At 38.7% G+C, this 123,290-nt stretch overlaps 4 protein-coding genes and 1 long non-coding RNA gene across 6 annotated transcripts; 4 read left to right on the forward strand and 1 right to left on the reverse strand.

The window, feature by feature from the left end:
• Positions 1–20,761: 20,761 nt before the first annotated feature.
• Positions 20,762–46,560, forward strand: LOC5575325 (transmembrane protease serine 2). Its single transcript, XM_021851296.1, has 8 exons — positions 20,762–20,917; positions 20,979–21,131; positions 28,102–28,245; positions 28,326–28,643; positions 28,699–28,860; positions 44,682–44,819; positions 44,879–45,061; positions 45,113–46,560. The coding sequence occupies exons 1-8, from the start codon at positions 20,810–20,812 to the stop codon at positions 46,193–46,195; spliced, it is 2,289 nt and encodes a 762-aa protein (XP_021706988.1). The 5' UTR covers positions 20,762–20,809; the 3' UTR covers positions 46,196–46,560.
• Positions 46,561–57,753: 11,193 nt separating this feature from the next.
• LOC110679288 lies at positions 57,754–58,690 on the reverse strand. Its single transcript, XR_002502365.1, has 2 exons — positions 58,298–58,690; positions 57,754–58,232 (listed from the first exon to the last, which is right to left on the reverse strand). It is a non-coding gene; the product is annotated as an uncharacterized LOC110679288 (long non-coding RNA).
• Positions 58,691–63,760: 5,070 nt separating this feature from the next.
• On the forward strand, positions 63,761–67,406 carry LOC5575326 (proclotting enzyme). 2 transcript variants are annotated; one of them, XM_021850900.1, is made up of 5 exons: positions 63,761–63,946; positions 64,965–65,117; positions 65,301–65,444; positions 65,511–65,855; positions 65,910–67,406. In XM_021850900.1, exons 1-5 carry the CDS (start codon positions 63,938–63,940, stop codon positions 67,053–67,055), a joined length of 1,797 nt encoding a protein of 598 aa, XP_021706592.1. In that variant the 5' UTR covers positions 63,761–63,937; the 3' UTR covers positions 67,056–67,406. The 2 variants fall into 2 exon arrangements, with proteins under 2 accessions (XP_021706592.1, XP_001655702.2); XM_001655652.3 differs by lacking the exon at positions 63,761–63,946 and adding an exon at positions 64,693–64,844.
• An 8,105-nt stretch (positions 67,407–75,511) lies between these two features.
• LOC5575327 (serine protease 55) lies at positions 75,512–86,400 on the forward strand. Its single transcript, XM_001655654.2, has 3 exons — positions 75,512–75,795; positions 75,861–76,371; positions 85,698–86,400. Exons 1-3 carry the CDS (start codon positions 75,590–75,592, stop codon positions 86,298–86,300), a joined length of 1,320 nt encoding a protein of 439 aa, XP_001655704.2. The 5' UTR covers positions 75,512–75,589; the 3' UTR covers positions 86,301–86,400.
• An 8,129-nt stretch (positions 86,401–94,529) lies between these two features.
• On the forward strand, positions 94,530–110,083 carry LOC5575328 (tryptase). Its single transcript, XM_021850780.1, has 5 exons — positions 94,530–94,587; positions 108,697–108,881; positions 108,946–109,092; positions 109,151–109,465; positions 109,527–110,083. Exons 1-5 carry the CDS (start codon positions 94,545–94,547, stop codon positions 110,079–110,081), a joined length of 1,245 nt encoding a protein of 414 aa, XP_021706472.1. The 5' UTR covers positions 94,530–94,544; the 3' UTR covers positions 110,082–110,083.
• Positions 110,084–123,290: the final 13,207 nt, after the last annotated feature.

A 123,290-nucleotide genomic window follows, 5' to 3' on the forward strand; every position in this document is an offset into this window, starting at 1 on the left:
GTGCTTTTGTATAGCCGAGCAAACAAGTGAAGCTGAAAGTGGATTGTTGCTGCTCAAGGATGACGGATCAATTGGTGAGCTCGTTTCATGCTACTATTTCTAATCTATAACATATGTATGACTGCACCTGACGTAAATATGATTTTTCAACAAACTATGAAAGGTTCGTCACTGTGAGTGTCGACATAAACTCTGATTCATAAATTATTTATGCCTATTTTTTTTTTCAAAACGCCTTTTCCCTTTTCCCTTTATTTTTGTAATTAAATAAACTATGAATGATTCGACACTACGAGTGTAGTCTTGCGAAAGGTTCACTTTATTCAACAAACTTTGAAAGGTTCGTCACGTCAAGTGTCGGCATAATTTTTCTCTACATAGATATTTTTGATATCAAATGAAAATATGATATTAACATATAAGCATGTTTATTTCTCACCAATAATTATTTATCATGGTCTAATCGCTTATCAAAGTGATTCCTGGGACCCAAAGATCCTCCCCATTAACAAACATCCCTCCCAGTAACCTTTGTGGAGATGCAGAGGCAAACACGGTCTCCAAATAGCAAAGGTTTCACACTAACATTCATTACCCCAATCCCACCTGACTGCAAGGACGTGGCCGGAGCCGTTATTGACCATGTATAAATAGAGGCACTGAATTATGCACACTGAAGAAGATTATGGCCAATCCCAGCCGATCTTCCAGTTGATTCGTTGTGCATTTTCACTGACTTCGGTCAATCACGGAATAGCAACCATTGATATGTGTAGTCAGTCTAAGCTAAGCTAAGCTGCACAATGTTCCAGCCTACTTGATCGCTGCGTTCAATAAATTGAACTGAAACGCTAATTGAACGCGTTCAAATGCATAACTTCCCCGAGGTCTGTCTTATTAGTGAAGGTGAGCATTAGAGTGATGCAAATTTTAAAATTTTTGCTCCCCTCTGATTAACCGACTTATATTATGGTAAATAGCATCCTCCCAAAGTTTGAAGTGATTCGAAAGTAAATTGACTTTGAAGTTTATATGGAGTTTACTATGAAAAACGCTAAACTTTTGTGTTCAGCCCTCTAACTCTTAGTCATAATAATCTATGGAAAAGTGAACACACTCTTTTCATGTGAAATCCTTCCAGCTACAACTTTGCGGAAGACCACATTTTGATTGGACGTCGGGAAAAATTGTTATTCATCATCATAAAGTGGGTTTGCATGTGGCATGCATCACCAACTGTTCGGCAGGCAACAGTGGAGCTCCTGGCGGGAAGAATGGATCAAAGTAATCCAGGCTACTATGTTCTACTGCAAAAAAGCAGTGTTGCTCTGAAAGTAATTGAATGATCATCTCAGCATGATTTAGACTTTGTTATCAGTAATAACAAATTATCCTTTTGTACTATCAAAATGTGGTCTTCGGCAAAGTTGTAGCTGGGAAGATTTCACATGAGAAGAGTGTGTTCACTTTTCCATAGATTATTATGACGAGAAGTTAGAGGGCTAAACACAAAAGGTTTGCCTTTTCCATAGTAAATTCCATATAAACTTTGAATGGCGTGTCCACAGTCAAATTTCTTCCAAATCATTTTAAGTTTTGGGAGAATGATTTTCATCATAATTGACACCGTTTAAGCATAGGGGAGCAAAAACTTCAATATTTGCATCAGTCTAGTGAGCATAGCAACAAGAGAAAAAAAGTACCAGAAATAATTATCGCTCTTTTTTGCACTTTCACACTGATCCAGAAATTGCGTACGAATTTCATGACTTGTTTTCTCTCTTTCATAATATTCTTATGAAACAGAAAACGTCAGATATTCACTAGAAATTCTTGTCGTTATCATTAGAGATATTTTAAATATCTTTATTTTCCTAAATTCAAAGAGCGATTCTCTAAATACATAATGGTCCTAAAGCATTCCATAATTAATATCTATGAGAGTATCTTACCCATTTATGTTATGAACTCAACGATCACTGGAAGTTCACAAGTTTTTCTTATGAGTCTCATTAGATGCTTCTTATGTCTTTATTCCATAAGAAATTCGTATGAAATTCTTACTTGTTTTTAGATAGGAAGTCGATTGTTTTTCACAAATGTTATTACGCGTTGCAAGCAAAATTTTGAATCGTGGAAAATCCAGAGCTCTTGATTGCCAAATTTCCCAACAAAATTATCATAGTCACCGATGACTTTGAAGATTGTATTATTGCTGTATATTTTGTATCAACTGTCACAATGAAACCGATGATTTCGACAGATTTTGTTGAATCCCTCGGTTGTCACACGAGAACTTGCGGAGGACAACATTCAAATTGAGATCCTGCTAATTCATAAGTCATGAATGAATTGCGCCATTACACCTTAAAGCGTTAACTGATGTTTAGCTAAATTGAATTTTCAGCTTTCGTTGATAGTACATCTTGGACAAAAATGATTCACCTCTAAATACATCAGTATGTGAGACGCTAACTGGTAAACCACATAGATGGAAATTACATACTTAAGCGAAGTATGCACTTCAACAGAAAAGTAATCGCCTATCTCGAAGCGTGGGAAATTTCTTGCAAGAAATGCTCAAGAACTAGGACAGGACGTGACAGCTCAACAAGGACTGCCCCGTTGTTTTTCAATCGATAACCTTGACGATACAAAAGCCAGTGCTACCAGTATCCTTTTTAAGCAATCAGTTGAACAAATTCAAGTATCAAGGCTCACAATTTGGTTGTTTTTTCCATGCTTCATTCGTTTAGCGCAATAGCGAATGCTAGCTTCTTTTTAAAAGTAGGTTAGATTCAAAACCGGCGTTAATTTTAGAGAAAATTGATACAATTTCTATTATACTGTACTCAATTAAGTATTTTAGATTTATTTTAGTATTGTAGGAGCACATGCGGTAAACCAAACATCGAATATAGATTGATTTGTAGCAAAGAGATTTCATGAAACATTTTCAAACTTTCAATAAAAACTCTAACTAGTGAACTAGCAACACGGCCGGGCTAGCAACAAAGTGCCCTGTTGCAATCCAACTCAACGATGTGAAAGTAGGCCTTTGCCAAAACGACCAATCAGAAGTGGTCTTTTTTGACAGGCAAACAGGTTTCAAATTTGCACTAGTACCTGACAAGTCCTGTCCTAGCTCAAGAAAATCATTTTTCTTTGATCGCAGTACGCTGTTAAAAAGAAATGTCAATTCAAATGGAGCACACTGTAGGAAATTTCTTGACCATTTCTTGGGCAGAAATTTTTACTTTTCTTGAGTGGAACAGCATACCTAGCTTCAGAGAGGGAAGCCATCCGGAATCATTGTCAAAAATGAAAAGTGACACAGTCCCTGGTGTAGGAAACACTTTATCTACGGTTTCCAACTTGGTCTTGAACGTAGTTATTCGTAGTTAAATAAAATACATGGAAGACCGTAGTCTACGAGATTCGAGCAACTACGAACCATCATTCATTTCCATCACGAGTTTTAGTTATGCAGAACCTCTCCAACAACATGCCGAACTGCACCAAACGATTGCTGTAAGTTGTCAATGATTTGACTCATGTTTAAAACTGCAATGCTTACTGTGGTTCATTTCCTCTATGCGGGGATTGCTAGCTGCGCGTTATTTCCGCGAAGCAATCCAAATTTTTAAATTTCCCCGCAATACTAATCATTGTCATACGCGCGCTTATGAATCTCTATCCTGAATAATATGTTATTAACATCGCTCCACGTAATTTGTAAGATTTTCATATGAAATTGTTAAGAAAATCGTACTTTATTAGATTGTCTTATGAAAGCCAATGATTGATCCGTATGATAACCAAAAACAGTTTTTTTATGAAATTATATCTGTCTATTTAATGAGTATTATTTCATAAGACTGTTGTGGAATTTTATAAGATTCTCGAATGAAAAACAAAATACTTCTTATGTCGTTATTCCATTGTACCGACTCAGCGACACTATCATAAGTGCTACGGAGGTGGAGATTGGGATGGGTAAAAGGTCATAGGATTCGCCTGAAAAGCTAGCGTTGGACCCAAAGGGCAAATTGCTGTTTAAGTGTTTTGAAATTTAATCTTTTGAATGCCGGCAATCAAAATACAAAACATATGTTTAATTAATTATATTAATAATTAGTAGTGCTATGCAGTACGTGATACTTTAGTTTCGATAATCCAGGTCTATATTTCTGCTCAGAACTAAATACAAGCAGAACCGATCCTTCCAGGGCCATTCGATCGTAAAAAAACAAGAACAAAAAACACGCTTTCAATGGACCGATGCACGAGTTCACTATCTGACGTTTGAGCGGTGCCCTGTTATTTATGTGACCATGGCAACGAGTGAATTCGGCACCGCTTAAACGTCAAATTAGTGAACTCATGCATGGGTTCATTGCCCATGGACCAAAGCACGAGTTCATTATTTGACGTTTGAGCGATGCCGTGTTATTTATGTCTTCATGGCAACTAGTGAATACTGCTCAAACGTCAAATTAGTGAACTTGTGCATGGCTCCATTGCACGGTGACGTCATCAGAAAATCGTTCTCTTTCCCTCCTTCGGAGAATCTGAAAACAACGGTGCCAGTACCTGTCAAACTTGACGTGAAATGTCTAATACGTGGACAAAAATAATTAAAGATAAAACATCGCACTGCCAGCTAGCTAACAATCTTTCGACCGCACGCGCATATCGAACAAAATATCAATCTCAAAAATGGACAAAAAATCCGTTCGCAAGTCGACAACTTACCGATCAACATGCATACCAATCCGATTTCTAAAATAATACGATTCATACAAAATGGAACAAACTCACCGGTTTTATTGAAAATAAGTGCAGTCTGTACCTTCCGGGTGAAAACATACGCTTCGTCATATACACTGTGGCAGCCAAAATACAGCTAAATCCCGGCACACGACACACAAGTCATATCACTATTTCACTTCTTCTCACTACAAATTTTTTGAATAGACTACTTTAAGTTTGCTACTTTGAATCTATCTATATAAATAAAAATGGAGTGGTGTTTGTATGTCACGAAATGTCTTGAGATAGAGTCAACGGATTTGCCTGATTCTTTCACTGTTGCAATGGACAAAAGTTCCGACGTGTTTGTGTGAGAAAACAAGTTTGGGCTTGGTCTTCGGAATGGACCGATGCACGTGCTCACTATTTGACGTTTGAGAGGTGCCGTGTTATTTACGTGACCATGGAAATGAGTGAATTCGACACCGCTCAAACGCAAAATAGTGAACTCGTGCATCGGTCCATAGTTGAAAAAACTTATCCGTCACTTTGTATGGGAGTTTTCATAGCATCTTTCAACAGTCTACTCGATCGCAAGACAAAGCTTGCCGGGACCACTAGTATCGTATAAAATTATGAATGAAAAAATATTTTTTGACCTATCTTTGAAAAAGTTGTTTGTTGATACATAAAGTACAACCAAAGTGTGTGCTTTGAACTCTGTAGCCAGAGTAAGGTGTTCTCATTTGGCGAAAGCATGGTGTGTTTACTAAGGTGATACATTATACTTATTTTGTGGAGAAACCCAGACAGGGTAGGCGAGGAAGGGCTGGCCGTTTTGTTTACAAACATCTGAGACAAGTAGTCTAGAGATTGACTCCTGATTGGTTTGAGAAACAGTATTGTCAAGAGTTATTTTGAAACGGTCCTACCTTGCATGGTGGGTTGTGTTTGGAATATTTGGGAACCCAAGTCATTTAAAATTATTATTATTTATCTTTACTTGAGTGGCTTTTCGCCCTTGGCGAGTTCGCAACTTAGCCATTTAAAAGATTCTTCTTCTTTCTGGCGTTACGTCCCAACTGGGACAAAGCCTGCTTCTCAGATTAGTGTTCTCATGAGCACTTCCACAATTATTAACTGAGAACTTTCTTTGCCGATTGACCATTTTTGCATGTGTACATCGTGTGGCAGGTACGAAGATACTCTATGCCCTGGGAATCGAGAAAATTTCCTTTACGAAAAGATCCACGACCAGCGGGATTCGAACCCACGACCCTCAGCATGGTCATGCTGAATAGCTGCGCGTTTACCACTACACGGCTATCTGGGCCCCTCCTACCATTTAAAAGATTATACTTTGAAAATATATTTAAAAGATCAATTAAGCTCTCCACATGATGAACAACGATGACCAACCAACAACACCGCACGAGATTGACGACAACGGTGACGGAAATGAAGACAGCGACAACGACGACGAAGGCCACAGCAAAAAAGATGCGACTGACGACGAACTACAAACAACCACGAAGCGGCGATTGTCAACAAGAACATCGAGCGACGAAAATGAAACAGAACGATCACACATGCAAGAGTGTCAAACAACTGGAATAGAACGGGAAGGAAAAGATCAATGTGAATCTGCCGATTTGGGATGGAGAGTAACCCGATCAAAAAAATATAAGAAAATTGAAACCAAATGAATTTTTGTTATAGGGTTATAGGGTATTTATTAATTGAATTTGTATTTGAAGCAATTGTTGAACTAGGTAGGATAATCAATGAATTAACGAGATTTGTTATACTGTTAAAATATTATTCCGACACGAATGCACCTCGTCGGTGTAAAGTGTCGAAAATAAAAATAAATAAATAAATAATGATGCAGATGCATTAAACACTCATTCAAGTCATCGTTCAAAAGTTTGGGTTCACCTCTAGGTAACTACCGTTAAATCGGGTGTAATTGATCAGTAGGGTGAAATTGATCATCGTATCACACGATTCTATTTATTCGTAATGGAGCATAAATATCAATATAAGTTGCAGTAAATGAACGTTGCTTGTCGTAACTATTGTCGAATTGCGTGTTGCGAATTTTTTTGCGTTAAAGAATGTTTATTACTATGAAAATAACGTAAAATTTCAAAATCATGCACTGTGCAGTATTGACAAACACTTATGAACTTCTATTAATAAGCAAGGATTGGAACATGGTATAAACCTGAAAGTTTGTGAGGATGCTTGAGATACATCCCCAAACCAGATTTCATCACCAAAACTCGTACCAATTTGCTAATATGGTTGAAATAATTGAATTTCTGTTAGACATCATTGAATTCCTTAGGAAATTGCATACATTTAGGCGTTTTCCGCGTTATTGTTGAAATTTAACTATTCGTTATTTATACAAATATTGCATTGTTAAGAATTTTACAAGCATATTCGGATTCAGGGAGCTCAAATTTATCATATAGAATTGTTTTGGAAACTAACAATAATAGTAATGACAAGTGATCAATTTCACCCCGAAATGAGTTCCTCTGATTTTTTATTTTAGAGGTATTTGTTAACACTAAAATGACATTTGTTAGAAAATTTCGGTACATAAGTCGATGAGGCTCACCTTCGTACTTGTTTTCCTGCATTTAATTGTTTGGAATTGTTAACATTATAGAAAACAGACTAGAAGAACCGTGAAAAATGATCAATTTCACCCGAAATTACGGTATTTGTATCGTGCAAAATGTAGGATTCACCTGAGACAAGAAATCATGAGCATAAACATATTTTTTTCAATATCTCCGTCATTTTTCAACCAATTTCAATAGTCTATGGATTATTTGAACATAATTTCTTATTGATATGATATTTTACGAAGTTTAGTGTTTTAAGTCAGTTCTACTGAACCCAAACTTATACACGATATACAGAGCCGTAGCGTTGCCTCATGGCGCCCTTGGCGAACCATCATTTGAGCGCCTCCTATTCAAAGTCAAAGTCAAAACTTATCTCCATTTTTTCATGAAACAAGTTTACGATAAAATTATTTAGCAGCATCAATATTAACTCAAGAGAGAGCTTATGAAGGCTCAGTAATGGTTCTAGGTATTCTTAAAGGGTTCCGGGCCATTTGGCCGAATGCCATTTGACCGAATGCCGTTTCGCCGAACGCCATTTGGCCGAAAGGGTCATTTGGCCGAATGCCGTTTGGGCCAAAATTAATTCAAGAGTGGTCGCGCATTCAGCCGTCGCCAGCACCACCTTGCTCGAGCTGTGTATGGAAAGCGAGCTTATTTTTTCAGTACACGCATGCGACCGGTCTTGGTATAAATACAATAGTGAACTACAGTCAGCATGCATTTATAATGAATTTCAAAGAACTGATGCAGCTTATTTTCGAAAGAAGGATAAATCATCGTTGATATTCAAATAATTAGCTCTTTAGTGAAACGCATACTGCTGAAAGAAGAACATTCTACATGTAAGCAATTATTCACTTCTCTGCTAGCAGTAATAGCTGCCAGCAGAGGTTTTTACATCGCGTTTGTAGTCAGCTTTTGACAGTAACTAAAACGGTTTGACTTTTTCGCACTTCTGCTGGTAAGGGTATGCGAAATACCGAATGATTCCGTCAAATACGCTTCGAAACGAAATTCCGCGGAATTCCACGGAACTCGCACAGGCGAAATTTGTATTTTGCTATTTCGTTTCGTTTCGCCAAATTGTTAAAATATTTCCACGGAAAATTGAAAACAAACGGAATAAAACGGAATTTCGCGAAATTCGAGTTTAATTTCGAACAAAAAGAGGCAAAGCGTTCGCTTCTATTCCTAGCTACAGTCAAAAATGGGTCCATATTACGGATCAAATCGACTCATATCATGGATCAGAACACTATAACAGTAAATTATCTGCGAGGCAAACGAATGGTGTGCTGGTGAAAGCATACGTTTTGGCGTTTCTTTAGGAATCGTCTTATCTTATGTCGTTTTCGTTTTTAGGAACTGAGTCGGTGATCAACACATAAACAAAGCATCGTCAAGCAAATTGTAGTTCGGTCGAACCTGAATCGGGTTGGGGTTGGAACTGTGATTCAGAACGGGTTGCGCCAGTTCCAACCTAGGTTCAAAAACGAATTCGACATTAGATTCATAACTGGTCGGTGTTCAGACAGACTGAACCAAGTGTTTTTTCATGGTTCCAGAAAAACGTTCCCCAGGCATGCGAAATATCCAAACGTTTGTGTTATTTGCTGTAATAATGGAACTTATCTATTTGATGATACATCTGTATAAAAATAGCATAGGAAAAATAACATTTGATTGAGTCCTTAACGTATCTTTAGAACGCCAAAATATCATCTAGTCCGGTCTGTCTGAACACCGACCAACTGTGGTATGGGTTTCAATGCCCCACAAATATGAATCAACGCTTCTAGGCACATGTATGACATTTTATATCGTACGAATGGAACAAAAGTGTTTAAGCATGTTATTGTTGATTGCGATGCTCTATAGATTTATGGTTCGCGTAGGTAAAATAGGTTCTGCGTTATTGCCACCGTAGATTCGGGTGAAATTGATCAGTTTTCACCGTTTCTCTGATCTGTTTTCTATAATGTTGTCAATTTCAATCAACTGAATGCAGGATAACAAGTACGACGGTGAGCCTTATTGGCTCATGTAACGAAATTTTCTAACAAATGTGATTTTGGTGCTAAAAATTATTTTTAAAATAAAAAATCGGGGGATCCCATTTTGGGGTGAAATCGATCACTTATCAAAGCGATTATTGTTAGTTTTGAAAACAACTCATAATTAAATTTCAAAAGTACCGCGTAAAACGCCTAAATGTAGGCAATTTCTAAAGGAATTTCGAATTAACTAACATAAATTTTATTATTTTAATCAAATGAGCGAATTGGTACGAATTTCGATTATAAAATCTGTTTTGGGGAAATATTTTAAGCATCACAGTACGAACCTGTAAAATTATAGCGAGTTAAATGTAATAAAAGGACTCCATCATATATGATAGATATTTATGTGCGATCTTAAAATTACATTGCTGCTGGTTTCAAAATTAGCTATAATAAGCTACCAAACTAGAAGAAAAAAAGTTCTAAACAGGTATCGAACTCGCGACCTCTGGAGCGATAGCTACACGCCCGAGCTTTCTCGGCTGTTCCACCATCTTAGTAAGCGGCTGATGAAAGTTGATTATGGTCTGCGTAAAATGAGTGTATCACAGAATCGTTTCGACGGTTGGTGGCTTCATCGAGAAGTTATTGAAATAGCAATCAACAATGCGGAGTGCTCTCGGTCGCGTGATTGTTGAGCATGGCTGGGTTTGTTTTGAGGCAGATTCATGTAAATTTCTAGTGGATTTTGTGCGGTATGTGTTGCATAATGAGCAACATACCTTTAGTGTGTATGTTGACAAGCGAATGAACACGCATTCATCCACGGTGGACTTCGCCAACCAACGAGCAGTTGGCGACGATTCTGCCTCTTTCCTCATCGAGCGGCTCACGCGGACGGACGTGCATCACGTTTCCCGGAACAGTCCAGCGTGGCGGATTAGACCTGCACATTGGCGATCCTTGCCAGGAGGTTTTTTTTCTAGTGAGTTCTCCCGAAAGGGGGAGTTATTAAATACGGTAACTAAAACAGTAGTTTCGGCTGATTAGCCGAAGGCGCTCTGGAGGAGCGCCGGATGGAGTCGTTTTTAATTTTGGAAAAAACAAGCATTGGTTTGTTGTGCCAAAGGCGCTCTGGAAGAGCGCCGGAACAATTGAGGGCAAGAATGGTTTCGGATGATGATGCCGAAGGCGCTCTAGAAGAGCGCCAGATTGAATCGATGTCGCAAAATCAGTTTTGATTTTTGTTTGCAATGCCAAAGGCGCTCTGGAAGAGCGCCGGAATGTTTCGATGATTATGACAACGATTTGGTTTTTCGGATAACGAAGTCGAAGGCGCTTTAGAAAAGCGCCGGATTGTTCCGATGCTAAACGCTGTTTCAGTTTGCATACCTGGTGTTCGGGTATCGGCTAGTGACGCCGAAGGCGCTTTCGAAAAGCGCCGGATCTTATCGATGCTAAACGCTGTTTCGGTTTGCAATGTCAAAGGCGCACTGGAAGAGCGCCGGATTGTTTTTTGATGAATAAGGCAAGTTTTGACAGGTTTTGACATTACTTCGACTGGTGATCTCGAAGGCGCTCTAGAAGAGCACAAAATTGCTTAGATTGTTTAGGCAAGCCTATTTTAATTTCTGCTTGATGCCACTTGCGCTCTAGAAAAACTGCGTAATTGATCAGATTTTGTAAAATATTTTGGCCAAATATTTTAGCATAATTGGTTTGGTGATGAGCGATGATGGCGTCCCAAAACGGCACCAATGTAATCTATTTTTGACGAAGGCGATTTTTTTGCAAATATTGAACAAGTGCATTACGACATTGTGGGAATGCCTCGATTTTGTCGACGAAGCTGGTTTTTTCTTTTGACACGTGGTTACAAAAATGGCGGGAACGCTCTTGAAATGTGACGAATCTGCTCCCTTTTGATTGCAAAATACGATCCAATCAAAAATAAAAAGGCTTCCATTTGTATCGGTCCATGATCGACTAAGTTCGTCAGTTGTAACAAGCTCAGTGAATAAATTGTCACCCAACACCCAGCAACTAAGACATTGTCATCTCCAATTCTTGTTGCAATAATTTCATTATGCAACATCAGTTTATCACCACTTGAACAGAATATGACAAAGATCGATCAACACGTGCGCAGCGATTTTCTGGGCTTCGCATTGCAATTTTCGAGAACTTTCTCTGTGTTGGTAATCATTGGCGCACTATCGATCAGCTTTCATAAAATTAATTCGGTTTTGTGTTTAAAATAACTGATTAATCACGAGTTGAAAAGGTTGCAACAATGTTGTGCCCTGTGATTGTCATGACAATTTTGCTTCTGATTGTATCCCAATCCGCAAAAGTATAGATAAACGGGTTGTGAGCAACTTGCTTTGTTGTTTGTTTTTCGTCTCCTTTGATGACTATTTGATTCACTGAACAAGCTTGATAAACAGCATCATCGAGCGAGACACCAAAGAGAGAGATAGTGATGATAAAACCCATATTGCTATCTATGCTTTATCGTTAGAAGTAAGTGTTTTGTTTCGATTGACGATCAAAAGTGAGACTAGGCTGCGAAAGTTTTTCAAATTGAAATTAATATTTACGGTGCCTTAAATTGTAAACATCTTGTCAGTTAAACGATTACGGTAATTTTTTTTCCAAAGTTATCACTATAAATTTTGAATACGATGCACTAATCCCCATGGTAGAGCGCCATCTAGGCATTTTAGCTTTGCTTTAGATCACCAATTGCATGATGAATAAATAATCCACGAACATTTGACAGCAATATTGTCGTTCCCAGATTTGGAGCTTATAAAAAAGTATTTAAAAGCTATAAGTTGTTGTTTAGATGGACTTCTTAGAGCAGGAATATGCCCTTTGTTGTGTTTGACTTCGACATAATAATAAAGAAAAGCATCCGAGTTTTTTGTTCAGATTTTTCGGACTGAGTGTTGACAGAAAACGCTATACAGGCGTCATAGTATAGTGATGCGCTTGGTTGCCAGTCACCCCGATCGGTTTGGTTTCATTTTCATTTGATGCTTTTAATTATAAAAAAGCATCATCTTTAGAGGAGAAGAAAAGTGAGCGGTCCAGGCCCGTGTTAGGGATGGTATCAAAGTATAAAAAGGACCCAGATATATGGGTGATGTTCTTTATTAGGACTTGTTAGGAGCAAGTGGGTACAGAATGACAAAAAAAAATAAATGTTATTTTGACTATAGGAAGAATTGAGAAGAAAACAATTATTCCTGAAATCAGTTATATTGTTAATGTTCAGCAATGTGATGATGATTTATCTGAGCTCACCTGTTAAGGTATTTTTTTATAGTTTCAGGCTATGATTTGTCAGATGATCGATGTGTTTTGCGTGACGTGTGCATTTAAAGGCCGTTCTGATCTTGATTCAGGATTTCGACTTAATGATAATCTTGATTACTTATTTCTGTCCTGTGTAGATGGCAGCGTTATTAATAAGGAATATATGTTTTCATTGTCAAAATTGAGTCAGAGACGCGTAAAGGAGCAACCGTAGCTTATTTTGAACGGCACATTCATCAAAATGGAAAATTATTTGTAAACAATGCGAGACATCTGCGGAATAAATTCTTCAATGGAAAATAGAGCTTTCAAAAGTTCAAAGATAGAAGGGAGTAAAAAATACTCAAATTCGCCCAAGTACATTAAAGGCTTCCACACAATAGTTTATAAAATTATTATTTTCTCTTATATTTGATGCAAACAATTACTGCATTATATATCTTTCTGGCTTTTTCTTTCAACTGGGACAGAGCTATGTGTTTTATTTCCACATCGACAGATAGTAATTGACAATTGACCACTTGAGAGCAATTCACTACTCACATAAAAATTTTCCATACTTGAAACAGTCACTAACATATTGCAAACATATCCAATATTGTTACCTATTGATGGTATATTCGCCGTATATTTCTTTCTAATGGGAAGTATGCACATCAACAGAAAAGTAAACGCCTATCTCGATGCGTGGGAAATTTCTTACAAGAAATGGTCAAGAAAAGCATTTTTCTTTAATCGCAGTACGCAGTTGAAAAGAAATGTCAATTCAAATGGAGAAATGTTTTACTTTTCCTGAGCAGAACAACATACCTAGCTTATATGGTAAAACTAATGTAAATATCAGTTACTAAGATTACTTCACCTAGTAAGGTTTATGAATAGTAGAACAATATTCTCTTGATATACCGTAGACAAATGTTATTTTACCATAATACATATGCTGATGACTCACCAAATCGTCTTTCATTATTTCCAGCTTATTATTCAAACGACGTAAAGTATTAATTGTATATGAACACATGTTTTATTTAATTTGCTAATAAACATTTATTTTCTTAGCATTTATTTTTAAGTATTTGGTAATTGATGGCAATATTATTAATTGAACCAGCAATTGTGTTATGTAATGGTGCAACAGTACCACAACCATACATACGGTAAACATTCTTAACAACCCATTGTTCGTAAGGTCGAGTCTCTTAAAACAATAATGACTATGGTCTAAACTTCAACTAGTATTGGTTCGATTATGGTCGATATTACCATTCTAAATTTGGTTTTAACTGGAACATAAACCATTTTGGTGAGGTTCCAATACGGTTTGAATCTCTGAGGGTACCTGAAGCCCCAAGTGGAAAGTTTTTTTTCTGTTTTCTTGAGAGAAGAAGTGGGATGTGCGGTATGTGTTGCATAATGAGCAACATACCTTTAGTGTGTATGTTGACAAGCGAATGAACACGCATTCATCCACGGTGGACTTCGCCAACCAACGAGCAGTTGGCGACGATTCTGCCTCTTTCCTCATCGAGCGGCTCACGCGGACGGACGTGCATCACGTTTCCCGGAACAGTCCAGCGTGGCGGATTAGACCTGCACAGATTTAACTGAAATATAGCTGGAAAGGCCCTGATTGGTTGACAGATGGTCATATTTGCTTCAGCTGGTGGCTAACGCTTGTAATTTTCAAATGCCTGCCACAATATTCCGTCGATGTCCAAATTGCGTGCTGCTTAATATTCACAAATTTTTGCTGTGTTGTTTAGAACTAGAAGTTTATGAAAGTCTGCCAATCCACGCCTTACATGATTCTGCATTTTCACAATATTTTCATAGAAATAAGCATTCTTCAACTCCTAAAACTTCACAACACACTATTTGACCATTGCTAAGACTAACAACGTTCGTTTACTACAATTAACATTGATATTGGTGCTCTATTAGTAAGAAATAAAATCATGTGACACGGTGATCAATTTCACCCGAATTTACGGTACTCTATTTGATGAGATATTCTCCGTTTAATCCAACTTTGATCTATATTTGTGTGTTATCCATAACTGTTGGATGATTGTAGTATTGACTGGTCCGCAGGATATGATAAACTGCACTGCCGTTGTAAAGTTTCCAAAAACGCTCATTTGCCCTAAATTCCTCGCGGCGAATAGGCCAGGAAAGGAACAACTGCGTTTGATTAACTACCGCAATGTTTTCTTCCATAAGAATGAAGAAAGCAAAACCACGGTTTTATCTTGATTGATTTCTTAGGTATGTGGTGATGGATTCTTTAAAATTTAATTTAATTCAATACTCCAGCTAATACTAAAGCAAATATTCCAGTGATTCCTCTGTTCTACTTATTTTTCTTCTTCTTTCTGGCGTTATGTTCCAACTGGGACAGAGCCTGCTTCTCAGTTCAGTGTTTTCATGATCACTTATCGACTTGTGTCCCCAATCTCATTCATTCATGCCACAAAGCATGAAGTACAGCAAAAAAAATGAATATCATTATTCCATGTTTTATGGTATATATTAGCATAACATAGGCTGACCATAAGCCAATCAGATAAAAACGGGACAAATAAAAAACAAAAACTGGACAATATCAAAAGACATAGATTATGCGATTGTGCTACTTTTCCCCGAATTCCAGTTCCTCAAATGGCCCGTTTCTCGGAAGCCTTTATCCCGAATGACCCGTTCCCTTGTAAAGCAATTCAGCTCAAAAAAGTGCAATGATAGTCTTTACCCGAGTAGACGAAAAAAGCTAAGTAATAACAAATTTTGATATGGACATACAAAAGTATATTAACTTGAAAGATATAAGAGATAAAAGATCCGAAAATAATATCTAAAATTTACTCCTAGAATACTATTAGCATAGCATATTTAGCTTATAATAAGATCTCACCAATATCTGCGAGCTATTCCTTAGATCTTTCAACATAAAATTTAGCTAAGGCTCAGAAGCTCCAGGAATAAAATTTTGATGTTATCTTCAGATCTTTTATCTCTTATATCAATCAAATCAATATCTCGATTTAATGGCCAGAACTTTGCTTCTGCTCGGGTTGTGAGATAGTGTTAAATTGAATTCAAAGCTATTAAAGAAGGAGATATTTGATCATTCTCGACTAAATACATATTGCCAAAAATACAAATTGTTCACCACCTTGAAATACAAAAGGTTATGACAATTATGAATGTAAGAACTTTTCGGAGAACTGAGCTATTCGGGGAAACGGGGTTTTCGGGGAACTAGCATTCTGAGAACTGGTGTTGGGAGAACGACATTCAGGAAACCACCATTCAAGGGAAAGTAGCAGAACCAGATAATGCAATCCCAAGCTACATGTCTTTATGATTCAATGAAAATCACTTAAGAACCTTGAAGCTCATTTTTTGTATTCCAAAAAGTAGCGTTTTTTAAGAATTTCCAATTTTTTACGTTACACTTTTCAATTTTTCAAATTCAAACGTATTTTTTTCTTATATTTTATTACTTTATTGAAATATTCACTGTTTGAACAGGTAATCCAATCAATTGTGTATCAGAAGTAAACACATAGTAGTTTTTTTTTTCATTTTGGGTATTGTATGAATAATTATTTTATGAAGATCCGTATTTTGGAAATCCATCAAAATTTGGCATAAATATGAGTAAAGAAACGCAAAAAGTTAAGCAGAAGCATGTACGGATCAAGTTCAACTCTGTTTGAGAAACTAACTATTACTTGAAAAATAGATGAGTAAGACAATAAGCTCTGAAATATTTCTAAAAACTTTTTGTTATTTGATTATTTTTATTTTTTTACTGGTGTTGAAAATGATGTTCTAATTCTCCATTTCCTAAAATACGGGACAACTCGAGCATTTTCCATAAAACGACGGCACATTCCGTCGAAATACGGTACGTATGGTCAGCCTAGCATAACATCACATCCACATGATTAAATTGTAAGGCATTTCTAAAAATCAAATTAATTTTGGGCTCTTCTAAATATTTTTGAGATTGTTTTAAATGTTTGCAACTGCTTTTTGACCCACTTCTCAGTTGTAACATTTAAGGCTTAGTAGCCCGTCATTCGTTTTGGCAACAATGATGCCTTTTCAGCTTGCCTTTCAAAGTGATATAACTAAGTCTTGATAGTTTTCATCGACTTGATAAAGCATCACTGTACGCGCTAACATGTATAAAGTATTCTGATACTTTTCCAGCTGTGTCAGTTCAAAACCAAATGGTTTTATTTGATTCGAAATCGTGAGATGAATCAGCACCAATCATCAACGACGCGTACAAATTTCAATGACGGCCTACTTTGCCTTAAATTAAACCCACTCATTGCCTTGCACGGAGAAATATTTTTACCTAATTTTTAAGTTCACTTTACCCAAAATTAAGTATATCGATTATAGTTTCAACCCAAAATCTCTCGGTTTTCTCTTTCTCCCACACGAAAGTTATCAAAAATAGAGAGAGCTGCATCTACCCAATTGGGGTACTTTGGCCCAATAAGCCAAATTTGGGTAAATGCAACTTTTCTTATGTTTGGGTCGAAAGAACTCAATTTTGCGTTTAATTAACCCAAAATTGAGTATATTTTTCTATTGGAATTAGAGCCAAACTACCTAGTGGGGACCTTGGAAATTTAGCCAAACTTGAGTTATTGTGCTCAACTACGGAATTGCGTTGAAACAACCCAAAATTGAGTTGAATTCCGTCTCCGTGTGTGTGAATGTCGGATATGTTGAAATGAAACCTTATAAAGTTATTAAGAAAATTTCAAACAAACAGAAAAGAGTCTTACCAAAACATGTAAGGATTCCGCTGAGCAACACTAAGGTTTCCATATGGTAAAGGATTTAAAAATACGTTTTTTTATGGTCAAATTTCCAGCTTTTGACAAGAAAAAATACTTAAACGTGTATTCCGCGAAACAAATTCAAAAATTTCGTTTCGTTTCGAAAAATTCCGTGAGATATTGGATTTCGTATCGAGTTACACGAAACATTTATAAATTTCGTTTCGTTTCGTCATTATCAGAGCAAGATATTCCGCGTATCGTTTCGTTTCGTATCGACATGGAAAAAATCCATATCGCATACCCTTATCTGCTGGATCGGATTGCTTAGTTCCTTTGAATCATACTAAATGAAATATTTCATAGTTCTAGCGACCACAAGTTTTGGCTTCTTCTTTTCACAACGGAGAAAGAGTGAGCTTCTTTGACGTAAGTGTTCACTAAGTCGCCATACGCAAGCAATAGTGCAGAGTTCAGTTCACACGTTGCTATCTTAAACTTAGAGGAGAAAGACATCTCACCTAATTTAACACCCAGGCTGAAAAACACCATTCCTAAAAATACAACCTGTGAGCAAAAGAAGGAAAAATCTTTTATAAAAATTTAAGCTAGTGTAATGCAAATAATAGTTTTTATTAGTTTAACTACAAAGAACTGCCAATGATTTAGAGAAGGTAAACTTCCCAAAAGAAATGTAAGCTAAAATATTGCAGATAGTGATGAAACCAGTATAACTCTAAAGCATAGCCTATGTTTGAAAGAAGGAAAAAATTCTGATGAAATCATTAAAGACGCTTGAAACCCTGGCACACCGTTGGTAACCCAGATGCAAATTGACCATCGGCTTAGAGTCTTGTTCTGAATTAACGGGTCAATTTTATCGTTCTCTTAGGGCACTTATATAGTGACAAACATGACATCCCGTCACATCATACAAATCAATAAATTAATTAGCTATTGGGCCACATTCAGCGTTGAGGCAATTTGATTTTTTTATTCGTATTTCGGCCAAACGACCCCTTCGGCCAGATGACATTCGGCCAAATGGCGTTCGTCCAGACGGCATTCGGCCAAACGGCGTTCGGCCAAATCGCGGACACCTTCTTAAAGAATGAAATTCTCAGCAGAAAATATTTTGGATCTCGTAATAGTTTAATTTAGGATTTCGTTAGAAATTTCTTTGAAAATTTCAATCAGAATTCCATAAGAAATAGTTTGGCCAGTATTCTGTCAGAATGACACCAAGTATTATGTTGAAATCCATAAATATATCGAAGATTTTGTGTGCTAACTAGGGTAACTAGAATATGGTATTTCGGCAGCTTTATTCTTTGCATCATGGAAAGTTCTTAAAAGCGACTGGGCTCATAATTCATACAAAATTTTACATGCAAAAACCATTCACTGCAAAAATAAACTAGTTCCCCTATGTCACGGAATGTGTAAAACTCCTGTTTATAAATCTGTGAAGCATCTATTAAGCATTCTGAAGCAGTCCTTTCAAATAGTTTGTAATAATATTGCTAACGATAATATAAGAACTGTGTCAAGATTTTACAACAACAGTACCCTATGTACAAACATTTTTTTCCCAGAATTCCCTTCTAAGATTTGAATAGAATCGGATTCAAGATTCTTTGAGTATATGTTTTAGAAATTTTATTAGAATCCAGTTTATGCTGCAGTAAAATGTGATCGCGAACTTCTCTGACGAGCTACAGCTTTCCTTCAAATTTATTAGAATTATAATTTTACTTAGCAAATAGTTCAATAGACATGGGAGAGGAGGCATATTTTTAAATATTATAACATTTTTCAATTTAACAAAAAAAAAGGTGAAATGCTATTAGCATATATTGTTAAAACAACAAGAATATCTTCAATTTGCCATCGTAAAGTCAACGAAAACCCTTTGAAAATGGAACATTTATTAGATATGTTTCTTCCAAAATTTTGACAAGTGCATCACGCATTTCGGCGCCCCCTGGAGACTGGCGCCCTTGGCGGGTGCCAACCTGGCCAACCGCACGCTACGGCACTGACGATATACTATACTGAGAGGCGAACCCGAACTTTTGCACAATTATTTGAATGAATGTTTCAATAAAAGTGTCCATCACAGATTATAAGATTACTGCCCTAATGCCGTACCGGTTTGAAATTTTGGTCGACGGATGTTGAGAAAAATAGCCACAAAATTTATATGAATTAACAATATTCCATATTGTTACATATCGTATACTGAAATGTTTTAACATGCATGCTTTTGCACTCCTAAGTATTTCCACAGATAACAGACGTTGAAGTCCGATTGTAAAACTGTATAAGCCAATTAAAGGTCATTTTTAATGGCAACACAAGTAGCAACATCGTAGTGGCGCTGTCATCGCTAAGTTACTATGAAGATGACAGTGGTGAATATGAAATATTTCAAGATACTGATATTCACTACTGATTGGCGCAATTCGCTGTGTGGCGGCGCTAGTGCTTGCAAGGAGTTTCAATTTGAATATTTACACAGGTTTTCAGAAAATTTTTGTTCTAGCATAAACATCTGTTATCTGTGGTATTTCTATTGAATTTTTTTTCTTGGGAAATGGTCTTTCTTTGGAATGAAATCAAATTTGTAATGATCATTGAACAAGTGATTGATTGAAATTTCTTCACTGTTACGTCTGTGATAATAGTATTGCTCAAGGCAGATCAACAAGGTATAAAAATGAATGTAATATTTATGATGAAAATAAAAAAAATACACTAATACAAACTGACAATAAAAGAAATGTTATTTTCTTCAAACGCAAATCTTAATGAGATATTGCAATTAGCTTTTGTTTATTGCTTAATATACTGAACTAGTTCTTATAAGTAAGCTAAACCGTTAGGTATTATTTATTCCTTCCATTCCCATGAAACGCTTCTCTCAACCATTATCAGCTTGATATTCGTAGAATATGCATTTTTAGACATTTTAATCTATGCAGGGTTCTTCAAGATCTTATCTAGCTAGAAAGTATTGATTTTTTTAGTTGTGGAAAAATAAATGATCTCAAACAGTTTTTTTTAACAACAATCTTTTGAAAAGCTATTTTACTTTTTAATGTTTTCCTGTATCTGCCAATCACAATACTTGTTTTAACTACCATTCCTGATAACAATATTGAATGATGCGGTTCACTTTCATATCGCAAATCGGGGATTTCCTTGAAATAATCAACAATCATCCCATTGCGGCGACTCATGATTCGGAACATCTTCTGCGTTGTTCACTTGTGGTGATCACCACGCCAGAATGGCTTCTTTGCGAGTGTTTCTAATCTTTGAAATTATTATTGTGTTGTTTCCAAGTGAACTGAATTTTCAAATTCTATTCGCGAGTCCTCAGAATTATTTCAACTTGGTAATCAATATTTGTGAAATAACTAATGCAGTATTACTGAATTGCTTTCTGTTTTCTCAAGACATGTGATCTAGCGGATGGGAAAGAAGGTTATTGTGTGGATGCATTTCTTTGCCGAGACAATGTCATCAACGTCGATGGAGCTGGAATCGTTGATCTACGATTTTCTGACGATTGCGAAAATTATTTGCTGAAATGTTGTTCAATCGAAACGGTAAGATTATTAGCTAGCACAGTGAAAAATCAGAAGAAATAAGCAATAACTGTACCAGTTGGCCTAAAACCCTTAAATTAATGAGGGAAATCCCCAGTGTCGGACAGCACTCAATACCAGACATCGTCAAAAATTGAAAAATCATGGTCAAATCAATTGTGTATTAAAAGAAAAGAATGCTAATATGGAGCGCAACGATTGCGTAGATTCACAAATCTTTCAAATATGTACCGTCAAACGGGGTAACTTGCAACAGGGGTGAAACTTGCAACACATTGACGTGTTACCAGATTGACGTTTTCTTTAGAATACAGTAAAATTATTTGAATGTTTTACAACGGTTATTCACCTTAGGCATAAAATAGAAGATTTCGGCGAGGGTTTGAGTATGATTTCTAATATGGTTGACTTTCTGGTGGTGAAAATCGTATAATACGTTTGAACGTATAAAAACAAACCCGAAAATCGTTCCTAGTACCTCACAATGGCAAGAAATATGCCATTCTAGGTATTGGCTATAAGTTACAGTAAATATTAGTGTACAAAAGAACTAGATACAAGTTTTGTTAATTTCACTTTTAAACACTAAAAAAATTCAAAATCGTTTTTGACTACCTTTGTGGGGTAACTTGCAACAGAAATTTCAATCTCAATTGCTAGATGTTTCTTGCCATTTGTCATCAAAAACACTTAAAGAAGTAAAATTGAACATTTATTTGTACAATTACGATAAAATTGTTGTACTTCAACTAATTAATTACGTACTTAGTACAAAACACAAGATTCGTTACATAAATCCCATTATTATTGGAATTATTTTTTTTTCTCCGTGAAAACTGTTATTAATGTCAAAAATCTGTATCCATAGTAACTTGCAAATCTGTCATTGTAAACTTTCTGCACAAAGTATAATGATAGCTATGTTAAAACACCAACAAAAACCATATCAAGACACATCATGTCAAAACATGTATAAACAAAGTTTTGTGAATATAATAACAAGTGATTTTACATTAATTTAAAACTCATATTTCAATCAATAATAATAAGTTTTCATAAGGTCACTTGTTTCTGTTCATTATCATGCTTTTACTTAGTAAAGTATTGAATTGTAGAAAAAACACGGTATTGGTTAAGTTTTTGATAGTTACCTTCAGATAGCACTGTGTGTTGCATGTTACCCCACATTAGGGGTAGCATGGAAAATGCATATTTTTTGTCTCTCCTGACTCCAGGAAACCAAATTATAATAAAATAAATACTACGTGGTATTCTTTACGTGGCGATTAGGATGTCAAATTGTTTTTGGTTAATCTGAATCCTTAAATTTTTCAGCCACATAGCTTTGAAGTTGAAAATTGTTGCAAGTTACCCCGTTTGACGGTATGCCTCTTTGAAAAAAGAGATGGTTGAAACCCTATAAACAGTTGAAGTATTGCCTCAAATTCAATATTATTAAGACTTCAAATACCGTACTAAGACATAAGTGTTAATTAAATGTTTAAGCATCTGGTTCCCAGCGATCAGCAAACCGATTTTATTTCAATGATCTATGGCCCATAATGTTAACTTAATTATGTGTGAATTTCATCTTTCTAGTGGTATTCAGTCGTCCCAGAGGAACGTGAGTCATTGTGATAAAACACGGTCTACAAAACCTCCCGAGTAGTTGTTTGTTGTATCTCGTTGAAAAATCTTACAATGGACGACGACATTTTTAAACCTATGAATTTCATGAGCTTCCGTGATGACGTAGACGTATTCAATATTTTGTTCGATCAAAGATTTTAATAGTTTCTTCAAAGATTTCCCATTGTGCATAGTTCATATATCCACCTAGAACTCAAAAGATTCTTTATAAAACTCTTCCAAGGATTCCAGTAATTCATTCGATAATTATACCTTGACATGATTCAGATATTATTATTATTAGCTTTATTAGGGAGATTTAGATGATTAAAGATATTTTCCCGAATATTATCCAAGGTTTCCTTTAAAGGCTTCTTCCCGAATTCTTCCACAGATTTCTCCAGAGAATCTTCTTAAAATCCCAAAGGGACTCCTCCAGGGTTTCATCAGAGAGTCCTGGAATCTCTCGAAGGATTCTTCTACAGAATTCCTTCAGGAATTCTTCTACATACTCCTCAGCGATTTTTCAAGGAATTGCTCTAGGCAAATTTCACCGCTTAATATTTCAGAGATCCAGAGATTTCATTTATTCCTTCATAATTTAGATATTTTCCCGAAAATTCTCCAAGGGTTCTTTCGAGAATTCCCCCTGGAATTCCTCTAGAATTTTACCAGGGATTCTTCCAAGATTTACTCCTTCAATTTGTCCAAGGATTCATAAAAATGATCATCAAGGGATTTCCTCTGTATTCTTTCGAATGATTTTCTCAGGAATTTCTCCAAAATCTACTTCAGAGATATGTATAGGAATGTTGCTAATATCATTTTGCCAATAAATAAAAGATATTTTCGAGAACTTCTCCGGGTATTCCAATAATTCTTACTTTCTTCAATGAACTCATGAAGAAAAGAAAAAAAAAATATATATATATATATACAGTATTGGACAAAACATTTGCAACTTTTTCGATTTTTCATACAAAATGACCAATTTTGGTAAGCTAGATCTCAGTTATTTATGGAACGATTCGAATGAAACTTCCACAGAACATCAGATATAACTTGAATTTTAACATATATTTTTGAATAATTTTTCCAATCACGAGTTTATAGGTAATAACGGTTTGACCAAAGTGTAATTTTCGACGAAAAATTCAAAACATTTTATCTCACAATCTGATAGCCATACACAAAAACTGTCTTCAGCAAACTTATTCATCTCGTCAAAATCTACAACTTTGCTGAAGATACCAAAAAGCTATTCCTTCAATATGTTTAGTTATGTCAATTATAAAAAATAGTCAAAAAATTCACTTTAGTCAAACCGTTACTGCATTTCAACTTGTGATTGGAAAAATCACTCAAAAATATATGTTAAAATTCAAGTTATGTCTGATATTCTGTGAAAATTTCATTCCAATCGGTGCATTAATAACTGAGATATAGTTTATCAAAGTTGGTCATTTTGTATGGAAAATCGAAAAAGTTGCAAATGTGTTGTCCAATACTGTATATATATACCATGCCCGCACAGTTACGGATCACCCACAGTGACGGATCAATTCGGCGTTTAACATCGGATAACTCGCTTTGAGCATATACGTTGACGTAAAACATATTTTTCCCATGTTATACAAGTTGTCTTCTACCATTTGTAATGTTAAGCACAACATTCAACCGCTAAATAACGGTGTATTTGACAAATGTTTAGTTGGTATCACACAGCTATCATTATATGGTCGTTTTCTGTAAGAAGTGTCGTCACAATTCATAAGCTCCCACAGGTGGGAAAATTCAAATGTTATAACATAAAACATGCTCGTTCGCTTCGATTCAGTATAAATTCATCTTTGGCAAACATTTTTGTTGATTGTTGATTCAAAATACCGAATATTAGCACTTCTAACTAATGATCCATAATATGGACCAGGAAATGATTGTTTACGACGGTTATGGATGACTTCCAAAGAATGTTGATTTCTGCCATATTAAGCATTGGATTCGACATTTTCGGACAATGGCACTAAGGATAAAACTAAAAAAAACATCAAGGTTTGTAAATTTCATTTTTATGCAGACAAAAATGGGCGGAAAACTTGGTGTGGAGCGAAAACAGTACATGTCTCAGTTACTACAATGCAGTATTACAAAAAAAATGGCATTTTACCCTTGTTTCCAGCTTTAACACTGCTATTTTTTGCAGTAATATGTGACACATTGTTAACTTTCGCCAAATCATGCAATACAGATGCATTGAGTTGAAAATCTCTTGATTTTGCGCACTGATCCGTAATATGTCACAATTTGATCCATAATATGAAAATTGATCCATAATATGTTTTTCAGAAACCGATACAATTTTTAATTTTTATGCAATCCTATGTAAAAATTAGACTCAAAACAGTGTACTAACCGAAGTTCCAATTTAAAACGATTCAATTCGTGCTTTTATATTACAATTTTACGTTTTCCATGTCGTTTTATTGAATTTTATAGGTCGGACTCCACACTATTTGATCCATAACTGTGGGGTCATGGTATTCCTGGAATTCCTCCAGAGAATACTCCAGAAATTCCAGTGATTCATCCAGAGATTTTTCCTAAAATTCTCGTTGAGATTCCTTTAGGAATTCGCCAAGGCTTTCTCCAGGAATTCATCATGCAAATATCTTCAGAGATACCTTCACAGTATTCCTCAAGAAATTCCTTCAGGGATTTCTCAACGAAGTTTCGAAAACTCCTCCAAGGATTTCAGTAATTCTTTCAAAGATTTCACCCAGACCTAGACATAATTCAGATATTTTCCAGAAATTTCTCCTAAAATATCTCCGAGAATTCCTCCAGAGCTCCTCCAAAGATTTTTCCAAGAATTTCGTCTGCAATTTCTCTATTTTGCAATTGCTCTAGAATTTCTCAAAAGGATTTCTCTAGGAGTTTGTCTTCCTACAATAGGTCCTTCAGTGATTCCGAGTAGTGTTGGATCCGTTGAATCTGTTGCATGCTCCTTGTGGGCGAACGGCGGAATCCGGATCCATTGTGTCCGGATCGCGTTTCGCGGAAGAAAACACGAAATGCGCCGGTGAAAAACAAAAACAAAACGCGTCAGTAGAGTTTGATACGTTGAACCTGTTGTATGTTGTAGCGAGCAACAAAATCAGTATCGTGTTCGGTTTGCATAGTAACCGCACTATCAGTGTCGGTCATTCGTGTATATGCTCACGTATTCATTTCGAATTGTATATTTATCGTTTACCAAAACGAATCCTTTCCCATATCCAAACTCCCAGTGTTTTCTTGTGGAAGTGCAGAGGACTCCTCGGCTTCTGTAAAGCAAGTAACACGTCAACATTTCCCTCCTATTCCCAAATTGACCTGCATTCGGACGCAGCCGGCGCCGGTATTGTTTGTTATAATAATGAGAGCACCAGTACTTACACAATGAGGATGCTACTGATCCCGAGTAGTGTCTGTTGGTTTCCTGTGTAAGTACAGCTGTTCTTGCAATAATGGAGTAGCAACTGCGGGCGGTCAATCATGCTCATGCTCATGCTCTACAATAGGTCCTTCAGTGATTCCTTAAGGAATCTCTCTTGTAATATTTCCCCAGATAATTTAGTGATATCTTCGAAAACTTTTCCAGGTATTACAGTACTTTCTCCAAGGATTTCCTTAAAAGTTTTCTCCAAGAAATATTTCAGATACTTCCCAGAAATTCCTCTAAAAAAACATCCAGTAATTTTTCTAAAGATTTGTTGACAGATTTCTCAAAGGCATTCCTCCACAGATTTCATTCAGAAACTGGATTTCTCGAAATAACTGGACAGATATCTGAATTCAACTTATAGAAATTCCTTCATTGATTCCTCCAGAGATTTCTCCGAGAAATCTTCATCGGATTTTTTCAGACCAGTGCTGGAAAGCGTCAATGTAAATAGAGGGTGTCGCGCGACTTTTACATAGATGCTTCTCTCACTGTCATCGGATGGCGAGACAATGAAAGAAGCTTTCTTCAAATTCTCCTTCATTTTTCCGTCGCTACGGCTTGTGACGGAATTGTAAGCTAGACCATTTTTATTTCATTATCAAATATGATTGTTATTCATATCGCTAATATCATGAAAGGATATCCATTTAACTTATCAAACACATTTGCTTCCCGAAATTTTACAAAACCAGATAGAAATTGTCATTGCGAACTGACGGAGTGAGCACATGAAATATGGCTTCGCCTAGTGACAGTGAGAAGACTGGTTTCGTCAGTGTCGCAAGCCGGTCATGATTCTTAACAGCCCTGCTTCAGACTTCCTCATTTTTTCTAGGAATTCCTCCAGGAATTCTTTTAGGAATTACTCAAGAACTCCCTTCTCCACGAATTTTTGTAGTAACATTTCAGCAGGAAATGATTCAATGAGTTTTTCGAACACTCATCCAAAGAATGCAGTGATCCTTTAGAGAATTTCTTTAAAAACTTCACCATGAAATATATCAGATATTTTCGAAAAGGGTACATCTTAGACTTTTCCAGGAATTGTTCAGGAGTTCTTCCGAAAAATCTTAAAGGGATTCCAAGGGTTCCAGCATTGTTTTCAGGAATTCCTCAACAGAATTCCTTTAACTCCTTCTGTCAGTCAGTTTCCTAGGAATTGCTCTAGGGAAATTTAAGGCTAAGTAGCCCATCATTCGTTTTGGCAGCAATGATGATTTTTCAGCTTGCATTTCAAAGTGATAAAACTTAATATTGATAGTTTATATTGACTTGAAAAAGTATCACTGTACGCGCTAACATGCATAAAGTATGCTGATACTTTTTCAGCTGTGTCAGTGCAAAACCAACTGATTTTCTTTGATTCGCAATCCTCAGATGAATTAGCAACAATCATCAACGACGCGTAGAAATTTCAATGACGGCCTACTTCGCCTTAAATAATTGAGAGCTTTTTTCTTTTTCTGGAGAGATTCTCTCCAGAAGATTGGAAGCTTCTCTCCAGAAGCTTGGTATCTTCTCTCCAGAAGCTTGGTATCTTCTCTCCAGAAGCTTGGAAGCTTCTCTCCAGAAGCTTGGAAGCTTCTCTCCAGAAGCTTGGAAGCTTCTCTCCAGAAGCTTGGAAGCTTCTCTCCAGAAGCTTGGAAACTTGGCTGGTGTTTCTACCCTATTATAAATGAGTAACAAAATCGCTTAAAACCCAAAATTTTTGAATTATGGATCTAGCGGCTTAGGTGTCCGGTGCTGGGAGATCTCCTCCTTCATTAAGATATAAAATATCAGCATTCATATTCACGCGAATAAATAATTTCAAATTATAAAATAAAATTACTTGGATTTTTTTCAATCTTCGTGTAGGCATGTGAAGACAATAAAGGAACATGTGTTCCCGCTAACCGATGTGAAGCCGAGTGGAACAGTCCCAATTACAAGATTTTCAGGGAATCTGATGAATGTGAATGGAATGACTACAAATGCTGTCCAAATGAGAAAGTCAAAGAGGTAAGTTACAGTTCAGAGAACGACTCATAAGATATCCCAATACAACGAATTTCCCTTGACTCTGAATTGTCTATCCTCAGCCCAGCAATCCAGTAGCAGAATGCGACGTGGATTCCATTTGTGTACCCGATGCCGACTGTTTGGTCCAACCGGATGGGAATGGATTGTTAGAAGCACGAAGTTCAATTTGTAGTGGCACAGAAACATGTTGCCCGCGGAGACAAATCAGAAAGACAGTTACTAGCCCTTGCCAAGAGATTGGTGGCCAATGTGTTCCGCAGGGCCAGTGTTCATCGGTTTTTTCTGTGGACATTCGAATTACAACTTGCGATGAGCCAGGATTCGAATGCTGTATGGAGTCTCCGGCAACAACTGCAAGTACACCATTTTTAGGGAAAGTATGTGCCGTGTAATTGTGTCAACATTAGAATAATGAAATGTATTTTTTTCCAGTCGTGTGTCCGCGGTAGCGGAAAATGTGTCCCAAGGAAAGAATGTAAAGGTACCGTATACAGGGATCGAGATAATGAGTGTGGCGGCTTAGTATGCTGCGCTGGAGCAGTGGAACCCAGTGTGACTTCAACAACTACTAGTAGGCCTGTGACTTCCTGGAAGGTAAAATGTTCATACCGTGAATACCCATTACGATCAATGTTTGCTACAAATATTAGAATTTGGTGGTTTAGTACATATTTTTAGAATCAAGGAATTGAGCTGTGCTAATAAGTGCATAATGCTTCCTTTCAATGCACCGTCCCGCACTTTTATGGCATCCAAGAATGTCTAATTTGTTTTCGTTATTTTACAGAAATATTGAATCTATTTCTTATAAACAGGCTTGATAATGCTCCTCAACATCATTAGAGTTCGGTGAAATACTCTAGAGCAGCGTGCTGCCTTTGCTTCTTTGCGAGGGAGCGAAAAAATGCTAAGCAGAGCGGCAACGAAAAATGAGCGAGGAAGATGCAGCACATAACACAACAGATTAAAATTCCATCAAAAAAGGTGCTCTCACAACTCCCCGAGGACTGTTTGTTCGGGTGGCAAACTCAAGAGTTCTTTTGAAGTATGAGTGAAGGTGAGCATCGCAACAAGAGAGAGAGAGAGAGAGTACCTGAAAAAATATTGTATTTTTTTGCACTCTCACTCGAATCGCTTGAGGATCTGTGTTGAAAATGTTGTGTTCAGTTTTTTCTCCTCAGAAAAACGGCAAAATCACCTCCTCTTTGCCTCACAGAGGAGTTTCTATAAAGCCTGCTTATAAATTTACATATCATAAACTAGTGGTCCCGGAAAATTTTATCATGCGATTAAGTAGGCCAAAGTTGCCATTTTCGCATACGAAAGGAAGTCAAGGAAATTTCCATTACGAAAAGATCCTGGACCGACCGGGAGTCGAACCCAAACACCTTCAGCATGGCTTTGTTTTGTAGCATCGGACTCTAACCATTCGGCTAAGGAAGGCCCATCCTATGATACGTACTAACCTAAAATAATAGAAATGAATGCTTACTGAATGTTTTTGATTGATTCAAAATACCAGTGTTCTGAAAAACTCAATTTCTCTTAACTCAAGCTTGAGAGTTGTCAATCACGCAACTCAGCAGTCAAAAAATTATGGATGATTTGGTTCATCTTTTTGACTCATTGTCTCGTCTTTCCACAGTTTACTTACACACGGCAATAATTTTTTGTTGGTCTGGTAAAATTAGAGTAATCATTTCTTACATAAACAACATTCGGGTTTCATAAGTTTTTGACGGGTTTTGCGACTGGTTTGAGTTGATTGAGTGATTTTGGATCAAACTCTCAAGCGTGAGATTTGCGAAGCAGATCTCTAATGAGTTTGCTCTCACGGGAGAGCATATTGATTGAGATTGAAGAAGAGTGAATGCTCTACTGAAATGGCTACATCCATAATTCATAAGGTTTATGTTTGGCAATGCTCATAACATCTCAAAATGAGGTTGACGTCTCTCAGTAAGATCATTGAATTATACCAAAAATATCCAAATTGCTTTGAAGTTTCGGTTTTTCCGAACAACTTGCACTACAGTAGTTTCTAGTCGTTCAATACAGGCAGTTTGCATCCGTGGCTATTCATATTACCTCGTAATACTGCGAGAAACCTATTAACAATATGTTCGGCATTTGAATCAAAATGTTGTTCCATACTTTTGCGTTGAAACAATACTAAACAAGTTTAAGCAAACATTTTCATAGACACACCCAACAGCTAACAGTTAGACTTTGCGAAAAAAATATTTTTTTTTTTCAAATATGAATTAATTTATGCGTTTTTGATACATTTGAAGTCTCTGTTGGCCTCAATTGTTCGGAATATGATCCAAAACGGTACATTGGACGTATTCGTTTAATCTCAGAATATTATTGGATAACTTTTGGTTAAAGTATTGAATATTATATCTCATTCATTTCTCTGAAGTTGCGGTATTGTAATTTTACCGCTGTTACTACACTTCACACATCTTTACACTAGTAGTCACTAGCAGTGCTGTTAAATGTCAAAATTTTGTAAAAATTAAAATGCTTATAGCGCTTTCCCATGTGAACTATCACATGAGCAAGTATTGCCAACCGATACTAATTCGCAAAAAAATCATCGGAAATCATTTTCCAATGACTTTTTTCACAGGGAACGATAATATTAGCAATATTCAATTGTCAAAGTCACGTGATATTCATGACATTTAACAGCACTGGTCACTAGTCGCATTCGTTGATACTCATAGTATCAGATATTGCCACCAAGCGTTCGTTGATGTGGAATTCGGACATCGTCACTCATCGTCGATCATATATAGTCATCGACAAATATAATCCTGGATGTAACCATCTTGGAAGAGCTTTTTTGAATTGGATACTCAGTGCCGGATTTGGGCTTCGGGGGCCCGGGTTAGATCTCTTGAAGGGTACAAAATTAGCTGTAAACACCAATCAAAGGAAAGTTTAGTTTTATGAAAACAGAATCTCTTAAAGCTCCAGAAAATTGTAATATTACTCAAATTTGACAACACTGGAATATTGAAAAGTTTCTTGTACAATTTGTATTCAGAGAAACAGGGGCCCAGATAGCCATAGCGGTAAACGCGCAGCTATTCAGCATGACCAAGCTTGAGGGTCGTGGGTTCGAATCCCATAATGTCGGAAACTTCTTGAAAATGCGAATGTTGTCGATAGTTTTGAAATTGTCTTGCGGAGTTTTCAATCCTGACAAGGTTTTGGATTTTGTTGGAATTTCATGATCACTGGTTATCAGGGATTGAATCCTGAAAAAATTGAGAGAATCTCTCACGTATCGCTCTCTGTAACTATCATAACATGCTGCACATTATGAGAGACTGTTTATCGTATACTGCTACAACTTTGATCAGATTGGGGGGATAGTAGTGCATGATAAAACTCCTCTAAACATGCTCCAATCCTGGGGGACACTATTACTATTGGAAGTTCGTGGATTGTTTATCGTGCCAGTAAAGAAAAACACCTATCCCCAACGGTAAATGAGTGAGAAAAATGGATTTTATCGACGCTCTCTCTTTGGGGCTCTCGCTCGCTGCTTCCATTTATCAGACTTGTTACACCTTGCGATACAATGACGATCGTGGACCGCAACAGATGGGATGTTTTTCTTTGCTTGCTTTGATCGTGCTTCATACTCAAATGAGAGCGAAATCTACAATGCCTGCTGGTTATGCTTATGAACAAATGTGGTTAAGATCAATGGTGTTTACAAAATTTCTTTGTTGCTATATTGTATGAAAATTTCTATGTTATTTATATCTGTAAAAAATAATCAGACCGTTTCGTTTAGCAATATCTGATTAAATTGATCATAATAATTATCGTCTAGCTCAAACCTCTGTAGGGGTATGTGGCGGGACCATCATCAACATCATCATGAAAGTGCCCAAGTAGGTATAATATTTAAAATTATTCATGTTGCGGGATCAAAATCTTCACCCATCATTCGATAGTTAAGTGTTTTGGAGGCTCGATTACGCGGAAGAATTATACAGAATGATTTATTTCATTTAAGTAAAAAAACAATGCGAGTGCCTCTGGTTGTGAGATTTGTAACATGGCTCTAATTCGCCATGTTACAAATCTTACAACCAGAGGCACTCGTTAAATGAATGGCCGATGGAACTTTGAATGATCCAGATTATCGAAAAACATCCAAAATTCTATCCAGTTATGTGGTGAGGTTAAGCAAGTCCAAAGTTTTGTGAGGAGTCTTGCAATTTAAATGTAGATGAGTATACAGTACCCCGTTCCAAAAGCTTCATGTTGCCAAAGTTAAGCCATGCCAAAATCGAACAAATTTGATTATTCTTACTATATCTTGAATCACCGGAATAATGATCAAACATTTAATTTCTAAATTTTGAACATGGTGAGCCTCAGAACGGCCCTCTGAAACATTGAAATTAACAGTATAGATGGTTAACCCATGATCTTTGGTTTTGTATTTACAGTATAGGACAATGACAATACATTTACAAATTTTAAGATTAACCATATAAATGATCAACTTTGGCAGGCTAGACCTGAGTTATTTTTGAACTGATTAGAATAAAACTGTCACAGCACGTTAGAGATAACTTGAATTTCAACAGATCATTCCAAGTATTTTTTTTTTATTTTTATTTTTGAAAAACTATAACTAATATTGCGAATATTTTCAAAATTTTCCGTTCTGCGGTAGCCGCCAAGTTCTACCGCAGCTGTCAAAGTTCTACCGCAGGCTTGAGAATTATTGTATCATTGAACGAAACCATCTAATCAAAGTATGCTAGTAGAGTCCAAAGCAATGAAAGCCATCCGAAAACAACAATCATCATCGTGGTTTCCAAGGTATCATCGCAGACGATCGATGATGCTTTATGAAAATCAGTAATGTGACAGCTGCGGTAGCCTTCTGTTCAACCGGAAGAGAAAGAACGGAAAGTTATCTCTAAAATTGCAATATATCTGAAAACATGAATGCCCGACACAAAAATTGTTGTCAGTAAACTTGTTCATTTAGTTTCAATCCACAACTTTGTTGAAAATACCATGAAGCTATTCCTTAATTATTTCAAATTATGTCAGTTATAAACATTTCCGAAGAAAAGATACTTTAGTCAAACTGTTATTGCTTTTTAATGCGTGAATGGAAAATTCACTCAACAATTTATGTTCAAATTTCATGTTATGTCTGAAGAGCTGTTCAAATTTCGTTTAAACCGGTTCGTAAATACGTTTTAATTTTACCTCACCAGTGATGCTTGAAATCCTTTATGAGAATCGTTCTTGGTATTCTTAGACAATTAGAAGCATATTCTTTTTTTTTTGTATGTATTCAGTTGGAGCTGTTTGACAGTTTAACTTGTCAAGGCTGAACCTTCGGTCTGGCTTTTGCCAAGTTTCCCCTCTACCAGGACCAATACTCAGACGGACTAGCCTATGGTGCCCACATGAACACTGTTTTTGTATTAGTATTGTGACGTGATAGTTTTTGAAAAACACCCATATTCCATTGCTTCTGAGAAAAGGAAGCATTGTGAAAATCAGCAGCTCCATCAGAATTTGTTTGAAATAGTAGTGTAGTAGTGTCATTACTAATACTGTCTAGTCAAAATGGTTTTGAATAATTTGTCATTTAAGTACTATTCTGATTACTCCTGCCTTTTACGTAATAGTAGAGGCTTAAATGCCAATTGTCGTGAAGTCTTAACAAAGCTAGGGTAGTAGTTCTAGTTAATTTCATTTTTTATTGTTAAAAGTATTTATTGGTCATTACGTTCATATATCCTTAAAGAAAAAAGTCAAGGAATGGCTGTTCAACAATTTCTCGAACCTAGCAAGTGAACCCTAATGATCGATCTCAGCGTCTTACTTTCCATAGTCATTTTCATAGTAAATATTTAAGAGTAAAGTTATCTTAGGCTTTTATAACAATCTCCTACAACACACTTAAATTATTTTTACGGATTCCTGTGAAATCTCAACAGCTGAACAGTTTGGTGAAATAAATTTAACGGAGTACGGTAAATTTTTACAGTATTCGGTAAAAAATCACCGTACTCCATTAAATTCCGACGAAATACGGTGTTTTATTTCACCGAACTGTTCAGCTGTTGAGATTACGGTGAAATTCATCGTAGTGTGTTTAGTGTGTAAGATTCACTTTTCGGTGGCAAATGCAATGCTTCACAACGCCTACTAATTTACAAGTAGAAGTAAATTTTTCGAAAATGAAGCTGGAATTAGATTATTTATACCGTTGTTATAAAAGAGGTATTTCTTATTATGGCAATGTAAAAACCATATTGAAATAAGATTACTTACTTTACTTTTGCTGGCGCTACGTCCTTCAAGACATGACCTGCGCCACAATGTTACGCCAACTAACTCGGTCCATGGCTGCTAACCTCCAATTCCTCGATCGCCCCACACTTCCAAGATCCTGCTCCACTTGGTCAATCCACCTAGCTCGTTGCGCTCCCCTTCGTCTTGTACCGGCCGGATTTGAGTTGAACACCATTTTTGCGGGATTGTTGTCCGGCATTCTCACAACATGTCCCGCCCATCGTACCCTTCCAGCTTTGGCGACTTTCGTGATACTGGGTTCACCGTAGAGTTGCGCAAGCTCGTGGTTCATTCTTCTCCTCCATACGCCGTTCTCACATACTCCGCCGAAGATCGTCCTAAGCACACGTCGTTCAAAAACTCCTAGCGCTTGCAGGTCCTCTTCGAGCATTGTCCACGTCTCATGTCCGTAGAGGACTACCGGTCTTATTAGCGTCTTGTACATGGTACACTTAGTACGGAAGTGAAGTTTACCAGACCGCAAGGTCTTGTGGAGTCCATAGTAAGCACGACTTCCGGCGATGATACGTCTTCGAATTTCTCTGCTGCAGTTGTTATCCGACGTTATCAATGATCCGAGGTAGACGAATTCGTCCACCACCTCGAACTCATCCCCGTCGATCGTCACGCGTCTGCCTATGCGAGCACTATCGCGCTCGGTTCCTCCAGCCAGCAGATATTTCGTCTTCGACGTATTTACCTTCAATCCAACCCGATCTGCTTCACGTTTCAGCCTGGTATACTGTTCAGCAACCACCTGGAACGTTCTTCCGACAATGTCCACGTCGTCAGCGAAACAAATGAACTGGCTAGATTTATTGAAGATCGTGCCCCGCATGGTGAAGCCCGCCCGTTTTATAACACCTTCGAGCGCAATATTGAACAGGAGGCAGGAAAGACCATCGCCTTGTCGAAGTTCTTTGCGTGTTTCAAACGGGTCCGATAAAGCACCCGATATCTTCACACAGCACTGTACACTATCCATCGTAGCTTTGATCAGTCTAGTCAGTTTCCCGGGAAAACCGTTCTCGTCCATAATCTTCCATAGCTCTTCGCGGTCGATGGTATCGTAGGCCGCTTTGAAATCGATGAATAGGTGGTGCGTAGGGACTTGATATTCGCGACACTTTTGGAGGATCTGCCGCAACATAAAGATTTGGTCTGTCGTCGATCGACCGTCCACAAATCCGGCTTGATAACTTCCAACAAATCTGCTTGCCAGTGGCGATAGACGGCGGAAGATGATCTGGGAAAGCACTTTATAGGCTGCATTAAGAATGGTGATCGCTCGATAGTTCTCACATTCTAACTTGTCACCCTTTTTGTATATTGGGTATATTATTCCCTCCTTCCACTCCTCCGGTAGCTGTTCTGTATCCCAGATCCTGGCTATCAATCGGTGCAGACAAGTGGCCAACCTGTCCGGGCCCATTTTAATAAGTTCCGCTCCAATACCATCCTTTCCAGCTGCTTTGTTGTTCTTGAGTTGTTTGATAGCATCCTTAACTTCACCTATTGAGGGAGTTGGCACGTCTCCCTCATCCGCCGTACTGATGAAGCCATTCCTCCTGCTGTCTTGATCTTCCTCCTCTGCGCCGTTTTGGTGTTCATCGTAGTGCTGCTTCCACCTTTCAATCACCTCACGTTCGTCCGTCAAGACACCACCATCCTTATCCCGGCACATTTCGGCTCGCGGCACAAAGCCCTTGCGGGATGCATTTAGTTTCTTGTAGAACTTACGTGTTTCTTGAGAACGATACAACTGCTCCATCTCTTCGCACTCCAACTCTTCCAGGCGGCGCTTTTTATCCCGGAATAGATGGGTTTGCTGTCTTCGCTTCTGTTTGTATCGTTCCACGTTTTGACGGGTGCCTTGCTGCAGCATCATCGCCCGCGCTGCATTCTTCTCGTCCAAAACCGTCTGACACTCCTCGTCGAACCAACCGTTCGGTCGATTTGCTTCCACGAACCCTATGGCACCTTCCGCTGCGTTGTTTATGGCTGCTTTGAGACTACTCCAGCAGTCCTCAAGAGGGGCTTCGGTGAGCTCTCCCTCTTCCGGCAACGCTGCCTCAAGGCTTTGCGCGTATTCAGTTGCGACTTCGGGTTGCTTGAGTTGCTCCAGATTGTACCGGGGCGGGCGTCGGTACCGAATGTTGTTCACAACGGAGAGTCGTTGGCGCACTTTAACCGTCACAAGGTAGTGGTCCGAATCGATGTTTGCGCCGCGATAGGTTCTGACGTCGATAATGTCCGAGAAGTGCCTTCCATCAATCAAAACGTGGTCGATTTGTGATTCAGTCTGTTGGGGTGATCTCCAGGTGTACCGATACGGGAGGCTGTGCTGGAAGTAGGTACTTCGTATGGCCATGTTTTTGGAGGCGGCGTAATCAATCAGTCTAAGGCCGTTTTCGTTCGTAAGCTGGTGAGCGATGAACTTCCCTATAATCGGTCTAAATTCCTCCTCCTGGCCAACCTGAGCGTTGAGATCTCCGATAACGATTTTGACATCATGGCTTGGGCAGCCGTCGTATTCACGTTCCAGCTGCGCGTAGAAAGCGTCCTTATCGTCATCGTCACTTGCTAGGTGAGGGCTGTGCACGTTGATTATGCTGATATTGAAGAAACGGCCTTTGATCCTCAACTTGCACATTCTGTTGTCGATTGGCCACCACCCAATCACGCGCCTCTGCATTTCGCCCATCAAGATAAAAGCTGTGCCCAGCTCATGTCTATTGCCGCAGCTCTGGTAGATGGTATAACCATCCCTATACGTATGTACCGTCGACCCTTTCCAGCAAACCTCCTGCAGCGCTACGATGTCGAACTTGCGGACCCTCAATAATTCGGAAAGAATGCGGGTACTTCCCAAGAAATTGAGAGACTTACAGTTCCATGATCCGAGTTTCCAATCGTTAGTCCGTTTTCGATGCCTGGGTCTATGCCGATTGTTCCGGTCCGAATTTACATTGTATGCTTCCTGTACTGATGATTTTTACGGCTGGCTTGTAAGGCCTGCACCAACCCCCTGTCTCGCCGGAGGATCATCGTGCACAGCACTGTTTAGAGTCCCACGCTGGCACTAGGACGATGATCAGCCGCTCCTAACATGGAGAACAGACGCTGTTTTGAGCCGCCCCTAACATGGAGAACAGACGCTCTTATAAGCTACACCCTCAGAAGAGAGGAGCCCCCCTTCCCTGTCAGCATACGACCAAGGTTCCACCAGGGTTGGTTACCCGATCTTCCCTACGGTTACTCGTATCCCAGGCGGCACCACGGGGAGGTAGGGATAGGAGTTACTGGACAAGAGGCTAAGGACCACAAATGGGGTCTATTTTATACCTGCAGGTACGCGAAGTACCAATGGTACGCATTGTCCAGTCATTTACCACCCTTGAAATAAGATTGTCGCCACTTATTTCTACTCAGTGAATCTACTAGTCATTTTCCTCAGAGTAATATTCCCTACGTCGTATATGATAACGATGTTTCTAGCTAGCTAATAGTAAGAGTGGCTACGGATCATTCTGGTTAGCAAAAGGCAAACTGATCATCACCAATAGTATTAATCTCCACTTCGAAAAGATTATTTATTTGAAATGGGCATCAATTCTATCAATGACGCAGAACGCCCGTTGGATCACATCCGAGATATTAATGCGCCTATGCCAAATGAATTATGACGCGGCTATAAGCAAAAAATGCCAAAATGTGATACCACCACTACAGGTTAGAGTAAGGTGGGGCAAAAGTTCGACCTTAGTGGTATAATCAAAGTTTCCAGGAAAATAATAGCAGATGAAACAAAACAAATACCATACAGCGAACCTTCATCACATTGGCTATAACTTTGCTGAATAAACTTGCCAAAATATTTACCCATTTTTAGTTATAACAGTTTCAAAATTGATTGTCTTATTCGAACTTTTGCCCCACCGGTGGGGCAAAAGTTCGTTGGCTAAAACACAAAATATCAATACTTTTATGCCAGGCATACTTTCTACCAGCCGTAAACTTATGTTTGCCGAAAAATACACACTAAATTTTCATCAAAAAATGCCCAAAACAGGGTTAATTGTAATACACCCAAAAAATAGCAGTTTTTCGCAAAACTAAGGGAAATGTAAAATTTTTGTGACATTTTTCGCACGATCAGGCAAATTTCGCTAAATTTAAAGATAATATGTAGATTTCAGGAAATTTGAAAAATTTTCCGTGGGTTTATACATGGGTCGAACTTTTGCCCCGCAGATTCGAACTTTTGCCCCGCTATGGGCCAAAAATTGATTCCAACTATTTATGGAAAAACTAATCCACGTCAAAGCATCCTTAAAAAAAAAAAGAAAGTTTGACCAAATATTACAATATTTACGTCGAAAAACAACAAATAGCCATAACTTTTCCAGATCTCAATCGATTTTTTTGATATTTGGAGTGAAAGTCTCTTACTTGAATAGCATTCGAACCACCATGACATTTCTAAGTTTTGATTTGATTTGAGCTAGAAATCTTGAAAAGAAACTCTTGCCCCACTCGAACTTTTGCCCCACTTTACTCTACGCCTTTGGTTTCCATCATATGGGCTAATGGATTATGCCCTCCCATCGCGGCAAGGTCGCATAACCAAGGGGAGGGAATTAGAAGCATATTCTTGATTTAATTCTTGTCTTAAACCAGCTTCCTGGCGAGATTCTCGCAAATTTCTCAGGACACTGGCAGTTTTTGTCATTATTGTAGAAATTTGCAATCCTTCACTGCTATCGGGGAGATTTTTAACTGATATGTTTTGTAAATTTATTTGAAGATTCCCGACAGATATCTGACAAGGTTTTTGGGGATTGCTTGGGTTATAGTCATTCCTGGCAAGTTTCTTAAATTACTCATAGCTGCTTACAGATGATGCTTAGTGTATACCTCCAAATAGGTATCTGTGCAATGATTTTTTAGAGATCTTCTCGGATATGTGATGCAAACCATGGTAGATTTCTGAATTTTTTATATTTTGTAGAAACCTGGGAATTGTATTGTTGAATTACTGGCTGATTTTTTGGAATATTTTTGGGGAATTACTGCCGTTATACGCATAATTGTCCCATGTTCCAAAATATGCAATCGAGAAAAACGCGTTTAAAGATTTTATTACATTTAGGCCTCGTATTGACCAGGTGTGTGGTAAATTGAATTGAAATCTTCACAATAGTGTAAAGAATAGCGTGTTTATTAGAGTCAAGAGTTTGTATTCTGGGAATAAAGTAAATTTAGCTACGAAATTCAAAGTGGGACTGTTATGCCTAGAAATACGGGATTTTTGGTGAATTTCTACGCATAACAGTCCCACTGAGAGTAGTGACCAATTATGTGCTGAACATACTGCTGTGGATAACCGTTCTTACGTATAGATTGTACCGAACGTAGAGGACGTATATACTCAAGACTATGTTAAGGCACCTAATGAAGGCTCAAGTGACATGTGCCATACGGAGCCACGTGTAGAGAAGTGAAAAAAAAGGTTTTATAGTTTCCAAATTTGGGATGGAAAGCAAAGTTTTCTGTATGTGTGATAGTGAGAAAATGTATGAGTTAGTGAAAGAAAGAGTGGATGAGTAAGTAAGAGAGTTTATAAGATGTAATAAATTCCTAAATCGACTCTTCCAGCTGCAGGCTTTACAGAAACTCATCTGCGAATTCAAGGTTATTCTGCCGAGTAAATATTTAACTCAAAATTCACGACACAAATCTTCACACGATTTGACATTTCTTTGGACTTTGTTTGCAATACATATCACGATATTTTTGATACATCGCAAATTAAGTTTTAAAACCACCAACATATTTGCAACTTGCACCGAAGAGCCAACTATGCGGAATAACCCAGTATGTGGCCAGGTCATCCAAAAAACCTGCAATGAGATCAAGCTTTTTTTCTGCTAAAAAATTGTTTCTGAACATGGCATGTTTCAGTGTCTAAGTTAGAACTGTCCACACAATTCGCAATTATCTTGTTCTTATGTTAGTAATAAAATATTCACTCGTTATTTATTACTATCTAAACTGCATCATTTTCTGGGTTTCTACATTTACTTACTTATAAATCAATCGAATATGACAGCCAATATTTTTTTTTTTTTAGATATTGGAATCAAATCTTTAACGTTAAAAATAACGAAGTCGTTGACGTTGAATCAACGCTGTACGTTAACGTTATTGTTAAATTGTTTTTCAACGCAATCAACGCAAGCTTCGTTAAACGTTACAGGTTAACGTCAACGAAATAACGAAACGGCGTAATTACTGATTCTTCAAGTGGGATTATTTCAGTATTCCTCGTGATAAATCCAAAATTACGGTGAATTTCTAATCGATGACGGCGGTTAAAAAAAAATTAAAAAAAATTGTGATTGACCTTGAAAATTCAACTGAAATTCATTGAAAACCGAATATTATCAAATTGAAAATTTCAATCAAATTTGACGTCAGACTCGCATGAATGACGAATGCATCCCGATAATACAAACACATAAAACGGGTTGTGTTCCACATGGGATGTAAAGTCAACGTAAGAAGATGTTCAAAACGATTTTCACAAACACCAGCTAATTCAAAACTCACAACTGAATATTTTGTTCAAGATTAACGCAGCGAATTGTATAGTGTGACAGTTATGCGTAGAAATACAGTAGTGGGACAGTTATGCGTAGAAATTCAACAATGGGACAAATTGACTTGGCTTGCTTTTTATTGATTTTCCGAACAAAGTTAATTTTTGATAAGTGTTTTCCAAAACTATACGTAAAAATGAACTGTTTGATGACAAAAAGTCAAAATGCACAAAAAGTAACATGGGACAATTATGCGTATAATGGCAGAATTATTCCTCGAAATTTTGATTTACTTTGGCAGAGGTTTTCTGAGAATTGGCTCATATTTTACAACACTCTAGATAAAAAGCAAAACCTTAGATGAACTTTTTTTTAAACATGGAAATTACAGAATGTGGTACTTTTTCTATAATGCAGCGATGTAACAAAAAAAAATACAGAAGGTCTTCAGTTATTTATTGAAATTAATAAATGAAATGAAAAATATACTTCATTTAAAAGCGCATTTTACTTTCTTTTACTTCCATAAGCTTTGATTTCATGAACGTGAATTTCCGTGGTTTTGCGGGATGTTTATGAAACTTTGAAGGAGAATGCAGCTTCAAATATGTTGGAAACCACTTTTTCAGAATTGGAAACGAACCAGCCACAGGCTTAAAAATAACAATATAACTTTTTCAGAATAACTTTGATGTCAAAACATGCATGTATTATTGGCACGGTAAATGGCTGGACATGGTATCAACACCAATCTACACAGAAAAAAAACCGTTCTCGTATCCGTGAACAGCAGGCGTGAACTCGTCAACAAGCAAAAATACACCGCGAACTAGATCATGTATACGAGACCAATCATGGTAGTTCACGGTGTATTTTTGACAGTTCACGTTTTCCAGAACGCTTTTTTGAGCGTGTATTAGAGAATGTGCATGTTTAGGCTCAAAGGCCGGTTCTTCAACTTCAGCATAATAAACGTGCACAGCCCTCACTCCGGAAGCACTGATGATGATAAAGACGCTTTTCACGCGCATCTCTAATGAGAGTACGGCTATCCAAGCCACGACGTCAGATTCGGCATAGGAGATCAAAACGATCAGGTTGGCCAGGAGGAGGAATTCAGACCGACTATTGGAAAGTTCAGCGTCCACCGGATGGCGAACGAAAACGGCCTACGACTGATTGATTTCGCCGCCTTCAAGAATCTGACCATTCGTAGCACCTCCAACACAGCCTTCCATACCGATATACCTGGTGATCACCACAGCAGACAGAATCACAAATCGACCACGTTCTGATTGATGGACGGCCCTTCTCCGACATTATCGACGTCAGGACCTATCGTGGCGCTATAATCGACTCTGACCACTATCTGGTGATATTTAAACTGCGCCCAAAACTCTCCGTCGTTAACAACATACGGTACCGATGGCGAACCCGGTATGACCTAGAGCGGCTTAAGCAACCGGATGTCGCAACTGCGTACGCGCTGCACCTCGAGGCTGCATTACCGGAAGAGGGTGAGCTGGAAGAAGCCCCTCTTGAGGACTGCTGGAGAACAGTGAAAGTAGTCATCAACAATGCAGCAAAGAGCAACGTCGGGTACGTGGGACGGAGTCAACGGAACGATTGGTTCGATGAGGAATGTAGGCAGATTCTGTAGGAGAATAATGCAGCGTGGACAGTCATGCTGCTGCAAGGGATCCGACAGAACGTGGAACGTTATACACAGCAGAGCCGCCTCTTTCGGGAGAAAAAAACGCATCCCGCATCCCGCAACGGCTTCGTGCCGCGAGTTGAGATGTGCAGGGATAAGGATGGGAGCATTCTGACGAACGAGCGTGAGGTGATCGAAAGGTGGAAGCAGCACTTCAACGAACACCTGAATGGCACTGAAAACACATGAAACGAAGGACGGAACAACGGAGGAAATGCCTTCGTCAGTACTGCGGGCGATGGAAACCAACCAGCCCCCACATTGAGGGATGTTAAGGATGCCATTTACCAGCTCAAGAACAATAAAAGAAGGTAAGAATGGTATCGGAGCTGAACTCATAAAGATGGGCCTGGAGAGGCTATCCATTTGTCTGCACCGGTTGATAAGCACAATCTGGGAAACAGAACAGCTACCGGAGGAGTGGAAGGAAGGGAATATGCCTCATCTACAAGAAAGGCGACAAGTTAGATTGTGAGAACTTTTGAGCAAGCATCATTCTAAATGCGGCCAACAAAGTATTATCCCAGATCATCTTCCGTCGTGTGTCACCTGTACTAAAGGAGTTCGTGGGAAGTTATCAAGCCAGCTTCGTTGACGGCCAATCGATAACGGATCAGATCTTTACTGTACGACAAATCCTTTAAAAATGTCGTGAATACCAGATCTCAACGCATCACCTTTTCATCGAATCATCGGCATACGATAGAATCGACCGCATAGAGCTATAGAAAATCATGGACGAGAACACCTTTCCCGGGAAGTTCACGAGACTGATAAGACCGACGATGGAAGGTGTGCGAAACTGTGTGAAGGTTTCAGGTAAACACTCCAGTTCTTTTGAATTCCGCCGGGGACTAGGACAAGGTGATGTACTCTCGTGTCTGTTATTCAATATTGCGCTTGAAGGTGTTATGCGGAGAGCCGGGGTACGATTTTTACGATATCCAGTCAATTTGTTTGCTTCGCGGATGATTTGGACATTGTCGGCCGAACATTTGAAAAGGTGGCAGACCTGTACACCCGCCTGAAACGCGAGGCAGCAAAGGTTGGACTGGTGGTGAATGCGACCAAGACAAAGTACATGTTAGCGCGACAGGGCTCACCTAGGTAGCAATATTACGATAGACGGGGATACGTTCGAGGTGGTCGTCGAGTTCGTCCACCTAGGGTCCTTGCTGACGGTTGACAATAGCCGTGAAATACGAAGGCACATAATTAGCGGAAGCCGGGCCTACTATGGCCTCCACAAGAAGCTGCGGTCCAAAAAGAATCACACCCGCACCAAATGTACCATGTACAAAACGCTCATAAGGCCGGTAGTCCTCCATGAAATGTGGACGATGCTCGAGGAGGACTTGCAAGCACTTGGAGTCTTCGTGGGGCAGAACCGAGAATGGAGAGATGCGGCCACGAACCGAGTATTGTGGCGTGAAATTGTTGATTCAGTGTTATCTGTTTAGATGTTAACTAAATAAATGAAATGATATGTATGTATTTATATGAATAGTAAAAAAATGGCCTACAATCTGGAGAAATCATGTGTGATACATAAATTTATAAGAAAAATACATTAGTTTGAAGGAGGTCCACTGCACGTATCCCTACAAAGAAAAAAAAAAAACAAACATTTTAAAACACCACCAAGTTATATTATTTGTAGCAAAATTAGATCGTAGTCGGTATTTTCGTGTTAAACTGATATAAATCGTTATATGATATTAAATTATAAATTTCCGTTATTGCAGAGTTGTATGAATAATAGTGGAATGTGCACTCAAAGAAACCAGTGTAAAGGTACGGTATACAAAGATCGATATAATGAATGCGAAGGATCAGTCTGCTGTGCAACTCTCACACCAGCAGTTATATTGCCTATAGGGAAGGTAACATTTCAAATATTCATATTTTACAGTAGAATAACAATTATTGATCGCATTTGCAGTCCTGTTTTAACAACAATGGAAAATGTACATTGAAGAATGAGTGCGAAGGAGTTGTGTATAGAGATCGACATAACGAATGCGAGGGCTTAGTATGTTGTGCAACTCAACGAACCACGGATCCCACAACCCCACCCACAATCCCCACTCCAACGACAACACGCAAACCGGTGACACTCGGGAAGGTGAGAAGTGTAATGTTTCTTTGTTACTAGTAGTAACCTCAATATTTTCAGTCTTGTCTAGATAATAGCGGAAAGTGTACTCAGAGAAAAGACTGCCAGGGCACGGTGTACAGAGATCGTAAAAATGAATGCGATGGATTGGTATGCTGTGCTACGGCAACAGAACCAGTCCGTACTTGTAATTCAATGAAAGGTACATGCGTAGCTGACCAAAGTTGTTTGCGTAAAACTACTCATCGTGCTGTAGACTGTTCAACGAATACCGTTTGCTGTCTGGAAGTAGAAATTGAAGTTAAAGAATGTGGATATCGTAACGAAAAAGGCATTAAGTTCAACACTATCAATCGTAATGATCGAGAATCGCAATACGGTGAATTTCCTTGGATGGTCGCTATTATGGTTAACGAAGCTGGTGTGTCAAAATATGTTTGTAGTGGATCTCTGATACATCCAGGAGTAGTCCTTACAAGTGCAGAATGCGTGAAAAAATATCGTCGGACCTCGGACGATCTGACTATTCGTGGTGGTGAATGGGATATGGCTTCTACACTAGAACCTATTCCTCATCAAGAACGGCGAGTGATGAAAATTATAAGCCACTCTGGTTTCCAGCCTCACACATTGTTGAATAATGTGGCTCTCGTGTTCTTAGATGATGAATTTAACCTAGGTTCGACAGTCAACACTATATGTTTGCCACCTCAGAACTTTCAAATAGACAATGGAGAAGTAACCGGCACTGGTTGGGGCAGTACTCCTCAAGATCGCAAAAAATATCAACAGATTCTCAAGAGTATTGATCTTCCATATACACCGAAATCAGATTGTGAACGTAAGCTACAAAAAGCTACATCAAACAGAAGTTTTAAGCTTCATCCTAGCTTCATATGCGCTGGGGGTGAGACGGGCGTAGATACATGTGCAGGGGATGCAGGAGCTCCCATAATTTACTATATTCCCGATGATGTGGAGCTCAGGTACTATGCTGTTGGAATGGTATCATGGGGTGTTGGATGTGGAAGAGCCGGTACACCAGCCGTATATACAGATATTGGTGTTTTCAAGGAATGGATAGATAGAGAAATGGAACAGGAAGGTTTAAGTACAAGCTATTATGAGTATGTACCTGTATAAATAGGATGGAAAAAAAAATAAATGTTTAATTTGCTTTAATATAATTCATATATGGATTTGTTGGAATGGTAGGAAGACGTTCGGAATCCCACAGCGAAGCTCACTATTACGGTTGCTTCGAGCTGTAATTCATAATATTTCTTTTCAAATTCAACTTTTACTTATAGCCCAATTTTAGTCTGTATTGTCGCTGTCCAACTTAACTTGGCAATAGAGTTTGAATGTTCGATAATTTTAAACATTTTAGCTTTCAAAATGTTTCGTTCTACGTTCTGTCACTAACTGTTTATCTTTGTTTAGTGATGATACATGACCAATGAGATTGATGGTACTTGAAAATATTATGGCAGAATAGATACGCTAGAGTTGCTACCTATTTCGTTGTTTATATCCGAAAAATCTCCGTTTCTTATAAAGTTTCAATGCTAGTAATGTACTAGCTGAAATTCAGTTTCGACGCTTTTCCGCAATGATATCTCAGAAGGAGGGGGACCGTAAATTCGGGTGAAATTGATCAGTAGGGGGAAATTGATCATTGTGTCACACGATTTTATATCCGTCTAATAGAGCACAGAAATCAATGCAACCTATGTAAATAAACGTTGTTTGTCTTAACTACTGTAGAATTGCATGTTGTGTAGCTTTTTATGTTGAGGAATGCTTATATCTCTGAAAATAATACAAAATTCCATAATCGTTATCTGTATGGTATTGGCAGACATCAATAAACTTATAGTTTTAAACAAGGATTTGGACATGGTGTCAACCTGAAAAATTTTAAGGCAGTTTGAAATATATCCCCAAACCGAATTTTATCATTAAAATTCGTATCAATTTGTTCATTTTGTTGTAATAATTGATTTTTTTATAGATATCAGAAGATTCCATCGGAAATTGCCTACATTTAGGCGTTTTCTGCGGTATTGATGAAAATTAATTGTTTATTATTTCCATAAATTTTGCTTTGTTAAGAATTTGGCAAGCATATTTGGATTCAGGAGGCACAAATTAAATAAGTAAAGTTGTTTTCAAAACTAACAATAGTTGTTTTGACAGGTGATCAATTTCACCCCGAAATGGAATTGCTTGATTTTTTTTATTTTAGAGACGATTTTCAGCACTAATACCACAACTGTATGAAAATTTGAGTATATAAACCAATGAGGCTCTCCGTTGTACTTGTTTTCCTGCATTAAATTGTTTGGAATTGGCAACATCATAGAAAACAGACATGGAGAACAGTGAAAAGTGATCAATTTCACCCGAAATCACGGTATACGTTTTGTAGAGTCTAACAACAAGTTCAGTGTTTTTACTTCATAATACGCCTATGAAACATACAAAATCATTTGATTTTTTCAGCGAAATATACATTTGAAAAACTATTGACCGAAGGCCTCTGGACCCTCCTGGGTGTAGGATTTTTTTTCTTTTGGTACCAAATACAACCGATTTCAATTTAATCGCACACATGACGCTTTATTTTTCTTTTCTTTTTTCACTTTTAACACACCGCGTCAGTAACACACCCGTTTACAACATCATCTTTCTTCAAACTGAGGATCCTCTTTCATTGAGCTGAGCCCGAATCATATCTGCTTTCCTTTTCCTTCATTCCTGTCGATCATCAACGCTGTCGTCTCGTTTCGAAAGCTCGCTTATGTTCATTCCGATAGCAGAGTAGGATTTCCGTATCCGTGAATACACTGGTACAAATTGTCGTGTAAGTTTGAATCATTAATTTTAAAATCTTTTATTTCAACCAACCTAATCCTCTACATCTTCCTTCTCTCCTACTCCTTATTTGAATAAGTAAGTAAGAATTCTGTTCCGTTTTTTTATAAACTTACTTTATTGTGTTTAAAATTTACTATGATGTACTTTAAATTCGTCGTTTGTTTTTAAACAAAGTTATACAATACATAATACCTATATACTAACAGCAGTTAACTTTTTTTTTAAATGCTATATGTAAATTTCTAAAGTACAGATACAACGGTATTAAAAATAATTTCCTTATGTTGATAATCAAACTTGAATTTGGCCGGATACACCTTAAACGAAAAATGTATATTATTAATATTTTAATTATTTTTAGACATACTTACCATTTGCCAATCAAAAACACTTACAATAAACCAGGAAAATTACAAATAAGCTATAATCAACCAAATCACTATCGATAAAAGTATTTTAACTCCCACCATATCCGCATTATCGATTTAAACCATGCTTTAAACATGTAGCGTATCAAGCAAGAACAAAATTCAACATCCATCAAGCAACAAAACCAGAAAATATTCTAAAATCTTTCTCTCTATTGTTGACTTACACATTCTACCATCCATCACATGACAAAACCGATTTCAGTAATACTTCATTGGATGGAGCTTACCAGGCTCCTGAAGAATCCATCAAGCAACGAAATCAGAAAATATTCTAAAATCTTTCTCTTTATTGTTGACTTACACATTCTACCATCCATCACATGACAAAACCGATTTCAGTAATACTTCATTGGATGGAGCTTACCAGGCTCCTGAAGAATCCATCAAGCAACGAAATCAGAAAATATTCTAAAATCTTTCTCTTTATTGTTGACTTACACATTCTACCATCCATCACATGACAAAACCGATTTCAGTAATACTTCATTGGATGGAGCTTACCAGGCTCCAGAAGAATCCATCAAGCAACGATATCAGAAAATATTCTAAAATCTTTCTCTCTATTGTTGACTTACACATTCTACCATTCATCACATGACCAAACCGATTTCAGTAATACTTCATTGGATGGAGCTTACCAGGCTCCAGAAGAACCCATCAAGCAACGAAATCAGAAAATATTCTTATATCTTTCTCTTTATTGTTGACTTACACATTCTACCATCCTGACGTGGTGTGTTAAAAGTGAAAAAAGAAAAGAAAAGAAAAATAAAGCGTCATGTGTGCGATTAAATTGAAATCGGTTGTATTTGGTACCGAAAGAAAAAAAATCCTACAATGGCGCAGTCGGTGAGTAAAATTATAATTGTTCTGAGATATTGAATGGGTAGCATCCTGATTAAGTTTGGCGACATTTCCACATTAGCAAGCGAAGTGAACTGGACTCAAGCATACACAAGAAGACATTTTGTTTCAAAATACGCAGTATCTTGAAACAAAATGTCTTCTTGTGAATGCTTGAGTCCAGTTCACTTCGCTTGCTAAGGTGGAAATGTCGCCAAACTTAATCAGGATGCTGCCCATTCAATATTTCGGAACAATTATAATTTTACTCACCGACTGCGCCATTGTAGGATTTTTTTTTCTTTCGGTACCAAATACAACCGATTTCAATTTAATCGCACACATGACGCTTTATTTTTCTTTTCTTTTCTTTTTTCACTTTTAACACACCGCGTCAGTAACACACCCGTTCACAACATCATCTTTCTTCAAACTGAGGATCCTCTTTCATTGAGCTGAGCCCGAATCATATCTGCTTTCCTTTTCCTTCATTCCTGTCGATCATCAACGCTGTCGTCTCGTTTCGAAAGCTTGCTTATGTTCATTCCGATAGCAGAGTAGGATTTCCGTATCCGTGAATACACTGGTACAAATTGTCGTGTAAGTTTGAATCATTAATTTTAAAATCTTTTATTTCAACCAACCTAATCCTCTACACTGGGGTCCATAATAGGAATGGTTACAAATTTGACGTTCCCTATTATGGACCCACCGTGAAATGCTAGTTATAAACCCTCTTGTGTGGTTTAATTTACAAAATTGTTCAAATATCTGTACTTATGTGCCTCAAACCAAATATTTTGCCTGAAACTGCTGGCTTACAATGGAATCGAAGTCCCCCCTGTGGGGTTTCATAAGAATAAGGCTGCTTTGAGAGTTAATTTTATGTTTTTTTTTTCTGTAGGGGGTGCATAATACGCAAAGGGTTCATAGTCGGCATCGACTATCGACGCTAATCATCGCAACGACGTCAATTGACAGGAGACCTGGAATATTTTTTTGATAAAATCCAGCATAATTGTCAAAACAAGAGACTCAAAAATGTTTGTTACTGCAACATTACACCTAGTTATTGTATCAGCTACCTCTTTGTTACCCATATTTCTTATAAAAAGGCACTTTTGTGATCAGAAATATTTAAAAAATGGAGATTTTAAGTTTTCGCCTGTATGAAAAGCTACGCTATAAATGCGTACAGTCATCAACCATCATCATCTTCAACACGAAAACTGATGACGATGATTGAAAAGATAAACTATACTCCCAGGTCTCCTGTCATTTGACCAGTTTCGTGAAATGGCTTATGAGCCATTTTACGAAGCAGGTCAAATGACAGGAGACCTGGGATTTTTCAATCATCGTCGTCAGTTATGGCGATGATGATGGTTGATGACTGTGCGCATTTCAAGCGTAGCTTTTCATACAGGCGAAAACTTAAATGAAGAAAATCTATTAAAATATTTCTGATCACAAAAATGCCTTTTTATGTGAAATATAGGTGAAAAAGAGGTAGCTGATACAATAACTAGGTGTAAAGCTGCAGTAACAAACATTTTTGGATCCCTTTTTTGTCATTTTCTTCATGTCCTCGTTTGGTAAGATGAGGCGTTGTTAAAAATCACGTTGGATTTAATCCCTGGTCTCCTGTCAATTGACGCCGTTTCGGCGATCAGCTGTTCCGAAAAGTCTCGTAAAATGGCTTATAAGCCATTTTACGAAGCCTGGTCAAATGACAGGAGACCTGGGATTTTTCAATCATCGTCGTCAGTTATGGCGATGATGATGATTGATGACTGTGCGCATTTTTAGCGTAGCTTTTCATCCAGGCAAAAACTTAAATGGAGAAAAATTATTAAAATATTTCTGATCACAAAAGTGCTTTTTTATGTGCAATATGGGTAACAAAGAGGTAGCTGATACAATAACTAGGTGTAATGTTGCAGTAACGAACATTTTTAGATCTCATTTTTGTCATTTTCTCCATGTCCTCGTTTGGTAAGATGAGGCGTTATTGAAAATCACGCTGGATTTAATCCCAGGTCTCCTGTCAATTGACGCCGTTGCGGCGATCAGCTGTTCCGAAACGTCTCGTAAAATGGCTCATTAAGCTCTCGCCGAGCGGTGTTACGAACACGTGCGCAAATTTGCTGGTTGAAAATACTGCCGTTTGATTTTGCTGGGAACAGCTGATCTTTGTCTATATTTTCCACCAGCATGGTGGCATGTAACGTGTATGTACACGAGCGCAGAAACCACTATTGTCTTGATCTGTAGCAATGACTCCCAAGACAGCCAGCTTTGCCAACGGTCGCCGAAGTAACAAGCTCGCCGTTTTGACAACCACACTTTTCACTCGTTCATCTCATCCAGGAGTAATTCGCAGTATTTTCCTTATTTTTTCAGTATTGCCACAGACAAACATCGAGATTTGTACTAAGTGTTACGTCTGTTTATCTGTGGTATTACGTTCTCATATGAAAAGAAGCTGCTTCTCAGCCTAGCGTTAAAAGAGCTTTTCCACATTTAACTGAGAGATTTCTTTGTCGAAGTTTACATTTTTACATTCGTAGGGGAATTCGGGACATAATGGACACATCAAGCAAATGGTATTTTCAAGGCCATACAATGAGATTTTTTTTTCAAATTACTCCCAGCTAGTTTTCAAGTTTGGTATTATTACGACGTGCTACATTCATTCATGGTAATAAAAATCATATCATATGCCAGAAAAGTGATATAGCAAATTAGGTTGCATTAGGTGCAATACAAGGCTAGTAAAAAGCTATCGGGGCAAAATGAACACTTGCATTTAAATTTAATGATTTCAAAATATTTAATGCCTGTCAGTCGTTCTGATGTGTAAAAGGGCTCTCCCTCTATCATAAGAGCTACAAAGAACCTTTCTGGGTTCGTTATTTTGCTAAAAAAATAGATTCTCCCACCGCCATAATCTTTTTTATCGTCAAACATTTGAAATACGATCCAGATTTCAAGCAGTGTATAAACTTTTGATGAAGTATGCATATTCTCAGAGATTGAGGGGGTGTCCATTAGTGTGGGACAAAATTTATATTCTCGCTCCAGTCCACTTTTTTTCGCTGAAAAAATGACCTCTGGCAATTTTTCTTTGCAAAATTAAGTTTTTTCATAGTAAATTTCATACAAACTTTGAATGGCTGGCGCTAAAATATAGTTTCTCCGATCGAGCTGAAATTTTGCACAGATGTTATGGGACCTAAATGCAAACCAAAAAGTGGACTGTAGCGAGAATCTAAATTTTTCATATAACCGTGTCCCAGGCTAGTGTCCATTTCGCCCCGAGTGTTCATTATGCCCTTATATACTTCTATACTATATAATTCTTGTAATCCATCAATTTTATGGTTGATCCTCGCCAATGAGCCATTTTACGAAGCAGGTCAAATGACAGGAGACCTGGAACTTTTCAATCATCGTCGTCAGTTTTCGCTATGATTATGGTTGATGACTGTGCGCATTTCTAGCGTAACTTTTCATACAGGTGAAAACTTAAATGGAGAAAAAATATTAAAATATTTTTGATCACAAAAATGCCTTTTCATGTGAAATATATGTGAATAAGAGGTAGCTGATACAATAACTAGGTGTAATGTTGCAGTAACAAACATTTTTGGATCTCCTTGTTTTCATTTTCTCCATGTCCTCCTTTGGTAAGATGAGGCGTTGTTAAAAATCACGCTGGATTCAATCCCCAGGTCTCCTGTCAATTGACGCCGATGTGGCGATCAGCTGTTCCGAAACGTCTCGTAAAATGGCTTATGAGCCATTTTACGAAGCTGGTCAAATGACAGAAGACCTGGGAGTATTCAATCATCATCGTCAGTTTTCACGATGATGATGGTTGATGACTGTGCGCATTTCTAGCGTAGCTTTTCATACAGGCGAAAACATAAATGGAGAAAAATTATTAAAATATTCCTGATCACAAAAATGCCTTCTTATGTGCAATATGGGTAACAAAGAGGTAGCTGTTACAACAACTAGGTGTAATGTTGCAGTAATGAACATTTTTGGATCTCTTTTTGGTCATTTTCTCCATGTCCCCGTTTGGTAAGATGAGGCGTTGGTAAAAAATCACGCTGGATTTAATCCCAGGTCTCCTGTCAATTGACGCCGTTGCGGCGATCAGCTGTTCCAAGACGTCTCGTAAAATGGCGAAGCAGGTCAAATGACAGGAGACCTGGGATTTTTCAATCATCGTCGTCAGTTATGGCGATGATGATGGTTGATGACTGTGCGCATTTCAAGCGTAGCTTTTCATACAGGCGAAAACTTAAATGAAGAAAATATATTAAAATATTTCTGATCACAAAAATGCCTTTTTATGTGAAATATAGGTGAAAAAGAGGTAGCTGATACAATAACTAGGTGTAAAGCTGCAGTAACAAACATTTTTGGATCCCTTTTTTGTCATTTTCTTCATGTCCTCGTTTGGTAAGATGAGGCGTTGTTAAAAATCACGTTGGATTTAATCCCAGGTCTCCTGTCAATTGACGCCGTTTCGGCGATCAGCTGTTCCGAAAAGTCTCGTAAAATGGCTTATAAGCCATTTTACGAAGTCTGGTCAAATGACAGGAGACCTGGGATTTTTCAATCATCGTCGTCAGTTATGGCGATGATGATGATTGATGACTGTGCGCATTTTTAGCGTAGCTTTTCATCCAGGCAAAAACTTAAATGGAGAAAAATTATTAAAATATTTCTGATCACAAAAGTGCTTTTTTATGTGCAATATGGGTAACAAAGAGGTAGCTGATACAATAACTAGGTGTAATGTTGCAGTAACGAACATTTTTAGATCTCATTTTTGTCATTTTCTCCATGTCCTCGTTTGGTAAGATGAGGCGTTATTGAAAATCACGCTGGATTTAATCCCAGGTCTCCTCCTGGGCCGTTGCGGCGATCAGCTGTTCCGAAACGTCTCGTAAAATGGCTCATAGCCACCAAGTCGTTGGTTACCATAGGCTTGTTTTCACCACTTGGTACGTTTCGTTATGGTAGGTAGAAATTCATCAGTTCAACGATGGCAGGATTGATCCCGCAGACCATGAAGTAAATTTCAGCTTCTACAACCATCTAGGATAATTTACGGCTTCCGCACCATTGGACTATTATCGGGAATAGAATTTCAAACGCCAAATGCACCTCGAAATGCACAGTGTTTTTCTATCAAGATACACCAACATTCAGATGAATCTTTGTTCTGTGAGCTTTCCGTTGAAAAGATTTCCGAGACTGCACAAATAATATCGCCAGAGATGTCATCAATTCAAATGAACACGCCTCACAATACTACTGATTTGGAGCTGCCGAACAGATTTGCCTGCAGTTCTTATGGGAAGACTTCCGAAGAGAATGAGGCTTGGATGACCCCCAAACACGTAATTTGTCTGCTATTGTCTCCGTGAGTTATCGGAACTGGTAAGAATTGCACTTCGATCCAAATGAATAATGGATGAGGCTTCCCGCTTACTCTCAAAGTGCACATTTTAACAGCTCTCATACTAACCTTAGAAAGGACCTTGTATCTTTTTCGATCCATTTCAAAATTCAAATCAATGTAACTTTTGATTGAAATAATCTAGCAATTTAAAATTTTCTGACAATAATTTTTTTGTGGAAAATTTTATTTTTGCGTTACAAAAGTTACAATTTGTGACTTTGGGTCGTTTTAGACCCGAAAATTCAAACAGCTCGCAAAAATCAGTGTGTTGACCTAATTTAGTTCTTTTGGGCTTAAATGAAAGGCACACATGTCAGGAATACTCCCGGGGATCCGCTCTCCAGGTCCTGGTACACCTGGTCAATCCACCTAGCTCGCTGCGCCCCACGCCTTCTTATTCCGACTGGATTCGTAGCGAACACCATCTTTACAGGGTTGTTGTCCGGCATCCTTGAAACATGCCCTGCCTAGCGTATCCTTCCAGCTTTAGCTACTTTCACGATACTGGGTTCGCCGTAGAGTTGAGCGAGCTCGTGGTTCATCCTTCGCCTCCACACGCCGTTCTCCTACACGCCACCGAAGTTCGTTCTTAGCACTCGGCGTTGTAAACTTGAGGAGGACAAGAATAGTCCACGTCTCATGCCCGTAGAGGACTACCGGTCTTATGAGCGTTTTGTTTTGACCGCAGTTTCTTCTGGAGCCCATAGTAGGCACGACTTCCTCTGATGATGCGCCTTCGTATTTCACGTCTAACATTGTTGCCAGCCGTCAGCAAGGATCCGAGGTAAACGAACTCGTCGACCATCTCGAAGGTGTCCCCGTTTACCGCGACACTGCTTTCTAGGCGGGTCCTGTCGCACTTAGCTACGCCTACCAGCATGGATTTTGTTTTCGACGTATTCACCATTAGCCCGACCCTTGTTGCTTCGCGTTTAAGGCGGGTGAATAAATCTGCCACTGTTTAAAATTTTCTCCTAATAATATCCATGTCATCCGCGAAACAAACAAATTATCCGGATCTCGTGAATCTCGACTGATAAGTCCGGCTCTCCGTATGACACCTTCAAGCGCAATATTGAACAACAGGCACGAAAGTCCATCGCCCTATCATAGTCTCTGCCGAGACTCGAACGAACTAGATAATTCACGCAGTTTTGCACACCATCCATCGTTGCTCTAATCAATCTTGTGAGCTTTCTGGGAAAGCTGTTCTCGTCCATGATCTTCGATAGCGATGACACGGTCAATACTCTCGTATACCGCCTTAAAATTGATGAACATGGTGCGTAGGGACCTGGTATTAGGTTGTATTTCTGGAGGATTTGCCGCACGGAAAAGATCTGGTCCGTTGTCGAGCGGCCGTCGATAACTTCCCACGAACTCGTTTGCTACAGGTGATATACGACGGAAGAGAATCTGGGATAGCACTTTGTAGGCGGCGTTTAGGATAGTGATTGCACGATAATTTCCACACTCCAGTTTGTCGCCCTTTTTGTAGATAGGACATAAAACGACTTGCTTCCACTCCTCCGGTAGCTGTTCCGTTTCCCAGATTCTGACTATAAGCCGGTGCAGACAAGTGACCAACCTTTTCGGGCCCATTTTGATGAATTCGGCTCGATACCATCCTTGCCAGCGGCCTTGTTGTTCTTGAGCTGTTGAATGGCATCCTTAACTTCCCTCATTGTGAGAGCCGGTTGGTTTCCACTGACCTCTGTGCTGATGTAGCCATCGCCTCCGCTTACCTGACCTTCTGTGCCTGTGTTCTCTGCACCATTCAGGCAGGCTTGATAGAAACTCCTCTGCGATGCAAAGAGGAGGCGATTTTGCCGTTTTTCTGAGGAGAAAAAAATAAACTCAAAATTTTCAACACAGATCCTCAAGCGATTCGAGTGAGAGTGCAGAAAAATGCGAGGATTTTTTCAGACACTCTCTCTCTCGTTGCGATGCTCACCATCACTCACACTTCAAACGAACTCTCGAGTCTGCCGCCCGAACAGACAGTCCTCGGGGAGTTGTGAGAGCACCCTTTTTTGATGGAATTTAACTCGGCTTTTTTTTTGTGCTGCATCTTCCTCGCTCATTTTTCGTTGCCTCGCTGCTTAGCATTTTTTGGCTCCCTCGCAAAGAGGCACTGGCAGCACGCTGCTCTAGAGTATGTCACCGAACTCTGATGATGTTGAGGAGAATTATCAAGCCTGCATTCAGGTGTTCATCGTAGTGCTGGTTCCACCTTTCAATCACCTCGCGTCCGTCCTTCAAGATACTGCCATCCCTTTCCCAGCACATTTCAGCTCGTGGCACGAAGCCTTTGCGGGATGTGTTGAGCTTCTGATAGAACTTCCGCGTTTCTTGTGAACGGTACAGCAACTTCATCTCTTGGCATTCCACCTCTTCCAGGCGGCGCTTTATGTCCCGGAGTAGGCGGGTTTGCTAGTTAGTCTGTATCCGACTATAGGCAGCGTTGTTAATGGCTTCTTTGACTGTCCTTCAGCAGTCCTCAATAGGGGCCCTATGGAGCTTGTTACCTACTAGCTTAGTGATAAGGAATCTTAGGGTCGCTTATCGGCTTGTTCTCCCAACCGTATTGTGGATCCGACAGAAATAAGGACAAACATTTTTTTTAAATATATTTTTTCTCAATCTCCAAGCGTCGCGACTAATATTTGAATAGTGCGCTGTGTTCATAAACATCGTAAGAATGCAGCGCCACACATGTCATTATGACAGTTATGTCGGGAACGAGTCACACGTCGCGTGTCCCACACGCGCGTTCCGATTTGGTGGGCGCGCGACAATACAAAGATGAAAGGCACTCACTGTGAGCAGCAACGGCTGAACACTTACCCACTGGTCTTGCACGTTTCGAATGAACAATAATAAAACAACAATGTTGTACACCTAGAGATGCTCAAAATTGCAAAGAATGATTATTTGCTTGGGGAAATTCCAAAAGCGGAAACTTATTGGTTCCTTTTTGAATTAAAAAGAGGAAATACGAAATTAGATGGTGGAAACAACAATCATCAGGGCTTTGCACTTTGAAATTATGCAACTAAGGCAAATTCAATCTACATTACAATTTATTGTGACGTCAAGGGTACTTGCGTGTCTGGGTATATCGAATATTGGTGGCTTCTACGGTGGGTCCTCGGCGGTGAAGGTTGCTTCTGATGCTGGTCGGGGCGCTATCGGGGCACGCCAGCCTACACGGCCAAAGTTGATGGTAGGCCGACCTCGTTGACTTGGATTCGGCAATGTCTTGGTGGGGACGACAACCAGTAGATGGCGCTGGTGGGCTTCCGGTATCGACAGCAAGGGTTCACTGGACCAAAACTATCCGGCGACGTACCAGTTTTCCAAAATGGTGATTCTTGACGAGGAACGGATCAGCGGGCAGGCAGTGAGGACCTTTCGGGGACCAACAGCGTTGGCGATTCGGCTGCAACCGGCACTTCCACTCACTCGAACTTTTTTTGGCTTTCGAACGTCCACTTGCCTGATGAAAAGATCGAAGATACAGAAAAAGGCCTGCTTTGTGGACCTGCTCATCAAATTAATTCCCATTGATATCAATCTATTGAACTTTGCCACAATAGACACAATTACCTTTTTCTTGTAGATTTAAGCTTATTAACAATGCTTCGTTGTTCTTCAACTAACTTTTTGTGCTATATATAATATTTTCAAATTTGCATGACTATTAACATTTAAGCATATTATTTTAACACAATTTCACAACTATCCGTATTAATACAAAGTAACACTCTTTAATAATTGTACTTTTAACACTGCATGCATTCATTATCTTATAACTCAGGGGTTCTCAGCCATTTTGGCTCGCAGAGCACTTTATGAAATTAAATCGTTGCGTGGAGCACCTGTTCTTCATCTCCGTTTGAATCCGATTTTTTACATGCTTAAATCAATCCAGTAATTCCTACTTGAATCGTGAAATGGGATTTACGGTCAGTAACAAAAATAAGTAACCAAATGCTTTTTTTTACACAAAATTCCCAAATTTGGGGCTCTGAATCTCAGCATCTGGTAGTCCAAATTGACTGAAATTTGGATGAAGAACTAAAAATTTTGTGAATTCATTACAATGTAGTCATTTTCCAATGAGTATCAAAAAGTTGTTCGAAGTCAAAATAAGTAATCGAGTTATTTGTTTTATTTAACTCACAAACGGTATGTTATGGGTGTCTGGTATGTTCTGTAAAATTGCATAACTTATAAAAGTGAATGACTTCGCCGTGCAAACCAATTGAATTAAACTAGAAAAAATCGGTCGATTACTTATTTTGTCTTCGAACTACCCTCTGAAACTAATTGAAGAATGCCTGTTTTGTAATAATTGCAATGCAGACAAAATTTCAGGTTATTTGTGGTTCGTCATCCAAATTTCAGCCAATTCGGAATACCAGAAGCTGCGATAAAGAGCCCAAAACAAAAGCATTTAGTATGATAAAAAACATTTGGTTACTAAGGGGTACACAAATTATATCTCGCATCAGAATGTCAGGTACTGCGTGACAAGCCTTACAAAATTTACAAAATTTTTGGCTAGTGGCAGAACTGCTTTTCCGATTTATATTTTAAGTTCCAACAACTGAAAGAGTTTCTGTATCAATTTTTTTCCTTTTAAAGTCTCCATTCAGAGTTGCTTGCTGTCACTATCAACGCTTGAAATTTGCTGATTTGTACAGGCCGACTGCGATACAATTCGGATCATTCCATATCACATCAACATCATGCTCTCTACTCCATCACCAGTGCATTGATGGCGATAGACTATGGATATCACTGATGGCTCAAGTTTAGCCTTAAATTAAGGAAATAAAATTGCAATTTATCAGTGCGATATTCTTAATAGTGCTGCAGACGGATTAAAACTGTGTGTTGGTCACTGAAAAACATTAATAGCGTGGGAAATTACCACGTGATCACTCATTCTGCGGTGATTGTGATCTAGAGTGCGTTGTCGCATCACAGCTGTTGGTTGTCACATCCAAATGATATTGATAGTTCGCAACTGATATTGATAGTTTAACTCCATCAGCCATCAGATGATATGACCGATATTATGCAGCTCTGTCTCCATTGATTAGTGAACCACAAGTTCAACACCTAAGAAAATCCGTGAGATATTCCTAACGGTTTCAAAATTTCGACAGTTAACAGAGTAACTACAGCTCATTTTTTTTGACAAGGATAAGCATCCCAAAAAAATTGAACACCTTGAATGTTTCAAATTATTCTTTTGGGAAAAATTTGATCTAAATCAAGGAAAACCCAATTTTGCAGCAAGAACTGCCTTATACAAAATGTTTGATAAATTATTTGCCGACAGAATACTTTTAACGTTTCAATTACAAAATGAGAACCAAAATTCCAAAAACAAAGTATGGCTTGGTTTGATATAATTAAAAGCATATTTTAGAGATAAAGTTGAGATATATCAAAGCATTGGCACAAATTTTAAAAATTTTCACGGAGCACCTTCCATGGCTTCGCGGAGCACCAAGTGCTCCGCGGAGCACGATCTGAAAACCGCTGTATAACTTTTTCATATAGCTTTCAACGATTTATTTCACTGCATGCTGCTAACAACAATAACTTTATTGTTCTACAATGGCCACCTATCAAAAAGAGACAAAACACTGATTAAACTGCTTCCACCATACATAATTAATTTTTACCCTTTTAAAAACTAATCACGACGCGCACTTGCTTCACTTATGGAAATTTGTTCAGGAAAGAACAAGGCCTTTTATTTAATTGGGTCCTAAAATTTTTAATGAAATCTTGTTTTCATTTAATAACACGAAAAAGCATGTTACTGTAACTACTTTAGCAATTTTTCCCGCTCAAATAATGGCTATATCATGTTTAAACTTTAATTTAAAAATTTGGTCCATAAATGAACCTTGACACTTTTGATCATGTTTGACGTTCGCTTAGTCGACAAAAACACCACAGGGGTTTTAGTTCGACCACTGGGGTTGTTCCTATCTGGCATTTCGTAAGGGACACGGAAATCAAAATACATCCAAAATTTGAGTTTAAGCCAAAGGATGTGACAAAATCTAAAAAAATGTTTTTTGGGCTTAAACCAACGGAAAACATTAGAAAATTGAGTAAACATGTGTTTTTGGCCTAAACTTAAGCGTTTGGCACTAAAATTGGGACAGGGCTTTAGGGCCCTATTCTGGCATCTCTGATGGAGCCTAATACCATCAAAAATGATAAAAACGATTTTTGACAGCTATGCTCGCTACATTGCTGCTTACCCCATTTTCGACACTTTTACTCCACCTATGGGCAAGTAGCTCAATTAGGGCGGGATTAACCATTAACCCTGAGCGTTCAAAAGCACTCACTCGATCGAGGTACTAGTTGAGAGTGGTGCAGAGCTCTCACGCTCATCAAGCCACTGAGTGCAGCCCCTGTCCCATATAATAGTATTAGTGGGAGATTTGCTTTTGGAAAGGGTGTAATGTTAATCAAGGGAAAATGGAATATCCACTTGTGGTGGAGCCAACAATTAATAATTGTAACCACTGGTTACAAGCTCGCCTTCATCCGGCAACGTTGCCTCAAGGTGCTACACGTACGCATTGGCGACATCTGGTTGTCGGTACCGACAACTAGTTTTGGGCGCAGTTTCACCATCACCATGTAGTGGTCGGAGTCAATGTTAGCGCCACGATAGGTTCTGACGTCGGTTATATCGGAGAAGTGCCGTCCATCGATCAAAACGTGGTCGATTTGTGATTCCGTCTGCAGTGGTGATCTCCAGGTGTATCGATACGGGAGGCTGTGCTGGAAATAGGTGCTAGGAATGGCCATATTCTTGCAGGCGCCAGAATCTATCAGTCGTAGGCCGTTCTCTTTCGTCAGCCGGTGGGCGCTGAAATTTCCAATCGTCAGTCTGAACTCCTCCTCCTGGCCAACATGATTGAACGCTCAGTCTCCTATGATGATTTTGACGTCGTGGCTTGGGCAGCGATCGTACTCGCGTTCGAGCTGCGCGTAAAATGCGTGTTTGTCATCATGAGTACTTCCGTCGAACCTGTCCAGCACATCTGCTGCAGCGCTACGATGTCGAAACCGTGGATCTTCAGTACATCGGAGAGTATGCGTGTGCTTCCGATGCAGTTGAAAGGTTTGCAGTTCCACGCACCGAGTTTCCAATCACTAGTCCATTTTCATCGCTGTGGTCTTTGCCGATTGTTCTGGTCCGTATTCTCTCGTTGACGTTCCTGTGCTGGTGTATTTTAACGGTTGGCTTGCAGGGCCTGACACCAACCCCCTAGATTTCTGGACGATTTCCCCTAAATGTTCGAAGAGTCTTAGTGCGTAGATAAGCTTAGAGTGCTTCTCTGGCACTCAGACGATGATCAGCCGCCCCTGACATGGGGAACAGACGCTGTTGTGAGCCGCAACTATCATAGAGTACAGAGGCTTCAGGTTTGCAGAAGCAAATCCCCCCTTCCCTGTCAGCATACGACCAAAGCTTCCACCGGGGTTGGTTACCCGATCTTCCCTAAGGTTACTCGTACCCCGGCCAGTACCACGAGGAGGTATGGATAGGAGGCTAAGGACCACACAATGGGCTCTATTGTGTATGGAACAAATATTCTAAAACTTCTTCATCAGAAGGAGTTAAGTCACCATTAGGTAAGCAAATTTCGTTCACTTGGAAATATTTGAATTTTTCAAGGATTTTGTTCAGCTGACTGACTTTACTCAAACTGGAAACATTTGTATCATCTGATACATACCAATTCGTCAATTCGTGACTGCTTCTATTCGAGCCGAGACCTAACATCCTTTCTATTACAACTGTGGAGATGCAGAGGTATACTCGGATTCTAGGAACAATGGTTGCCTTACTAGCATATCTTCCCTTCTGTGATTATCGTTAGGACGTGGTCGGTTCACATTGTGTACATTGAGAATGGTAAGCTAATTGCAAGCCCTATTCATTGGATCTCTGTGCAACTTAGTTTGTTTTGGTCAATCACGGAACAGCAATAACGATGCTCACGCTTAAATTTGAGGTGCGAACCGCCACCTGTTGGCCCATCGGACAAAATCAGTGGTTTAAGCATTGGGAGTACATTTTTTGCGACTATGATTAGGATCGCAATTTGTTCTAAGTGCCACGTTTGACTGTGAATATAATTGATGAAGATTTCGTGTTGGTCAAAGAAAATGCAATCTGTGTTTGGGTCTCAAATTTCCATCATCACTGCATTTGGGCTTGCAAAATTTTAGCTAGGGTGATGTGTTAGTATCCATCGTATTAAGCATTGATCAGTGAGAACTGCAATTTTCCCAGTATTGCAGTGAATGATGCTGATACAAACCGATTTCAAACAATTCATTCTCAAAACGGCTTTAGCATTGTACAATAACATTTTGATAAATCTTGATCTCTTTTTGGAAATAATGCAAAGAAAATGCATCTTACCGTATTCTCAGTCCGTCGTATCGTTTTCAACTCCGCCGCAAGCAGTTTCCAGATTCGTCTCACAACTTACGGCTCACTGTGTGTATTGAACGGTTAAAACACAACATATCAATGCTATAATAAAATGTTTTACTAGAATATATAGATCTACGGGCATCTCCCTCCATTCCTTCAGCATGATGGAATATACTAATTTCCTTTAAAATTAATTGTTCGTCATCAAAATTCAGCCCAAACATATGAACACAATTCCTTTTGACCGTACAATTATGGCATTTGCTCACAGTACAGCGCAAACAACACAATCAAAGGAATCGTATGTTTACGTCGAGCGTCGCGCACACATTGATGAGCACAAGCTTTTTTTTCTCAGTACGACGGATTGAACTTTGTTTACATTCTCAATTATTCGCGGCGGTTGAGGAAATTTCGTAAAATTTGATGATTTATTGGAGTTTTACGGCGTGTGGTTGGAATGAAATCCTTCAGTGAAGAAGTACGAAGGTTTTCCATAGTGAAAATAAGTGCCCGGCGAAGTAAGTCACCCACGGGGGCGGGAAGAAACTTGTGTTGGAAAGTGGTGTGTGGCTCAGTCGATCGCTAAGCATTTCTCTCAAATCGTATTCGTCCATGCGATTTCGGTAAAAAAGTGCAAAGTGAATAATTGAACAGAAGTTGTTTACCGAAATACTGTAGTTTTATTGCATTTTTGGTGTACAAGTGTACAAACCATAACAGCTTTCACAAAATTACACTTGGAAAATGAATCTATGTTGCAGGTAAGTTTGAATATCCGCCGTAGTGGAACATTTAAAGTTTAATACGACGAATAGTTACGCTTACGACGAAGTAGAACAAAACCCTAACATAATTTGATGCCAGTCGTTCGAAGTTTGAAATTTACTATGGGAAACCTTACGTAAACAATCATTTTCAGAGGTCACTCATTGACCTCTACAATAAATCATGTACGGGCGTTTATGGGAAATCCAACGAAAAACAAAATTGTCAAAGACCCCGAAGAAACAGTGATCGTAAAAAAAATCAATGGGTCTCAATTATTCGAAATAAAATGCGCCATTGTATTATTATTAATTTTCCTTTATGTCGCCTTTTCAAACTATTTTCTCTAGCATCGGATCGCTTCACGGTCTTCAGTATTCTTCTTCTTAATAATATTTTATATTTAAATCTGCAATCAAATTTTCATCGAAGGTAATGTGGTGATCCCTGATGATTTTTATTTGAAAAATGAAGTTTTGCAATAGTAATTCCCATACCAATTCTTAAACAGCTGGCGAACAATAGTTTAACTAGTTTGGCCCAAAATACCCAACAAATGGATAAAGAGTGTTAATTTTGACCCATATGCAAACTTGCACAGTCTACAGACATTTCTAAAGTACGAACAAAAGCAATACCCATCCAAAATAACCTTTTCCAAGAATAATATGCATTGATATGGATTACTTTTCTATCGCAAAACGGGGAATTCCCCAGCATTACCGGTAAGTTGCGATGAGCCATTTGAATACTTATTAACTTTCATTCTGTTGTAAATCGGGTAAGATGAGAGTTGCAATGGTGCTTGCAATTTGGCGTGTATTGTTACTTTGTGGAGTAATCCACACTTCACTTGGAGTTGACAATATTATTCCAACCGATTATTCAAATATAGTAAGTATATTATCTGTGGTTCCATGATACTTTTTAAACATGCTCTAATAATCCTCCAAAGTGAAATTGAAGCTAATTGTGATATTAACAGTATTTTTGTTGAATATTCCTAACTTTCAGACATGCCATTTAGTCGACGGCAAGGAAGGCATTTGCGTGTACTCTTATCTCTGTGAAAACGATGTAATCAACACAGACGGTGATGCAATCATTGATCTACGGTTTTCCGATGAATGTGAAGATTATTTTCTGAAATGCTGCTCGAAGGAATCGGTAAGAAAAAAAATCATTTGAAATCTATTAGGTTGGAGCATAGCGTTGTTTGCAACGAAATGACATTGTTTGAGTGGTAGAGATCTTTTGTCGACGAGAAGTATTAATACCAAATTGAAAATAATGTTTCATTTCAAATTTCTAATATTGAAAACATATGATACTTGCTTATTCTTTCATTAGTCATGCATGGAAAGAGCTGGTACCTGCTTGCCAAAGAGTCAATGTGGTGCTGATCTGAACACTACCAAATATGAGAAATTTAAAGAATCCAAAGAATGTGACTGGAGTGGCTACCAATGCTGTCCGAATGATGCAAACGAAGAAGTGAGTTATTTGTTCTAAAATCTTAAAGTGAAATCAAATCTAATCTTTACTATTATCTTCACTTAGGATTCAACGGGTACTGAAAAACCAGATGTTAAAGACAGTGAAGTGCTCTGCGGTGATGATTCTATTTGTGTACCAATTGAACAATGCACTAAAAATGCAGACGGTGAAAATTTGCTAGAGGCCAGAAGTGCTATTTGTAGTGAATTGAGCACATGTTGCCCACAAAGTCAAATCAAGAAAGTAAATGTTACCAACTCATGTGATATGATTGGAGGCACTTGTATGCTGAGTGGTCAATGTGAAACCCCTAATAATGGCACTGAAAAATGTCTAGGACCAGAACATGTATGCTGCATGGATAAAGTTGAATCAACAACAATTCGGGAAACGGCATCTGAAGCTAAGGTTATTTTCATTATCCATATATTTTACTTTGTTATAACTATTTCACATTTTCAGACATGCTTAAATAATAAAGGAGTATGTACTGAAGAAAACGAGTGTGATGGAAAAATGTATAACGACCGAAGAAACGAATGTGGTGGTTTAGTCTGCTGTAGTTTACCACAAGATACTGACACAAGTTCTGAAAGCACTTGTGATTCGTTGGGTGGTACGTGTAAAGCTGAACAACATTGCCGTGAAATAGCTGATCGAATTGCAGACTGTGCAGAAGACACTGTGTGTTGTTTATCGAATGGGTCGTCAGATACCCAGGCTCCAACAGATGCAGGAGAGGTTTCAATCAAAGAATGTGGCTACCGAATTGAAACGGGAATCAAATTTAACACTATCAATCGAGACCACGGTGAATCGCAATATGGCGAGTTTCCCTGGGTGGTAGCCATCATGGTGAATGAATCAGCAAATGTTAGGTTCACTTGCAGTGGCACGCTGATTGATCCGGAAGTTGTTATTACCGCTGCAGAGTGTGTGAAACTATTTAGAACGAAACCAGAGCAACTCATAGTTCGTGCTGGAGAATGGGACATGGGAGCCACAATGGAACCAATTCCATACCAAGAGCGTCGTGTAAGGAAAATTAAAAGTCATGTCGGATTCAAGCCTCTTTCATTAATAAACAACATAGCTATTTTATTCCTGGAAGACAAATTTGATCTTACTTCTACAGTAAACACAGTTTGTGTTCCTCCCCAAGGTTTCATCATTGACAATGGGGAAGTGACTGCTACTGGTTGGGGTACTACTCCAAAAAACCGTAAAAAATTTCAACAAATTCTCAAAAGCATTGATCTTCCATATGTGCAAAAACCAGATTGCGAAAAGGCTCTCCGAAGAGCTACCCGGAATAATAAGTTCAAATTACACTCTAGCTTTATTTGTGCTGGTGGTGAAGATGGTGTAGATACATGTCAAGGAGATGCAGGTTCCCCCATAATATTCCCAATCCCGGATGATCCTGAGTCCCGATACTATGCAGTCGGAATGGTTGCTTGGGGAGTCGGATGTGGCAGGTCTGGAACACCATCTGTCTACACGGACATTGGACAATTCAGAGAATGGATTGATGAAGAGTTGGCGAATGAAAGTCTATCGATGTATTATTATGACTATCAACTACAAGGCTCGAATGATGAACAGTAGTCTTAAGATATACAATAAAGTAATTCAACAGTTTATTTTTGCTGGATTCTGCCAAGTTGAAACCTTTAGCAAAGCAAATTGTGGAAATTCAGCATAATTTGTTGCATTTCAGCGATACATTTCTTATGATTAATCTAATTCAATTAAAAATTAATTTGGAAAAATTTAGCAAAAAATACTGCTCTAAATGAATAAATACAAGATTTGTAGTTTGTTTTATTATTACAGGAGTAGGAGTAGGAGATTTAAATTTTCACACTCATAAGCGTAATTTTCATTGTTTTCGTGGGCTAGATAATAAACTCGATACATTTAATGTTACTTTATTAAATTCTGACATGACTAGTTTTACTTAATCGTTGACGATTTAAAACTATTCATCACAACTCAATGACTGCATGCTGAAATTAGAAGGTATGCTTTCACACACTATCTCGTAATGGTAAAGTGATTGATAAAAATCAGGTTAAAAAATAGAGTCACTGGTTCAGGTGATCTTGTGTTTCTCCGATAGTTACACTGGGACTTAAGTGCACCACTCAGCTCTTCTTCTGGCGTAATTTCATCCAGATCCTTGCAGACAAGTACAATCATCGGTCATAAAACCTTCACTTCTGTCTTATCACCCAGTGATTAAGCCATGCGCTCCTGAATAGCCAAACTGTCAGTTTTAGGATTCTCTATCAATTCAAAGAGCATATCATCTTTTTGGTACGTCTGGTTTTGAGTCAAAACTTTGACAACGGTTTCGCCCAGATCCGGGTGCTCAGCTTTTAAGAAGCGCTGAGAACGTAGTAGTGCTGAGAACGTAGTAGCGCTGAGAACGTAGTTAGTCTTGATAAGTACTGCTTCAATCTTCGGTGGTAAAATTACCAACGCTCCAAAAAGAAGCGAAATGTTATAGTAAGATTATATAATCATAACACGTCAAATATAAAATTTAAAACCAAGATTGAAAGGCCCTTAGGTCGATCATATTAGTAGATGAAAAATTTTAAAAAACCGAACAAAAATAAGAAAGAATTTACGCTCCTTTTTTGTTCCTCCGTCTGCTTTTGCTGTTTTTTCCCTTCTGCCAACGACCTCTAATTCTCCTGTGGAGTGGCGTTCGTACTGCACGTACTGCTCTTGGAGCGGCGTCCATACACTGAAACAATCATTGAAGTAATTAGAACCATGCACAGTTTTTGAAAGTTTTTAACCATAATATAGTAATTTTTACTGTCGAAATGATGCCATAGTAAAATTTAACGCACAATATATTTGAAATAAATGCGAATTTAGTCAGCTTAAATCATGTGTCGTAGTGTATTAAATTTAATCCTCAGATATAGTATTTTCAACCGCAACGCTGCTTTCAGTGTAGTATCCTGCCACGTTTGCTTCTTGGATCCACCCAGTCTCCCATCTCTCGGCGAGGTTCTGCTTCTCTTTGAGGTCATGGAAACTGGTGTGTTTTCCACCCCCACTGATCTCTCTTTCGTCCGCTTATCCGAGGTAACAGCGATAGCAGCTTTACCCATCCCCAATACGTACCTACTCCGCTGTTTCGGCTCTCACAACTGCCGTATCGTACTGTTTCACCAGCGATGAAAGGGCCTTTTGGATACGTACGATCATGAACTATATATCCTTGAAGACGTTATTCTTACTGTCCACGTTATTGTGAAGTTCCTCCGCTAGGCACTTCGCCACTACTACCTTCGGCTTGTGTGGAACTACGTTCAACCCACTGCACTCTAGATTCTATGGTACTGTGTCTTCTGTTGTTGCTGATACAGCTGGTATTATGGGGTACCATGTTCAGAGCCGGATCACCGCTGGTCAGGTATTTGCATCTGAGCCTACTTCCACCGCCTAAGTGGTGAGTTTTGAACGTATTTGGAGGCCTATACTTAGTACAAATACGCGTATTTCGACCTCAAATGTTAGGCTGTCTTCAGTGTCGTGTACTAGACTCAATTTGAAGAAAACCCTCGTAAGTTTATATTTAAACTAGGTATAGTCATAATTCTTTAATCTTTTTGGAAGAATCTTAAAATTTAAGAGCTATCAGGTACATCCCATTCCTCTTTTGTTGAAACTTTAAATCTTTCCAGTTCCTTGTTCTTTCCGTCTTCGCTGAGGGGTAGAGTTTGCATCCTGTGAATCATGTGGTGAAATACTGCCAGCTCATGCTGGAACGAATGATTCGATGTGTAGGAGATGACTCGCTGGGTGTTTGAAGGCTTTCAATAGATTTCAAAGTTGTAAGATGAACTTTCTTCCCTGGTGACAAATAGTTCCAAAAACGGTAGATTTCCATCTCTCTCCTCCTCGTTGGTGAACTTGATATCCTTGTGTATGCCGTTGATTGTGTCCAGGGCCGGATTTACAAATGTGGTGGCCCGGGGGCCATTGTCTTGTTTGGGCCCTTTCCAGAAAAAAAAACTTTTGGATACTTTAGAATAGACTAAATATTTTTTAACGTTCTTTGTAAGATTTTCATTTTCAGAAGTTGAACTATTCCATAACGTTCAAAATGCGTTAAATCCCTTATGAATGTAAACCAGTTTTAAATTTAAATTAATGTAAATGATGTTTTATTCAATATTGTACAGTGTGATTACTAATTCCTGTCAGTAAAGTAACTGATTGTAGATAAAAGATGTATGTATGAATTTTAATTTCCAGTGTACATCCTGTTTTGTACATCTATAAAGTTTGTTTTAAAGCAAAGTAAAGATTAAATCTTTTTTCATTTACCTTAGTTTTTAGTCATATGTGTTGTTTTAAAGGCATTACACCTGGCACGCACATTGTCCACAGATATGTATTTTTGACTAAACGCCGCTGAAAAATTTGCCTGATTAAAACAGTATGTTACCACAATCTTTCAGACTTACTAGAGAATAGCATTAAACTGATTATGGAAAATTTAAGCGAAAAAAATATGCCTTTTTTGGTTGAAATATATGCTTCTGAATAACGTTTGTGTTAACTGTAATGCTTATGAAACAACGCATGTGGCTGGAAATTAAGGTAAAGAAATAAATATGTTATCTACGTACAGTGAAGACAAATATTATAGATGTCCAAAACTGGATATGCACTGGTAATTGAAATTCATACAACCATCTTTTTTCTATGATTACTAATTTTACTGACAGGAAATAGTAATCACCCTGTATATACCTACCTATCTCTGCAGATTTTATAAGTTTACAGGTTAAATTGAATGTTTTTTAGGCTTATTTATTTAAATTTATTTCATGATTCTCTTCTTATTGGTACCTTAATTCAAATTATGGTTATTCTATTCATGTTTGTTTATTCAAATTGTTGAACATACAGATTTCCTAAACAATTTTGAGTTGAAGAAATTGGTGAGGGCAGGTAGCAGGTCTTTTTCTAGAAACTTGGTAACAATTTTAATGCAACGCTCTAAAACTCTCTTTATTTTCGATGGAGGGTCTCTAAGGTATCCATTTCAATGAAAATGGTCTTTAAAGTCTGCTTTTTCGTTATTCTGATGGCAGTGATTCCTGATGCAAAAATCTACAGGCTCCAGAGATAGATTCAAAGACAGTTTTCTTCAAGAATTTTGTCTCACATATCTCGAGGAAAAACTTCAAGAAGTCTTCTACTGATTTGTCCAGATCTAGAATATTTTCAGGAATGGAATCTCTCAGGTAATTTTTATGGTTATCTTTGAAAAAAAAAAAACAGGTTATTCTCTTAACATATAAAAAAAAACTCTTAGTGGAATTCAACGGGAATAATGACTCAAACTCTTGAAGAAATCTTCGGAATAATCAATCAATCTTTGAGAAAATACCCAAATTCTCACAAAATTCCAAGAGAAAATCATGAAGAAATTAATACAATAATACTGTCGTAATGTCACGCATAATCCTGGCGTAATAATGATAAAGCATCAAAGTCTTGTCTTCTGGTTCCTGTTAGGTAAAGTTTTGATTGATTGATTAATGATTGGTCAATTTTTGATCTCGTTTTGATTCCTAACTGGTCTCTTTTTGTTCTCTAGATGCTAGAGGTCTATATAGTTGCTTTATTCAAATAACTTAACCACTACCTGCCATGCTGTGTGATCGATCCAGTAATTTTCAAAATTAATATTTAAATAATGAAGTCCTGTTTCTTGATCTGCAGATACACACATTGCATTCAAATCTAGTCTTAACCTTTGTTGAGAAAACTTTCATTACAGTTGGAAAAGTCACGTTAGTACATCGTTGGTTGGTTGGTTTGACTTTATTAACGAGATTTTAAGCCCTGGGCTAGTTCATCTCGGGACCAACGGCTTTACTTCCCTTCCGAAGGAAGTCGTCACTATAACTTTTTACGTCATAAGTAACTATGTCGGGGATGGGATTCGCTCCCAGGTCCTCGGCGTGAGAGGCGAGTGTTCTAACCACTACACCAGGTCCGTCCCAGGTACATCGTTAGCAATTGAAGTAAAAGGATACCCTCTACTTGTTTATCCAAATTGTTTTTAAATATTTCTTAATCTTCTTGCTTCTCGTGATATCAACAAAATCGCATTCTGAATATTCTAATACTTTGTTTTAATAATTTTATTCGAGTTGATTTGCATAAATTTCGCTCATTATTTAGGATTTATGGAAACGCCTCGAATAATATGATGCGATATGCACTCCCGTGCAAAAGTTTGAGTTCACCCCCTCAAAAACATACAAAAGTGTTCTGTCCATATATCTGTCAATATACGTCCAATTGAAACTCTTTTAGCCGCATTCGAAAGGCAAAGAGTTATTCTTACTTCGTATGTATTTTTCCAAAAACTTTTTTTGAATTTTGTATCCTAAATTTTTACTTAAAGAAGTGACACTTTTTTAAAAACACACTGAAAAATTATATCTAATTTCCTCAGCTTTGGATCGACAAAAACTTTAAATCGAAGTGTCATTAGAATCGTAATCTCATATTCTTTGAAGAGACCCCACGAAATTTTGGCGGAAAAATCTGGAAAGTATTCAAAATCAATTAAACAGTCAGTCAAGTCATCGTGCAAAAGTTTGGGTTCACCCAAACTTTTGTATGTTTTTTAGGGGGTGAACCCAAACTTATGCACGGGAGTGTATATGTACTTTTGCATTGATTCAAATAATCTGATAAAGTTTAACTTTAAATATATTTGTCGAGATTTTTGGGATTTTGTGGAGGATCCGTCGGCCGAAATGATTTCTCGCATTTCTTTTCACGGCTTGTGAATCTTAGGAAGTCCTTTAATCCGTGGAAGAATGGGGTTTGACTCTTTCAAACGAGCTTTGGCAATGATCGCCTTGCAGTCCTTCAGGGTTTTGTCCGTGAGCTCGTTGAGTCCGGGTAGTGGATCCACTCTCAAATGTCAGTACGGGGCTTCGTTTTTTTTCCCATTTGTTCGTCGTAATCCATCTTGTCCATGATGACGACCGCGTTGCCTTTATCCGCCTTGATGATGACACTGGTTTATCCTTAAGTTCTTTCACGATCTTCGTCCCAACCTGGTCTGCCCTGCTGCATTGTCATGTTGTAATGGCCTTTGCTACGATGTTCCTTGTTGTGTTCTGGTCTTTTATTGGTACGGTTTGGGTAATCGCTGTTTCCATGTCTGCGATGATTTTCTCCTCGTCAGGCTTCGTAGTCACCGCACATTATTCTACTATGAACTGCTGGGTCGAACGCTTAACTACGAAGTTTTCAATGGGTTCTACAATCGGAGTAGGTATGCGGTTACCATCTGTCGTCTTGGATCGCACGGTGGCTAGTTTTTCTTTCCGGTGTAGCCTGTTCCTCCTGTCGGCTTCGCATTCTTCCGCTCGTTTAACCCAAGATCAGTCGCATGCGTGTACTGAGTATACGCACCCTGAGGAAAGGTCGCTTTTCATACACAACACGAGCGAGGTGCTGCTGGAGATAGTAGAATGCGCGACCGCTCTTGAGTTAACCTTTTTTCAGGAATAATGGGAATCCTTCCGGATGCACAAGATAGCACTTTGTCATCAGCTTGTTAAGTTTCGTTTAGTGGGATTTAATCGATGCCGTGATGTACAGTCACCCCACAGTTGTGGATCAACTAAGGATGGTTTTTCATATCAAAATATGAATAAAAAAACATGGTGACGCTGTACAAAATAAAATTACCTCCCTTGCACTGCAGTATATAGTTGTTTTTAAGAATACACCTGAAAATTCCTGGCTAATTACGAAAAAGTGTCGATTTCTATAGAAATTTCAAACGATGTCCACCCCACAGATGTGGATCAGTGGGATAGAAGGATCCCTGTTATGGATTAATTCGACTCATATTGTGGATCAAAACACTTTTACGGCAATTCATCTGCGTGGTAAACGAACGGTGTGCTAGTGAAAGCATACGTTTTGGCGTTTGTTTCGGAATCGTCTTAGGGTAAATTCAAATATTACGTTTCGCAAAATTTGCCAATTTTAGACCCCCTCCCTCCCCCATGTAACAGTCTTTGTTTGGAAAATTTCAAACATTTGTATGAACCGTAACACAATGTAAGACCCCCTCCCTCCCCCTGTTGCGTGACGTAATATTTGAACGATCCCTTATCTTTGATTCATAACTGTGGTTTGGTTTTTAATACCCCACCGTTATTAATCAACGCTTCTGGGAATACGGTTGACATTTTATTTCCTACGTACGAAAAAAATATGTTTAAGCATATTATAATTGATTGCGATGCTGTACAGATTTATGGTTCAAATAGGTAAAATGTGTTCTGCGTAATTGCAACTGATAAAATATTCCCGTTTTAATCCGACTCTGATCCATATTTGTGTGCTATCCATAATTGTGGGGTGACTGTACTCTTTCTCTGCTGTTCTCGAAATATGTTGTGGAATATGGGGGCCCATCTTAATCCTATGGCTAACGGGTGTTAGCTTATCCTTCCGGCAGGCGGAGAGTCTGAAAATTTGCAAACAGGTACCAAAAGCTCTTTATATGAAACCTTCAAGTAGGCATGATGTCACGATGAGAGGGGTTCCAATAAATTTGTCAGAGGAAGTAAAGTATCTAGGGATCATGCTAGATAAGAACTTAACTTTCAAAAATCACATTTAGGGCTTTCAAGCCAAATGTAACAAATATGTAAAATGTAGGATAGAGACATTAATTAACAGAAAATCAAAACTTTGTCTTAAGAACAAGCTTTCGATATTCAAACAAATTTTCAGGCCAGCCATGTTGTATGCTGTACCAATATAGACTAGCTGTTGTAGTACCAGGAAGAATGCTCTGCAGATAATTCAAAATTTTGAATATGATTCTGAAGTTTCCTATATAGTATCAATATAGTACCAATGAGTTGTATATAATATCCAATGTTGATACATTGGAACAAATGTAAAAAAAATACTTTTAGGCAAAAATCGTTACAATCTTCTGTTTCCACGATTAATGCGTTATATATTTAGGTTAAGTTAGGTTAAGTAAATTGAAAACGTGTTTTTTCTCTTATGAGCAGGTGAAATAAACTCACCTGTAAAAAATCTGAACTGGTGCGGCAAAGGAAATGTAATATGTTGTTAACAAAATGTTAATAAAAACTTAAATTTGTTTTACCAAATTAGGATGATAGTGTTGTCTAATAACACAGAACACCTAGATATAAGAAATGAATGTAATGTTTGGAATGATACTAATCTTTTTCTTTCTGGCGTTACGTCCTCACTGGGACAGAGCCCGCTTCTCAGCTTTCCAACCCGTAAAGATCCTCGACCGGTTGGATTCGAACCCACGACCCTCAGCTTGGTCTTGCTGAATAGCTGCGCGTTTACCGCTACGGCTATCTGGGCCTCAATTGGATTGGAATGATACTAATAAAGAATTTGAAAAAAAAATGCCTTTACTAAAGGAACTGTGTTTCAATTATTGGTGCAAGGCTTTTTGCAGCAAAAATTCAAATGAATCGTGATTTATATACATTTGAATGATAGAAGGATTCGAGATCTAGCGATTGATACGTTAAAATCATATACTTCATGATTTTATCGCCATGCTTCAACAGTTTTCCCTCTGGTTCACCACTAATGGTACATTTACCCTATGTCAAGGTTAAGTTAGGTCATGTTAATTGAAAGCGTTTTTTTCTTTCTTATATGCAGGTGAAATCATGAGAAAATTCTGAACTGCTACGGCAAATGAAATGTAATATGTTGTTAACAAAATATTAATAAATGCTTAATTTAGTTTTACCAAATTAGGATGATAATTGAATAAGAAATTTATACAATTGCTCAAAATGTATCCAATGCTTCCATTGTGAGCCTTTTTTTTGTGTGCTCGCATGAAAGATCAAGGTGTTCACCTCATCACAGATAATTTTAAAAAATTGTGTGAACAAACATCAATTTTTCGTAATATTCACCCTGATAGCGGAATCGCTCGATGGATGATGACAAATCCACAGTTTTATTTTTCTTTATTTATTACGCTGTTCGGGATTCCCACTCGCAAGATTGTTTGGTTTTCGGTTACCGGAGCGCAGATAATTATTTTCATAATGCCGTCTGTTGCTAGTAACCTTTCGGCAATGGAGCGGTTGGTGCTATTCTTGGTACTGTTGTTTCTTCAGAGCGTCCTCGGGCATCCTCAAGAAAGACAGATGTTTTATCGGAAAACTACCACTCAAGATCCAGTGTCAGCATTTTTTAGTAGCTGCGATCTACGCACGGCTCATTGTGTTCGAAGTGAAGATTGCCGAAATGGGTATGATCAGATGGCATAACTAGTTTAAGTTAAATTTAACTAATATTTTCAATTGCCATTCTAAGGAACATTTTGAATGAAGGAAGGTGTAGTGTCATCGGGCATGTTTGTTGCAAAAAAGAAAATACTGCAGTAGTTTTTCCGGATCACACCTCAGCCAGACCCGTGATAACAACAACGAAAACTGCAACATCGTCAACTACTACTACTCCTCGTACTAGAACAACAACAACAAAACCAAAAACTAAGAAGCCGACAAGAACAACAACAACAACAACAACGGAAGAACCAATAACTGGTTGGTTACACGCTGATTGTGGCGTCCGACAATCAAGTACATCACATGAGATTGACATGAGAGATTCAGAAAGAGGCGAATTCCCATGGAATGTGGAAATCTTCTCCAAATTTGAAAACGATTTTGGATTCCAACAGAACGTCTTCCACTGTGGAGGAACATTGATTGATGACTTCGTTGTAGTTACGTCTGCCAATTGTGAAAATCTGCGAAGTTCTACAGAGCTGTTCATCTCCGCTGGCGTTTGGAACTTGAATGATCTCGAAGATAATCGACAGGTTTGTATAATTTAGCAAAAAAAAACATATCTTCCATTTGTGCTCTTTATCACCGCTCAGGTTTTACGTCACCACTGGAACAGATCTACTTCTCAGCTTACACACACAATTAACAATAATTTGGCCTATTTTAACATAGATTCGCAAAGCTGATTAGTCGACAAACAAAATTCATGAGATCTCAGGAAATAAAAACCGAGAATCAGTAAATTGTGCTTCGTTGCTTTGCAAACAGATAATTTGTTAGCTGGATCTCGGGTAAAATTGAAAAACTTTACTGTAACTGTAGAAGCATTCACTTTAGAATGTCTTTTTAATTCCTTTATTAGTATATATACAAACATTACATTCAATAATTATATCTAGGTTTTCTGTGTTAGACAACACTACCAACCTAATTTTGTACAAATAGATTAAGCTTTTATTTACATATTGTTAATATTACATTTCAATAGCTGTATCAGTTTAAATTTTTTACAGGTGAGTTTATATCACTTGCTTATATGAAAGAAAAATCGATTTCAATTAGCTTAACCTTACTAAACCTAAATACATAACGAATTAATCGTGACTACAGAAGATTGTAACAATTGTTGTCTAAAACTTTTTATTATTTTCTTAGATGTTTGTTGCAATGTTTCAACATTGGATATTCTGTGTAACCAACCAAGGAGCTTCAGAATCATTTCAAAATATTATTTTGAACCCCCTGCAGAGCTTTCTTCCTGGTATTACAACAGCTAGTCCATATTGGTAAGCATACAACATAGCTGGCCTGAAAATTTGTTTGAAGATCAAAAGCTTGTACGCAAGACGAAGTTATGATTTTCTGTGAATAAATGGAAACAGTCATTTTTTATTTCCGTTCATTTGGCTTGAATCGTCTCAATGTGTTATTCGAAAGTTAAGTTTTTATCAAGCATAAGTCCCAGCTACTTAACATCCTCTGACCAATTTATTGGAAGACACGAAGAGAGGACAAAATGTCTACTTGAAGGTTTAAAATAAAAAGCTTTTGGTTTATGTGGGAATATTATAAGTTGAGTTTTGAAAGCATTAGGAGAAATCTTCCAGTTTTGCAAGTATAAAGAAAAAATAACCAAAGTTTTTTGCAATCTACTTCAGTTGACACGCAGGCTTCATTGCTTGGCGAAGAGGCCTGTGCCATCCGCAAACAAGGATTTTTAGCATTCTTGAGGTAACTCAGGTACGTCAAATATGAAAATATTGTATAATATTGATCCTAAAATGCTGCCTTGAGGAACACGAGCTCTTACAGGAAGTTTTTCAGATTTGGACTTCTGAGTCTACTCCCCTCCTCCTCACTCTAGAGCGTTACGAGAATTGTTGACGGCGCCTTGGCAAAAATAGGATTTTCGTTGATAAGGACCATCATTCTGTTCAAAATGATGTTTTTCGAAAAGCTTGATAATGGAGGAAAGCAAGCTGATTGGACGACAGCTAGTTGAATAACAACCTTGGCATTTTTCCATTTGTCAGGAAAATATGTCAACTGAAAACATTTGTTAAATATATCAAACAAGAATGATAAGCTACTCTCTGGAAGCACCTTGATGAGGATGTAGAAAATATACTATCATCGCCAGGGTTTTTCCTATTTTTGTTTCGTTTTTCTTTTTTTTTTGATAATAGCCCTCATTTCCTCCAAATCAGTCACCTAGAAACTAGAAAAACGTTCTCTTGAATAAGAATGCAATCGAAACCTGAGTTGATGGATGTCTATGAAAAACTGGGACACAAGAGGCGCATCGACAAATCATAATTGGCATCCGGGTCTGCATATTTCCTTCCGCATCATCCCGTCATCCGCGAAGATAGCAGTACCACAAAAGTCCGCGTTGTGTTTGATGCTTCATATAAGAGCAACATAGGAGTTTCCTTGAATGATGTCCTGCATGTGGGGCCGGTCTTCTTCTTCTTTTCTGGCACTACGTCCCCACTGGGACAGAGCCTGCTTCTCAGCTCAGTGTTCTTATGAGCACTTCCACAGTTATTAACTGAGAGCTTACTGTGCCAATGACCATCCTCGATCGGTGGGATTCCAACCCACGACCCTCAGCTTGGTCTTGCTGAATAGCTGCGCGTTTACCGCTACGGCTATATGGGTCCCTCATGGGGCCGGTCATACAACAATTTACGGTCATTACTATGAGAGCTCGTTTACATCTAATCATGTTTATCACCGACGTAGCCAAAATGTGTCGGAAAATTTATATTTTCCTCGAGGATTGCCGATTTCATCTGATCTTCTGGCGTAATGCAGCTTCTGAGCCCGTACTGATCTACAAATTGCTGACCGTGACATACGGAACTGCTTATGCTCCATATTTGGCTACCAGAGTTTTACAAAAGCTTGCAGACGACGAGAAAAAAAACTATCCGCTGGCAGCAAGAGCAACATGCGAAGATTTCTATGTAGATGATTTCTTTACCGGAGTAACATTAGTCACCGACGCAGTCGAGCTTCGGAAGCAGATGGATGCAATGTTCAACAGTAACGCAATGCAGTAACGCAAATGGGCCAGCAACGTTCCAGATGCACTCGAGGAAGTGGCAAATGAAGTAACACTAGACCCAACCGTACCTGTTACGAAACGCTAAACTCTGTCATGTATCACCAAATTGTTTGACCCACTCGGTTTGGGGGTCCCGTGGTCGTCAGCGCAAAAATCTTCATGCAGAAATTATGAGGTCTTCGAGATGAGAATGGCAATCAATACGACTGGGACAACGAATTGTCAGATGACATGTCGATTCAAATGTTCGGCCGACAATGTCCATATCATCCGCGAAGCAAACACATTGACTGGATCTCGTAAAACCCGTACCCCGTATGTTAAGCCTGGCTCTCCGCATAACACCTTCTAGCGCAATATTGAACAACAGGTATGAAAGTCCATCACCTTGCCGTAGTCCTCGGTGAGATCCAAACGAACTGATCTCTGCTGCATTGTTGATGGCTGCTTTCACTGTTCTTCAGCAGTCCTCAAGAGAGGCTTCATCCAGCTCACCCTTTTCCGGTAATACAGCCTCGAGGTGCTGCGCGCTCGCATTGCACATTGGTCCCAAAGCCATATCTAGGAAGACAAAAACAATTGCGCCTAAACTCTTAAAGCTATAATTTTTATGAATACTTAGTATGAAGCACTTTCAGAACATTCAATTATACACATTTTTGCTGAAGGCACCAAAGAGCTATCTCGAATATTTTTCAAGTTATGGACAATTTTCGGTTAAAAAAACATATTATTTTCAAAATTTTGTCAATCTTTTCAAACAAAAAACGTCCTCACAGTTTTTTCACCATAACTAAGAAAAAGATAATCTTTCTAATGCCGATAAAAGATTGAAAAACCGTTTGCGCCTTTCGAAGATATCGGCATTTGAAAACAAGCAGTTTTTCGAAGAAAATTTTTGATAACTCTGTAACCATAAGAAATAGAACAGTAGTTTCTTCGGCAAAAAGTTGCGCAATCAAAAGTTCTAAAAGTGCTCGGAACAAAGTTTTTGCGAGAAATTATTGTATGGAAAGTTTTAAAGAAAAAAACTGATTTTTCAGTACCACCCTAACTTTTTTGTTAAAAAAATCATAACTCACGAACCATAAGAGATAGAAATTTGGGTTCTTTGGCAAATTTACTCCAAATCGATTTTTCTAAAACATTGTAAAACATTGTGTAGTCCTAAATGCGTCAGCAAAAAAGTTTATGTGCTGATCTAGTAAACCATATGGGCCACCCTAATTTCACATCTCTGAAAAAAATGTCTGAGAAATATGGAGAAACTTTGCCGAAGACACCATATATCTAAAATTGACGGTTTAAGCGCAATCATTTTTGTCTTCCTAGATATGGCTTTGGAACCAATGTGCATTGGCGACATCCGGTTGCTTAAGCGCTCTTGGTCATACTGGAGCGGCCGTCGGTAACGTACGTTGTTTTGGGCGCGGTTTGACCATCACATTACATCATTAAGTGGTCAGAGTCGATGTTAGCGCCATGATAGGTCCTGACGTCGATAATGTCGGAGAAGTACCGTCCATCAATCAGAACGTAGTCGATTTGAGATTCTATCAACTGTGGTGATCTCCAGGTGTATCGGTTTGGAAGGCTGTGCAGCACCTGCTTCCAGTGCTACGAATGGCATAATTCTTGGAGGCGGTGAAATCAATTAGTCGTAAGCCGTTTTCGTTCGTCAGCCGGTGGTCGCTGATTTTTCCAATAATCGGTCTGAATTCCTCCTCCTGGCCAACATTAGCGTTTAGATCTCCTATGATGATTTTGACGTCGTGGCTTGGGCAACTGTCGTACTCGCGTTCAAGCTGCGCGTAAAAAGCGTCTTTATCATCATCAGTGCTTCTGGAGTGATGGCTGTGCACATTTATCATGCTGAAGTTGAAGAACCGGCGTTTGAACCTCAACTTGCACATTCTCTCATTGATCGGCCACCACCCGATCAGGCGCCTCTGCATATCACTCATCACTGTAAAAGCTGTTCCCAGCTCGTGTGTATTTCCGCAACTCTGGTAGATGGTGTGGTTACCTCTAAATGTTCGCTTCATTGATCCATTCCAACACACTTCCTGCAGCGCTACGATGCCGAGTCCGAGGTCCTTCAGCACGTCGGCGAGTATGCGTTTGCTCCCGATGAAGTTGAGAGATTTACAGTTCCACGTACCGAGCTTCCAATTGCTAGTTCCTTTACGTCGCTGTGGTCTTCGCCAATTGTCCCGGTTCGTATTCTCTTGTTGATTATTCGTTGCTTGATTTTTTACGGCTGGCTTGCAGGGCCTGACATCAACCACCTAGATTTCCGGAGGACCATTCCCTCTAAATGTTCGGAGGGCCATAGTGCGCAGTTTAGCTTAGAGTCCTTCTCTGGTACTCGGACGATGATCAGCCGCCCCTGACATAGGGAAAAGACGCTGTTGTGAGCCGCTCCTAACTGGAGTACAAACGCTCCAGGTTTGTTGAAGCAAAAGCAAAAGAAGTCGAGTCTAGTACACGACACTGAAGACGGCCTTACAGTTGAGGTCGAAATACGCGTATCTGTCAAAGGATACAAACTCTAGTGGAATTAAATGGTAAAGTACTAAATTCGGTTTTTCATCTACTCAAAAGCAAAAGCAAACCCGGCGTTTCCTGTCAGCATACGATCAAAGTTCCCACCAGGGTTGGTTACCCGATCTTCCCTAAGCTTACTCGTACCCCGGCCAGTAGCACGAGGAGGTAGGGATAGGAGTTGCTGAACAAGCGGCTAAGGAGTACACAAAAGGGTCTATTTTATTCCAGCAAGTACGCCATGCCTAGCCATTTAACATGCCTGGCATGTAGAGTATCTGCAATCTCTGCAACCTCGAAGCAAGTGGCTGAAAGAATGGGTTCAGTTAATCAGCACGCCGTCATCGTTGATGAAAACCAGGCATCATCCAGGGAAGGATGGTGTGGTACGAGTTGTTACCCTACAGACTGCATCAGGATTACTTACTTGAACTTGCATTCTACCTACTCCATCGGAAAGCAACAACGAAATGTCTATTTCTGCCGGGGCCAGGATGTTCGGTATCAATCCACCACGCTATCGAGATCGTCTCTATCAGTCACTCATCCTCTGAGCCAACAGCTACCACTACACAGATTCCACTAGCCTCGAAGACGAATAGGAGATGTAGCATCACATACCAGGCTGAGTGAAAAGTCAGTGGACTATCGACCATTTGACGGGCAGAATGACCCCATACTCGCGCGGCCCATCCTCAAGGTCTTACATAGGCAGCGAATTTTAATCTGTTTGTAATATCGCATAGTTTTTTAAAAAGATTTAGACTAAGTAAATGAATACAATTTAAGTGTTTTATGTGGTTTTAAATTCAAATAAACTGTATTGTTAGTCATTGTGAATTCGTGAACCTTTGTTTTACGCGTTCAAGAAGAAACCTTACTCTATCATGAATCGGAGCTGCCCAGGAAGATAAAAAACAAAGATCCCATGTATTCTGCTGCCGGACTGATTCTACTTTCTGGCCACAATCTTCAATAAGTATATAACAAAATGCTAATACACTAAAACCTCAATTTACGAAGTATTTTTTTACGCTACCTCAATTTAAGTCACTTTTTTTACGAAGTAAACTCAATTTAAGTCATTTTTTTTACGCAGTGCGTAAATTGAGTCTTGACAATTCTGTGGGAAATCATTGCCCTCCGGTTTGGGAAAACCGTTGAAAACCCATACAATATGGGTATTTTTGGAACGGGCACTACGAGGGGATGACGAAAATCGATGTCCGACGCCATTTTGGAGTCCAAGATGGCGACCTCTGGTTTGGGAAAGTCGTTGGAAACCCATACAATATGGGTATTTTTGGAACGGGCACGACTCAGGGATGACGAAAATCGATGTCGATATATGAAATCCTTTACACACATTATTACTCATTATTGGAAAATTACGATATTTTTATGGAAAGTTTTACTTAAATATTGGAATTTTCTGCAACATTTTCATGTATTGATTGTCATTTTGAATTGCTCAGTTGGGTTTGTTTATTGCATCTTTGCATTTACTGCTTTTGCTCTTTTTGATTTTTTGAATGGAAATTTTTTGGGCGAATTATAATTTATTTATTGCAAATTTTGGCTATTTTTGTGGAAAATTTTTAATTTTTCTTGCTTTTTTTGAAGAAAATAGGGACATTTTGAGAATTTTAAATGTAAAATTCGATATTTTTAGTGATTGTCGATTCTACTGCACTTTTGAATCTATTTATTGTTCAAAATTTTGTTATTTATGGAAAATTTTGTTTTTTCTATGCACTTCTTAATTTTTTTATGTAAATTTTTAACTTTTCTGTTGATTTTACCCTTGTTTCTTTACTGGCAAATTTTGCATATTTTTATGGAAATTTTATATTTTTTTATGGGACGTTAATATTTTAGCCGGTACTCAAGCTGTCAGTGCGTGGCAAACTAGATGTTGGTAACACGAACAGCAGCGACATTAGCATTCTTAGGTTAATGCTTCTACTGTTTGTAGAAATGGTAAGGGGACTTTGGAGTATTTGATGACTATCTTCTACTCACTTATTATGGCCGTAGATCCAAAGGCTTTTATTCAATGGAGTCCCTGGGAGCACCAAAAACATCCGTATGAATCAATACAATATTCCGTTGACTTAAATGAATGGTTAAGAGACTGTGTCATTTTAAAAAACTACCTCTAGACCATTGATCACGTTTGTAGATTCAAAGGCCTCTATTCAATGAAGTCTTTGGTGGACCTAGGATATCGGTACAAATTATAACAATACTCATTTTACTGCTACATATAGATAAGGGCCTGTGCCATATCAAAAAAGCATCTATTGATAATTGGTTACGCTTGTAGATTCTAAGACCTATATTCGATATAGATCTTGGAGGATCTAGGACATCCACACAAATTATTACAATACACGGTTTACTCACATGAATGGTTAGGGGCTTGTGGAGTAAATTAAAAGTAACCTCTAATCTCTTATAACGGTCGTAGATCCCAAGGCCTATATTCAATGGAGTCCTTGGAGGACATAAGACATCCGCACAAATTTTAACAATACACCGTTTACTCACATGAATGATTAGGGGCCTGTGGAGTAATTGAAAAGTAACCTCTAATCTCTTATTACGGTCGTAGATCCCAAGGCATATATTCAATGGAGTTCTTGGAGGACCTAGGACATCCGCACAAATTATTACAATACACCGTTTACTCTCATGAATGGTTAGGGGCCTGTGGAGTAATTGAAAAGTAACCTCTAATCTCTTATTACGGTCGTAGATCCCAAGTTCTATATTCAATGGAGTCCTTGGAGGACCTAGGACATCCGCACAAATTATTACAATACACCGTTTAATCACATGAATGGTTAGGGGCCTGTGGAGTAATTTAAAAGTAACCGCTAATCTCTTATTACGGTCGTAGATCCCAAGGTCTATATTCAATGGAGTCCTTGGAGGACCTAGGACCTAGAAAGCAAGCCCTGCTCTCTTTTACTATCCTTTAAGTCTCATGCTTGACGATAGGAATGACGACACATGTTTTGATTGAAAATCGTTGTTTACACGTGGGAATAGCCTACCTTGTTTTGTATACCGTGCTTGGAAGCAAGTGCGCATGGACTTATCCACGGTCTTCTTTTATCCTCCGGACCATCATCCGGACAACGAATGTTCAGCGAATGAACACGAAGTGGATGAATGTACAACGAAATCGTTCATTTTTTGTAAACACGGCCCGCAGTAAAGGTTTTCTTCCGTTTGAAGTTGCAGCGTGATGTCATCGTAGATTGGGTCATTCCGGAGAAACGTCCATTCTTCCATTTTCGCCACGTTGAGTGACAGTTTTAAACCCACTTTTTTAAAAGGAACTTTAAAGAGATTCACCCTTCTACTTGTTCGTGGTTGCAAACATGATCAATGAACAAACGAAAGAAAAAATTGCCTTCCAAGAGTTTTTTTTCCAAGACGTTGTCCAAGAAGGATTATTACCGCTAGCGTTCGATAACGGGTCCATCGAAGAATCGAAGGCACGGATCCAAACAAGGATTTTAAAGGGATCTACAGGTAGGAAAAAGTAGCTCTGAAAATTACTGTTTTTGTAGTAGTGTGAAGTACTGTTTTATTACTTTAGGTAGTGTTATAAACTTCCGAGAGCAGAAAGAATTTGTGTACGCACAGCACGATGGTATGATGCTTACTAATCAACGAGAGATTTTTTCCCAAATTTGGACGTTCGTTCAATATACAGTGCTATTGAAAAATGCCATTTTTATATGAAAATCCATCATATAATATTTAGGTATTACAATACCTGACCTAATTATCAGTTTGGTGTTCGTGAAATAAGCATTAGATATGTAGTTTGGTATTCTAAATCTAGAAGAATTGTTAACCGGGTTACCGTTTGGTTTTACATTTTTAGGAAAGTGAATATTTAACTTTAGCGTTCTTGGTTTTATGCATTTTGTTCAAATTGATTCTAAAATACAAAAGTGTTCCATTACAATATAAATTGAGGTCTCCAATATAAATTGAGATCTAGAAAAAAAAACTTGATCAGGGAAAAATCATGATCTACGTTTATGCACAGTGTATTGAAACATTTTCAATAATTTCCCATAGTTCTAAAACTACAATAAAAAATATCAAAAGAAGTCTCGTTTCCAGTGCTGTAATGTTTTTTTTTGTGAGTGTCCATAATTAATATGTGTCAATTTTGTATTATGTTTTTTAAACTAAATTATGAATAAATGTCATCTTTCACAGATCCGCAAGGTGGCAAAGATAATCAAACATCCTCGTTTCGAACAAGGCTCGAGAATAGCTAGCATTGCGCTCCTCATCCTAGATGACCAGGTGGATTTCTCCCAGCGCGTTAATCGAATATGCATCCCTGAGGTTGACACTGATTTTAGTACGAGCATGTGTTTCGTCACTGGTTGGGGAGGTACTCCTAATAGTAATCAAACTATTCGACCATATATGAAAGTCGTGGAAATGCAGTTGCTAGAGCACAGCATGTGTACTAAGGATATGCGAAGAACTTTGCCAAAATATGAGTTGCATGAAAGCTTCCAATGTGCCAACGAAGAATCAGCGAATCACCTTTGTCCGTTCGATGTCGGGTCACCGTTGTTCTGTACGATTCCGGGCCGACAGCAACAGTTCTACCAAGTGGGTATTTTTGTTTGGAACCAGTTTGTGCATCGGAACATGGCATGTCGCGATGGGTACGGGGTCGTGAATCTATTCGTCAAAATGCAACAATTTCGGCATTGGATCGACAAAGAACTAGAAAAACTGGGAAGAAATCGAAACATTTACATTCCTCAACCGGAAGACGATGACGAGGATCAACCTGAATTGTAACAAGTAAACTAGAACGATATCGACATGTATGTTGAAATGAAATAAATGTATGTAAGTTGTATGTTGAAAGAAATAAAATGCTCAAGCCATACCCAACAAACATTTTAGTGAAACAAAAGTTGAAGCAATCGCTTTGAAGCATATTCCAGCTGAATAAGCTGTTGTTCAGCTACTAATTGTTTGTTTGTTTTATTTTCGACACTTTACACTTGAGAAGTGCATTCGTGTCGTATTTTAAATTCAATTATAATAACATAATATACTATAGGGTCGATGTACCAATAGCCGCATAGCTAAGAACAAATATTCGTATAAAATCGAAAAATAAAGCCTGCGGAATTATTTTTAGATCATCTGAAAGCTTTTTATCTTGGCTTTGTGGATAAATTATGAAACATAAGAAAACTCATGTTTTTGTATTTATTATCGCTTGTGCCACTATAGGAACACATGTGCCTATAGTAGCACTATTCCTAATTTCTGTTCCTATAGTAGCACTAGCCTCACGGAATAGGCAAAACACAAATCAAAACCGTATTTTTACAAAACTTTTATATTTTTCCTTTGAAGTGTGGATCAAAAGCGTTCGATTGATGTAAAAAAGTTCCTAATTTATCAACTATTTTGTTTAATAACAAAATAGTTTCTCTTAGTAGTGCTACTATAGGAACAATAGGTTAACTATAGGTGCAAGGGAGCTAAAATTTTAAGCAAAACTATTTATTTCGATCATTTTTTGAACAAAATCGAGCTGTATGTCAATGGTACTTAGATCAATAGCTACTGATCTTCATGCCAAAAATTATTTTGCTACGATTATCAGCGAAACGGCCGTAAAAAGCCACTAGTGCGACTATAGGGGACCGTCCACTAAGGGAACACCGACCCTACTACAATTTAGTAATTTTCTTCTTGGATCTAGTATAATGAACTTTCCATTCCGCATCATCTATATTGCCATTCAGCGCGCACGATCGTTTTGGTTCATTCTCTTTCTTCGACCCACTCAATGTTCCAGTTGACAACCGCCTCTTGCCGCATTCTAGGTCTATCTCCGCTTCATTTTCACTTTCAGTGCGATGCACGTATGCTTTTTTATTGTTGCTCTCTGCCGTGTCGTCATCTGACTCCGATCCACTAGTGTCGCTTTGGTCCGGTGGTGGATCAACAATGCCGCATTGGTTATCTTCATTTCTACTTTGCTGTTTCTCGGCGCTTCGTGGTGTGGGGAGTTGTTTCTGTTTGTCGTTGAGAGATGACTGTTCGCATGCCTTCGGATGAGTGACGAGTGTGGTTTGATTGTCGATCACAATATGAGACGGTACCGGTTTCTCTACCTTCATTTTTACCACTCGTACGCCGTTCGGTACTCCTGGGAAAAACTTCTTCCATACTTCGTTGTGGATGGACAACACTCTGCCGTACTGTTGCATATGGTCCATTATGACAGTATTGGACATTTGCGGTGGAAGATCGTGGATCCTCAAAGTTGTAGTTGGTCCATCTACATACACTGGAATATGGTAATTAATACCTTCATGATTGAACCAGTGCCGCAGATAGTGTTGCTTTTGTAGTCGTGGTGCGATGCCTGGGTCGTTCATTTCCATGTAAACGCAGCTCTTCAGGTTGTGGATCTGGATGTTCTTCACATCGGCCATGTCGATTTTGAGGATGTCTTTGATGAATTCCTCCACTTGGGACATTCCTGGCCGTCTTGGCAGGACACTGAAGTCGACGACAAGAGTGTTTCTCCTGTGGGAAGACATTTTGCATGGACTACAAAACTCTTCCGCAGCAGGTGTCACGGGTGATTCAATTAACGATTGGTAAGAGCTACGTACGAAAAGGCGTCTGTCGCGCACGGAGAGCGGTTGTCAACTGTCAGCTACTAATGATAGTTGGGTAATATATGCATATAAACGGTGGACCGTAATCCGGGGTAACATTGATCATTTTTTTTAGTTTTTCTTAAATTTTTCATTTCACAATACAAATGTTACCAGTTTCATGTTTTTAAAACAAGTACTGGCATTCACCGCTCCTAGCTATGTACTTTATTTGTTTTTCGAAAGATTTAAACATGTTTAAATAAATGTTTTAAGTGATTTTTTGATTCAGCTGATATGGGGGTAACATTGATCACCCAAGTAAACAACGTTCGCTAATATTGAAAATGTCGTTACTTACTAAAATCAGGGCCCCTGAAGCCGAATATGAAGACCAAACTCTTACAAGTCATTTACTTTTTGAGTTATTTCAAAATTAAAACACCTTGAACCGCGTAATACGCTTAAAAGTAGGCAATTTCCACAGGAAATTCTAAATTCGTAATAGTATTTAGTTAATGTTGCCTAAATGAATAAACTTATGAAAGATTTGACAACGGAATCGTTTTCGGCGATGCCATTTTTAGTAACACCCGCATCACATCGTCTGCAGAAGTCATGTGAGACATGAATTTTCGGTAGTGTCAGTGAAAATGATAGAAATCATTGTTTCAAAAAGTTGACAAATTTGCGCATGAACTAAACGCAATTTTGGCAAAAACCTTAAAAATCATTAGCTTATGAATATACGAAAGAGAGGCACCATTCATGGTTCGAAAATGCTTCATCAATAAATCTTTATTTGAACGTTTAACAAGATGAGTCATCCCGATCAATGTTACCCCGCTGATCAATGTTACCCCCGGATTACGGTACATAAAGCAAACATTACTGTATAACTACAATTTAGATGCTTATATAACTTAAGGAAAAATGGATGATACTGGATGGAAAGCAGTCGACAGCGAATTTGGTTAAGTTTCAGGAGTTTGCTTGACCTTGCATATTGGCCACCGGACACCTGAGATGTTCCGGATTGTGCGAGATCATGTCCAAATGGATTTTTTTTCTGTTGCTTGTGTTTTTGTGAGATGTGAAGTTTACAATTTTTCTAGAAATTTTAACTAATAGGAAGTTGAATGCCGGCGGACACATTAATATTCGTTGAAAATCTTCATAAATATGACCATTTCCGTAAAACTGGTTCCATATTTTTGTTCAGTCATGTTTGTATTTCCAATCATAAACATACACTACCCACCATAAGTATGGAATCGCGTATTGAAACACTTATACTGAATATTGTAGCACCTTGAAATGTTTTGCATCACAGGTGTTCATCGTAGTGCTGCTTCCACTTTTCGATCACCTCGTGTCCGTTCGTCAAGATGCTTCCATTCTTATCCCTGCGCATTTCAGCTCGCGGCACGAAGCCTTTGCGGTATGCATTGAGCTTCTGATAGAACTTCCGCATTTCTTGAGAACGGTACATCAACTCCATCTCTTGGCAATCCACCTCTTACAGGCGGCATTTTTTTTTTGTCCCGGAATAGGTGGGTTTGCTATTCCTGCTATTCCCGCTTATGTCCGTATCGCTTCACGTTTTTTCCATGCTGCGTGTCCCCTTTCGGCTTCCAGCAGTCATCAAGAAGGGCTCCATCGAGCTCGGACTCATCCGGCAACACTGCTTCACGCATTGGCGACGTCTGGTTGTTTAAGGTGAAGCGGCGTGTAACTCAAAGAATCATTAGAATCATCATTGATGTAATAGTAGTAGTGTCGCCTTTCCATGTATATTTTCAAAACAAACTAACAAAAATATAACATTTGTGTTAAGCATATTTTTATGTAAACACATGGGAAATTTAGTAGATTGACGAGTATTGGGAATCAAAATCAACTGTTCAATCGTACATATCAAAAGAAAACATTACAATTTAATGAAGGGCAACGGAATTTTTCTGTTTTTTATTGGATTTATCGCATATTTTAGCTACGCATCGGTACGGTTTATGTTTGCAAGGGATGACGGTGTTGCCAGGTGATTGGTGACCGATTTTTCTAGCAATTGTTATATGCTTGTTTTCGGAACATTTGCTGCATATTATAAAAACTTATCGTATTGCAAATAGTTTTCCATCACAAGATCACTGATTTAATAAAATTTTATTGATTTTTGTGATCAATTCACATTAAATGCTATGATTTTACAGATAGCAACTCTGACATCACTGCGCTCAACGATCGCGATGATTGTGCACACACGATAGACGCGTCCCGACGCATCCCGACGCATCGCACTGTGGAGCTTTTCAATTATTTTGGGTGGTCCAAATTGATAAACACTTGGTATGATTTTATGCTTCGTAGAGATGGTTTCTGTAATTTGAGAGAATCGAAAAGCAAACAACGTATGAGTTTCAAGTTTCTATGCTTTGCCCGACCTTTCCGCACTGAAAATTAATACAACAGAAAAAAAGATTTATATATTTTAGACTATAAACACAAGCATGTCTCAGTGTGCGGTGGCGGCGTCGATTCGCAGCAAGTGAAAACCATCGCCATAATAGTTTTGAGTGATGCGGTTGATAAAACGTTATAAATATTTGATTCCCGTTTGAAATGTGTTTCTTTAAGGAAAGTGAATGAAAGATATGTTTAGTGGAAGTGTAGTGAACGCAATATGAAATCCAAAACACAAATGCTTGCTGCAGAATTACAATGGAAAAGGTAAGCACCTTCTATTTACAAGTGTAGTTGTGTGAGGCAATGAAATGCGGCATGAAATCGGAGATATTTTTTGAGAATATAAACCTCATGTATATTGTCGCTCAATTGATAATGCTGTATCTGAAAGTGTTGATTAAATATTGAAATACCACCTGAAGCATTTTTCTCCGCATAAATTATCCATTAAATAAGGTGATAAACAGTTATATTTCATCGATGTTGCAAATACCAATACTATCATAACAATATGTTAATGATTTTGGAAGAAGCCATTTTGTGATGACGCACCAAAAGGCCTTAAGTCGCGTTAGATTTCACAGAGGCGGGCGACGGTACCGTACATCGTTCATGAAGGATTCTTTTGGCGCAATTGCACCATTACTAGGTAGTGGTAGGAGACAATATTAGCGCCAAGATAGGTTCTGACGTCGGTTATATCGGAGAAGTGCCGTTCATCGATCAAAACGGGGATTATTTGTGATTCTGTCAGCATATGTGATCTCCAGTAGTTGAATTCCAACGAATAATTTCTTTAAAGAGAAGAAATTTTTTCCATTACTCATCAGCAAGAAAATTTTGTTTTCCTCGAAAATAAGCGCCAGAATTCGCCTACAGGTTCATCGATACAGGAGGCTGTATTGGAAATCGGTGCTACGAATAGAATAATTCTTGAAGGCGGTGAAATCTATAAGTCGTAAGCCGTTCTCGTTTGTCAGCCGGTGTGCCCAGAACTTTCCAATCGTCAGTCTGAATTCCTCCTCCTGACCAACCTGAGCGTTCAAATCTCTTATGATGATCTTGTCGTCGAGGTTTGGATAGCGGTCGTACTCGCGGTTGATTATGTTACATCTCTGATTGGGAATGCGGGTGTAATGTTAATATTGGTATTGACCTTCAAGGTGCTAGAATGAATATTCCCTTTTTCTCCATATAATTCTTTGACTACAGTCATTGCAATCAAACAGCCAATATTTTATTAGGATTACTAGCTTCTTTTGAACATAAGCTTACATATGTGCCAAATTTAACCATTGGAATTATTGTTGGTAATCTGTCCATCAGGGATTGTTCCTTCTTTTATTTGTAAGGTGTTTTTTTAGTTATATGTTACTATAATTTTCGGTATAAGGCTAAGGGAAGGGGTGGTAATATGAACACCATAAAAAGCATCTTGTTTCTGATAGAAAATGAATTGTATAGTTCTGAATTTGATTTTTTCACACTTGAATCTTGCACCAATCATTGATCGATTTATTTCACTATGAATTGGTAGATAGCGATGGATTTTGTTCGAAGCATTTCTAAGCAATTTTGCACAAACCGCGTTATTTCTGAGCAACTTTGTAAAACAAAATTTGTGCTTTGTCAAAAAGTACGTACAATACAAATTTGCAGAAATATACTTATCAGTGACGATACAATTAACCCGTATATACCCAGCAAATAGGAAAAATTGCTGCCATTTTGTAAATTCTTGCCGGATTGCCCTTCGTTTTAGCTTGAATTAAATCGTCTGAAATGCCTAGTTTTTTGAAGGTCATTGGATTTTTGAAAATGTCCACAAGTTCAGAGTTCTGATGTATTCAGATGGGCCACAGGGTTAGATCAGGTAAAAATGACTTCAAATTACTTTGCAATCAACTCAATTTGTACTCCGTAGTTCTTCTTCTTCTTGGCATTACGTCCTCAGTGGGACAGAGCTTGTTTCTCAGCTTAGTGTTGTAATGAACACTTCCACAGTTATTAACTGAGAGCTTTCTTTACAAAAGTTGCCATTTTCGCATTCGCATATCGTGTGGCAGGTACGATTATACTCTATGCCCAAGGAAGCCAAGGAAATGTCCATTACGAAAAGATCCTGAAATTGCCGGGAATCCAACCCAGAAACCTTCAGCATGGCTGTGCTTTGTAGCCGTGAACTTTAACCATTCGGCTAAGGAAGGCCCAACTCCGTCGTACTGGCCCCAATTAGGTCAAATCGAATTTACTGACTGATATGAGTGTTCTTAAACTTCATCATTTTGAAAAACCACCTCAGACCTGGTCGAACGAGAGCAATGTATTCAAAGCTATAAGAACAAATTGAATTAGAGTCGAATTATACAAATTAGTTGGCTAAATTTTATCCGATCAGACCCAATGACCCACCAAAATAACTCCAAACCGGTGGACATTTCCGAAACATTCAATTACCCTATTCAAGCTAAAACGAAGGGACTCTGTCAAGAGGCAGTTATTTGAACTTTTTCCTATTTCTGGATGGATGCGGGTCAATGATCAAACTATCATTTATTTAAAAAAAAACGTATGAAAAGACAAAAATTCAGATTTCAGCTATGGTTGAGATAAAAATGGTCAAAAACAACACCATATAAACTTACGATAAAGCATATGTAATCCAAAAATGACGTCTATCAATTCTTTTATTACAGTAAAACCTCCATGAGTCGATGTTCCATGACTCGATATCGACTCGTGGAACCATACTAAAAACTTAAGTCGATGGTCCCTTCAGACATCGACTCTTGAAAGCTTGACTGTAGTATTGTATCAAACATTGTATTCTTATATTTATTTGTTTTCCGTTAGACAAAACTATCATCCTATTTAGATGAAACAAATTTAAGATTTTATTAGCATTTTGTTAACAACAAACATGTCCAATTGTCAGGAAAATATGCCAACCGAAAACATTTAGTATCATAAGGGCGTAACTGCAGTGATCGATTTCTCTTCATTGATTTTCCCTTTAGCTAATTATATAGCCGAGCGACTGTTTTCGATAGCTATTTTTGGCTCAGTAGAAAGAACTCATCATCTTTCATCGTACTGCACCGCAAAATGTTTTGAAAATCGATTGAATTTCGTGTAATAATGCAAAGGGAACATCGACGCAGGATCAATCACTGCAGATAGGCCTGTATGATAATCAACGCGAGATTTGTTAAATTAATCAATCAAGAATAATAAGCTACATTCTGGAAGTTCCTTGATAAGAATATAAATTCCATCATGGCCAGGCTTTATTTTAAGGTCGAACAGAATAATTGCATTATCAAATTGTATAGTAAACACAAAGATAATAAAAATAAAAGAGAAAATTATACATCATTAAATTTTGAGATTTATTTTGTAGAAATAATTAAACTTATAGAAGCGCCTTTAAAATAACGATAACAATACTACACTTCTTAGTATACTTGCAGCACAACTTCCAATCAAAGAGAAATATTGTTTCATCTCATCTTACTTATTTGGGCGTTCTACCTTTTCATTCTACCAACACCGATCAAAAAGCGTGTTCCTTGTGTGCTGATCAACACAGGATGTTTGCGAGTCGATCACTAGTTGCCGATGACCGTCGCTTCTGATCGTGTCTGTGTCCGCGCTGAGTTTATTGCATATATAGCGTTGTGTATCTTCTGTTATTGGCCACGTTAGTTTTTTTTTTCTGGAGAACCACCGTACTAGCGGTCACTGTCAGTGACAAGTTGGACCGGTTTAACTGGTAAGTTTCATCCGCATTGATTTCCATAGTTGAGGTCTGCTTCCATTTACGTGGGAGTGGATTTGCAATTGATATAATAACTCTTCTTCATGTGATGGGACGGTTGGTTCATAAGTTCAACGTTTGTATTGTGTGGCATTCGATGGTGTATCGAAAGAGTATATCGAATTGGTCTCTATGACACAGATAAATAATGAATCTCTGCTGAAGCGTAGGCGAGGTAACACTTTTATGTTGATGAGCTACTCTAAAAAGTGGTATTTAGTTTAATTTTATTCATGCTTTGGTAGTTTCAAGTTCATCTGGGGAAGTAGAGCCATTGTGAAGGCAGTAGGGCTCCAAATAAAAATTCAACGAAACACTCTTGTGAAGGATTTTAATTGATTGCTTCATAAAAAGAGATAATATTTCAGGTGAGAAAGCCTTTAAGGGTTCGTCTGAGAAAATGTTTTTTTTTTTACTCGCGACATGCAGATTTTATTTATGCGTTTTATCGTAATGGGTATTATTGGTGGTCGGTCCTTTGTTTGAATTTTAAGGAAACATTTCGATATGAAACAAAACCCCCTATGGAGGCACCAATGTCTGTGATCGAAATTGTTTAACCCTGATAAGTTTATTTAAGATGTATGATATCTTCAAATAAGTTTTTCAGGACGTAGAGGCCGTTCTTGTAAAAATATCGTTTCTGTGACTCCCAAAAGATAAAAAAACAGCATGATTTTCATACTAATTCAATTTTAAGAGATATTGGATATTTTTAGAGTAGTATTTAACTATTTACCATAGTCCTTTTATCAGCAAAAAATACCATATGTATAGGATACAAATTTTTGTTATCCTTTGAAGCAATGTGTGTTTTGACGGTCCTAATTACCAAGAGAAAAATATTCAGATAAAGTTACAATAGAAAACAATCTGGTTTAAGAAAAATGGGATAAATTGCCGAACTTTTCACCATCAAAGCTTTATAGACGATAGTTTAAATTTAATTTTTAATAAATTAGAAGCGGACAGATATCCTAATCACAATGTATAGATTATGATATGCAGTATATTTCACCGAAATTTAGTTTCCTTTAGTTGGGAGTCACGAAAAATGTGCGTGTTAAAAGCCATCTTGATATGATGTATCTTGCAGCACACAGTGCTACACATATTACAAGGCTATTCGATAAAAATTCTTGCTAGCTTGGAGGCTGGAGGGCTGTTTAAAAGTAATTTTCAATATTTCATTAAACTTCCTCTGCAAAACACAATGATTTTTCTATTGGGTCATGCTTTATTACAATGACTAATTCTCGCTGTAGCCAGACTGACATCACCATGTCCCTGTTCACTAGTATCTGCTCAGACTAGAAAAGTTGTTTTTAACTCAAATTTGTGAACCCCTCTTACGCCAGATAGCAAATATGGTTGTCGTAAGACAATTTTCGGGGCCTTCAACCCCCCTTCTCCAAGTGAAGAACTAGTCATATGACAATGTGCTAAAATTCACCTTAATAAAAAAACACAAAAAAAACCTTCTCCATAGTAAGATTTTTATATTAAAACAAAATAAATTACATGGTACGTAAGATATCTCAGATGTCCCCATCCCTTATAACCCCTTAGTTAATTAATGGACAGCCTCTAACCAGTTTGCAAAACGTACCATTTTTTTTTTGATAAATCCTAGCTATTCTTCACGAGATATGTTTTGTGTTTTTCTTGAAACATTTTTTTATGCACAAATGTATCAAATTTTTACTCGTTGATTCTATTTTAAAGTTGAGTAAAGAATAGGAGTATCATTTTAGGTAAAAACATCTGGCGGCAATTTTGGGTTTAAGCAGTTGAGTCAGTGATTGCACTCATCATGTTGAAAGTTAACCGACAGAAAACCTGTGCACCTTTGATTTTCAGAAATTTTACTAATGGAGTCGAAATTCCGTCTGTGTAACGCACCTTATCTGCATCTTAATAAATAGAGCCTGTTAAATTTTGGCATCACGAAGCTGTTCGATTTTGGCAACATTCACCCTGCCAAAATTACACAGTTCTCCAAAATTGGGTATATTCGGACATTAAATATCGAAAATTTCTACATTTTTTAATTCAATTTACGCTGAATTTTGTTAGAAAAATGCACCACGAAAAGGTCGTTTGATTGTGGAACAGTACGTTTTCAGTAACATGACATGTTTTGACGTGTTGTTGAAATGGAATATATTTGACATTCTTCACTATGCGGCAAAATGCGAACCTATTCAAACATGAACCGGGTGGACTCAGACGCAACGAACATTTTTGTCGAAAATACTTCTAATTGACCCCTCTACCGGCAGCTTCATTATTGTACAAAAAAAAAAATTCAAACAGCGATAACATTTTCGTTTTTTGATGTTTTAGTACCATTTCTTCATAACTTCTCAAAAAACTGTTCTTTTTTTAAGAATCTGTGTCGATATAGATCGTAAATCGGCTAGATCCGGAGATATTCCGAAATTTCTTGGGGGACTGACGTTTTTCTATAACCTACACAAATATCTCAGGCTACAGATTTTTTTTGTCATGTTCGGACATTCGCTGTTCGAAACAATAAAGTTTGTTGTGATAAAATGAAGCAAATTTATGGAACAATTTAAGAGAAATGAACATTTATGTGTCTGGTACCAGACTGGCCGTACGGAGATCTTAAAAATTTAAAAAAATATCGTTTTGTAATTTTCAGCATTCTTGAAGATAACTCAACCGATTTGTATGATTTTTATTTCAGAGAAACTCCTTATAACCTGACATCCCACATTTTAGTTTTTCGATAAATTTGCTAACAAAATAGCGGCTGAAGAATTTTTCTATGAGGAATGTCGGTCTCCCAAAGAACATCTAAATATCTCCAAAACCATATGACTAATGATCAAATTTTGACGCAGACTCTAAAAATAGAAGAGTTTATGGATTGTGGGCTTGTGAAAAACAGGAGCAAAAATAACGAAAAACAAAAAGTTGTAGCTGTTTGTATATTTTTTGTAGTGAAAAAATGAAGCTGCCGGTAGAGGGGTTGAGTAATAATCATTCAGATACACAAGAAATTGAAAATATTCAGCTCTCTGGTACCGCAAGAGCCTATCAAACAACTTTTCCGAACCTTTTGATTGGTCTGCATCGGCAGATATTACTTTTGATGGCGCTTCGTCCTTCAGGACATGAATATTACCAAATGCGCCAAAATATTACGCCAATAAACTCGGACCATGGCTGCTGGCCTTCAGTTTCTCGATCACCCCACACTTCCAAGATCCTGCTCCACTTGGTCAAACCAACTAGCTTGTTTCGCTTTCTTTTCGTCTTGTATCGGCCGAATTTGAAGTGAACACCATTTTTGCGGGATTGTTGTCCGGCATTCTCACAACGTGCCCCCGCCCATCGTACCTGGCCAGCTTTGGGCGACTTTCTGGATACTGGATTCACCTCCATACGTCGTTCTCACATACTACGCCAAAGATCGTCCTAAGTACAGGTCGTTCAAAAAGTGCTTGCACTTGCAGGTCCTTTTCCAGCATTGTCCATGTCTCATGGCTGTAGATGACTACGGGTCTTATAAGATTCACATGGTACATGGTACACTTAGTACGGAGGTGAAGTTTACCAGACCGCAAGGTCTTGTGGAGTCCGTAGTAAGCACGCCTTGCGGCAATGATACATCTTCGAATTTCTTTGCTGCAGTTATTATCCGACGTTACAAATGATGCGAGGTAGACAAACTCGTCCACCACCTCGAGCTCATCTCTGTACATCATCACGCGTCTGCCAATGTGACGAAACAGATGAATTGGCTATATATATATATTGAAGATCGTGCCCCGCATAATGAAGCCCGCCGACCTTCTAGCACAATATTGAACAGGAGGCAGGAAAAACCATCACCTTGTCGTAGTCCTTGGCGTGTTTCAAACGGATCCGATAATGCTCACGATATCTTCACACAACACTGTACACTATCCATCGTTGCCTTGATCAGTCTAGTCAGTTTCCCGTGAAAATCATTCTCGTTCATAGTTTTCCATAGTTCTTCGCAGTCGATGGTATCATAGGCCGCTTTAAAATCGATGAATAGGTGGTGCGTAACGTACTCGATATTCGCGACACTTTTGGAGGATCTGATGCAACATAAAATTTGGTCTGTTACCGATCGCCCCGTCCACTAAACTAAGTTAACAAGTCAACTTCCCACAAATCTGCTTACTAGCGGCGATAGACGGCAGATGATGATCTTGGAAAGTAATTTATAGGCTGCTGGTGATCGCTTGACTGTTCTCACATTTTTGTATATTGGGTATATTAACCCCTTCTTCCGGTAGCTGTTCTTTATCCCAGATCCTGGCTATTAATTGAAGCGGACAAGTAGCCAACTTGTCCGGGCCCATTTTAATAAATTCCGCTCTAATACCATCCTTCCCAGCTTTGTTGTTCTTGAGCTGTTTGATAGCATCGTTAAATTCACCTATTGTGGGAGTTGGCACGTCTCCCTCATCCGTCGTAGTGATAAAGCCTACTCTGCGTCATTCAGGTGTTCATCGTAGTGCCATCCATCTTTCAATCACCTCATGTTCGTCCGTCAAGATACCTCCATCCTTGGTTTCTTGTAGAACTTATGCTACTACTTTTTATCCTGGAATAGATAGGTTCGACGTATTCGCTTATGTTTGTATTGTTTCACGTTTTGGTGCCTTGCAATCGCCCGTGCTGCATTGTTCTCATCCAAAACCGTCTGACATTCCTCGACGTACAAACCATTCCGTCGATTTCCTTCCACGAATACACAATGCACCTTCCACTGCGTTGTTAATGGCTGGTTTGACACTACGCCAGAAGTCTTCAAGAGGGGCTAAGGTGAGTTCTTCCTCATCTGGCAACGCTGCTTCAAGCCTTTGCGCGTAATCAGTTGCGACTTCGGGTAGCTTGAGTCGTTTCAGATTGTACCATGGGTGTCGGTACCGAATATTGTTCACAACAGAAAAGTCTTTGGCGCACTTTGATTATCACATGGTAGTGACTTCGAGAACTGGTATTTGTCCGAGAAGTGCTTTCCATCAATCAAAACGTGATCAATATGCGATTCAGTCTTTTGGAGTGATCTCCAGGTGTGACGATACAAGAGACTGTGCTGTAAGTAGGTTGCTATCATACAGCTCAAGAACAACAAAGCTGGGAAGGACGGTATTAGAGCGGAATTTATTAAAATGGGCCCGGACAAGTTGGCTACTTGTCCGCTTCAATTAATAGCCAGGATCTGGGATAAAGAACAGCTACCGGAAGAAGGGGTTAATATACCCAATACACAAAAAAGTGAGAACAGTCAAGCGATCACCATTCTTAACGCAGCCTATAAATTGCTTTCCAAGATCATCATCTGCAGTCTATCGCCGCTAGTAAGCAGATTTGTGGGAAGTTGACTTGTTAACTTAGTTTAGTGGACGGGCGATCGGTAACAGACCAAATTTTATGTTGCATCAGATCCTCCAAAAGTGTCGCGAATATCGAGTACGTACGCACCACCTAAGGCTATGTTCTTGGAGGCGGCGAAATCAATCAATCTAAGGGTAGTTTTCGTTCGTAAGCTGATGAGCGCTGAATTTCCCTATAATCGGACGGAATTCCTCTTCCTAGCCAACCTGAGCGTTGAAATCTACGATAACTATTTTGACATCAGGGCTTATGCAGCTGTCGGTATTCACGTTCCAGCTACGCGTAGAAAGCGTCTTTATCGATCAAATTTAGAGACTTAGAGACGCGTAGAAAGCGTCTTTATCGATCAAATTTAGAGACTTAGTTCCATGATCCGATTTTCCAATTGTTAGTCCGTTTTCGATGCATGGGTCTATGCCGATTGTTCTAGTGCGAGTTTACATTGCATGCTTCCTGTACTGATGATTTTACGGGCTGGCTTGTAGGGCCTTTACCAACCCCCTGTCTCACCGAAGAACTACAGCACTGTTTACAGTTCCACGCTGGCACTAGAACTATAATCAGCCACTCCTAATATGGAGGGCGGACGCTGTTTCGAGACGCCTCTAATACAGAGAACATACGTTCTAATGAGCTACATGGTCTTATACACTGGTGTACTAAACCAACTCGGTCGAAGATTTTTGACACTAGAGCAGGTCTAGATCACGTGGGGATCAACACGGGAGCGTGCCCCGCTCTAGTGTCACAATTCCCAGGCCGAGTAAATTTAGTACACCGGTGGATAAGATCATTCTTAGAATAGAAGAGCCCATATTCCTTGTCAGCATACGACCAAGGCCTCACCGGGGTTGAGTACCCGATCTTCCCTATGGTTACTCGTACATCAGGCGGTACCGCGGAGAGGTAGAGATAGAAGTTACTGGACAAGAGGCTTAAGACCACAAATGGGGTATATTTTATACCTGATACAGGTACACGAAGTACCGATGTTACGCAATGTCCAGTCACTTACCACCACATCGCACAAGGACTCATCTTTATACAAAAGATGGAAAAAAAGTCTTGAAATCGATTTCTTATGTTCTAAAAGAGTTTCTTTACTCTGATTGACCAGATTATGCATGTTTTGAAACTATTTTTTTCCTTTATTACTCATTTGACTAGTTCATCACTGCAACCTATGCTAAAACTATGTTATCAACATGTGATTTGGTTCCGTCAAGCGTTGGAATCCTCTACTGTCGTTATATTAGTACCTAATTGAATGATATAAACACAAATATGCGTTTTCATTAGCACCCAAAGAGAAGTATTCATTAGACTCATTAATATTTTACCTAACGCAGAATAGTCGCATTCAATACGGTTAGTCAAACGACAGAAAACTTTGAAACTTTCGGCCACTTTCCCTTTTACTGATGCGGTATATATTCCTGCTCTGGAAGCTGCTTGAAATCCGCATTCAAATAAATTTCTTGCGTAAAAGTAGGATTGTCTTCTACCGTGATGCATCATTACCCGGACACTTAAGCAACGCTGAAGCTTTAATCACTATTTTGAATATGTTTTAGTCACTTCTGGTTTAACTGTTATTTTTATTCACTTAGATACATGTTAAAACTATGAATCTTGGACAAAACATTTACTGAAAAATGCAATTATAACATGTAAAACGTTAAATTTATGAAGCATATCGTGGTTTGAAATCCGGACACATGCATCAATATGCCGAACGCTTTTGAATCGAAATCCGGACAGATGCGTTTGGATTGAAAATACAAAAGAAAAAAATATTAAAAGGCACTTCACTATAACTCAAAATCACCAATGTAATGATGGATCAAAATAAGATGGATAGATTTGCATACATGAATTAAAATATTGGGTAAAATTATTTTTGTTTTACCTGTACCCCTGTCGACATCCTGCATTTGAGGTTCACGGAAATATCAATATCAATATCAACACTTTTCTACCTTAAATTCATTCACAAGAGATTGATTATACTTTTTGTAATGTTATTATACAATTTTTCGTCAATTCACTTCATGTTTATTATTTTAAACGCACTAAATATTAGGTTTTCATTGAACGTCCGGGTTAATGATCACTTGCCTCTAAATCCGGACAGCATTTGGGGCAGTATTTTTTCACACTGAAAATGCTTATTTTCACAGGTCTTCGCACTCTTTCTTGCACACACTTGAAAATTATTATACCGTACACTTCTTAGAGACGTACAGTACTAAAATTGAGTAGTTTAGTAACTTTATCGCAAGTCAGAAGTGGCTTATTGTGTAGTCGAAACTTCTACTACAAGATTTGGTTCTTTGCAGGAATGACGCCGAACTGGAGCAACCAAATTGTTTTTATTTTTAATATTTTATTGCAAAGGATTACTAGATGAAACAATCAATTAAAATGAACAGCAATATTGAACGTTAAGATTATTAGTTACAAACCAATTTTTGTTATTCGATTTCATGTATAATTTAATAAATACAACCAGAGTGTCTGGATACTGGCACCGTCCGGATTTTGATTCACCACGGTAGCGAAAGCAAAATTTTAACACGCTGCTCCTCTTACTTGGACGTCATTTTGAAAACTGGAGATCATAAGGTGAAAACTCATCATAGCAACCATTGTATATACATTCAACTTTCAAATGTAGCATTTCAGGTTTTTTTTCAATGCATTTTTAAAAGAAACACATCAATTTGAAGTTGATTATATTTTGCGTGTTCTATTCTTTACTTGTTGCAAATCTTCACCGAAGAAAGTATAATCTGAGATAAAAGTGTTCAATGTTTCAGGGAGTCTAATAATAAATAGCTTTTTTAACAATAATCCCTTCCCGTAATAAACCATGCTCCTTTTGAATGTTCTTATACAGGTATGTTCCGTTTTTGTCACGCTCCGATTTTGTCACGTTCCGATTTCATCGACAAATTATTTCGTTTTTATCAACACGCAAAAATGGATTTCCTGTATTTTCTTAAATGCTTTAAATATAAACTAAGAACTTATTTTGAAGCAATTGATATGTCTTTAAATATCCGCTTCAGGATTGAATTTTCGACATTATGTTATTGCTGAATTCCTACGATGCATGGGAGGTGTCAAATCTTATATCATACCATAAGGTTCGTCTCCTTCATATCCGCTAATCAATTAGAGTTTGCAAACTTATCATGGACTGTAGGACAAGATTGCCTTGTCACTTTCTTTAACAGTCAAGGGTTGCTCTGGCCACGTCGTAGTCACAACGGGAAAAGTTGAATACGTACTTAAGTTAAGAAAGTTGCAGAGATCTCTCCTTTTTGATAGTTGTAACATGGCATCATAGAATATTCGATTTGAATGGCATATATGTTCAGTCAATATACAATTCTTTGTTATAAGGGCTGAACCTGGGAATGAACTCGAGATCTTATGTCACGTGAGTAGAAGCGATAACCTTTGGACCAACGATGAAATAAAGACTTTGTAGTTAGTAAGCTCAAACTGGATATCTGGTCTAGTACTAAACTCGATACCCAAGTTAGAGAGAATACAGTACACATCAGTACTGCAGCTTTTGCTCCAATATCGACAATGTATTGATCAAGTTTATTTTATCTTTGATAAGACTATTCACCCCGTCATATTTTAAACATTTTTTTTTTTAATTATCAATCTCGATAGCATTTCATAAAAAAAGAAAAAAAAAATTATTTCGGCATCTTCATACAATGAATTTGCATCGAGAAAGAGCTTTAATGGCTGATAATTTGAGAAACTGTTCCCATCCTAAGCGGACTAAGCGGACGCGCACCTCTTCGCCATGTGGAGATCAAACAGTGAATTCCATACGTTTATACATAAAACTGTTAGATTTTCTAACCAAAAAAAAAATATTTCGGGTATTCTTTTTCTGGAGTACCGTAATTTCTGGTGAAATTGATCAATTTTCACGGTTTTTCAGATGTGGTTTCTATGATATAGTCAATGCCAAACAGCTAAATGCAGGAAAACAAGTACGACGATGAACTACATTGGCTCATGTACCATAGCTTTCTAACAAATGTGATTTTAGAGCTAAAAATCATGTTTGAAATAAAAAATCATTCAATTATTTAGATTCGTTTTTTTTTTTTTTGAGGAGAGAAACAGCTTCCTACATAAGGAATATCGTTTGCCAACCAACCATTTTTCCGAATCCTGATCAACCTTTTTTCCGAATCCTCACCGGTCGCTCATCGGTCCAATAGCTGGTGGGTGGGGTCTTCCCGCACCCGTCGTTGCCTCTTTCGCTGGGCACATATTCATAGGAGGAACGGAATGCTGGCGACCAACGCCCACTGTTTAAGGGGCTGGTGGGTGGTCACCTCACACACCCGTCTTAGCCAATTTCGTCACATAACCCAACCTTAGGGAAAGGGGATTCATCTTTTCCTTCCTTACACGATGGCACATCGAGGATCTTCCGCTGAAAGGCTTGTGGGTGCTCCGCCTAGCACCCGTCTTAGCCATTTTCGCGGCACATTACAGAGACGAGATGTGGAAAAAATGGCTCAATCCATTACCCCGAACGCCATCACCCCGAACGCCACTACCCCGAACGCCACTACCCCGAATGGGTCACTACCCGAAAGCCATTACCCCGAATGGGTCATTACCCCGAACGCCACTACCCCGAATGAGCCATTACCCCCGAAAAGTATGAGATACAGTGCCGTATCTTGTTTTGCGGGCAAAAATGTTGACCATACTTTTATAAAGGATTGACCATTCATGTATGCGTCTCTAATGTAAACTGGTAACAAGTGGTGCATTAAATTCACCGTTAAAATGTTCATCATATATAATCCCGTCTTTCATATGTCAGCTATTCTTTCGAAATGTTTGGTTGGCAACTATCTTCTTCTTTATCCTACTGAGACAGTGCCTGTTTCTCAGCTCAGTGGGCACTTTCGTAGTTCAGGGGACTATTCACAAATTTAATAACGCCAAAACTTTCCATTTTTGAAACATACCCACCCCCTCGTAACACATTTTGAGAACAACAACCCACAACATTTTTGCCCGCTCCAGCATTATGAAGTTTGTGAATGGGCTTTCAATAAGCCCGGAGGAAATCAAACCCATACCCTCAATATGGTCTTGCGGAACAGCTGCGAACTCTCCGGTATTTGAACTTCTTGATGGCGTTCATATTTCAATTTTGATTTGAGCAACCAGAAATTTGCTCTTCTTTCTTAAATAGGCTGTTCTTTTCAATTTTTGTTGGATGACTAGCTACACTAATGTTTTCATAAGGAAAAGTTTTTTTAAAGCAAGATATCCTTAAGGCATTCATTGATGTTTTTTTTTTGTTTCTGTCGGGATGAACCACTGCGACCAGTTTTCTTTGATCTTTTGTGGTATACCCGTGTCCTTTGTTTAGTGCATGTCGTTCTACTCCATTACTATTGAGAAATAATGAAGTAGTCGTTTTTTATACAAATATCATTCTTTACCATTTTGCATAGAGCCTCTTTGGAAAAAGATACCGCTATTTATACCTTTTGGAGAAAACAGTTTATCACCATTAAACTCTCAAAGGCGCGCCCCTTAATCAGGTTCGGCCACTAAGCTGGTTGAATGATACTGATTTTGACCATGCATCGGCACTCTAGCGTATCAAATTATTGCTTCTACTTATAAGATTCAAAGTCGTTTTTTTGAAACTGTGAACAGGTTTCATCGCATGAGACATTTAGATTCCTTGAAACAGAAAGCTTATTTTAGAATTTAAGAGTTCGCTACTCCACCGATTCGGAATCTTTTCCCTCCTAGATATCGAATGATAAACTCTTGAACTCGGAAAGAAATTGTCTCATGAGTTGAAACCAACCTCAGTTGCTGATTGAGCCATTTTTCCACTTCGACCTCCTCATCATCTAGGACAAATAGGTGGGTCTTAGTGGCTTGTTACTCTCTTATACTCTTCCGACCGTATCTTATAAGTATTCACAAGAACAGATACAACAAGAGTACAATATGGTAGATCTTACCCCGTAACGCACCTCGTAATGGTGATCTACCCGCGTTACGGGTCATTCATTGATGTTAATCTTGCTGTCATTCTAATCAGAAATGTTCCCTTCTTTTATCTAATTGTACTAAACAGTCAGGTCTCTTATGGATCTGCTCACCACTTTGTAGCCATTATCATTTATTCATTATCAGGAATCGAACACCACTATTTTTGGTGGTTATTTTATCAAAATTCAGGTGAATGATCCACCAAAACTAACGAAAATTTTTACTGTAGCAGCGATCAGAGGTTACCGTTTTTCTAACATGTACAAGTGTAATAGCGTTTCTATGCCACAGTGGAATGATTTTCTATCATATTGGTTTTTGCGGGTTCCATAGAACACCATTTGTAGGGATAATATCAGGGTGATCTTCTATTGCCATCGTTTACGAAACAAAATCTTTTAAAAGATGTTAATGCTAGAAGACCTGCATCTAAAAACACTGAGTAAAAGAAGTGAGTAGCAGCGTCCAAAAGGAGACTTTAATACATCCTAATTTTGTGCATATTATAGCTCTTATGTCCATAATACATTCATCCTTCTTTTCGAAATAGGCTGTTCTTCAGAGAATTGCAGTGAGGCTGTGTGAATCTCAACAAAATAAGAGGACAAATCCAAACGAAACTTAGTATATGAAATATATTTGTTGAAAATCTAGCTCCTCTTTTAGATTCTTGTATTTGAAAAATACATTGTTGAGCCAAACTTGTTTAATTCTCATATGGAATGGTACAATTATCTCCCCACCTTCTAATCATAATTAGTCTCAAAATGTTATGCATTCGGGGTAATGGCGTTCGGGGTAGTGACCTATTCGGGGTAGTGGCGTTCGGGGTAATGACCCATTCGGGGTAATGGCGTTCGGGATAATGGCGTTCGGGGTAATGGCATTCGGGGTAATGGCGTTAGGGGTAGTGTCATAGAGTCCTTCGATGGTTTTGGTAATTAAAGCACAGGTATCTATAAATATTCATTTGAGTTTGCAAAATATTTGCAACATAACCTCACATTTAATCACCAATCGAATGTAACCACAAATATTAAAAAAATGACAAAAAGGCTCTCAGTTGTTTCAAAGAACACTAAGTTGGGAAGATGGCTTTTTCTCAGTTGAGATGTAATGCCAAAAGAACAAGAAGAATAAAAAAGAAGAAGAGTAATGAGGATGAAGAGAAGAAAATAAGTTGATCTTGTTGAATTTTTATTGAAAAAAAAAACACAAAGATCAGATATACAGATGATCAATCTAGGAGCTCCTCACAACTTCAAAAAATCATTACTGGGCATTCATTTGGTGAAAATGTGTATTAGAAAGCCGGACCCAATTCTTGGCACTTTGGTTCACTTCGGCAGTGGGGTTTTTTGAAAGATACTGAATTCATATATGGACACAATATGCGTCGTACTAAAGCGCATCTTTTTGCAAAGTTTCAGCCAATTCGGCCGTAAAAAAACCCCCATGCCAAAATGAATCATGGAAGTGCCCAAGTAGCTCTTCACCTTATATTGTCAAAACTTCAATTTCTTTTCAAATTTGTAAAATATTCTGGCTAAGAAAAAAATCACGATTCCGTGATTGTCAACTGAAAATTGCAAATCGTGTTAATAAAAACGGAACATACCAGTATTTTTTTTTTTCTATCTTTATAAACGAGATTCTGACCCTGGGCTTGTTCATTTCGGGAGCAACAGCTTTTCTTATATTTTTAGTAGACTCAATTATTATTTTCAACCAAAACTTGAAAATCCGTACCAATTCCGCGAACTAATCATGATTTAAATTTGGGGTAAATATGACCCAAGCCACAGACAACGTTACTTTTTTTCACATAGACAGAATGTTAATTAGGGGGGCTCAGATGGCCGTAGCGGTAAACGCGCAACTATTCATCAAGCTGAGGATCGAGAATCTTTTCGTAAAGAAAATTTTTTCGACTCCACTCCAGGGCATAGAGTATCTTCATACCTGCCACACGATACACACATGGAAAATGGTAAGAAAACTCTCAGTTCAGCACTTCCAAGTGCTTATGCAGGATCTGTCCTAGTTGGGATGTAACGCCAGAAAGAAGGAGAAGGTTACGTGTTGACATAATACCTAGCGCTTGACTAACGGCTTTTATTGAGGCAAAGTTTTGTTCATTTTTTAAATATAGTTTGTTTATTGTTATAAAAAAAGACTATCTGTTCTTTTGAAAGTAAAGGTAAAGCAAAACAAATATAACGAGGCTAACACAAAACCAAAAGTTTGTGGGAATATTATCAGGGAAATGTTGAACACCCCAACATTTGGCGACTAACCCGTTAATTCATATTTAACTTTAGGTATACGACGATTATCTGTCCTTGTTCCTTTGGCATGTTTCAAAACATTGGTTCGACGATTATTAATCAAATGGGAAGTATTAACCAAACATTAAAAAAGTTTCTCAAAAATGAATGAGAACAAATGAAAATTTGATCAATTCTTATCCTTAACGATGGTATGTCATAATCAATGAGCAGACAAATTATGAGCAATGCGTAACGGTTTTTAATTTAAATCATACATTTTTATGTTCAAATGATGATGATTAAATGAAAAATCTCAAAATATTTTAGATAAACAGTTAATTTAGCGTGATGATACTTTATACCCATTTCGGCGTGTTCATATCATACGAAAAGGGCAATCGTCCATCCCTCAGTATTGGCAATTTACCGTCAACTAGTATTGGAAACAAATATGCTGTTCTGACAACCACATCACCGGCGCCGTTTGGTTTTATAAATCAACCTGCTTTGAATAAAACTGGACATTTGTTTTCCAGCATTCGAAATGAGTCGAGCCGTCGTGCTATCGTGTGCTCTGCTCGTGTTTGCAGTGGCTTCGACCAGTGCCGAAGATGGCGATCTGGATTCCCTCATCAACAGTTTATTTATCTCATCGCCGGGCACCGTCATCGCCTCAAGTACGTCTGCACCACGACCAACGTCTCCTCCAATAGGATCTCAGGTAATTAGCAGTATACTTCAGGGTTACTGGATTTTTGGCAATCATACATTTTTTTATCGCTTAGGCTGCTTGCGAACGTGGGCAACGATGTGTTCAGAGGTATCTCTGCACCAATGATTCAACTAGTGGAGCCGGTTTAATTGATATTCGCTTCGATGGTGACAACCCTTGTGTGAATTACTTAGCAGGGTGCTGCTATGAAGAAGATATCGTAAGTGATTGTAAATTAGATAAAGTTGAAAGTTTACTCAAGTGTTGATACTCAACAGATCAGTGAATTACCTACCGTACCGGTTTTGGATAATCCAACTTGTGGAAAGCGCAACCCTGATGGGATAGGATTCCGAATTGTAGGAGGCAAAGATGAATCCGAATACGGAGAGTTCCCTTGGATGATTGCAGTATTAAAACAGGAACAAGCTTTAGATCAGGTTGTAAATGTATACCTGTGTGGTGGATCATTGATACATCCTAGCGTTGTTCTAACGGCATCCCATTGTGTTCAAAATAAGTCACCTGTTCAGCTGAAAATTCGAGCCGGAGAATGGGACACTCAAACCAAAAATGAAGTCTACCCCGCATCAGGTATATTAAAGTTTGAATCGACTCATAGATTTATTTCAAATATTTTTCTTTCTGTAATAGGATCGCCAAGTAGTTGAGATCGTAACGCATCCAGATTATTACAAAGGAGGACTGTACAACGATGTGGCCTTAATATTCTTGGACTCTCCCCTAAAACTAGATGATGGAATTCAAACAGTGTGCTTACCTCCACCGAATGCAAAGTTTGACCATCAGCGATGTTTTGTGTCTGGGTGGGGAAAGGACGTATTTGGCAAGGCTGGAACATACCAGGCAATTTTGAAAAAGGTTGAGCTGCCAGTGGTGCCCAACTCTCAGTGCCAGACTTCTCTGAGATCGACTCGTCTGGGACCGAAGTTCGTGTTGCACAACAGCTTTATGTGCGCCGGAGGGGAGGTAGGCAAAGATGCATGCAAAGGTGATGGAGGGTCTCCACTGGTGTGTCCCATACAAGGATCTACGCAGAGCTATCACCAAACCGGCATTGTATCGTGGGGTATTGGATGCGGTGAAGCAACTCCTGGAGTGTATGCCGATGTGTCCCATTTCCGAACCTGGATTGATCAACAAATGCAAAGCCGTCATTTCGATGCCAGCAGCTACACGCTGTCGTAAAAGCTGATAGTCTTCGACCTAGTTATTTTTTGTACGGTTTCTGTATTCCTATCTAATGTTACGCTTTCTCAAAGCATTCGTTTGATGACCTCGTACATTAAGTTATCAATATTGGTGTCATCGTCAAATTAATAAACATAAAAAAAAAAAACAAATAAATCTGTAGTTCCTAATCAGTTTATTTATTTATGGGCCATCAGTAGAGATAATTGGCAAAAATCCCAACCGTTTGTAGAAATCTCAAAAGAGGAAACAATAACACGACTAATGGACTTTTTAACAACCGGTTTTTCAATCAATGCAGGATTTCTTTGTAACGCTTGAAACCGTTCACTGTTTGCGTTTTGCTCTTATGTTAACTCTTTCCTTCCCACTGGTTATATGATTGCTATTTTTATGACAGTGCTCATTTATGATTTTCATCTTTTTTCTGCTTATTTTACAAAAAAAAAAATCGTTATATTGGCAGACCGTATGAGATAAGTTGCAAATTTTTGCAAAATATAAAGTTTTCAAGGCAAGTCATCTGTGTTGTGTCACCTTAGTGCCTATCTTAGCTTATTTCAAAACAGTATCAGTATCAATTTTTCTGGGCTCTCGATTCAAAGTGATACAATGAACGGAACATGATTTTTAGTTTTTATTTAGATTCGAAATACCCATATCTGTTTAAACATAAGCAATAACATGGAAAGTAAAAGGTGCGGCATATCTACTTTTTGGTTCTGGTAACATATGTCTATTAAGGGGTTGTTTACAAATCGCGTAGACCATTTTTTTTGGTATCTATCGTTTATACGAAGTTACCGTAGTCCGAGGTTACATTGATAAGAACTCATCTCGTAAAAAGTTCGAATCATCATTTATTAATGGTACATTTCCAAATCGTGAAAGGTTTTTCTCTTTGTAATATTCAAGGGTCATTGAAAATTAAGGCTTTTGCAAAAAAAATGTTTAGTTCTCAAGTATATTTGACAAGTTTTCGAAACAATGATTTCTATTGTTATGGATGATACTACCGGAGAATCGTGTCTCATATAAGTTCTGCTAACGACATTAGCAAGTTTAATGCGCTTGTTTTTAAGCACCGTAATCCAGGGTAACATTGATCAGCGGGGTAACAATAACTTATCTCGTAAAAAGTTCAAATCAACATTTATTGATGGAACATTTTCAAAGCATGAATGGTGCTTCTCATTCTTATATTAATGAGCTGATAAAAATTAAGGTTTTTGCTAAAATTACATTTGGTTCATGCGTAAATTTGTCAGCTTTTCAAAACAATAATTTCTATCTTTATGGATGACACTACCGAAGATTCACGTCTCACATGAGTTCTGCAAACGATTTAGGCAAGGAAAATATGGTGGTTACTAAGAAGGCAACGGCAAAAAATACTGTTGTTAAAACTTCCATAAGAATGTTCAGTTATCGTAACATTAACAAATTATTAAGAGGACGTGCAATTTTCTTAGGAAATTGCCTGCCTTTAGACGAAATACGCGGATCAAGGTATTTTTAATTTTTAATTGAAGCAAAAAGTAAATGGCTTGTAAAAGTTTGATCTTCAAATTGGGCTTCAGGGATCATGAACCGAACGTTTTTCATATGGATGATCAATGTTACCCTATATCAGAAGGGTTGAAAATTCACTTGAAACGTTATTTAAATGTGCTTAAATCTTTCAAAAATAAAATACAGTATTTAGTTACGAGCGGTGCACATCACCCTCAAATACAAATCGCTTGAAATTATAACCTATTAATTTCCTTCGATATCCGATACCATAAGTTGAAAATAAACGTCAAATTGAAAATTAGATTTTTGCCCTAAAATGTTTTTTTTTTTATCCAATCAAATGAAAAGGCTTGTATTATATAAAATTTGGTTGTTAAACAATAATTTGTTCATAAACCTAAACTAGAGATACCAATACAACATCTTTCAAGTAGTTTCAGTTGAATTTCAAACGAGTTTTAAAACAGGATGCAGATATGAATGATGAAATAGGCATTTTATAAAAAAAAATGAAAATGAAATTTACGCCTCCAGGGGCAAAGATGGGCAAGAAAAACTATTGTACTTTTGAAAGTATTAATCATTTGCTGCTTAATAGTGAGAGACTCAATTTCACGAATCACTTCACATAAAACGGAAACAGTTTTGAAAATTGACCAAGATTTTGGAGATTTTTTTAAACATTTTTGTTACAAGTAACAATTTATCGTTGAATAAATTAAAAACTTATCATCAAACCGAAGGCTTCCAAATGGAGCCTATTGAGCTCAAACCGGTTATGATTTCGCTGAGATACAGCTGTTTGAAATTCAATAGGTAAACTATAGTTGATGAATTTAAACTAGTCTAATTTTGCTGATTTTTCCACATTTACGATGCTGCCAAAAGTTTTAAAACTGATCAGTCTCAAATTTTGGGAAATTGTTACTTAATGGTACACAAGACTAAAAAAATTGGATTTCTTAAATATTTCGTTTGAAAACGCATATGCTGCAAGTTTTATATGTTTAAAACAAGTACTGAACCCACCGCACAGTGGCGCATAGCCGGACAAAACCTCAAAATGTAATGTTCCTTAAATCGCTAGTAAAGGTAAAAGTAAAGGTAAGGGCCCAGATAGCCGTAGCGGTAAACGCGCAGCTATTCAGCATGACCATGCTGAGGGTCGTGGGTTCGAATCCCGCTGGTCGAGGATCTTTTCGTAAAGGAAATTTTCTCGATTCCCAGGGCATAGAGTATCATCGTACCTGCCACACGATATACACATGCAAAAATGGTCAATCGGCAAAGAAAGCTCTCAGTTGGTAACTGTGGAAGTGCTCATAAGAACACTAATCTGAGAAGCATGCTTTGTCCCAGTGGGGACGTAACGCCAGAAAGAAGAAGAAGAAGAAGGTTAAGTAAAAGTAAATTTTCACATCGCGTATCTAATAATATCATCTGATGTATTCGCGTTGCCTGTGAAAGAAAACACTTCAATCTGGCACGACTTAGTGTCTTTTTCCTTTCTACCTTGCCTAGTTGTGCCTTGGTTTTCTCGTCCTGCTTCGCAGCTAGGACTGATTGTCGTAATTTCAGCAGACTTGTTTTCAAGTCAAGTCAAGTGCTTCTGCAAACCTGGAGCGTCTGTACTCCATATTTGGAGCGGCTCACAACAGCGTCTGTTCCCCATGTCTGAGGCGGCTGATCATCGTCCAAGTGCAAGACAAGGACTCTCAGCTAAACTTCGCACTATGGCCCTCCGAACATTTATGGGGAATGGTCATCCGGAAATCTAGGGGGTTGGTGTCATGCCAGTTGTAAAAACATCAAGCAACGAATAATCAACGAGAAAATACGAACCCGGACAATCGGCGAAGACCACAGCGATGTAAAGGGACTAGCGATTGGAAGCTCGGACTCTCCGTCGTTAACAACGTAAAGGTACTGACGGCCACTCCGGTATGGTCTAGAGCAGTTTAAGCAACCGGACCGTCCGGGAGTAGAACCCAGAAAACTTGATTGTTCTTTGTAGCCGCGGACTCTAACCACTCGGCTAAGGAAGGCCCCCCATCATGATCTTACTGGCATCAATCCTGATATGCCGGATGGCACACCTGTTAGTTTGGGCTAGAGAGCTTAATTTAAGCGGAACCGGTCGCTTTGACAGAGTTAATTGAAACTCTGTCGACCAAGTTTAAACGACCAAAATGACATTACACTGAGTCAGGAGACTTCAGCCGTTATAGATTGCGGAGCACTTTTTGAAATAAAATTGTTACACGGAGCACCTGTTCTTTATCACCACTCCGTTTGTTATGAGGATTTTATAAGACGCATAAATCGGCCCTATAATTCCTACGAAAACCGTCGAGCGAGATTAATGTTGGTCAATCTTTCAATAATTTTGATTTTAAAGTTACCATTCAAATCTATAAAGAGTCGTATAACCGAGAAAGAATACAGATTTGTTTTATTGGGAGCAGGCCCAAAAAAATCTGCCGACCAAAAATTTTAAGCTCCTAATTAAAACACAAATGCTGAACATTTCCGTACAAATATTCATGGTTCATGAAGGTTCGATTATCGAAATATTAATACTGTGTATATAAGGCTAATAAAAACTGTGTTTCGTCATCCACCTTAACGTCGAGAAGGTGAATATGGATCAAAACCACAAATAAATTTTCAAGAGCACAAATCTAGAGAACAAAACAGTGGTTTTAAATGAAAATTTGTGGCAACCAACGAATTAGTAATCGATCAAATTTAAATCGCGTTCGTTTGTTTTGTGCTCCAAATTTGTACTACGAAAATTCTAGGTATGCCTCAGTTTGATATAATTTAGAGCATTGGTACAAATTTTCAAAACTGTCGCGGAACACTTGCCAAGGCATCGTGGAGTACGATCTGAAATCCGCTACTCTAATTTATCAAAATCTGCAACATCACAGCATCGAAACTAGTTTTCAATATGGTTTCAAGCCTTGCACTACCCCCAATGTTAATTTAATCTTAATTTATGATAACTCCTTGTCGTATAGAAGTTTAAGTATGAGATGCAATTAGTTTCAATTCATTTAATGCAACATGAAATGGTTATATATGATTTTCATGGCTGTTTTGATACTATGATCTGTTTGTTGTTGTTTGTTTGTTTATTTGAGACATTTTACACCAAAAAGGTGCATTCATGTCTTAGAAAAAGAAAATTACCTCTAACCATTTTTACATTTTCAGAGCTTCTTGTACAAGTTGGTTTCATGCAGAAATTTTAGTAATTGCGAAATGTTATCCTCTTCGTTACTTAAAGCATCTTGTAAGCTCGTTCTACTAATGCCATACTTAACTCGCTCTTCTTCATACTTTCTACAATGTAGAATTATGTGCCGGACATCTATTACCGATCCGCAGCATTCACAATTCGGCGGAGGTTCCCTTTTCATTAGAAAAGTGTGGGTTAAACGTGTGTGGCCGATCCGGAGCCGCGTGAGTACACGTTGATCGGCAGCACTGTCTTGGTCTCTCCATCTGTGCGTGTCGTTTTTGATTTCCCTTAATTTTGCATCTCTTGTGTCATTCCATTGGTTGCCCCAATGTTGACGTATAGCCTGTTTCACCATTCGCAATGCATCCTCTCCTGGGATAGGGATTTCGATGGGAAGTTGCCTTCTGGCATCATTCGCTAATCGATCGGCTTCGATGTTTCCTTTGATCCCGGCATGTCCGGGAATCCAGCAGAATCGGATCGTTTTAGTTCTCGCTATACTCTCAATTTCTTGGATCCATGGGTGTTTTGATTTTCCCGCCTCAAGGGCGAGCAGACAGCTGGCAGAGTCTGTTAAGATCACCATCTCATGCCTGATGTTTGGGATCGAGGCTGCCATCTTTATGGCATAAGCCTCCGCAGAAAAAACGCTGCACTCTTTTGGGAGACTGTATTTTCCTGTCAAACCAGTGGTAGAAAAAGCCGACCCTACCGCGTCGTCTAGTTTGGAACCGTCAGTGTAGACGATTGTCGAACGCTGTAAGCGAGTGGACAGCAGCTGCTGTACGACTGGGCGAACTCTCTCCGGTGGGTCACCGGCTCGGATACTCTTCTTGACATCCCAAATAACGGATGGTTTTCGTGCATGCCATACACGATCGCTCTGCCTCACGATTGGCTGAACAATTGGAAGCGCGCTTCCCGTAAGTTCCTCCAGACGATCCGAAGCTCGCCGAATCAGCGGAAGGTTGCTATTGTTTTGGTTTTTCGACCAAATACGGATAGCCGTTCGCGCTGTGGACTGTACTGCAAGGAACTGAAACGGTAGCGTGCCCGTTTCGGCCATGACCGAATTTATAGGACTAGTCACAAAAGCTCCGGATGCATATCGAACCATTCTGTTGTAAGCTGGGGCTAGAATCTGTAGATTTGCTGCTCCTGCTCGACTCACTAGTCCTATTCCGTAGGTCAACTTCGCAGTAATTAACGCTGAGCCAACTTGCAGTAAGGTCGACCGATTTCCACGAGGAAGTTTGGCACCGATCATCTGCAGTATCCGTAGGCGAGATTCACATGATTTTTTTACCATTTGGCAATGGGGCTTAAACGTTAACGTTCGGTCTAGAGTTACACCCAGAATTCTCAAACGGTTGGTCTTCGGAACGGGGACGCGGTCGATTGTGATCTCGTTGGTTGGCTCTCGACGCGCATTCGGGCTGCAATAAAAAATTTGCGATTTTGTTGCAGATAAGGCAAAACCTAAGCTTTTAGCCCATTTGTCGACAGCCTTCACGGCAGCTTGCAGTTTTCGGTGTAAACCGACTGTTTTCGCCCTGCGCACTACAAGAAGAATGTCGTCGGCATACAAAAGTATATCGACTCCACTCGGTATTACCCGAAAGACAGGCTGCATCGCGACGAGAAAAAGCGTCACGGATAGCACTGAGCCCTGCGGAACTCCATTTTCTAGCTTATGTGCGTGGGACACCTGTCCGCCGACAGACACCTGAAATGTTCGTTCCGAAAGGAAGCTCTGTAACATGTTGAACATACGTCCACGTATCCGCCACGACTTTAATGTACGTAGTATGTTGTGTCTCCAGGTTGTATCGTACGCTTTCGACAGGTCCAAAGACGCGATTAAACAGTGTTCATCAACGGTTGGTAGTGATCTCTCAAGCTCGGCAAAGTGTGTTTCGGTGCCTCGTCCTGCACGGAAAGCGTGCTGCCGCATGTCAAGACGATTTTTGTCCTCAAGCTCGGTAATCAGACGACGGTTGATGATTCGCTCTAGTAGCTTCGCCAAGCAGCTAGTGAGGGAAATTGGGCGAAAAGCAGCAGGCCCGGAATCTTGGCAGTTTGGTTTAGGGATAGGGACAACGATAGCGTTACGCCAGCTGGCGGGAAATTCGCCACATTGCCAGATTTTGTTGAACAAATCAAGAAGAATCATCTTCACGGATAAAGGGAGATGTTGAAGCAAGGGGTACCCTATTAAATCAGCACCTGTTGAGGCACCTCGCCCTTTGTCGAGAGCCCACAGAAGTTCGGCTAGGGTAATATCGGCGTTGTATACATCGCCGGTGTTGGGCGAAAAATCTGTGGACTGTCGTTCAGCTGTCGATTTCGCCATCTGGAACGATGGAGGATAGCTTGAAGTCGCTGATCTTTCGCTGTAATACTTAGCTAGTTCTTCCGCTACTTCCTCAGGATTATCCGTGAAACCGTCCGACTGCTTGAGAGCAACTGGCCGCTGTTGTCGGTTGCCACGCAATTTGTTGACAGAACGCCACAATTCGGTGGTCGTACTGCTGGATGAAATTTTCGCCACGAAATCACTCCATGATTGTTCCTTCGCTTGTCTAACCGCTTTTTTTGCTGCTGCTTTGGCTTCCTGGAATTTTGCCAATGCTTCGGGTTGGTCAGGGTTGTTCTGCTGCAGACGTCGAAGCGATCGAAGACACTTTCTTCGCTAACGAATTGTTGCCTTTACCTCAGGGCACCACCACGGCACCGCTTTCGGTCCAATACGGCCGCTGGAACGTGGGATTGTTTTCTTCGCTGCTGCTATGATCTTCTTGGTGAAACTGTCTACGTCCCACTCAGCATCTGAGCGGATAGTTTCCGCGGTGATGCGTTCGTACATCAACCAATCAGCTTGGTCGTAGAGCCACTTTTGCCTTGTTTTTCGTTGCTTGCACCAACCGGGCATAGACACCGTTATCGGAAAATGATCGCTGTTGTGTGTGTCCGGTAGGGTTCGCCAAGTGAACCTACGTGCCAGACTTTCGGAACAAATAGACACGTCAATTGCTGAAGGTTTTCCCGAAGCAGGGTCGATACGAGTAGCGGAGCCATCGTTTAAGATAACAAGTTTTTTAGCTAATGTTGTCTCGGCAATGAACCGACCAAGCGTGTTCGATTGGTGGGACCCCCACGCAAGATGGTGCGCATTGAAGTCCCCCAAAAACAGAACCGGACCTTCTAGCTGCTCAAACAGCTCATCTAAAGCGGTCTGACATTGGGCTGCACTCGGCGGGAGAACTATCGACAATTGAACAGCTGGTTGATGAAGATACTGATGATCTCCGCGTGAGTGGATTAGCTGTGGAAGAAGAGAGTGCCACGGTAACTTCTGCCGATGTTTGCTCGGAAATGAGACTCGCCTGTGGGACGCCTTGCCCCACAGTACCAGCTGTTGTCGAAACCATTACACTAGATCCACCAATACCGACAACAGCCGGCACTGGGGAAGAGCATTGTGTAATTTTCACTTGATGGATTCCGGATGGACCTTCCCCGGGAGACAAAGGTAATGCGGGATGATCTGGAAGAATATCAGGCGCGGCGGTATCTGTTTGTTGCTGAGATGCATGAAAACTGACCTGTGGGATGTCTTGTCCCACAGTGCCAGCCATTGCCGAAACTACTACACGATTGCATCCAGAAACACCGGCAACAGCCGGCACTGGGGTAAGACTTTGTGTAGTATCGACGGCGAATTGGTTGCTGACAGTGAGGTGGTTGGTTGATGTTGGAGCAGATTGATCGGGATTTGTTACTATTGGTGTGTTTTGGCTGGGATCTGAAAAGATTGCAGCCGCAGCAGCATCTGTTTGCGGAAGGAATGGACGAAAACTGACCTGTGGGACGTCTTGTCCCACAGTGCCAGCCATTGCCGAAACTACTACACGATTTCCAGACCTACCGGCAATAGCCAGCACTGGGGAAAGACTTTGTGTAGTATCGTCGGTGAGTTGATTGTTGATAACGAATCGGTTGGTTGATGTTGGAACTGAATGGACGCGGTTTGCTACTGTTGGTGAAGTTTGGTGTGGTTTGGCATCTGAAAAGATTACAGGCGCGGCAGTACCTGTTTGTGGTTGAGAAATTGTAGGACTGACCTGTGGAACGTCTTGTCCCACAGTGCCAGCCATTGCCGAAACTACTACACGACTGCTTCCAGAAACACCGGCAATAGCCGGCACTGGGGAAAGACTTTGTGTAGTATCGTCGGTGAGTTGGTTGTTGGATGCGATGCTGATGTTTGATGTTGTTGCTGATTGAACGAGGCTTCTTCGAGTATGCAATGTCGTGGTATAATAGATGGGTCCGTCGGCTACGGAGGTGATTTCATCATCGACGGGTTGGGGTAAGACGTCCCGGATGACTTCCTTAGCCTGCCATACTTGCGTCGGAAGAGGTACTACACTTTCCCTGCTTCCGAACCGAAAAGTTTCGTTGTCCGTGTTCATGCGAGAGTCGTCGTGGTTTTCCGAACGTTGTTCGAGAGTTGGGTTATCGAAGACGCTGGTTAGGAGGTGTCTCCGATGCCTCAGACTCTTCACCGGAATACTCCATCTGGGTGAGTTCATGTGTGCTAGGTACAGTCTTCTTCGGTGGAGGGCTGGTGTCAGGCGAGGTGGCTGATTTGGGGAGGTTGAACTTCGCTGGTCTTCCGCGTTTCGTTTCCTGAACGGCCGGGGAGTTGTTCCTTGACCGCGTCATGGGGCCAGCCGTTAAGTGGGCCACACGTTGCTCTCGGCTGTGGCGGGGCTTATCTACGGCGACGGTTTCACTCACATGGTGCACTCTCTCTGGATGGGATTGCTGCTTAGCCTGCTTGATGAAAACCATCATCTGTTCTATTCTTTCATCTTTTCGCTTGCTTTCTTCCTTGAGTTTAGCGATCTCCTTGTCCTTCTCCAGCATAGCGGCTTCAAGCTCCTTCAGTTTTTTCTCAAAAACACTTTGCTGGGCAGCTACTTGGGCGTAGCTACCTGATTGTTGCTCTATACGTTTTCTAGCCTCGGGGAAACTCAAGTTTTCGCTCACTTTAACCTTGATAACCTCTACTTCTTTTTTGTATACCGGGCACTGTCGATTTGTTGGCCGATGGTCACCGTTGCAGTTTCGGCATAACGAAGCTTCACCGCATTCTTCGCCATGGAAATTCTGTGAACAATTCATGCAACGTTGCGGTCCAGGGCAACGAACACGAGTGTGTCCGTAGCTGAAACAGCCGTAGCAAAGCATCGGGTTTGGGAAATAGGGGCGAGTAGCAACGCGCAGCAAACCGACTTTGATATACTCCGGGTACGTGGTTTTACAAAACGTGAGAATCAGTGCCGGTGTATTAACCCTTCTACCTGCTTCATTTCGGGTGATACGTTGCACACGAATCACTTTCTGGCTGATCATCTCCGTCAGAATGTCCTTTTCCTCCATCTGAATGAGGTCGAAGCAAGAAATAACACACCTACTTACATTCAGATTTGGGTGAGGGACAACTTCTACCTCGGTTCCGTCAATCAATTTCGTCAGCTTGAGTAATTTGGCAACTTGGGCGGGATCTCTAACTCGCAAAGTGTATTTCGTACCCTGCGCTTCGGACTTCGCGCTCTCGATTGAACCGCCGGCGCATGCCTCAACCGATTTCCCGGTAATATACGGGTTAATCGGTAGCGCAACTCCGTTTTTTCCAGTCAGCTGTAGGAACGTCAGCTCGCCAAATTGGTTCGTTGGATCCATAAATTCTGGCAATCTACGTTTGACGGACCCACCTGGGTCGCCGCTACTAGCGGCCGCCATCTTGTATTACGTAGAAGACAATTCTACTGGCAACGGTCACCCGTTACCTACCCCAAATGTAAGATGAAAAAGTAAAAGGAAAGATCCTACCTTTTGGCTTCTCGGGCGTAGATACCGATGCCCAGGCGTTCACAAAATTTTGTGCCGCACTGTAGACACTGCCGGGACGCACTGTAGTTCGCTCCTGATACGAATCACACACTTTCTCAATTCTGCCAAATTCCCAAACTTTTCAGCACTTTTTTTTTTTTATTTTTCGAAAAAAAAGGTTTCAAGCACACCGTGCCCCGCACTACCACACTACCCAACGGTGCATGAAATCGGCAGAGGAGCCGGCTGACGGCGAATTGTTTTGCCGTTCACAACACGTGATGCGCACAATTTTTCGCCGTTTTCGGCCGTTTAATCACCGATTTTTGTCAAACCTTCACTGTTTGGTTCTTCTCTTCTACCGCAACCACTAATTCGTGCACGTTTCGATCGCGAAAACCGCGAAAAACCACGAAAATAACTTGGTTTATACCGAGAGCGCGCACAATGACAACCGGTCAACACGGTGTGTCGGAACGTGATACTATGATCTGAATAACCAAAATTAGCCACAAAATAAGAATAAATAACAAAAAAGAGAAATACAAATGCAAATACAAAGAGAAATACAAATATTATGATCAGAAACAACTGCCACGAAATTAGATAAAACCCAATACAGAGGGATTCCGTTTTTGGCAACAAAGTTGAAATTTTCAGTTGCCAAAAACGGAACCATGCCAAAATTGGAACCCATATTTCAAATTTTATTTTTCAAGTATTGGTTTTGAAAACATCATTACAATGTTAATACATCATTTTTATGGAATTATAAGGCGTTGAGACTTCGAAAAGGTTCACTTCGAAGCATTTTCCCGAAGGGTTATACTATGCTATTAATCTATAGCCCCGTAATGTTAAATTTGGTTAAACATTTTTCTGGTGGCGTTATTACGCCTTAACGTCTTCAATTCTTTTTCAGTAGCTTTATGTATATTTTTTGTATAAGAGGGCCTTGTAAAACCAATAATCGCATAAGTGACTCTTATTGAAGAACTGTACATTTTCTTAAAACTATAAAAGAACACGAACATTTTTTTTTGTTTTCTTTTAAAGACGTATTTGTGAATCAAAAGCGCTGGGTATTGCAAAACGGCATGAAATGTTTATTCTAATTAAATGACCATTTAAAATCAGTTTAACTTTTGGAGCGTAAAATTTGAAAAATGCGATAAGTTTAGAATTGCTCTATCGATTTATATTTCTGATAAAGTAAAGCACTTTATAATGTATGGTTGACTGCATCAAAAGGGCAAACGTAAACATGAGATGATGCATAAATGTGACTTGTAATTTTGTAGAATTTAATTTTTAATTGAGCTTGATATATGTTTTACACCTACCTTATGAAATAAATTGAAATTTACAGGATCCTGTTATGAATCCTCAAGAACCTTGTAGGAATCTTCAGGTTCTTATAAGAAATCTACAGAAAAAAACGCTTGAGCTCTGATGCATCTTGCCAAGCATCCGTAGGATCGCATAGAGTTCTTAGGATCTTGTTGAGGAATTTGCTAGGAGTTAACATCTTGGAATTCCGCTGCGATGTTGCTGAACAAATCTCTCTCAAGTCTCCGATGGAAAATTTAAAAGTTTATTATTATTAGGCTACCACTAGCACACCGCAAACTCCTCTAGGAACCTTTTACAAAATCCCCAAGTTTTCGCCGGAAATATTAAAAATACTAATAGAAATTCTCATTATCCCGCTTAAAATTTACAGGACGCCCTAGAGTTTATTAGGAATCACCATATTTTGGATATAATCCTCAATTACCAATTATACACTCTTAGGATCCCTCAACAAGCCCTTAGTGTCTACTTGGAATCTGCAGATATCCTCATGAATTCGTTAAAATTTCTGAAAAGTCCCACAAGAACCAAGAACCCCTTAAGGATTCTCCTGGTTACAGTTAGGATACTCATAGACTCAGCTCGTAAGGAAAATTTTGATGATAACGAGACCCGTATCCTTGATTAACAATCTTGTACAGAATTCTGGATCGTCTCTTAACAAATCTAACGCCTTACAGAGTCTATAGAAAAGAAGGAACGTAGCTTTAAATTGTTGACTCAGAAAGATCAATATATACACCAATACCACAGACAAAAAGTTAAAATACTCTCAGTCATATTTATCGCACGCTTCAATGATATTATTGAGAATAAATTGTAGTTTGGACTGTATTCGCATTTGTCATGTTATTTAATGAAATTTATTGAAAGTTTAGATTCTTAGATTTTTTGTTTATCTTATGTCGGTGCTGGTGCTTTGTTCAAACAAGCTGTTCCAAATCTGAAGAACAGAATTTTTAATTTTAGCACCTACTGGCAGACTCAAGTGGGCTGGTCACTCAATATGAATGCCTAAGAAAAGAGATTGGTCTTTAGTTGAGATACTGGTAGAGATTGTTGGCCTCATGAAACGTTGCTAATGTATGACCAATGAACATTCTGAAATAAAGAAGCGCGTACGCGAGTTCTTAGTAGTTGGTGAGATTTGAGGAAATATCGACGAAAATGAAGCTCTGGAATGTAATCGG

Source organism: Aedes aegypti, chromosome 3, assembly GCF_002204515.2.
Source record: "Aedes aegypti strain LVP_AGWG chromosome 3, AaegL5.0 Primary Assembly, whole genome shotgun sequence".
NCBI lineage: Eukaryota > Metazoa > Arthropoda > Insecta > Diptera > Culicidae > Aedes > Aedes aegypti.

Bases quoted from the DNA above. Each gene is read 5' to 3' on its own strand.
- LOC5575327 (XM_001655654.2), top strand. From the start codon at position 75,590: ATGCCGTCTGTTGCTAGTAACCTTTCGGCAATGGAGCGGTTGGTGCTA. The intron at 75,796-75,860 runs GTATGATCAGAT...TGCCATTCTAAG, and splicing joins AGTGAAGATTGCCGAAATGG to GAACATTTTGAATGAAGGAA. The intron at 76,372-85,697 runs GTTTGTATAATT...CATCTTTCACAG, and splicing joins ATCTCGAAGATAATCGACAG to ATCCGCAAGGTGGCAAAGAT.
- LOC5575326 (XM_001655652.3), top strand. From the start codon at position 64,737: ATGAGAGTTGCAATGGTGCTTGCAATTTGGCGTGTATTGTTACTTTGT. The intron at 64,845-64,964 runs GTAAGTATATTA...CCTAACTTTCAG, and splicing joins CAACCGATTATTCAAATATA to ACATGCCATTTAGTCGACGG. The intron at 65,445-65,510 runs GTGAGTTATTTG...ATCTTCACTTAG, and splicing joins CGAATGATGCAAACGAAGAA to GATTCAACGGGTACTGAAAA.
- LOC5575325 (XM_021851296.1), top strand. From the start codon at position 20,810: ATGGCTTCTTTGCGAGTGTTTCTAATCTTTGAAATTATTATTGTGTTG. The intron at 20,918-20,978 runs GTAATCAATATT...TGTTTTCTCAAG, and splicing joins CTCAGAATTATTTCAACTTG to ACATGTGATCTAGCGGATGG. The intron at 28,861-44,681 runs GTAAAATGTTCA...CCGTTATTGCAG, and splicing joins GGCCTGTGACTTCCTGGAAG to AGTTGTATGAATAATAGTGG.
- LOC5575328 (XM_021850780.1), top strand. From the start codon at position 94,545: ATGACACAGATAAATAATGAATCTCTGCTGAAGCGTAGGCGAG. The intron at 109,093-109,150 runs GTAAGTGATTGT...GATACTCAACAG, and splicing joins GCTGCTATGAAGAAGATATC to ATCAGTGAATTACCTACCGT. The intron at 109,466-109,526 runs GGTATATTAAAG...TTTCTGTAATAG, and splicing joins ATGAAGTCTACCCCGCATCA to GATCGCCAAGTAGTTGAGAT.